This window comes from Artibeus jamaicensis, unplaced genomic scaffold (genome assembly GCF_021234435.1).
Source record: "Artibeus jamaicensis isolate MK-2021 breed Jamaican fruit bat unplaced genomic scaffold, CSHL_Jam_final contig_471, whole genome shotgun sequence".
Classification (NCBI taxonomy): domain Eukaryota; kingdom Metazoa; phylum Chordata; class Mammalia; order Chiroptera; family Phyllostomidae; genus Artibeus; species Artibeus jamaicensis.
The window spans coordinates 6,387,929-6,493,090 of NW_026521850.1; the positions used below are offsets into that span (position 1 = coordinate 6,387,929).

Here is a 105,162-nt window from a genome sequence, read left to right on the forward strand (position 1 = left end):
CTACCAGTCCCCCACGTCCCCCTCGGTGTGGTTGTCTCCTCGCGCAGGAAAGGGAGGGAGTGACACTCAGGGCACCTCCCGTTCTTTCAGATGCTCAGCCAGCCACCTCTTCGGTTCAGTGAAGGTCCGGGTCTCCTTTCTACGTCTCTCCCTGGTCTCCCTTTCTCCAATCTGCTCTTTGTCTTATGTCTCCCAGCAGTCCCGGCGTCCCCTGCCTGCAGCCCCGCCCGTGCGAGGCCGAGGAGGGGGCGGGGCTCGGACCGAGGGGCGGGGCCTGGCGGGGCGGGGTGGGGCGGGGCGAGGCCGGCCTGGAGTCTAGGCTGCCAGCCAGACGACGCGGCGGGAGCAGGACTGCGATCAGAGTGGAGGCCGCGGCGAGGGTGACGGGAGCAGCGGGAGCAGGGCGGGCCGGGCTCCATGGCGCCTGCGGCGTCAGCTTGAGCAGCGCGGGCAGCGGCGGGTGGCGGGTGGCGGGCGGATCGGGCCGCGGCTCTTCTTTACGATGGGGGACGTGGTGTCCACACACCTGGACGACGCCCGGCGCCAGCACATCTCAGGTGAGTCTCTCGCCGCTCAGCGCGCTCCGGGGGTCCAATCTGGATCCCCTAGACCACGCCCCCACCCCGGCCCGCCGTTAGCGCTGGGACTGGGGTCTCGGAGAGTCAGCCTCAGGGTAGGGCGGGAATAGCTGGGGACAGAGTCGGTCGTCCGTGCTCCTATCCTCCAGTTCTAAGTGCCCCTTCCCAACCTATTCTGAGCTCACCCTTCCCTCTCTCGAGGGGACTTGAACCCACCCATTTTTCTAATGGAACCCCCTTGCAGCCGATCCCATCCTAGCCCCCAACACACTATACCCCATCGAACTGTGAGAGGGGTCGCAGCCTCCTCACCACCACCGGTATCCTCTCCCGGAAGCATTCCAGGCCCTCTCGGCCAGCGTGTCCTGACCTTCCCTAACTGCCTCAGCCTCCAGCTTGCCCTGGGCCCCGGGCCCAGCAGCCCCAGTACACGTGGCTGAGGCTTCCAGGGACGAGCCCATCAATGCCTGGGACTGAGGCTGGGGAGTGGGGCTAGGGAGAGATGGGTGCACAGGAAGGGTGGGTCAGAACCCCTGCCCTTCGGCTCAGGCTTAGCAGGGTGCTCCTGCTGCTCCCTAAGGAAACCTGGCGACTGCAGCAGACTCCTGGATTTCTCCTCCTCAGCCACAGAGAATGTAGAGAGGGTGAGAATCTCAGGCTGCCTGGGAAACTCGGCTCAGTGGCTCACCTCTCCGTCCTGGGTGAGGCTGGGCAGGTGGAATCCCAGGTCTGTTTTCCAGCCATGAGATCTTGGACAAGTCTCTTAGTGTCCTGGCAGCTTGGTTTTCTCTTTGAAATGAAATGAATGATTTCTTCCTTATTTAGAAGTTATTGAGAGACTTAAGTGAGCTAATTTATATAGCTTGCTTAGCACAGGGCCCGGCATAGGGGAGGCACCAATGCACAGGCTGCTGGTCCCCTCGGGGCATGGGGGCAGCCCTTGGAACGAGGAGACCATTCCTCTCCACTGTTTGCCCCTCCCTGTCCAGTGCGCCCGGAGCAGTGTCTGCTCACACTTATCTTGATGTGCCCCGCAGTGCTGTAGAGAGTTTCAACAGCTCTGTTCTCCCTGCCAGTGCCCCTTGAGAACAGGGACCAGGTGACCCTTAACTCCATGCCCTACCCTTTCTGGGCCACAAAGAAGGTGCTGGGAAAGCACTTCTCTAGAAACTGGTTATGAGCCCATGGTCTAAGCTCTCTCTTTATACCAGGGCCTGGAGCCTGGGATGAGGGTGATGTAGAAATGAGTCAGACCCTCTCCAGCCCCGGATCAGCAGGGGGTTAAGTCCTGGAACTCTTGCTTGTAGGACAAGGACTCTGGGAGGAGGAAGGCAAGGGCGGAGTCTTCCTGTTCCCTCCCTGTTGGTGGCAGCCTCCTGGGGCTCTGTAACAGTCCATCCATTCACCACCTCCCGTTGGGGCCCCTCACCCGGCTTGGGTGGGGTGTGCTTCACTTTCTTCGGTGGGGTTTTTCCTTTCCCCACACCCAGTTGGGCTGTCCCCCACTCCTCCCACCTCCTGGGCTGAGGACTGCCAGCAACCGCCCTCAGTGTCTCCCCCCCACCATTTACAGGGGAGGAGGCTGAGACCACAAAAGGTGAAGTGTCCTCTTCTGGACAGGGTTGGGTTTGTTTTGTGGATACCAGGCTGGGCGGAAGAGGGTTGTGTTCACTCAGACTCTGCTGGCCTCCCTCTTCTCAGCACTTCAGTGCTATTAATAACCCCCTTCAAATGCCTCAGATTCCTGGTCCAGGCTCACCTGAAGGAGCTTCTGAAGTGTCGGGGTGGCGGGTTGGAAGGGGAGGAAGTTAGCAAGCCTCCAACCCCCTCCCAAAGAAGTGAACGGCCTTAGAAATCCCTGCTGGAGGGGAACGAGGGTGCACCTTTGCCACCTCCAGTGGCCCTGCACCCTCCTCGCCCCACCCAAGGAGCAATGGGCACTTTCAAGCCAGACCATCAAAATTCCAGCACCCTCCCTACCTGGGGCCAGTTCTTCGCCCAGAAAACCTGGGGCTGCCCCTGTAGAAATGTCAAGGCTGAGAACACCCCTTCCCACTGTGCTCTGAGCTCTGAGGCCTGTTAGGGTTCTGCGGCTTGGCCAGCCCACCCTCGATGGAGCAGGTGAACAGCAGCCGGCAAGTCCTGGCAGGGGTCAGGCGCACTCTGCCCACAGTGCTGTTTTGCTGTTTTGCTGTCAGGGCGCCTTTCATCCTGGGATTTCAAAGTGTCTGGCACGCAGGGGCTTGTCCTCACACCGGAGCCCCAGAGAGGCTGATGGCAGGATGATTTCCTCCTGCTTCCATGCAGGAGGCCTGGCTGGCCGGGAGCTGGGAGGCCCGTGTAACCTTGGGCAGCCGCTTGCTCCCTTTGTGTCTCAGTGTCCCTAGCTGAGAACCTGATGACTGATGTCCCTTCCAGCCCCGAGGGCCGAATGATCCCAAATTTTCCCCACAAATCTCCTCCAGACTCAAGCCAGCTCAGGGGCCTCTCATGGACTCCCCAGTGTGTTAGCTTGTGGGGCCTTGGGCCAGCATCTTAATCTCAATTTTCTTTTTTCTTTTACTGTAAATATACAGACAACTTTTCATGAGAAGTGTCTTTAAGTTAAAAATGCAGTATTTGGACAAATATTCTAACAAATTTTCTTGAAATATAAAATTCCAAATGTAAGATACTACATACAAAGTAACAAAATACAACACACACCACATTTTTAGCTAAAACCGGATGCAGTTGTTTTCACATAACTGACATTCAGAAGCTCTTCAAAATCTGCATTTTCTTATCTGTAAAATGGGAACAATAGTCCCTTCCTTGGAGGTCCTGTTGCCAGGATTTGATAAGACACGAGAGGTAAGAAACTCAGGCCAGTGCTTGGGGCAGGGTGAGCGCTCGGCAAACGACGGCCGTTACAGAGATCGTCACGCACTGTCACAGAGTCGCCGATTCTGTGGTGGGCGGGGAGAGTGGCCAGGTGTCTGGAGTTTGAAGGGGGCATTGCTGCTGCGGCCTAGCTCCCATTTCTCTGAGGGCTGTGCAGTTGTCCCTGGGGCCAGTGTCCCTGGATTCAGGAATCCACTGGGTTTTCAGAAAACTTGATGACAGTGTCCCGTCCATATGGGCATATGTGTGTGATGGCTGTGGGTTATCCGGTGTGGGAGAGCAGTGGGGACAAGGAACTAGGCTGTGGAGAGGTGGGGCCGGCCCCCAGGATAGGGCTAGGATAAGAGCATGGAGGCGCGTGGGCGGGTGGCCCGGGTCGGAGCTCTGTGAGAGATTCTTTACGCGTGGCCTGAGCCACGTGAACCGAGGTGCAGCAGGTGAGGGGGTGAGCTCACTGTTGCTCAAGATGTGCAAGTCGGGGCCGGGTGCCGTGCCTTTGGCAGACAACCTGACGTTGCCTGGAGGGGCCCTGCTGCCTCTAGGACAGCTCTGAAGGATTCCGCTGTTGCTCCAGAGATTCTTTTGACCAGGTTGACATTGTGGGGGCTGAGGAATGCCCCCACCCCACCCCACACATGCTACCCTCAAGTTCACTACCTGAGAGGGCGGGTGAGGGAGTCCGCCCGCACCTGTGTTTCCCCCTCCTGCCAGGCTCACCTTTCCCCTCTGCTAATTCTTTTTCAAAATAGCGGCTTTATTGGAACATAATTCACGTGCCACGCAATTCAGTCACTGAAAGTGTACTGAAGTGTACAAGTCAATGTTGTGGGGTTTTTGGTTGTGCCACCATCACTACCATCAGCGTTAAACCATCCTCACCAGCCCTGTGAGCCGTCACACCCGTTCCCCCAGTGCCCCCACCTCCCGGCCGCCCCTGGGAACCCTGTCCGGGCGCAGGGGCATTGCTCGCACAACGTGGAGTGTCAGGCAGAAAACCGAATGCTCCCTCCCGCTTCCCTCCCTTTGATTCCACTTCCAGAAGTCGCCCAGGTCTGGTGTGTCGCTTCTCCAGACGTGCAGCCCCGAGTGCATGCGCAGTAGCTGTGCCTCTGAAAAGGGGTCCAGCGAATGTTTCTGCGGCCTGACCTCTGCGTCCATGTCTCCGTGTCAGGACCCGCACGCCGGCCAGCTCCGCTGTCGGTGGGTCTCGGTCCGTGCCAGGCTTGGTGTATCCACCCAGTCTCCCCCGTTACTGGATGTTCGGGTCGTTTCCACGGTTTGCGTAGCCGTCACCCTCCGTGCCCGTATCTCGTGCCTGGTTCCAGGATCACAGAGGCCTCGGAATGGAACTCCTGGATTCCGTTCTGATGTGCGGAGGACACATAGCCTCCGAACAGAGTGTGAACATTTTTCAAAGATTGAATTTATTTTTAGAGGGGAGGAAGGGAGAAAGAGAGGGAGAGAAACATCAGTGTGCAGTTGCCTCTCCCATGCCCCCGGCCAGGGACCTGGCTCGAAACCCAGGCATGTGCCCTGACCAGGAATTGAACCGGCGACCTTTCGGTTTGTGGGATGATGCCCAGCCCACTGGGACACAACAGTCAGGGCGAGGCTGTAAACATTTGACACCCCTTTCTGTTGGTGCATACCCAGTATGGGTATCGTGTTTGTTTATTGAGCAAAGCGATGAATGCCTTTTTCCAAATTGATTTTAAAAACCCACGTCTCCACATTTGGGAAATGGCTGTAGGTCCCAGGAGCGAAAGAATAAAGGTGTGTTCTTTCGGCCACCCCCGCCCAGATAAGTCACTGCCTGGACTTTGCAGAGAGACCAGGCTGGCCGGAAGCAGTGCCCGGCTCCACATGGGCTGCAGCCCTTAACCAAGGTCTGGGTCAGTCCCTGGGGTGAAGTGTCTGGGGATTCTGCTCTGCTCCTGTGTCTCTTACATAACGTGCTTTTGTTGGCGTTGACCCTGCCCTCCCCCTCTGTCCAGCCTCCAGTCTGTCCTTTTTCACTGCTGCGGCCTCCGGCTAGCCTGCCAGGGCTGCCTCTGCCCCACCGCACCCCTCCCCGACACCCTTCCCGCTTCACCCCTCTGTACTTCCCATACTCGCTCCCGGGGAGACCTTTCTAAACCCACACTGGGCCACGGCCCTCCCTCCCTGCCTTGGAGGAGTGAAGTTTAGAAAAGAATGGGAATCACCGCCATCCTGTGATAACCACCTGATTGTTTAGTGGTCTTCCGCTCCTGTGTTTATTGTGATGCATCTCTGAGACCACAGCTCGCTTCGCGTCTCACATTTTCCACTAAACAATTTATAGGTCACTGGAACCTCCCAAAGGTTTCGACTTGTGCCATGCCCACCCCCTCCTCCCCCGGCCACTCGTACAGAAAGGCCAGATTCTTAGCCTTTCCGCTGATCCTGGGCATTGCTCCGCTTCACTGTGACTAGACACTTGGTTTTCATGAGCAAACTGAGTCACAGCCCTTGCTTCCTTTTCTGCTCTGCTCAGCTTCCTGCCGAGGACGGACTCATCCACCCTCTGGCCCTGCTCTCCCCTTACACCGCTCTGGGCATTTTGAAGGAGCCCCTGACACCTCTGAGCATCTTTCCAGAGAGGAGTGGGCTTAGAGGGGCTGCCTGTGAACTGGGGATGCGCACTGATGACATTGGCCTTGGTGGGGGTGTGTGGCCACTTACTCTGGCTGCTTCTTCACTGTGCCTTCAGGGACTCCACTGGTCTGTCTCCAGACTGAGGGTGGTGGTGAATGGAGTGGGGGGGGGCATCTCAGGCTCTGAACAGTACCTGTAAGATTAGCCGTCCTTTAACTGAGCACTTACTATGTGCTAGACCTTCCTTTGCCTGTATACCTCGTTGAATCCTCACCCTCTGTACTCCTCCCCAATGTTTGACAGGTGGAGGTAGAGCAAGTCAGAGAGTCTGAGGCCTTAGCTGTTCAAACCATGCTCCATTGTGACTGGACATTTCCTGGTGCCCAGATCAGGCAGGTGTGCTACAAGGAAAAGCCCCTCCCCTGCCCCCCCCCCAAGGGAGGGCACTGGGGACAGGGAGGAGCTGAGTGGGAACAGAGCGGTGTGTGTCAGAGGCTCCCGTAGGTTGCACAAATCTCTCCCTCCCGCCATTACTCATTCTGAGAGTCACGTCCCTCATTGGCCAGTCCTGTTCTCCCTCGAGTCGCCCCCTCCTCCTCCTCCGCAGGCAGAGTCATGACTCACTTTGCCCTGGGTCTTGGGCAGCAGCATCCTGCGGGTTGCACAAATTCCTGAGCTGCTTTTCCCTTCCCCCACCACACTGCCCTCCACTGCCCCGCCTGGGGAGGAAGCACTTTCTGTAGCTGGTGGGGGGCAGGTCTAAGGAATAATGAAGTCAGATGCCTAGGTGATGGCCTCCAGGGAGGGGCAGAGCCAAGCCCCCTCCTGGTAGAATCTTAGGCCCTGAGTCAGGGAGCCTGCAATCTCTTGATCTCACAGATTTTAGAACTGGAAGAGCAGGAAGTGCCTACCTCTGCTAGGCACCCGGTCCCAGCCCCGGGAACTTCCCTGGGTTGGAGGTCCACTGCCCCTGGCCCAGTGTCTGGTAAGCGGGAAGAAGCAGGGAGCAGAGAGGTTCGGGCACGGCTCTGCAGTGACACTGCTTGGGTGCGAGACTCAGCTCTGCCACAGCATGAACTGGTGTTTTGGGACAAGTTGGTCTCACTGTCTCTGAGCCTTAGCGACCCCTGTAAAAGAGGGTGACAGTGAGGGTCGAGAGTGCCAGCCCCTGGACGGGGCAGGTAGCGCAGGGCCGGTGAGGGGTGAGAACAGGCAGGAACAGCTGTCCTGACAGGCACGTCATTGAGGAAGATGTGCCATATCTGTCATGGGACCTTGGCACCCCCAGCCCCCTCCCATGTGCCCCGGAAGTTGATGCACCCCAGCTTGAGGCAGAGCACCAGCCTGTGGCTCTGGACACCTGTGACCGCCAGCAGGTGCCTGGAGGACGATGCCACAGGGGCCATGGTCACGCAGCAGAGTCCGCTGTGTGACAGTTGTCAACACTGTTCACACTGTGCCCGGCAGGAGGCGGCACACAGAATAAATGGGTGGCAGATGGATGGAAACATGCCCCTACCTCCTTGCTGGGCCACACGTCCAAACTAGATGTCCGGGTCTTGAGCCCGGTCCTGCCCACCATTTGCTGCGCCACGCTGGGCCAGTGGCTGTGCCTCTCTGTGCCTTTTCTCCGCATCTGTGGCCCGAAGGGCAGTATTGGCCACGGGTGTCCTCTGCCTCTGAGAGCCCTTCCTTAGAGACACGAGCTGCCCTCCAGAGGCAGGGCTGGGCGGGTTTAGCTATGAGAAGTTGAGGTGGAGGGTCCCCATCTGCATGCCCGTGAGACCCCAAAGAGGTGTGATGAGCTCTGGCACCAAACACACTAGGTTGTGCTTTTTATTCATTCGATGAATAGTTACTGAGCCCCTGTGTGTGCCAGGCACCAGGGACTCGCTGATATGTGAGCTCCCACATGGCCCCTGCCCTCCTCAGAGAGGCAGACTTTCTGCAGGAGGGTGAGGGGGCGATCTGGCCTGGTGGGTGAGGGAGAGGGAGCCGCAGCGGCTGGCCTTGAAGAGGGGGGCACCTTTTCCTGAGGGTCCCAGGGAGGCCTCAGAAATGGCCCAGGTTGGTGGTGAGGGAGGATGAGAGCTGGGCCCAGGGGTGAGACAGGGCCAGGGCCGGTGTGGATGGGGTGCGGCCCCGTCAGGGGGACAGTGTGTGGTGGGGAGATAGAACCACCAGGCCTCAGCGATGGGGAGCCGTCAGGGTGGGGCGACCTGGGGTCTGTTCTTCTTGGCCTTGTTGGGTTCAAGGGTCCATAGGGTGTTCTATCAAGGCGACCGGTGGCCCACCTCTGCTCCCATTCCTCCTGTGACAGGAGACTCCTCCCCTTCCTAGGCAGCTCCGAGTATGAGAACCTTCTCCCCTTCTGTGCAGAGTGGGAGAGGGCTGGGCCTGGATTCCGGGGACCTAGTTTTGAGATCTTGTTCCAAGTGTGCTGTTACTTGACAGGCTCCGGGCCTGCTCGGTTGTTGTTCAGGAGCAATGCGATGTTGGGGAGCTCTTTGCATTGAAGATGCTTCAGCTCCTGCTTTCTTCATTAGCCATTGCTGTTGTGCGTAGACCAGGGTAGGACCGGCCAGGGCAGCCCCTCCTCCCACGGAGATCAAAGTGCAGGGCTGGGGCCCGGGCACCAGGGGCAGGGTCCACGTGCAGGGCCGGGGCCCCAGGGGGTAGCTGGGCATTCAGGAGCACGACCCCACTTTCCCACCCGTGCATCTGTGGCCAAGCCAACCGCAGCTGCTGCCCATCCTCTTCCCAAACCCCACACAGAACAGGGCTGCTTGTGTCTGGCCAAATTCTGGCCAAATCTGTTAAGCCAGAATCTTCTAGAAGAGGAGTCCCTTGGGCAGGAAACTACTCATCTCCTTGTGCTCTGCTCAATGCCAATGCACCCCACCTTCCAGGAGCCATTTGTGGGTGCAGGCTGGAGGTGAAGGGTCCTGGGGCTGGCAACCTTTGGCCAGCCCTCCTTCCTCTTGGCCTCACTGTGCCTTTCTGTGCTATGGGCACAGGACGGTTTCTAATGCCCTGCTAGCTTTGACCTGTTGGGAGCCTATGGTCCTCAGCCGCACTGAAGGCAAAGCATAGGTGCCCAGCAGATATTTATGGCGCGATGCCATCTTGCTGGGGAAGGAGGAGCTGTCCTGTGCCAGGCCTGCGGGTCTGAGCCAGGTGATGGGGATGGCACCTCAGGGCCTAATCTAGGTGGTGGCCGTGAAGATGATGGGACTCGCCCCAGCCAGGACACTCCGTCGTGCTGGCGCAGTGTGGTTTGTGTTTGGAAGACGGTGATTCTTCAGGTTTTACAAAGTGTGCACGGGCTTTAAACACTGGATCAGCCCAACTCAAGAGGCATCGGGCCTGACCCTGACTGGGAGGCAGCTGGCTTCTGCCACTGCGGGGCCCCTGCCCCTCTGCTTGGAGCCTCAGCTGTCAGTAAAATCAGAAGGCGACCTCTGCCTCCAGTGGGGGGGGCGTGAAGGTTCTGGGCGGCGGCTGTTTTTTGGCACACGGGGAGGTGCTCTGTTAGCGGTTGCTCTGTTTTAGTGAGAGTTCCACCTGGGCCTTAAGGGGCGGTGGGACACCTGGGGAGGGAGGGAGCTGACGATCCCATTTGTGTTTCATGTTTTGTTTTTGTTTTGTTTGTTTTTGGGAATGTTTGGGAGGGGGTGGAGGGAGAAAAGGGAACAGAGCCTATAAAGCTCGGGGGGGGGGGCTGCGGGGTTTGCCTGGGCCGGCGCCCCCCCCCCCCCCGCTGAGTCTGAAGCTGTGGATGCGCGGCTGTTTTCTTTTTCCGGCCCAGACCCCCCTCCCTTCCAGACAGGAGAACCCTTTGCAGTCATCGAGCTTATTCCTTCTACCCGGTCGTCACTGAGTGAACTGAGGCTCAGAAAGAGAAGGGGACATGCCCAGGGGCTCAGAGGCTGTGGGATGGGTTGGGGACCCAGGGCCCTGACCCCAGCGCAAAGCCGTTGGGTTCCTGGGTCCCCTCCACCCTCATGGACGGCCCAGGCAGCAGCAGCGAATGGCGGGTGGGGCCGCGGAGGTTGTAATTTGGGGAACTGAGTAAACAAACAGGCCTCCCTGAGAGTGAGAGAGAAGCAGCCCTGTGGCGGCCTCACAGATCGGCCTGTGTCCGAGAGACAGCCCGGGCCTGTCCCCGCCACCGCCTCCCACGGACAGTGGGGTGTTGTGGAAGATTTTTAAAAGTCAGAGCTACGCTCCCCTCCCAGCCCACTCTCACATGGAGTGCTTCCAGGAAAAGGGGAGGGGGGAGAGGGGCTGACCCCCTAGGGTGACTGCTGCATGGCCCCCCAGCCTCACGGCTCACGGTGAGACTGGTCCAGGGGCATCTCCTCCCTGGGCCTCAGCTCCCTGTCTGTAAAATGGGGGTGAACCCAGCTCTGAGGGAGGGTGGCAAGAGTGGGGGTGATTGGAGGCCAGCGGCTGGACACAGGAGCCCTTCTCTCACTGACCGGAGGCCAGCCTGGACCTCAGATCTCTCCACGCCTCTGTGGCCAGCAGTGGGCCATCTCTCTGAGCAGAGCGGTTACTTCCTCGGTGACCTGAGAGAGTCGTCCTGCTCCTGGGAGACCGAAGCTCCCATCCAAGTCAGGCCACCGAAGGCTGTCCCGCTCAGCTTCTCTGTTTTCCAGGGGCGGTTGTGGCAGAATCTGAGAGGACCTGCCTCTGGGGCCTGCCCCATGGGGTGGGTGGGGGCTGGGCTGCCTGTCTGGTTGGGAGCCCCCAGCCTGGGCCCTCAGACTTCCTGTGTGATTAGGGGCAGAGCCCCTTCACTCCCCCCCCCATCCCCCACGTCCTCTTCTAAGTCCCCTGTGTGACTTCTGACAAGCCTGGCTTTGTGAACGGGAGCTCTGTCTAGCCTCTACTCTGGGCCTTGGTTTCCCCCATAGCTCAGTGAGGGGTTGGATGGAAGACTCTGGAAAAGCCCTCTGGGGGAATTTCCAGACCATGACAGACCCCACCGGACCCATGGACTGGCCCTCGCAGCCAAGAACCCTCTTTCCTGGGTCCCACCCTTGCAGGGTGGGTCAGGGCCCCTCCTCCGGACTCCTCCTCTGGTGGCTGTGGTTCTAACTCTTCTCTCCGATAAGACACCGGCAAGGCTCGGCCACTGTGGGCTCCTGAGAGGTTTGCATGTGGCCTCAATGGTCAGAGCTTGCTCCAGCAGCTGCAGCCCAGTGCCTCTGGGACGGTTCTTTAGGTTGTACCCCCTAGTTTTGTTGGCTGCAAAATGGGAACGGTAATAATACTTCACTGGGTTGTAAAGTTTAAATTACGTGATGCGTGTTTATAAATTGCATTTAGGTATACTTAACCCAGCACTGGACACAGAAGATGCTCAATAGCTTTAATTAATACTTATGGTTCATATGGCTTTAATTCCTAAGCAGTGAAGAGATGAGTAAATACCACTGCAAGGTTCACATTTGCTGGGCATATACATAAGGACACCCGAGGCTATTTGGCTGATGGGTCTGGTGGTTGCAGAGTGGGGGCTAGGGGTTTAGAGGGGTGGGTGGGGCAGATGCTGGCAAGGGCAGAGCCCCGGCTGGCTCTGACTTCCCCTCTTCCTTCTGGGAGGAGCGGTGCCTGAGGCCGCAGGCACGGAGCTCTGCGGCCTCGGCTTCCTTCCTCCTGGCCAGTATTCCTCTTGATCTGACTCATTGGCTTTGGGCCCTTTGTTCTTGTCCTTGAACCTGGAGGGGATGGCCCATCCTGGGAGAGGCAGGGGCCGGGGCCAGGAATTTGCTGCTGGTCATGTGACCCTCTCCCTGGTGGCAGTCTCTCTGTAGCTCCAGATGACAGGCCTGCAGGCGTGAACCCCTGGTGTGACAGGCAGGGGACGGGACACCTGGGTCCTGGTGCCCCCGATGACTTACCGTGTGCCAGGCACAAGGGTGCGCATCGTGTTTGACACCCAAGTCCAGCTCGCCAGGGCCCTGACTGTGCAGAGCTTGAGGAGAGATGCAATGGACAATAGTTACCAGCCTGCTGCTGATTTAAACAATAGTCCAAGGGCAAACTTTTGTGATGAAGTGACCACTGTCCGAGAGTTCACACATGTGGCCCCTTTGCCAGGCTTGTGTGGAGCCCCATCTGAGAGACTGTCACAGCTATGCCTGTTACTTACTTGCCCTCCTGTCACAGGTGAGGGAGCCAGGTACCTGGTGGCCCAGGGACTCTCTGAGAGGGTGGGAGAGCAAGCCCCAGCGCTTTCTCTCCCGAGCCTCGGCTCCTTGTCAGGTAAAACGCCTGTTGCCTGACTGGGTGGAGCCAGGACTGAGGCCAGGGCGGGGTCCCGCTGCTGCCGCACACGGGGCCCTCACTCCTGGGTGGGAGGATGACCACCATGGCCTTTGGGATTGTAAAGCAGAACTTCTGGCCTGGGGAGCTGGGTTCGTCGTCCCCCAAATCATTTTTTAATCCGTTCTTTGTGCTTGCTGAGACAGAAATACGGGTCCCGAGTCTTCTAACGCTACAGCGCTGGGTCCTTCTAAAGGCTGGGCAGGACATGGCTGCCTGAGGAGGGTGGCCCGCCTCGCCCCCCCCCCAGAAGGGCCGCACCAGGAAGGTGGCTCAGAGCCCCCTGGGAAACCCGCGCGGCCACTGCGCACTGGGGATGCACCTGAATGTGGTGGCCCAAGGTTACACTGCCTGTCAGCGTTGGTAAAGCGGTGTCAGGGGCAATGTCAACCAGTAGTAGGTCATGTTCAGTGGCATGATGTGGAGCCGATGTGGTGAAAATACAGTTGAGTTTGCCGGCAAGTGCGTGGATCTGTAGAGGCGTAGGAAAGACATGGGAGGGAATTCGTCGAGATGTGAACAGGTTTTCTAGGGGTGTTAGGGTGATGGACTCTTTCTTTCTTTTTCTTCATTCTGGCTTGGTGTCTTTTTCATGGTAAATATATTGAAAATTTTAAAATAGTCCTAGTGACCGTATGTTGGGGAAAGTTTTGACTCTTCTGTTTGACTCCGGAATCTAAGCCCCCATGGCCTGATGGGAACCCTGAGGGCAGGCTTGGAGAGATGCGGGAATCGGGGGATTCCGTAAGGGCGGCGTTTGAGTTGGGGGCCTTGGAGCACAGGAGGGATCTTGGTCATCAGAGTTGGGGCACAGACAGGTAGAGGGAGTGGCTCAGTGCTGACAGTCGCCTGCCCTTTGAGTGGGGCTGGGGGACTCTGGCTTGAGAGAGGGGGGCAGGAGCCCCGCCTGATGTAGCCCTCAGTGCCCGGCAAAGGAACCTGGGAGTGGGGAGCCCTTTCTCATCAGCACTTAGTGGCTGGGCTTTAGAAAGAGGAGTTTACCTCTGTCGCTGTGAGAAAGTGAGCAACGAGCACTCACTCGGCCCTTCCTCGGCGCCCCGCCTAAGAGCACTGTGGCCACCCATGGGTGAGACTGGGGATTCAAGCCAGAGACGGTGGGCTGGTTCCGCAACCTGGGGTCTCTTCCTGTGCCAGGCAGTGAGGGCGGATGTGGGCGGGTTCTCATTCAGCTGGGAGAGCCTGCGACCTGCCTGGCCTCCATCTTTAGGTTTCCTGCTCACTTGGCCAGAACGTGTCCCCAGGTCCTCAGGTCCCCAGGTGACCTGTGTGGCTGTCAAAGGTGTGCGAGGCGGCAGGCTGGGCTTCCCCTCTGCCTGTCTGTATTGCGACCTCAGCTCTCTGCTTCCCCATCTGCTGGCCGTAACTACTGCTGAGAGTGTCGTGAGCTGTATGAGGGCTGCCCCGTGCCTGGTGCCTGGCACAGAGTGAGCACTCTGAAGAGAGTTGCTGCCCTTGGGGTGCAGTGCCCCTGCCAAGGTCAGGGCTTCCCTCCTGGAGGAGCCCAGGCATCCTGGACTCTGGTGGCAGGAGGGTGTTAGGCCAGGTCGCCCAGCAGTGAGCTCTGACCTCCCCCTCTGACCCGCAGTGGCTCCCACCTGCCGGCATCTGCCAGTGGTCGGGTCCTCAGTTTCTGGAGCTTGAGCCTCCAACTTTGAGCCTCCAACTTTGAGGCTCAGAGCTGTTGCATTACATAAACAAATGATCAGTGAAAAATTAGAAAATTAAGATAAGCAATAGGAAGAAGGTGAAAGTCGCCAATCGCCCTACCACCCAGAAAGAATGACTTTCGGGCGTTTCCCTGATGCATAATTAGCAGTGGGTTGTGGCATCTGTATTCATGTCCCCCGTCTCCCCATGGTGTGTTGAGTGACTGCAGAATATCCCACCAGGTCCCACCAGTCTGCATGTCAACTTGCTCAGCCAAAGCCCTCTTGCTGGGCATGTGGGCTGCTTCTGGGTTTCATCACCGTGCACAGTGCCCTGCTGGGCAGCCCCGGTCATCCCCGTGGGATCAATCCATCGATTCTACGGTCGAGAGCTCACTCAGTGCCAGCTCGTGTGTGGGGCTGTGGGTGCCGGATGGGGAGGTGGCCATTGTCTCCACCCTCCTGAGGACCCCTTTCTGAGAGGACAAACCCAGCATGGAACCCCAGCCCAAGTGGTGGGGGGTGGGTAAGGGCATCTTTGGGAACCCAGGAAGCATTTGGAGGGCAGGGAGGCTTGTTGGAGGATGGGGTGTTTGGGCGTGGCCTAAATCTGAAGGAGGAGGGTGGGGTCATGGGCAGAGGGGAAGCTCTGCAAAGGCCCACAGCCTAGAGAGCGCAGGTTTCTGGGGAACTGGAATTCCGTGGAAACAGGCGGGTTTTCCGCGGTTCTTGCTGGCCACGGCAGCAGCTGCCCGTGTGCACTGCACTTCGGCAGTTGTTTTTTAAAGTGCCGATCCACCGGTCCCTCTGTGGGGCTGTGGTCTTCTCATGGCGGACACAGAAGCAGGGTGCTGTGCCAGCCCTGCGTGAGAGTCCAGCAGACCCAAGCCTCTTGGTGTGGTGCCCCCACCTGTGCTCCCACCTATGCCCAGAAAGGGCAGAAGGGGCTCGGGTGCAGCCCGCTCAGCTCCGATTTCTAGGCCCCTTGCGGGTGCTGTATCATCTGACAGAATCTGCGGGAAGAGGAAGCTGAGGATCCGAGCTTAGGTGACAGCTTGGCTTGTGTGATGGGGCAGCGACCTTTCCTGCTGCTGATGTGTGACCTTGAGCTGGCCTGGCCAGCTCCAGATCCGGCTGGGACTGCACAGGAGGCAGCCTGTGGGATTGGAGGGCCCTTGGCTGACACCGCCCCTGGGGGTAGGAAGGGGTCTGTCCCCAGGCCTGACCTGACGGGGGTTTCTGAAAACTCTATCCTCTCCAGACTTAAGGTGCCTGGGAGACCCAGGTGAGGTGTTCTGGCATCATCTCACCACCAGGGATACATATTTATGGGCCAGGCACTGGGGACATATCATGAATGAGACAGACGGGGTCCCTGCCCTCATCGGGGAAATGGATACTAACCAGTTAATTATTAAAGTGAAATTGTGCTGATGACTGGCGGGATTCTGACCTGAATCGGGGAGGGGGCGGTGGCTGTTGGGGACAGTGCTTTCAGTGCCCCAGGTCGACAGGTGGGACTTGGAGCAATTTGATCGGGCCTGGCCGGTGGGCTCCGTCCAACCTGCCCATATGGTGCTGTGTCGGGGAAGGAGCGTCATCCAGTGTCACAGTTGGAGGGTCCTATGTCAGGGCCTCGAGGGTCCAGTGCAGTGGAGTCCAGCCCCTTCACTGGACAGATGAGGAGGTAGAGAGTCAGGAGGGGTGAGGGACGTGCCCAAGGTCACCCAGTGGCAGTCAGTGCCCAGACCCGGGACCCAGAGCTCTTAGCCCTGTGTCAGCGCTTGGAGTCTGTGCCTGGGATCTGTGGCGCTTCTGGGGAGACAATGTGCTTGTCTGCGCTCACCCTCAAAGGCCCCCCGAGAAGCAGACCCAGCACTTGGGCCTGTGGGCCGAGAGCAGCTCCCGTGGAGCACAGATGGCGTCGTGCAGGCACCTGGGACAAGGAATGTGAGGCTGGCAGGGCCTCCCAGGGGATCTTTCCGGTACCCCACCCCTTCTGGCCCCTCTGGAGTTCGAGGAGGCCTGCAGCTGGTGACCCAAGGGTGGGGTGGGGCCTGCATCCCCTGCTGGCTCAGAGGGCAGCTGCGGGAGTCTTTGTTATTTGAATAAACTTTTCATCTCTCTGCATAAGGCCTCACCGTGCTCACAGTCCCTGGCATTCCTGCCCGGATTGGGTTTTCTCTGGCCCAGCAGCAAACGCACAGTGAATTTTCATATTGGTTCATCTTCTTCCTTGCCCCACCCCCCGCCTCTCCCTCCCCCTGCTGCCACCTCACTTGCCTGCAGGCAGGTGTGTGTGTGTGTGTGTGTGTGTGTGTGTGTGTGTGCATGAACACATGTGTAGCCTGGACTCAGTGAAAGGGATGTTGGCCTCAGAGGGCACTCGGGTAATGAGATGTGGGAATTGTCTCGGTTTAGTCCTTCCCCGTTAGGGCTGGGCCGCAGAAGCTGGCACTTATTGGTGACTGGTTCTTATTAGAACAGCAGCTGGCATTTTTCCGGCTCTTGCCAACAGCTGGGCAGAATGCCAAGCACTTCACACATTGCCTTATTTAGTCCTCATAGCAGCTCTTTTTGAGGTGTCTACTATTTTTCTCCCCATTTTACAGATGAAGAAACTGAGGCTTGGGAAGTCATGAACAGTAGCAGAGCCAGGTCTGCTGGTCCCCAAGTTTGTGTTTTTACTGCAAACCTCTCTCTGGGGCAGAATCTTCTCTGCGGCCTCCTTGCTCATTGGCTATTCAGCCTGTGTTTGCACAGCTCCAGTGACCGGGAGCTCTCTACCTCCAAGGGTCACCTGTTCTGCACTGGGCATCTTAGAAACCCCTCTCTGGAGTTTTCTGTCTTTGGTGGGTCACTGGGGCCCAGGCTCTGGTTTGGCTTTGGCATGCGCTTGCTCAGTTTTCCCAGCATCTGTTTTCCCAGGGAATTAGCCAGCTCTTTTGTTTGGGGAGGAGAACTAAGTTCTCCCCTCGTCCCCTTAGCAGCTCCTATGTGGTGCTCAGCCCTTTGCAGAATCATTCATCATGTACTGAGCAAGGTTGCTTTTGAAACCCTAGAGGATTTTCATGGATCTCAATGCGATAAGATAAGGAAAAGAAAAGGTATAAATACAAGATACGAGGAGAGCAAGATACACTTGTCCTGCCCTCCTGAGGTTCCAAGCACTTTCCATCCGGCCGCTCCCTTAGCCTGGTCTGCCCGTGGGAAGTGGGGCATGCGGTGTGTTGGGTGTTTGCTTTCACAGTCTTCACTGGCATTTCTCTCTCCATATTCCCTTTCTGATTAGTTAACCTTTGGGGGCCCAGAAAGACTGAACCTCCTGTAGCTGCTGTTCTGGTCCCCCTGCTGCTCCCCACTAACTGGCATGAAACACACCACAAAAAACTGCCATTAGCACAGACCAGCTGCCTCAGTGCCCAGCAGCCCTGTGAAGGAGAATCTTGTGCCCAGAGGATACTGAGGCTCAGAGGCGCAGCCACCGAAGCACTGAGCTGGGATTGGCTTTGTGTCTGTCTGGCCCAGAGCTCTCTCAGGGGCAGCGGGCCGGGGAAGTTGAGCAGGGGTGCCCAGGGCCAGGTGGCTGGTCCTCCTGTGGCATCTCGCAGCTTTGGGGCTCTGCAGCTGCCTTTGCCTCCTCCTTGGAGCCTTTCTTCGTGGCTCCATTGGCCTGGGGTGTGGCCTTGGCCATGTCGGGGCACAGCGTGGGACGCCGGCCTTGGGAGCCAACCTGGGACATGCTACGTGGTTCCCTCCATGGCAGGCACAGCGCTGGCTCCAGGCGAGGGGTGGGTAGGTCGGTCCTGCCCTTGGTGGGGGACGCTGCAGGGGCCTTGGCGTCCCTTCTCCACCCTTCCCGGCCGGGGTCTGTCCTCGAGGAGAGCAGGGACGCCTGGGTCCAGGTTCCAGAACAAGCTGCCAACTGTGAGCTGTGGGCACAGGGCTGCTGCCAGGCAGGGAGGGAGGGGCCGGAGGGGATGAGAGGGCTTTTGTTTCCCTCTGTTTGTGTCCCGATGGGAACCGGCTTCCTCCCTCCAAGGTGTAAGGGAAAGGGCAGTCCCCCGTGGCTGGGTCTTCGGTCTGCCTTGTTTGGGGCATTGCTCTGGGCCTGCACTCCAGCTGCCCCTCCCTCCGCAGGCCCTACTGCCTCGAGCCCCCTCCTCCCAGCAGGCCAGGGTTGCTGAGCCTGGTTCGGTGTTTGCTCACTGAGAGGAGCTTCAAAGGCAGCTTTGTGAGAAATCCAGGCCGGCTCCTCCGGGCCCACCGCCTTGCCCCAGAGCTGCCTTCCTGATAGGGAGGCCCGGCCAGCCTCTGCCCTGTCTGCCTCCCAGGCCCACTCGGCTCCCGTGCAGCTCCTGCGTGGCCATTTCGGCCTCCGAAACTGGATGGGTGTCCATCAGGTGTTGTTCACTCAGCACGTGTTCAGCGAGCACCCGCCTGAGCCCGGCAGCATCTGGGTGCTGGGGAGGCGACGGCGGAATGAGGTCTTTGTCTGTGGGGAGCCCGGTCAAAGGGGCCTTTCACAGCAACGCCTTAATCGTAGCTGCAGAGTGCCGAGGAGAAGTGGGGACTGTGGTAGCGGGGGCCGTGGGGACAGGACTTGGGGGGGTCCTGAGGACATGACGTTTGAGCCTGGCCGGACAGAGGGGGTGGGCTCTGGGAGAGGAATCCCGGCCAGAGACCCCGAGAGCAGAGCCAGTTTTCCTCTCTGCGTGCTGAGTTCCCACTGATTCTTTCTCTCCACGCTGCCCTCACAAGGAGCCGGGCCGGCGACAGGGGTGTGGGAGCTTGGCTGCTCCTTCCGCGTCCCCCAGCCTCGGTTTCCCCATCTGTGCAATGGAGACCTTGGACTTGGTCTCAGAGGGCCCTTCTCCGGTCCAGTGGCCTGTTACCCGGCCTGGGAGCTGCCAGCCAGGCGAGTGGGGAGTGTCCCCGCAGAGTCACCAGGACTCGTGAGTTCTCTGTGAACTTCTTGGGCGCCGGGGCGGAGCAGTGAACAGAGTCGGGCCCGGCTTCACGGCCCAGTTTTGCTCTTACCTGTGGATGTCACTTCACCTCTCTGAGCCTCAGAGTCCTCGTCTCTAAAAAGGGTTCCACAGCCCTGGCTGGTGTGGCTCAGTGAACTGAGCATTGGCCTGCGAGCCAGAAGTTTGCCGGTTCAATTCCCAGGCAGGACACATGCCTGGGTTGTGGGCCAGGCCACCGACTGGGGGCGTGTGAGGGGCAACCAGTCGATGCACCTCTCACACATCAGTGCTTCTCTCCCTCTTTCTCCCTCCCTCCCTGCTCTCTAAAAATAAATAAAATCTTTTTTTAAAAAAAGGGTATAGCAATACATCCGGGTGAGGGTTAAATGAAATAATGTGGACTATAATTGTTAACACAGGGGGCTCTGTCTGTGCCTGGTACTGGGCTAAGTGTTACATACATTTGCTCACGCCTCCGCGATTATAATTATGTGCAAACGGCAACTGTAAATCGTGGTGGCGGAAGAGACAAAGTTTGGGTTAGGCCTCGAGTTTGGCTAAGGTCTGGAACTGTGGGAACCCCGGGGGGGGGGTTCCGGCGGGAGGCGCAGCCCGGGCGAGTGCACGAGGCGGGAAGCACCTGAGTCAGGTAGGAAGCGGGCAGGTGGGGCGTGGGAAGGGAAGTGAGATTGAGATCTTGGTGGGTCCTGGATCCGATTCAGTGTCACGTGTTTTCAGGCTGCAGTTTGCCAGGCCCCGGAATGGGTGCTGAGAATCCAGTGATGCGGGAGCCCACGGTCTCCCCGGGCTGTGGGAGGCCGGCGGGAGCCGCCACAAATGCCACGCGTGGCTGACTCTGCTGTTCCCACAGCCCCGGAATCTGGGGTCAAGCCCCAGTGTGGAGGGCTCTCTTTTACCTGCCGGCTGGCTGCCCTCGGGCCCTGGGGCCGGTCACAGGGCCTCAGGGGCTCCTGTTCCTCAGTGGGGGTGGCACCCGTCCCCACCTCCTGGGGCGGTGGCCAGGGCTCGGTATCCAGCTGTGGTAGATGCCCTGCAGGGTGCGGGCCCAGTGGGGAGCGCCGGGTGTCGCCGGCCTGCATTGTGCCTTTCTGGCCGTGAGCATTAGGTAGGCTCCTGAACTGGCCCCTGCTTTGTTTCCTCCTCCATGTGTGGGGATAATGAGAAAGCTCCCTCCTCCTGGCCATTGTGATTTCCTCCCGAAGTCCCTGGCACCCCGGCAGTGTTGTTATCCGGCCTTTGATGTGCTGCGGGCTGCTGTATCTATGGCTAGAGGTTCCCCCTTGTTAATAACTGGCCCCCGGGGAAGGGGTGACCCGGCAGAGGGTCCCAGCAGGGCACCTGAGGCCTGTGGGGAGGGAAACTCCGTGGGTGGCAGCCACCTTTCCGAGGAAAAGGGACAGCATTGTGCACATTCTCTCACCCCTGGGACTCAGCCACAGCCCCTGGGTTGGGCTTAAGCCTCCCTTTCTGTAGTGAGAAATCTCCGGGGTGTGTGTGGGGGGGCTGGTTGCTCAATGGGGGCGTGTCTCCCTGTGGGGGGGTGGCCCTGGCTCCAGATCTCGGCCTCTGGCCGCCGCTCTGGGCTTTCGTCCCGTTCCTACTGTGTGCCAGGCCTTGTCCCAGATGTGGCGGGTACTGCCAGGGGGAGTCGGGCGGGGAACGTGCCTGGACCCACTGTGAGATCAGCAGGGGTCTGCGAGTGTCGGGGGCCACCCGGCAGCCTGGGTGGCGCAGAGCTGCGGAGTGAGCTCAGTGGAGGGGAGGGGAGCGTGCCTGACCTGGAGAGCAGCCGGTGCCTGACCCTGTGGCAGGGAAGTGCGCTCGGGGTCCTGGGGCCTACTGAGGAGCCCCAGGCGGGGGAGCCATAGATTTTTGAGCAGGGGAGGATCAGAGGGAAGGGGGTGGAAATTTGGAGGTTGTGGCAGGCACAGCACAGAGTGGCCTGTCTGGGGGGCAGCGACTCTGGGTGTAGTCTGTGCTGAGCTGTCCTGGCCCCAAGCTAGGAAGCCCACTTCATCCTGCTGGCTTTGTGCTGGGGAGCAGGGCATGGAGTGGTGGGAAGCCTCTTGGGCCCAGAGGTGGGGTCCCAGGTACTTGCCATTGCCCTGCAGGTGCTCTGAGCGCACCCCTTCTTCAGGCCATGCTCATGGGGTGAGCCTGGATCGGCCCCTTGTTGTCCGCGGGGACTAGTTCCCTCTGGACAAGGACAGGCCGTGGTGGCGGGTGGGACACTGACGTTCTACCCCGCCTTGGATCTGGCTCTGCAGAGTTCCGGTTGCTGGTTCGGCTCTTCTCAGAGGCGGGCTGCCTGACAGACCCTGTCATTACCCACCTCCAGCGGGTCCCCCCTGATTACCGATCCAGCACAGGAGCCGTGTCAGCCTTTCTGACAGCGACCGCCCACGGGGCCAGTGCTGCGTGGAGCCCCTGCCCCCAGAGGCTGGCAGTCAGGAAGGTAGGCGTGAGATGAACACTTGATTCCCTGCTCGCCTCAGACGCTGCCTGTCTGTCCCTAGAGGAGTCACCCTCTCTGGGTCTCAGTGTCCTCCTCCGTGACATGGAGCGTGTAAACACGTGTAACATGTGTAAGCGTGTAGCACCACACTGGGCACGAGGCGGCGTGGAGCAAACAGCTGTTGCTACTGTGTGTTAATTGACGTCGCAGGGGTGGCCGAGTAGAGCGCCCTGTGCCAGGCACTGGGGCCAGGCATGTGGCCATTGGGACCCAGGAGAGTGTCCACACCTCTCTAGACCCCTCTCTAGACCTCGGGCTTTCCCTGTTCTCTGCGACCTGGGAAATGGACTCCCGGCCCCATTCTGCCTCTGCCGTTCCTCCAGCTCTGGGGTGGAAGGCTCCGCTGTAGGCGCGGCTGGTGCCCTGGGCCCTCTCCCCCACGTTCCCACCCTGGCCCTGCTCCCCTGTGCTGGGGGAACCAGGCAGACAGGTTCTGGGCTGCCCCGCCCTACAGGGTACTGCTTTCCTGGTTTCAGTCGGCAAATCTCTCATCTCAGCCCTGAAACCGGGCCGGGCCGGTGGTGAGGCGCGCCCCTGGAGCTCAGTGGAGGGACGGGATGGGCCAGGAGCAGGTCTGGCACGACGCCCTCAGCTCAGGTCACATCAGGGCTGGGACGAGTGTGACGCCCCCAGGGTTGGCACAAGGCCACTGTGCTCACAGCTGGAGGTCTTCCTCTTTGTCCTGGCACCCCGCTGTCAGTGTGGAGGGGGGGTCCCCAACCTGGGTCTGATCCTGGCTTTGCCACTTCCCAGTGGAGGGAGGTCTCAGTTCTCTGGGTCTCTGCTGGCTTGTGTGACATGTTCCTCCTCTGCTGTGACACCACCTGCCCTGGGGTTGACTTGAGGATTTCAGGGCTGGGGGTGATCCAGGTGAAAGATTTAGCTTAGGTGTGCCATGTGCTGGGCTTTGGGAGGGCCACGAGAAAGCACAGAGACCCCTTAGCTTGGCATTCCAGACCTCCCAGGGTATCCCCTTTCCAGGTCCTTTCTCCAAGGACCCAACTCTCCTTCCTCCCTCCCATTCTCAGCTCAACAAGTACTTTTGTCTCTGTGAGCCTCAGTTTCCCCATGTGAGCAGTGGCTCAGTACCCATCTCCTCCCCATCCAGAGTCTGCAGGGGACTTCAGGCCACCCGGGGCCTCCCCAGTTCTTACCCAGCCCCCACTATCTGAACGCAGGAAGTAGCGTGATCCTTAACATTGTCAGTTTGGAAAATCAGAGATTAACGTCCTTCCGGCTGCTGTCGATGCAGGTCCTGGGGATGGGGGGCGGTGGCTGCCTGGCTTCTGTTTCGGGGGGTTCCTCTCTGGGTTAGAAGCTCGGACAAGAGGCATTTTGTAGGAGACCCCATTAGTGACGTGTGTTCTCCTCGTCAGGGTAAAGCGCTTTACTTTCCTTGCTCACAGAGCTTCTCATAACCCCATCAGGCATCTACTGTTGTGCCATCTTGTGGAGATGGAGACAGGCTCAGAGAGGGCAAGTGCCTTGGCCAAAGCCACATAGCTAGCAGATGACAGAGCTGGGTCTTGACCCCAGAGCACGTGCGCCCAGAGGAGATGGCGCTGACTCTTGTCCCCCCACCTAACCTCCATCCTTCTGTTCAGCCTGGTGTGTGTGTGGGGAGGGTACTGTGGTCAGCTCCCTCTCGGAGCTGATTCACCAGCAGCTCAGCGGAGGTGCTGGGCCAGCATCCTGGTCAGCTCCCGGGGTCAGGACAACACTGATTAGATCGTCATTCAGATTTTAGATCAGCTGAGCCAACAGCGACCCACCCACCCATTGCATAAGTGGAATGACTGAGGCCCAGGGAAGATGGACAAGTTAGGGTCCCGTGGGTGTGAAGGTTCTTCGCCAGCACCAACCAGGTGGGGGATGGAGCTCTCAGACCTCTGTGCTGGCTCTGGCAGAGTAGCCAATGGTATGACGTGGGGAAAGCCACTTTGCCTCTCTGAACCTCAGTCTACTCATCTGTAAAGTGGGGACAGTAAAGTCTGCTTTGCCTGCCTCTTGGGATCAGGCAAAGACCCAGCAGGAAAGTGTAAGGCAGGGCTTTGGAAGTTCCATTGCACTGCAGCGGGGGAGGTGGGAGGAGGAAGGGGCTTTGGGGTGGGACAAGGTTTGAGACCCACCTTTCTCCCTTTCAGGCTGTGTGTCTTTGAGAAAGTACCAGGGTCTCCCCAAGCCTCAGTCTCCTTATCTGTAGGGTGGGCACAACACTATCTGTTTGTATTTGCTGTTGAACATGTGTATGTGTTCTAAAGAGGCTAGCACACCCAGTAAACTGTGGGAGTTCTGGGGGCACAGTTAGGGGGCCTTGCTGGTGAAAAGGTGCCTGAGTCACCCTTGATGGTCCCAAAGGGGACAGGCTTTGTGGACAGGGTTCCAGTCATCTGGGGGCAGATCTGTCGTAAGATCCAGGGATGTAAGATACAAGATCCCTTTCCAACCAGTTCACTGAAGGTGTGACTCAGGCCCGCTCCCAGAATTCAGGGGCTGCCCTCCTGGCTGGTGAGGGAATCGGGGACCCCCCCACGGGTGGGCCCTGTCTATGACAACCTCTGGCACAGCACGCGAGGCTTTTGGTGACTGACAGAGAGAAGAGACCTTCCGGGAGCCACCGAGCTTTCAGGTTCACATGCCTGTGAAATGGGGGGCTTAATTCAGCGTGTTCATTTCTGGGGCCATCTGAAGAGTCTGCGTGTGTGTCTTGGGCCCTCCAGATTCTGTGGAACGTGCTGGCAGAGGGGCACAAAGGGGGCAGCGATTGGCTCCGGGCACTGGCAGGCGCAGACGATTCTGCTGGGGACCTCTCCCAGGTCAGGCGGGAGCCCGAGTTCCGGGGTGTTCCTCGCACCCACCTGGCCTGCCCTTCCCACTCCCACCCTTTGCTGCGTGGTCCCTTTGTCCTCCTGGGCTCTCCCCTCGTCTGGTCTCTGTCTGTGGAAGACTTACCCACACTGACCATTTTTATTATTTTGTGATTGTTTCCCTGGTTGTTTTTAGAGAAAGCCATTTTGTTTTTTGGATTTGTCAAACTATTCAAGTTATACCTGTGGGTGACAATGTTAGTCCCTTACAGGCTGAGTACGGTGATGATTAATGATGACATTTATGGAGGCCTGACCTGCCAGCCCTGGGAGCGGCTTCCGTGATGCCCGTTCTGCAGACGAGGAGCTGAGGTCCTGAGAGAACCGGGCAGCCGCTGGGCTGGGGTCCAGCAGAACTGGGACTCCTTCGCCCACCCTGTGCTCCTCTCTGGGAGGCTGGGGGCCTGGGCCTGGAGGGCAGGCTCCCTCAGTCCCACTACCTTCTCCCACAGGACCTGCGCTGAGTTGGTGCAGGGAGGAGGGTTTGGGGGGGCAGATGTGGAAGGTAGGTGAGGCCAGCACACCCCCTCAGAGCAACTGGATCCCTACAACGAGTGTTCCTGGGCGAGGACCCCCGAGGGTTGGCCCTGCTTCTGTTTAGCCCTCTGGGCTGGGGTGGGGGCTGTCCCGCGGAGCCCAGTGAACTGGGGTCAGAGCCAGGATCAGGAGGGGGTCAGCAGGCTGCTGCTCGAACTCGGAGTGCCTCAGTCTGGCTGTGAGAGCTCAGATGTAACCCTCACCCTCTCTGGTTGTGAGCCTTGGTCTTGGAGAACCCAAGTCCACAGAGTATGGTGTCTCCAAAAGCTGTGGAAGGAAGAGGAGCCAGTGTGGGCAGGTGTGCAGGAGAGTGGGGCGCCTGAGGCCTCGGGGACCACCCACAGACACCCGCGCAGGGACGTGACAGTGGGAATTCAAGTTGTGAAATCCATGTGGCAGCTCCGGTGATGCAGCCCCTGCAGGGAGGCAGGAGGGGGAAGTGGGGTGCTGAGTAGTGTTTCTGGCCAGAGACCCTGTTCAGGGCTTCCCGGCTGCCAGCTCTTTGTCATGGATGGGGCCGGACCCCTGCCACTCCTGCCTCTCCAAGGTCCAGACTCCTCATTCTCTGCCTTCCTGTGGTGCTTCCTTTGTATCAGCTTGGGGTCGTCCCTCCCAAGCTGACTTAGGACGAGTCTCAAGAATGTGCTCGGGGCTACCTCTGCCGAGAAGCTACCGTGGCCGTTCCCCCACAGGCTTCCCTTTCCTGCACCTCCTTTGCTGCCCAGCTCCCTGGCAACGCCACCTCTTAGTCCTTAACCCTTTGGGGAGTGCCATTGCCCCCACCCTCACCCGGCCTTTCCAGTCCAGTGGGGCCTGGAACAGAGCAGGCCCTCAGTAACCATTTGGTGATGGACCCTTGCCCCCAGCACCTGCCGGTGCCAGGACACAAGGGGTGAGCTAAGGGGACCCAATGGTGACCGAAAGGGCACGAGGCCACAGTCAGTCCTTGGACCCATACGAGCATCCTAATCTATTTGGGTCCCGAGTCCGAGAGCAAGGCTGGGTAGGGAGAGACCCCGTGCTCTTCGGTCTGGTTCTGGAATTTTGGGGAGCAAAGGGTTTTTCTGAAAGCGGGTCAGATCTGTACAGTTCTGGAGTTCGGAGAGCAAGGCACGCCTGCAATCGCAGCTGGGCGGGATGGGGGCAGGGCTGCTGCCCTCCAGGGGTGCGTGGCGCGTGGGGCTGCTTCCTCTCATCCTCCACTGAGTGAGGCCCCCTGAGTTTCAACTTGCACCCTGTCCTCTCCCCACCTGCTGCCTGGTGACTTCTCCCCCGGCCCCCCAGTCCCACACTCCTGGACCCTGGTCCTGCAGCCTTACTTGAGTAACGCGAGAGGTCTGGCATGAATCTCATCACCTCCCAGCCCCCCGGCCCCTCTCAGCCCGGATGTTTCAGGTCTGTTGGCTTCACGTTTGCCTTCTGGCTCTGTCTGGGTCACCCCGTTCGGGCTGTCACTTCCTCGGCCTCTGCTGGCTTCCTCTCCAGCCCACAGCCCCACCCAGCCCGGGCCTCCACGCCGCTGGTCCCTCCATGGGGTGATGCCCGGGCCTCCACTTGGCTGGACTTGCCCTTCCTGTCCTCTGTCCTCGTCTGGCCCTCTACACCCTGCCTGGATGCGGTGTCTTTGCTGACGCTGCAGATGGGACCCTGGTTCAGCTTCCTCCAGGAGCTGACTCCCTGAGAGGCAGGGCGGATTCCTGCCCTTCTAGCAATAATGCTCTGTGTGAGGCCGGCTGCGCCAGGGCTGGCCCAGGCCTCCGAGAGCGGTGGCTGCAGGACCCTCGAGACTGGAGGGCCCGAGCCTCCGCATCCTGCACACTGAGAGCTGGCCCGCTGGGAGCCAGGCTGCTTGGGATGCAACCCCTGGTCGAGACTGTGTGGGCTGATGGCAGAGAACTGGACTGTCCTCTTTTGGGCCCGGGAGCCCCCTCACCCCTAAAATGGGAAGACAAAAGTCCTGACTCCCTAGGGTTTTTTGGAAGAGTCTTTGGGATCTTGTAAAAAACTTGCCCATCACTGGCTCGGGTTAACGATCATTGGTAACTGTTAGGATGAGAATTTTGTGATTTACCAACATCTTTGTCATCGGGACCCTGTTTTCTCTCACTGACCCTGATTCGTTTCCCATCTCTCCCACCCACCCCCTCCCAACCCCCCACTCGCCTCATCTTTTCAAAAACAATTCCCATGGCCTTTTGGCCTTTGAGAGAGTTCTGGTTGTTTATGGTTTTTAAGAAATAGGCGTTCACAGTGAATCCCTCATTGGTCCTCCTTGTCCTCTTCCCAAGTCAGGGTCCAGACCGACACGGCTCATTCCAGGAAAGGCGAGCACAGGCAGGTCTGCGCCCGTGGAGGGGTTTCCACGGGCCGAGCTGCGCCCGGAGGGAGGGCAGGGGGTGGCTGGCCTGAGACCCAGGTGGGGATGTGGCCCACACTGTTATTAGCCTTCCTGCCCAGCTACCACCCCCTAGCCTGGCCTCCGGGCCACATCCCAGCTGTACCACCTGCTAGCTGTGTGACCTTGTGCCAAAGACTTAACCTCTCTGAGTCTCAGTTTTCTCCTCTGAAATGGGGTGGCCCTGCCCTACCTGGCAAAGCCATTGAGAGGAGTGAATGAAATGCTGTCCTGTCCAGGTGCCCTCTGTACCCAGGGACCAGCCATGGGAGGGACAGTGTCACATAAGCCCCTTCTCCTTCAAGAACAGACCTTGAAAATTGGAATCCAAGACTGTCATAGGTAGCAGGGCCTGTCCATTATTGAGTCCAGTCCTCTCGGTGTGCAGGGGGAAACTGAGGCCCAGAAAGATTGCTGCACAGTGGGCAGCACACACCCCCGGTTGGCGGGACTCAGCACCAGGAAGTCTCTCCCAAGGAGAGGGCCCCCTTGCCGTGGGTCACAGCCCTCTCTGGGCCTCAGTTTCTTCGTCCGTACATAGGGATGTCCTGGCAGTGTGAGCATGGAGCATCCAGCCTGCGCTGGGCCTGCTCTGGAGGCCGCAGTACTTGCCGTCTCTATCCAGAAACTGCTTTGGCGGACGACAGAAGCAAACGGCCAATGTAAGCACAAAGGCTGTGATCCTGTAGCTGAGTCAGTTTTAGAATGCTTATCCTTTACCGTGAGGAGGATCGTGCTTGTAAAAGAGGTCCAATGCCGTTAAAGTGACAGGTAGTGGAAGGGACTTTGTGCTCATCGTCCCCACGCCTGGAGGCCCCGCCTTCACAATCTGGAGTTTGTCTTTCCCAACCCTTCCCAACCCTTCCCGTAAGTGTCTGGGCACAAACAGTCGCTGTGCACGAACAGGGGTCACTTTCAGTGACAGGATGTTCAACGTGTGATTCCGTAACTCCCTTTTCTTTATGTGGCAGGGTGTGGACACCTGCCCTTTGTCGGTACACGCACCTGCAGGCCCCCCTCCGTCTCCTCCCTTACGACTTTGTCATTGTGCCCACAGCCCCTGTTCCCAGCACCCCCAGCCCCAGGGTCAGGTACCTGTCCCTCCATATGCTGGTCTGACAGGGACAATGGAATCTTGGTCCCATTCCCATTTGATAGGCGACTGTGAGGCTGAGTGTCTTTGTCCCTTGGTTCCTGGTGATGTCCCTGTCTGGGGTCATGGCCCACTTCCCTGTCTGGAGGTTCACCCAGGTGTGTGCAGGAAACACACGATTCTGCTCAGAAATGCAATGCTGACAAGAGCAAACAACTTTACGGGCAGGAATTTGGGGTGTTGTGGCGGCTCCTCCCTGGGGCAGGGTTGCTGCATGTGTACATGACCACAATGACCTCAGTCTGTTTGTCCTCTCCTTCCAGAGAAAACCAAGAAGATCCTGACGGAGTTCCTCCAGTTTTATGAGGACCAATATGGCGTTGCCCTGTTCAACAGCATGCGCCACGAGATTGAGGGCACCGGGGCGCCGCAGGCCCAGCTGCTCTGGCGAAAGGTGAGAGGCGCGGAGCCGGGGACAGGCCGGGCTCTGGTCCGGGTGCTGACATCACTGACCACATGGTCTCCAGCCAGTGCCTTCCTTCTCTGGGCCTCAATTTCCCACTGTTGCCCTGATGGTCTCTAAGGGCCCCACCCACCTTCTGAATAGACAGATGACCTGGCTCCAAGGTCCTTTGTCGCTGTGGGTGACTCCCACCAGCTCCACCCCTGCAGCACTTGGGCTCCAGAGTCATTTCCATGGGCCTGGATTCCAGCCAAAGCCTTTTCTTATTGGCTTTGTGTCTGTGAACAAATCACTTCGCCTCAGAGAGTCTCAGTCTACTCTGTAAAATGGGACCAGCACCCTCCTGCACAGGATGGTTATAAGAGTTAAAGGTTCGAGTCAGCCGGCTGCCTGGGGCAGGGAGGGTGTTTGGTGAGTGCCGCTGACACTGTCATTGTCACTGGCCTTGTCATTATCTCATTGTTAGTAGTAGGATTGCATTGGCCAACATTTGTCTATTGAGGGGTTGGAAGCTCCCTTCGAGGTGCTGGGGCCAGTGTCGTAGGAGGGATGGAGTCTGGATCCCTGGGGTCTGGTAGGAAAGGACTCGGGGACCTGGGTTCCAGTTCTCTCAGTTGGTTGGACAGCCCTCAAGGCCCAGTGTCCCCATCTGACAAGTGGGCACCTCCTGCCTCGGGCTATGGCGCAGGTCTGGTGAGAAGACCGCTGGTGTGTGGTCAGGGCAGATAGGGTCACGGAGGGGGGTGTGAGTTCTGACCACTGTGGCTTCACCTGACTGAGCCTTGGTTTCTCTGTTTGTCAGATGGCATCTAGGGAGGAATCAGAGCAGCTTCATGGAGGGGTCAGGGCTCCGTGGGGCAGATGGGCATGGGCGTGCAGGGGAGGCAGTGGAGTGGAGAGGCCTGGCACTGGGATTTCCATTTCATCTCATTTCATTCCACCCTGCATCCTCCCCCAAACCACGTGAGACTGAAAATGTGCCTGTTTACCCAGAGACCAAAGGGGTGGAGCTGGCGGCACTAGACTTGGCTCTGAGGGTTTATCACCCTTTGGTGCCATCTCTGTAGGAGGAACCGCTGGAGGCATTAGCTGCTGGGGTTGTGGGGGTGGGTGAAGAGAGAGCTGCTGCTGATACCGAGGATCACATTGTAAGAAAGAGCGGCAGGCCCCATGTCGGGGGGGCCCCTGACTGTGTCGGGTCAGGAGCTGGGGCCATGCTGCCCCTGCTGGCCCCGCAGACACTTCATAGCCCAGACAGTAAACAGCTGTTTACACAATCAAGTGGGCGCTCCCAAGGAGACGACCAGGTGAACGCAGACACAGGGGGCCTGGTCTCATCTGGGTTGACCCCGAGGGCTTCCTGGAAGAAGGGCCATCTCAGCTGAGGACCCAAGGGGGAAGGTGAACCTGGCTGCAGCGATGGCACGGGCAAAGCCCCAGGGCTGAGTCGTTAAACTGTTACAGAACAGGGTGGGAAGTAGGGCTGAATGCTATAAAAGACCCCCCTTTTTCTCCAGGGGTTCCTCCCCTATACTAGGTTCACTTTGCCTGCTTCCATAGGAAAGACGTCTCTCAATACTAGAGATCAGTGAAAAGGGAAGGAATTATTGAAAAGTTATACAGACCAAAGTTCTTTAGAATACCCACAAATGCACACAGTCCTTCCTTCTCCCTCTGTCCAGTCCAGGGTACCACATCTCAGGAAAGAAGTAGAAGACTGTGATTCAGGCCCGCAGCACCATCCACATGGCAAAAAGGGAGCAATTCCAAAGCTGCGCGGTCACTGAAAAGACCCGTGGTCCCCAAAAGAGACCCCCACATGGCTGCCTCCCCTGGGCTTACATCCCAGTGCCAATCTTCCTCTGTAGCCTCATTTCTGGCTCCTCCCTCATCATTGGCTCCTAAGTTTGGAGCCAATTACCTTCAAACTCTTCTGGACCTCATTACAAATCTCTATTTCGGGCCCCCCTCTTGGCTGCACCCTGTTACAAATTTCTCCTTTCAGATATAAAACCCCTTTATAATTATATAAAGGGCAATGGACGAAGGTCTTATCTTCTTGTAACTACTTCCGGCTGAACATGGATGTCGTCCTACCTACCTTTGGGTTAGGGGTGCTCTGAAGGGGTGGGTGCAGCACAGAGGAAGTTCTTCCTATACGGGGAAGGACCTTATAGAATCCAGGTCAGCTGGTTGTCACCAGCCTTTGGACACCAAGCCTCAGGCTGAAACACTTATCAGCCCTGAATGACCCTTTCTGGGTCCCAAGTAACAAAGGCGTTCTCCCCAACTAGTTACAGGTGACCTTCCCTAGGCCTTAGAGGTGACCTTAACTAGTTCTTCAGATACAGAGGATTTCTGATCAGAAACACAACCAAATTGAAACCACATTCTCATAAAACCATCAAATGAGTAGCTGAGGTTTTCTTTCCTTCAGGTTTAAAACTTTCACAACCTTTCCTACATAGTTTTACCCATCCAGATTTAACCATAATTCATTTTTAATCCCTGGTCCTTTCCCACACTGGGAAGGACTATACTTAAGCTAAGTACTTAAACTCAGTATCTGGCAGTCAAAAGTCCCTAGATTCACAGGGACATCCTACAGCTTTCTGAAGCTTACTTCTTGCAAACACCCTATAAATCAGATGGGCACCCTTGGACCCCAGTTTATGACCTTCAGAACCAGAGCCCTCCTTATCAGAACAAGTTACACAGAGAATCTGACTGGTGCAGTGCCCACACAGCAGCAACACACAGCCCATAATCTGAAGAGAGCCCTTAGCCCTCCACCTTGCCCAGTTCCAACATGGCGGGACTGTCATGTGACCCATCATCCAAGATGGCAGCGCCCATGTATGCTGGGTCATCCAAGATGGCAGCGCCTCATGCATGACCTGTCCTCCATGGTGGGGCACTCACGTGGCTCATCCTGCATTTTACCCAAAATGGCGGTGCCCCCACATAGCTTTGCCGTCCAATCCCCAACGTACATTCAGGGTCAGCTTACAGAGCCTAGGGGTTTTATTTCTCCCCAGACCTGAGCGCAGGTTCCCTTAGTGCCACCTGGGCTCACCGAAACTAAGTGAGCAGACAGGGGCAGCCTGGAAGCAGCATATTAACCAAACCCTTATCCACAACTCCATTATTCCAAAACAGTGTTCAGAAACAAATTTCAACCAAACCATTTCATGTCTCTGCTCCCTTCCCTGTTTCCTTTCCTTTTCACCCTTCTGGCTTGTTTAGGCGGCCGATGCCCTCAGGAGTGCAGAGAAATTCTCAGAGACTGGGAAGATTCCTAAGTTCCACTCTCCCACACCTGAGGGGGTTGGTCTTCCATGGGCAATTATTGTCCCATCTGGGTCACCAAAACCTGTGACAGAACAGACCAGGGGATGGGGCTGAATGCTATAAAAGACCCCCCTTTTTTCTCCGGGAGTTCCTCCCCCATACTAGGTTCGCTTTGCCTGTTGCCAGAGGAAAGATATCCCTCAAAACCAGAGATCAGTGAAAAGGAAAGGAATTATTATTTATTTAAAAGTTATACAGACCAAAGTTCTTTAGAATACCCACAAATGAACACAGTCCTTCCTTCTCCCTCTGTCTAGTCCGGGGTACCGTGTCTCAGGAAAGAAGTAGAAGTCTGTGATTCAGGCCCGCAGCACCATCCACGTGGCAAAAAAAAAAGGGAGCACTTCCAAAGCTGCGTGGTCACTGAAAAGCTGCGTGGCCCCCAAAAGAGACCCCACAATGGCTGCCTCGCCTGGATTTAAATCCTCGAGCAGATCTTCCTCTGCAGCCTCATTTCTGGCTCCGCCCACAATTGGCCACAGCTGCGAGCATTCCAGGCAGGTGTGGCCCTGTGGTGTGGAGCCAATTATCTCCAAGCTCTTCTGGACCTCATTACAAATCTCTGTTTGGGGCCCCCTCTTGGATGCACCCTGTTACAAAACGTCTTGCCCAGGGTGGTGGAGGCAGGACACCAGCCAGGTTCCAGATTCCCAGCCAAAGGCTCTTCCTGCCTCGACTCCCGGCCTCCTTGGGGTAGAGGGTCGCTCAGGGCTGTGTGTCAGAGATGCTCAGAGCGGCACTTTGATTCTGGACCCAGAAAAGATCGGTCCCCTGGTGTCATGGCAACCGCCCGATCCCCCTGAAGACAGAGGGCGAGTGTTTGGCAGGTGCACACTTGTGCAGTAGGGAAGGAGGCAGGCGAGCTGCTTCAAGTGGGCAGAACTGCAATTGTCCCCTATTTGAAAAGAAACGTCACAGGGATCCCGGCCCCAAAAACCCAACATAGAAGCGGGGACTGGCTGATGACACTGAGCTTTTACTCTGTGTGAGACATGCCCTCACTGCTCACAAGGGTGCATAGTCATTGTGGGAAAACAGAATTCACACGTAAGCAAGACGAGTCAAGAGAAATCATCCACCATCCCTGGGAGGTAGGGAGTTTTGCTCCCCTTTTGCCTTTCAGGAACCTGGCCATCGCGGTGTGAAGTCAGGATGGTAATGCCACAGTAATAGAAATAATAATGTTCCTCCTCCTCATCATCACACCAATAGTTATCTTTATAAGAAAAATAATAATACAATAAAAAGTAGCGATAATACAAACAAATGAAAAAATAGCAGGTGTTTCAAGCAGGGACAGTTTGTCAGCTGGCACAGCTCTGCGCTGTCTGAGGGGCTGCAACTGTGTCTGTGCGCTCACCCTTCGCCACGCCCCCAAAGGGCCCCACCACTGTGTTGCAGCGCTTTGCAGAGTCCAAAATGTTTTGGCTGGGCTGTTGCTTCTGTCTCATTTCCTGCAGACCTTCCAATGGAAACAGAACACGACTCTGCCATTTGAAAGTCTTCAAAATAAAACCCAAACCCGCAACCAACCACCCATGATGGACTGCCCAGGACCTGGGGGTGGACACGGGCCTGGGAAGGCCTGCCCTTAGCCACAGCCTCCCCTTCCCCAGGAGGGGCTGCTGCTGGGCAGGGCCTGGGGCCAGCAGGGCTCTCAGCAGGGTGTCAGGAGAATTCTCTCTGCTCTCTTCCCAGAAGACCTGGGGACTGAGAGGTGGGTTGAGAATAGACCTTGTCTAAATATAGACCACGAGCAGCTTTGTGACTTGGGCAAAGCCGCTGCGTGGGGGTGGCAGCGGTGGCAGGGTGGCGGGTGGTGGGGGGAATCATTCTCTTTTCCTGTAAATATTTTTAACCCTGGGTAGGAAGCAGTCTGCAGGGGGTCCCATTGTTTAAGTACAATGGGCCCTCACTTTCCGAGAGTGTTTTGGTATTTCCCCTTGAGGAGTAGCAGGGAGGTTGCTGGGAAGAGGGGGCTGCGTGTGAAGAACCAGGCCTGGGGGGCGGCTTGAGAGGGCCCCCCACACCGGACTGCAGCTGCAGGCAGCCCAGAAGCCGAGCAAGGAAGCTAGGAAGGGTTAGGACCACTAACACAATGCCTCCTCCCATTATTAGCTGGGACACATTTCTTTTGCAAAGGGCATCATATTTGTTGTGGAACAGATAGAAGCTTCCGAGAAAAGGAGGAACCCTGGACTCCCTGTCTCCCCGCCCCGCCACCAGGAGTAAGCCGGCTCGCTCCCTCGCAGCCTGTGTCTCCTTTCCTGCAGTGTCCTGGTGCCAGTCTGCTCTGGAAACACCCTCTCAGGAGGCCACCTCGTCCTCCTCCCCAAATAAGCCAGCCGTGGGGCTGGCAGACTGACCCAGACCGAGTAACCCCAACAGTGGTCAGGGCCTCTCGGCGGGGTGTGAGCTGCACGCACTTTCCACCACCGCGCGTTGCGTGCGCTACCCTCTTGCAGAGTCCTCGAAAGTCACTGCTGTCACTGTCCCATTTTACAGAAGAGGAGGCTGAGGCTCAGAGAGGTGATGTGACAGGCTTGACGGCACACCGAGTCAGAGAGGTGGAGTTGAAGTTAGGGTTCTGCAGGACCGTCTGGGTGTTCGTGCCGCTGGCGCTGGTCAGCAGTCTGCCAGGGCGCCGGTGAAACGTCGGACCGGACTGAGGTCCCCCCGCGCCCCCACCCACGTTCATGGAGGCCACCCTGTCCGCTGTCAGGGCTGGGGAGGCTCTCTGGAGCCACCTTCGTCAAGCGCTTGTTGCTCTGAGGAGAAACAGGCCCAGAGCTGGGAAGAGACTTGCCCAGGTGCTCGGGCCTTCGCTGGCCTGGCCCCCGGGCATGTCCCCTCTGCTGGAGTGACTGTCCCGCAGAGAAAGTCCCAGACCCGTCCTGAGGCGGCCGAGCCTGCTAGGGCCCGGACAGAGTGGGGTCCTGTCCGAGTTCTGAATCGTGGTGCGTGGCCTGGGTTCCAGTGCTGCCGTCCCCGCACCCCTTCGTGGCCTTGAGCCTCTCTGTCCTCCTTTGCCAAGTGGGTGAGCAGCACCCTGTCTTCGAGGCCTCCCTGGGTGGGCGCACAGGCGCTGTGGCCCGGACCGCCACCTTGTCAGAGGACCCACTGTCTCGCCGGCCTCACTCCTCGCCCTCTTCCCCACCAGGTTCCACTGGACGAGCGCATCATCTTCTCGGGGAACCTATTCCAGTACCAGGAGGACAGCAAGAAGTGGAGGAACCGCTTCAGCCTCGTGCCCCACAACTATGGGCTGGTCCTCTACGAGAACAAAGTGGTGAGGCCGCCACCCCATCGGCTCGGTGCCTGGCACTGAGCCCCAGCCAGGGCTTCTTCCCCTCCCCCGAGGTGCCTCCCCTCCCCCGCTGTCCTCCTTCACAGTGGTGATCACGGCAAGCCCCCTACTCCTAAATCTGAGACTCCAGACCTCCACCCTCAGCTGCCATCCACCCCCCACCTGCCGTCTGCAGGGCCAAAGCAGAACGTCGGCACCCTCCCCCCCGTCCCACCTCCCACACCTGCTTGCTTAGGGTCCCCCCTCTAAATTTCATCCATCCAGACATCCCGCTCTCTGGTGCCCCCACAACCAACTCCCTAGCTCTACCCATCCTGTCGACTCTCTCAAGTCCTTCCAGATCTCATCAGATTTCCAGGGCCTCCTCCCCCTCAGCCTCCTTGCTGGCTGAGCCTCCTCTGACCCCTACCTTCCTCACTCTTCAACTGCTTATACCTGGGTGGTGTTCCTATCTTTTTCCTTCCTGATTTCCCCCTTGCAGTTCCCTGCACGGCTGCAGGACTGTGCGTCTGCTGAGTGTTTTTGGGCCCTGGAGGCAGCCCCACCTGGTTGAGCCACGGACCAGGTGCTTCTTCCACCAGATGTTTCTCCAGAGCAACCAGAGGCCAGGCTGGGGCCCTTGGTCTCCGGGTCAGTCAGTGTTAGAGCAGCGGAGTCAGGAGCAGCCTGTTGCCCCAGGCGAGTGGTTCTCGCATGGATGGAGTTCCACGGGCCTGGCTTGGCAGGCTTGCTGAAAACTAGGTTGCTTGCTGGGCCTGCCCCAGTTTGACCCACGGCTGGACCGCGGTCAATAGTTTGCAGGTCTAACAAGTTTTCAGGTGCTGTGGATGGTCTGGGACCACATTTGGCCGATGATCAGTGCCCCAGGAGGTCCCAGCTACTCTCGAGAAATGCGTTGAGCCCTGACTGGTGTGGCTCAGTGGGTTGGGTGCCTTGCCCCAAACTGAAAGGGTCGCGGGTTTGATTCCTGGTCAGGGTGCATGCCTGGGCTGCGGGCCTGGTCCTCAGTTAGGGGCATGCGAGAGGCGACCAGTGGCACATCGATGTTTCTGTGTCTTTTTTGCCCTCTCTTCCCCTCTCTCTAAAAATAAGTAAACAAGATCTTTAAAAAAAAAAACCCCAGAACTATATTGAGTAGTGACACCTAGTGGCAGGGTACAGCATGGCAGCCCTGCTGTATGAGCTACTGCCACAGACCGGCTCTTCTCCCCACTGGTGAAAGACCCGACTCTCCTCCACAGGGGACACAGGAGGTGCTCAGAACCTGGGGAGCTGGTGGACAGTCTGGGATAACGGTGGGAGACCCTGGGCTCTGGAGGCCGACGGTCCAGGATCACGTCCTCTGCCCATTCTTACCAGCTGTGTGAACTCGGGGCTAGTCATGGCGCCCCCTGTTGGACTGTGCGGGTTCTGTGAAGTGAGGCACCTGGTTTGTGGCAAACACCCGACCAGTGGTAGCTGCCGGTAATAAGAGGCGGTAGTGACCGTGGTGATGAAGATAATGACCTCAGTGCACCTGCTGCCCCTGTGGTGCCGGGCACGGTGCTGACCGTTTTGTGGGTTATGTAGCTGCTCAGTGAGACGGGGGCCATTCTTACCCTGGTTTTATAGATGTGGAGACCGAAACAGAGGTGGAGGGAGGTAGGTGGTCCTCGGCATCAGGCAGGTGGTGCCGGTGGGGTGGGATTTGAACCCAGAGCCTCAGTGCAGATTAAACCATATTGACTGTAGTGTCCACGTTGGTCAGACTCCTTTGCCTCTTCCCTGTGTCTCTCTTCCTCCTCCCTTGCTTCCTGCCCCTCTTCTTGTCCCTGCCTTGGGCAGCAGTACGGGGTAGGGTCCTGGAGCCAGCACTGGAGATGGGATTTGGCTGGGTCAGTACCCACATCCCCCCAGGGACCGTCTCTCTTGCCCTCTCCTCAGGCCTACGAGCGGCAGGTCCCGCCCCGATCTGTCATCAACAGCGCAGGCTACAAGATCCTCACCTCCGTGGACCAGTACCTGGAGCTGGTCGGCAACTCTTTACCAGGTAAGGGAGCCCCCATCCCAGGCTGAAGTGCCCTGCACAGGCCCGGGACTTGGCTGGGGGGAGGGCGGCCCTGACCCCGGAGCCCCAGGCTGGCCGTCTGCAGAAAGGCCAGCTGGACCTGCAGCTGCCGGCAGGTGCCCAGCCTCACCCGACACCTACCACCCCGAGAGGAGGCTCGAGGCCAGGAGGAGAAGCGGGGCTGGACCTGTTTCCTGCTTCCCAAGGCTTCTGATGGCAGCTAGCAGGGGGGACCTCACTGTCTGCACTTCCCTTTCCTGAGTCCTCCAGAGACTCCCGGGAGAGGAGGACGGGGCCCTGCTTTGTAAACTGCTGAGTCAGTCCTGTGCTTGGTGACCCGTCCACCCCGCCTTGTCGCAGACCCCCATAAGACTTATGGGAGCCCACCTGCCTCTTGGATGGTCCCAGGGAAACTAAAGAGGCCCCTCGTCGGGACTTGGGACTGAAGCGCCCTGAGCAGCGTAGCGCGCACTGGAGCAGGCATTTCTGGATTCCAGTTTGCGCTCCAGCTTTGTTTTGCTGTGTCTTCTCGGGCAGCCCGGCCCTGAGCGGACTGACCTTGGAGCCCTGTGCGGACCCCATGAGGTCCGTGTGCGCCGAGCCTAGCACGGGGATGCAGACAGAGCCAGGGCGCAAAGAAGAACTGTCATTGTTTCATTCCCGACAGCAGGGGCGAGGTCACAGCCCAGGACCACCTTATCTCCCTGGATCTCGAATATCCATGCAGGCAAAATAGAGACAGAAAAGTCCCCTTTTATTTTTCTCTACCCCGCCCCCTTGCCTCCCTCCCCACCTGGACATTCAAACCACACTTTGGCCTCCAGAGCTAAAATTCGAAGGGAAACCCAAGAAGGTAATGCTCAGCCCTTGAACCTGAGGGCTCTGACCATGTGTTATTTGTGCCTCCCACGCGGAGTCTGGAACCTTCCCCAAGAGGGAGTGGGTGTGACCGCACTATCAGCTCTAGAAATGGACCCAAACAGGTGCTGGGGCCCCTTGCAGCCAGGCTGTGGAGGGCACAGCAAGAAAGGGGGCTGCCGCCCCACTGCGTGCTGGTTGCCCAGGACACGCTGACCCTCTTGGGGCCCGAGCCTGCCCTCGGACGGGCCCAGGGGAACGGCTGAGGGCAGCTGCTCAGCCGGCACTGTCTCCGCAGGGACGACACCCAAATCGGGCTCTGCTCCCATCCTCAAGTGCCCCACGCAGTTCCCACTCATCCTCTGGCATCCTTATGCCCGTCACTACTACTTCTGCATGATGACGGAAGCCGAGCAGGACAAGTGGCAGGCCGTCCTGCAGGACTGCGTCCGGCACTGCAACAATGGTGAGTGGCGGTCAGGCCCCTGGGGCTGGGGGTGAGTGGCATCCCCGGGGTTGTGTGCTGAATGGCGACACCTACTGGCTGAGTGCAGTGTGACAACTCTGCTCTATGAGGAAGATGGTTTTCCTTCTGGATTTGTACGCCGCGGCAGCTGTGATGCTGCCCTCAGCCTTCTCCTTGAAGACAATTCTGTGTTGCTCGGAAGAAAGTCAGGAAATCGCCCTCAGAGGGCAGGGGCAGGGTCGCTGTGCCCTGGGACCCTGGATCCCGGAGTCACAGTCCCGAGTCTGCCATGTTCTAGCAACAGGGTCCTAGGAGGCTCGCAGCTGGCCTCTGGGAGCCTCCAAAAGTGGAGAGAGAGCCCCTCGGAGTCTGCGGGGTTTGTGAGATTACAGTGAGAATCCACGCGTGCTTGTAAAAAAAATTGTTATGTAACCTTTTCCTGTTGCCGCCGCCGACCCTAGGTGTTCTGGGGAGTTCACTTCCTCCCTCAGGTGCTCAGGGTTCCATCTGTGAAGTTATGAGGTCTCTTCCAGCTCATTCATTCAACAAACAGTTTTAGTGTTTGGGTGCAAAGGATGCAAGGAGGGAGGAAGACGTGGTTCCGGCCCCGGGCTGCTGGCAGCCTGGTGGGGGAGACAGATGTGAAACAGATGAGACCAGGGTGATGAATCACAGCTGGGCTGGGCAGGGGGGGGGCGGGGGAAGCCCCCGGGGCGCCTTGAGGGTGTGAATGTGCAGGGAGGGACTGGTCCAAACAGGAAGAGGTGATGGACCAGCTGAGAACTTCGGGATGAGTTGTCCTCTGGGGCTGGGGGGAGAGTGCCAGGCAGAGGCAGCAGCGGTGTGAGGGGTGGTCCAGAGGCAGGAGCAGTTTAGAAGGGGCCCTGAATTGGGGACCTGAAACGAGGCTGCAGGGGACACTGGGGCCAAGAGAGCCTTACAGGGAGGGCTCCAAGGAGTCTGATCAAAAAGGCTTGTGATTGTCTTCTGAGAGGCGGGTAGGGCCCCGAGGGAGGGGCAACCCAGCCCTGGACCCCAAACTGCCTTCCTAGTGATCTGGCCTTGGGGCAGCTGCGCCTGCCCCCGCCCACCCTGGCAGCCGGCCCACCTGGACTCAGCTCCCCACAGAGGTGGTGCCTCAGCTCACCCCACTTGTCCTCACAGCTCTCCGGAGCCGCCTCTGCCCTGTCTGGAATCTGCCAGGCGGAGGAACCAGGTCTTCAGTCAGGCCAACTCCTGCCACCTGGGCTGGGCCCTGCCTCCCACAAAGGGCCTCCTGTTCCCAGGTCCCTGGGGGCTGTGAGGCCAGGACTGGGTGGAGGCCATCTGGGCTCTGGCTGCCTGAACTGGGCACCCTCCCTCCTCTTCCCTTCCCCCTCCCTCCTTCTCTCCACCTCCCCGCCCCCAGCTTGGCCCAGCTCCACCCTCTTCAGGTTTCCAAGGCGAATGGCTGACCTGGCAGGGTGACCCCAGGCCAGGTGGAGGGCGGGGACAGGACCAGGTAGAGAACAGTCACGTTCCGGCCCCCTTGTGCACGGTGTAATGTTGCGTAATGTTGTTCGGAGGAATAAATGGGTTGGTTGTGGTAGAGCACTCTGCTGGTGCCTGGCACATAGCGAGCGCTCTGTGGGGGGTTGGGGGGGCCACCCTTTGGATGTTTGTTTGTGCCCCCAGGAAGGAGGGGCAGCGGGGAAGAGCTGCCAGGAGGGGTTCTGGGGCTGAGGAGGCTGGTTTTAGAGGAGCCTGCCCTCCACCCTGAGGACTGTGGGAAAGTTCTCTGCTTCCTCAGCCCGGAGACTGGGTCTGGAATCTGTGGAGCCTGCAATTGCTTGCTCTGCTCAGGGGGCTGCCAGGAAGTGGGGGGATGAGTGGGGAAGGAGGCCAGGCTGGGTGGACGCCAGCTCATCCCAGGCCCCCCCTCACATCCTGCATTCCTGGAGCAGCTGGGGGTGGCAAGTGGCAGCTGGGGCACTGAGCTGAGCCCTCAGGGTGGGCCTGGGGTGCAGAGGTCAAGGCCTCTTCCTGTCTGCTGCCCAGGACTGAGGAATGCCATTTCCTTTCTCAGCTTGACCCTCAGGACCTCCCTCCCCACCATTGCTTCCCTGCTCCCCCCCCCCCGGCAGGAAGTCTCCAGATCTGGGGTCTGAGCCTGGAGCTGTTTTCTTGAGCCAGCAGCTGCCTCTCTCTGGGGCTCTCTGGGCCTCTCTGCCCACTGGGGAAAGTGGGGCTGAGAACAGCCATTCCTCACGGGATGGAGGGGAGGGAGTGACTGTGAGGTCTCGAGGTCTCAGCCCAGGGTCCGGGTCTTGGCGGGCTCTGGCGGCCCTGACAGAGTTCCACAGACTGGGTGGCTTGAGCAACAGAAATTAATCTTGTCTCAATTCTGGAGGCTGGGAGTCCCAGACCAAGGTCTCAGCAGGTTTGTTTTCTCCTGAGGCCTCTCCCCCTGTGCCCTGCAGAGGCCTGCCTGGTCCCCCTCTGAGTCCCCTCTGAGTGCAAACATGTTCTGTGTCCGAATTTCCTTTTTATAAGGACACTAGTCATACTGGATTAGGGCCTAGACTAGTGACCTCATTTTACTTTAATTGCCCCTTTAAGTCCCTATCTCCAAATACAGCCACATTCTGAAGTGCTAGGGGTTAGGGCTTCAGCACATGAATGTGGGGGAGGGGACCCACCATTCAGCCACCAGCAGCCCAGCCAGGCTCCTTGGACGTGCTCAGGCCTGCGGACTGGAGTGGAGCCTTCCTGAGGGTCCGGTTGGCCAGAGCCATCGCCTCAATCGGTGCCTCCTCCCCGCGGCCCTGCCCTCTGCCCCGCCTCCCTCCCCCCTGGAAAGCACCCTGGACTGGCAGGCCTGCCCCTGGTGCCTGTGGAATATAAATGCCCTGAAGTGGGAGAGGCTGCAGGTAAGGCAGAGCCAGATTTTTTAGGCAAACCCTGGTCTCTGGGAGACCATGCCCCTCCTGAGCGGTTGAGGGGGTTTCTCTCCCGGCCCACCCAGGGTCTCTGGGTGGTGCTCCCACTAGAACAGCCTGGCTCTGCTCTAGTTGCTCCCGCCCTATGTCAGGTCCCTGAAGCGCAAGGGTGAGGCCCCCACCGCAGTCCAGGTTGCTGCCACTGCAAGGATGGGGGCTGGGCCTCAGTTTCCCCCGCCAAGCTCCCTTCCGGCTCCGACAGGCAGTGATTCCTGCGGTCAGCTGCACGTGGGAGGGGAGGAGTCCTCCGCACGCCAGAGAGGGGCTTTTTCTCTGTGGCCGTGACTCAGCCTTTAGTCATTGCAGTGGGAGTGGGGTTTTGCAGGCACAAGCTGAGTTTCCCTTCCCCTCCGCCCTAGGACGCAGCGGTCGCAGGCACGTGGCCAGGGTGGCCGCCCGCTGCCTGGCTCTGAGGTGTTTAACCACGTTCTTCCCCAAGTCGGCTTTTGCAGCTTTCCTGCAGCTTCTAGCCTCCCCATCACCCAGCCTGCAGGTTCTCCGCCAGCCCAGCGGGGGTGGGCAAACTCATCTGGGCCACCGCCACCAGCACTGATACCAAAAACAGAGAAGTGGTATTTCCTAGTCCCACCTGGACGCACACCAGTGACCAAGGCAGATCGCGCAGCAAGAGCGGGTGCTCGCTGCGGTGACTAGTCAAGTGCCGCGCCTGCGCTGTGGCCCTGGGAGCCTCCCGGCTCCTGGCTCCCAGTGTTCAGAAGGGGAAACTGAGGCCCTCTCGGGTTCAGTGACGTGGACCAGACGTGGCAGTCCTGGCCCCACGGGCACCGTTGTGAATCACGTTTGCTCACAGGTTGTCTGTGGCTGCTGCCGTGTGTGCCGCGTGGCAGAGCGTCGGTCCGGCCCTTGGCAGGGAGGATGCGCAGATGCCTGACGTAGAGGGGACGCAGAGGGGCGGGGCAGGAGTGAGGATCTCCAGCGGCCTCCCCTGGAAGGGCGGGGTGGCTTCCAGCCTGGCTCTGCCATCATCGCTGCCCTCGGCAGTGGCCTGACTCCCGAGAATTGGGATGAATGCTGCCGGTGCCCTATCTTGGAGCGACTGGGAGGACTTTAGGGGATAAGGAGGGTACGGAGGAGGACCGCCTCGCTGCCGTCAGTGGTAGGTTATTATCCCCGTTGCTGCCACTGCAACTACTCCTGCCCGGTGCTGACAAGGACGTGGGGGTCGCAGGTGAGGGTGTGCGTGTGCACGTGCACGTGTACACATTTGCCTGTCCGTGGGTTGGTCTTAGTGGAGACCACTGGGCCACCCTGCCGACCTCCTCTCTCCTTCCCTCTCCTGGGCAGGGATCCCCGAAGACTCCAAGGTGGAGGGCCCTGCGTTCACGGATGCCATCCGCATGTACCGCCAGTCGAAGGAGCTGTATGGCACCTGGGAGATGCTGTGTGGGAACGAGGTGCAGGTGAGGCCAGGAAGACTGGTGGGGAGACCACAGCGGTTACCCCAGGGCCTGGAGGATGGCTCAGCCCCGAGGTGGGGCCCCGGGTGCTGCAGGCGTGGACAGAGATGGGAAGCTCAGATTCAGACACGCGCGGCCTGCGGCTGGCCGTGTAGACGGAGACACTTGCTATTTTGTTCAGTCGTTTCCTGAGCACCTGCCTGGGCCCAGGTGTCCTGACACCACTGATCAGAAGCGAGGTGGTGCTGGGCCTCATGGACCTTGCCGTCAGACATTTGACAGATGAACATGCACACACTTCTGTGTACAGTCAAGGCATGGGGGGAGGGGCGTGGTGTTCCAGACAGGGAGGTGGCATGTGCAAAGGCCCTGAGGTGTGACCTCTGAGTCTGAGGATCCTGCAGGACACCCAAGCAGGTAAGCTGAGACCTGTGGGAAGGACACTCAGGAGAGAGGGCACTGGAGACATGGAGCAAAGGGCCAATACCCAAGGAGGTAGGGGCCAGAGTGGCCGTCCTTGATGGAATATGGAGATGAGCATACCTGGCCAGACTCCGACCCCTGCCCCAGCTGTGCTTCCTGGTCGTAGATCCTGAGCAACCTGGTGATGGAGGAGCTGGGCCCTGAGCTGAAGGCGGAGCTCGCCCCGCGGCTGAAGGGGAAACCACAGGAGCGACAGCGGCAGTGGATCCAGGTGCGTGGCTGGGGCTTGGGTGTGGGGGCTGCAGGCTTGCAGCCGACCAGCCCCCTCAGCCCAGAACTGACACCGCATCTTGGCCCCCAGATCTCAGACGCCGTGTACCGCATCGTATACGAGCAGGCCAAATCACAGTTTGAGGTGGTGCTGGCCAAGCTGCAGCTGGCGCGGCCGGCCATGGAGGCGGTCATCCGCACTGACATGGACCAGGTCATCACCTCCAAGGAGCACCTGGCCAGCAAGATCCGAGGTAGGCAGGCCACCCGCCACGCTCATCTTGGGTGGGCGGACCTACCGGGCCCTCCTGTCTGTTTCAAAGATCCCCGTGCATTTTATAGCAGTGACCTCACTCACTGATTTCTTTAAAGAAAAAATCAAAATCACACCTGAGCCATTGTTTCTCCAGTCCCTGTGGTTGGTTGTGGCTGTTATTTCTATAAACCCAGACTTTGGGGGCCTCGGTGTTTGTTGGGGAGGTTCAGCCTGCTGCTCCTCTGTGGCCGATCACACATTTCCACATGTCGTTTTAGCAGACATCGGCCTAACTTTGTGCTGATTCACTTTCACCAAGTCCAACTTTTCCAAGTCAGTTTCTGCTCCTTCCTGGTTCCGGCCAGATGGGATCCTGTCCCTCCCTTGTCACCATAATGTGGCCACAGTTGTTGGTTGCCCACCAGTCAGGATGGGACCCCAAGAGTGGCCACTTATTCTGTGGAACAAACAAGCCTAGCTGGGCAGAGAGGGAGGGATGTCGAAATCCCCCAGGTCAGGATGTCCTGGAGATGGTCCCTGTTCACAGGGACACGACCTTTATCGTGGTTGCACTAAAGCCAGGCCACGTTTTCCTGGGCAGGGCTGGGCTCAGTGTTTGTAAAACCCAGAGGCTTGTTGAAACTGCTTAAGTGTTTCCCATTTCATTTTCTTTTTTTAAAAGATTTTATTTACTTACTTTTCCGGAGAGGAAGGGAGGGCAGAAAGAGAGGAAGAGAAACACCAGTGTGTGAGAGATCATGCGCCCCCTACTGGGGACCTGGCCCACAACCCAGACATGTGCCCTGACTGGGAATCAAACCCGTGACCCTTTGGTTTGCAGGCCCATGCTCAATCCACTGAGCCACACCAGCCAGGGCTCCCATTTCTTAAAAAAAAAAAAAACAACTGGGCAAGACCCCCAAAGATACTATTTTCTGCCTCTAGCTGAGCAGAAAGCTGCCCGTGCCTCTACAGACAGCAGTTCTCTTGGTTTCCTGCTGTCGCAGCTCCAGAAATAATCAGGGGCCAATCTCAGAGACCCTCTTGTTTTGGCTCCACGGGTTATTGTTTTTACTGTCGCTAGAATCGGTGTCTGCTGCTGTTGTACCTGGTGGTTTTCTTTAAAAAAATAACCCAACCGCTCGCCTCTCGCCCCACAGCCTGGGGTGGCTGGGAGCTGCTGCGGGGTGGGGGGGTGGATGGGGGGGGCGGACGCTAGCTAACCAGATCCCCCCCGCACTCCCGGGACGCAGCCTTCATCCTCCCCAAGGCCGAGGTGTGTGTCCGGAACCACGTCCAGCCCTACATCTCGTCCATCCTGGAGGCCCTCATGGTGCCCACCAGCCAGGGCTTCACCGAGGTGCGGGATGTCTTCTTCAAGGAGGTCACAGACATGAACCTGAACGTCATCAACGAGGGTGGCATTGACAAGCTGGGCGAGGTGAGGCTGCCCCTGACCCCAGGGTTGGGGGGCCATCCTGGGTTTGGGTCTGATCTGCCCCTATCGCCCCACTGCGAGCCAGGGCGGGCCACTCCCCTCTGCTCCCGCCCCAGTGTAGCCTGTAAACAGCATCTGAGGGTCTGAATACGTGAGGCTGAAGCTGCTGGCTGTCCTGTGGGGGGCTTACAGCTAGAGGGAAGGGGAAGCCTAACCCCCTGCCACTGGCCTTTATAAGAAAACAGGTTGCTAAACTGTGAAGAACTGAACAGTGAAGGGAGGGAGGGAGGAAGGAAGAGAAGGGAGGAGGGAAAGGCTGGCTTCCAAAATGCACAGCGTAATTGTCAGGGAGAGTGAAATGCGTGTGTGCCGTTCTGTGCGCCCCACGAACAGCCCAGCTCCCCTGCTGCTCCTCAGTTAGCTGATTCTTGGGGTGGACACCCTGCCACAGACCCGTATGGGGCACTTGGATGCCCGGAGCCCCACCTGGTTGTCAGGTGCAGATCGAATTGGTCCTGTAACCTTAGCCTCCTCTTCCATACCTCAAATCGGAGAGTCCACAGACCATAATAAGCATGGAATTTGAGAACCAGGAAGAACCTCAGAGATCACAAGAAACTACCTGATTTTGAGGCTGAGCACCCTGAGGCTCAGAGAGGCCTGCCCAGGGCCACCCAGTACCCCAGGAGGGACAAGAACCCCCTCTCGGCACCCAGGTTGTGTTGCTGAGCCACATGCCTCCTGCTTTCAGACCCTCGTCCTTTGTCTCGTGGGCCCTGCATCCCCTGGGTGGCCTTCCCTGGGGCCAGGGCCAGCCCGCAGGCCCCGCCTCTGAGGGCCCAGGGAGGTGTGGGTCTGCAGGGGCTGCCCGGCCTCTCGGGTGGCCCCGGCTCAGGGTCCACACGTCCCTGCCTCCCTGCAGTACATGGAGAAGCTGTCCCAGCTGGCGTACCACCCCCTGAAGATGCAGAGCTGCTACGAGAAGATGGAGCCGCTGCGGCTCGACGGGCTGCAGCAGCGTTTCGACGTTTCCAGCACGTCCGTGTTCAAGCAGCGAGCCCAGATCCACATGCGTGAGGTGTGTCACAGGCTGCTGCCCTCCCACAGTTCCATCTCCGGGGAGGGTCCCCGCTGTTGGCCCCCCCTCCTGGGGAGCTGCACTGCAGCCCCGCCCAGCCCTGAGTGCCCTCCTGCTCTGGTCTCGAGCGCTCACCCATTTGCTTGGAACACCTGTCCCACTGCTCACCTGGCTAATTCCAGCTCATCTTTCAGGTCTCAGCTTACAGATCCCCTCCTCCACGCAGCCCTCCCTGCACCCCAAGCTCCTTCCTGCAGGGCCCAGGGCCTCTCTTTCCTAGTTCCTTGAGGCAGGGACCGGGGGGGCCAGCATCATTTCAGCACACAGTAGGCACCAGGGATGTGAGGGTGTGAGCACAGGCCTCCCACTCGCCCCGGGTGGGCCTGGGGCAGCTGGCCGAGCCCCTTGGAGCCATGGAGGAAGAGGCTGCGGTCACTCTCGGGCCTTCATATGCCGCCATGTGCCCCGCAGCAAATGGACAACGCCGTGTACACCTTCGAGACCCTCCTGCACCAGCAGCTGGGGAAGGGGCCCACCAAGGAGGAGCTGTGCAAGTCTATCCAGCGGATCCTGGAGCGGGTGCTGAAGGTGAGCAGCCCCACCCCTGCCCTTGACCTACCGGCCCTAAGTGTGGCCCAGCCCTGAGCCCAGTCCCCGGGCAGGCCCCAGGCTTGTTGCCCCTACAGGGGGCACTACTCACCCGTCCTTTCAGACCCTCGTCCTTTGTCTCGTGCAAATTGGGACACTGGGGCTCAGGTTGGACCACTGGCCGTCCGTCCTCCTGCCAGGGGCCGGTGGGGCCCCTGCCTCAGAGCCCCCTCGCTTCTCCTCTGTCCTGGCAGAAGTACGACTACGACAGCAGCTCCGTGCGGAAGCGCTTCTTCCGGGAGGCGCTGCTGCAGATCACGATCCCCTTCCTGCTCAAGAAGCTGGCTCCCACCTGCAAGTCGGTGAGTGGCCCCGCCCCGCTCGGCCCAGTGTGGGGAGCCTGCAGGCCCTCTCTGCCCCGAGGCCCTGACCGCCCCTCTCCGCCCCATGCCCGCCGCCCTGCAGGAGCTGCCCCGGTTCCAGGAGCTGATCTTCGAGGACTTTGCCAGGTTTATCCTGGTGGAGAACACGTACGAGGAGGTGGTGCTGCAGACGGTCATGAAGGACATCCTGCAGGGTGTGTGCCAGTCCCCCCCCCCCCCAGGGCCACTGGGAGCTGGGTGGGTGGCACCTCTGCCACCTTGGCTGCTGTTGGGACTGGTATGGCCAGGAGGGTGGAGGAGGCGGCCCAGAGGTCTTTCTGGTGTGGTCAGTGAAGCTGCAAAGAAAATCATGAGATTTATGCCTCCAGGCTGGGGTGGGCCCCTGTGAGCTGTGTGGCCACAGGAAGTAGTGCTGCATCTCTGTGGGTCCCTGACATTTTGGGGAGTGACAGGGTGACATGGTGGTGACCAGCTTGGGCTCTGGGGTAGGATCATGGCTCCCCCTTCCTAGCAGTGAGGCCTGGAGTAAGTCACATCCCAATTACAATGTCCCCTCGGCTTGGGGGAGGCCTGGTGGTGGTTGGGGGGGGTGCTGGCATTTGGGTGCAGTGAAGGGTGTGGTGGCGGCTGTGGTCCCCCCAGCAAATGTCTTGAAGTCACTCATTTGGCCCTGCAGCCGTGAAGGAAGCCGCCGTGCAGAGGAAGCACAACCTGTACCGAGACAGCGTGGTCCTGCACAACAGCGACCCCAACCTGCATCTGCTGGCTGAGGGGTCGCCCATCGACTGGGGTGAGGAGTATGGCGGCAGTGGTGGCGGCAGTGGGGACAGCAGCAGCCCCAGCGCCCGAGTCCCAGAGGCAGCCACCATCTCGGAAAAGCGACGGCGTACCAAGCAGGTGGTGTCGGTGGTCCAGGACGAGGAGGCGGGGCTACCCTTGGAGGCCGGCTCTGAGCCAATGTCACCTACTTCCCTGGACGGTGTCACTGAGCTCCGTGGCCTGCTGGCCCAGAATCTGCGGGCCGAGAGCCCCCCGCTGGCAGCTCCCCTGCTCAACGGGGCCCCTGTGCAGGAGAGCCCCCAGCCCGTGGCCCTCCCTCAGGCCTCCTCACCGCCTGCCTCGCCCCTCCGGCAACTCCCACCTGGAAAGGCTGTGGACCTTGAGCCTCCCAAGCCCAGCGACCAGGAGACTGGGGAACAGGTGTCCAGCCCTGGTGGCCGCCCCTCCATCCACACCACCACCGAGGACAGCGCAGGGGTGCAGACTGAGTTCTAGGCTGGTCACCCCCACGCTTCTGTTGGACAAGGCGCACGGGCCCCTCCCTCCAAGGCGCTGGCCAGCTTGGCTCCGGCAGGCGCGGGTCTGCGCCTCGGGTGCAGGTGGGGCGGGGCTGGCGTGGCACCGCGGGGGCTGGGCAGGGAAGGGCCCTCCTGAAGTCACTTTATTGGTTTGGTCATACTCTGTTACTCCGTTTTCTCTTTTGTGGGGTGAACTTGGCTTTCCTGCTTGTGCTGGGAGCTGAGCGTAGCTGAGGGGCCAGGGAGTGCCCGGTGGTCCCGGTTCTCTGGGTCCTCCCTGCCTTTCTTCTGTGGCCTGTTTCCCTCGTGGGCTTGCCAGCCTTGCAAAGAGGGGGTTAAAGGCACTGTCTGCTGTGACTCAGAGCCTATGAATTCCCTCCTGTCACTAAGGGCTCGTTGGAACTGGAAACACAGAGTGCTGAGCCCATCTTCTGTTCATTCAGGCTGGGCCAGGGGCCTTGCTCCCCAACCCTAGCTGAGGGGAGGTGCAAGGACGGTGTCTTCAGGCTAGAGCCAGGCTGGGGGTGCTGGGGGGGAGGGCTGCCACATGAAGGGGGATGGGCCTACAGGCCTGGGGTTGGAATGGAAAGGCCTGGAATGTGCTGGTTGGGGTGAGGAAGTGTTGGAGGGCAGAGGGAGCGTTGCTGGAGGCCAGGCAGGCCTCAGGCCTTCGTCCCCACTCCCAGCCGCAGCGCTCTCTCTCCTTCGTGCGGTGCCAGGACCCTGCCTTCAGGAGTCCCGCTGTGCCTGCACGCACTTTGCTCAGAGGCCGGGTTTGGTGGGTGCAGACTCTGCCTTCGGGGGCCACCTCCAGGTTCGGGCTGCGCACCGAGGGGGCCGCAGCTGTCCGAGGACATGGGGTCGGGCTGTGGTGTGGCCCTACTGCCTGATTCACCATGTCACCTCGCCCTGAACATTCCAGGCCCCTTTTCAAATGTGAGTCACTGGGGCTCAACTGTCCTCCTTTAGCTTCTTGTCCCCAGGGGTGGGAGCTGAGCCGAGGCAGCCCTCAGGCCCTGCTGCTGCTGCTGCTGCTTTGAATGGAGGCCAGCAGGGCAGAGTGGGACCCTTTTGGGGTCTTCCGGCAGGGCCCCCACCCAGCCCTGCACCCTCTCTCCCTTTAACCTGCTTCTTGGGGCCTGGGCCTTGGACGCCCAGGACGTGAGGCAGTGGCTGGTGCTCAGGGTCCCCCAGTCTGCCCCAGCCCCAATCTCAAACACCTCACTAACCTCTAATGCCAACACGTTCCGTCTCAAGATGCTGTCCTCTTGTGCCTTTTGGGGTTTTCCAGTCATCCTTCCCAGATAATGTATTGAAAATATTATGCAAATTGTTTAAACTCTACTAATCAATAAATGCTTTATTTAAAGCCAGCGGCCTGTGTGTGGTGCTGGCAGGGGGGCCTGCGCCAGGGGCTGCGTCCAGGAAGCCTGTCCACACACCTTGGCTTTTGGGGCTCACCTGACCCAGCACCTCTGGGTCAGGGTTCTTCTGTAGTCCCATTTGACAGAGGAGGAAACTGAGGCCCAGAGAGAAGACGCAGAGCACGTGGGCGACCGGCCTGTGGTCCGCCCGGCAGGCTGCTCTGCAGGGAGCCCCTGGTGATAGGCCAAGAGGGTCCCGCAGCTTTAAGGCCATGGGGCACCCACAGTGGGGGTGGGCCCAGGGCGCCTGCTGGATCCGACCAGTGACGCCAACGTTTTCGCGCCAATGTTTTTTCATGACTCCTGGTCACACAGCTAGTGTGATGCCATCGTCACCAAGTCACCAATGTGAGAACAGGCCCAGGAAGGCGCGGAACCTTGGCTGAGGTTATGGAGCACAGGGACACCCCCCCAACCCACACAGAACTGGTGGGGACGGGTTGCCTCATCCATGCATAAAAACAAGTTCCCCTGGGTGGGATGGTGGCTAGTCACCGTGGGGGCGGTGCTGACTTCCTTGGTACTGGCCCATCCGTGGTGGCCAGTGGCCGAAAGCTTGTTGACAAGGGCTGGGGTGTGAAATAGCAGAGGCTATGGGACCAGCGACAGGACTCACCTGTGGTCGAGGGCCAGTCAGTACCTCTGCCTCGGGCTCCGCGCCTACGAAGAACTCACCAAAGTGCCAATGCTGCTCTCTGCCAGGGCGAATGCCATGCTCTGCAAAGGGGCTCCACCCAGCTCAGGCCCCAGTCTCCCCTCTTGGCCAAGAGGAGTCCTGAGGGTGGCGGTGTGGGGGATGGGACCGTCAAAGGTCCCCAGGGGGAGAAGACATCATAGGAAGAGGCCCAGGGCTCTTTCCGCCACCACCAGGGCCTGTCCTTTGCTTCCAGCTGGCTCTCCGCACAGCACCTAGGGCGAGCACTCAGCGCCTCCTGGTGGCCACTGGCCTGCATCAGGGCCCCTTCATGCCCCCTGTTGAATGGGTGGGGAAATTGCTCCGAAGGCTGGCCCAGGGCGGTGGGCAGTGGGCGAGAGCCAGTGGCAGAGCCCCTGCACCCGAGCAGGCCTGCCTCTCGCCCAGAGAACAAGCTGCCCTTGGCTCAAAGCCATCTGCCAGAAGAGGCACAATAAACGTGCAACCCTATAGCAAGGGCGAGGCACACGACTCCTGGAACAGCCTGCACAGCCGAGAGGTCCAAACCCAGCGCTGCCGAGTCCCCTCTACAAGGTCCCAGGCACCCAACCCCTTCCTCCTGGGCTCGCCGTCAGGGAGCACACAGGCAGGTGACTCAGCACCACCTGCTCTGCAGGCTGTCCTGCCCCTCTCCTGAGGCTGCCTCTCCACCCCGCAGAGGGGAGGTCTGCAGAACTCCCCATTCTGGAATGTCTCCGCCTCCCCTCCTTCTGACCAAGGTGCAGCCCTCTCCTGACCCCACCTGGGCCCTCAACCCTTCCTTTCCCCAGGCTCCTTCAGGACCCAGTGATGACTCCGAAGAAGCAGGCTGGAGGTGGGTTTATTGACACTGACGCTCCTGTTTTGGGTCTGCAAAGCTCATCGCCTGCCCTTGGGCTGGGGAGCGGGGCCCAGAGCAGCGGGGGCAGCAGCAAGGGAGGCAAGGGGGGGCTGCTGCTGCTTGTGGTGCAAGGCCTGCACCGAGCACCTGCCAGCCGCTCAGAGGACCTCAGAGCTCTGCCGCGGTGGCCCGTGGCCACCCCTCCCCGCAGTGTGCTGAATGGGACAGCACTGTCCACGTTCCTCCGGTAAGGATGCTGAGGCTCCTGAGGAGACAGGGCCCCCACAGTCAGCCGGGAGGCAGTAAAGCCACACTGGCCCGGACACTAGCGCTGTGCTCCCAGGACGGCACAGCTGCCCCGTCACACCCAGAGCCTTCCCAATGCCATGAGGGATCCTCGCTCCTCTTTCACGGGACGCGGGTCATTGGTCAGGAACACTTTCTGCCCCGGCCCAGCAGCGCTTGCAGGTCGAGGGTGGGGGGCACCCTCCCGGGCTCTGGGGCAGGGCCCAGGACAAGAGGGGGCCTTACGAGTGTGGGCAGAGCAGGGGTGGACCGGAGCCCTGGGGGGAGTGGGGCTGGGGGCCAGGCCGGCGTTCAGCTGCTGTGGTAGATCCGGAGGCGCTGGGCGATCTCCTGGCGGCACAGCGGGCAAGTGCGCAGTGGCTGGCAGCACTGCGGGCAGCAGCAGACGTGGCCGCAGTTGAGGAAGACCACCTGCGCCTGAGGGGGAGAGCAGGAGCGTCTGGGCGCTGCCCCGGACGAGGTAGCCCTGGCCCACTCAGCCGCTCCGGGGCCACACACCACATGCGGTGCCAAGAGAGCCTGGCCCTTCTGGCAGCAGTTTGGTGCCAGTTCCTCCCTGTTCTGTGAAAATTCTATCCACACCCATAGGCCCCGCCCCTTTGTCGCAGAGCCGGACAGGGCGTGTGGGAAGACGGTGCCCGGAGAGGCGCAGCACAGACTCACCTCCCGCTCCAGGCACACCACGCACTCCGACAGCGGCACCTCCACCTCCAGCTCTGCAGGGGGGGCCGACGGTCTCACTGGCTCAGGGAACCCCTCGGGGGCACTGGGCTCTGGGGCCTCGAGGACCTCTTCCTGGGGTGGTTTCAGCAGCTCTGTGGGGACCAAAGAGCTTGAGCCAGGGTCATGCCCAGGACCCCAAACCCTAGCGGATGGCCCAGGGCCCGCTGCCCCAAGTAGCCAGTGCGCTGGAAGGTGAGAGGCCTGCTGATCTCAGAATCATTGGGGGAAGGGCAGCCTTGCCATGCACCCTCGTATTCCTCTTCTGAGCCTCATTCCCCATCTGGAAGACAGGCGTTCTGGGACGCTGGCAGGGAGGGGTCTCTTAACCCTAACATCCCCTGGGTCCTCAACAGCCACCCTGCAAGTGGGGCTCCTCCGCTTTCAGGGCCATCTGGTGGCGGAGCCGCAGCGCAGGAGCCCCTGGTCAGGAGCTCTGGGGTGAATGTGGCCCCCCTCTTAGCTTCTCCACCGCTGGCCACCACCCATCAGCGTTCGGAGGAGCAGGGAGGGGAGTGAGGAGTCCCTGCGGCTGGTCCCTCCCACCCTGAAGAGCCCCCTGTGCCCACCCTCTGCCCTGGGGCCAGGACCCAGCCCTGAAATGGGCATCAGAACAGGCCCCTACGAAAGGCAGCCCCTCTCATCATCTCACAACAGCCCAAGTCTGTCTTCAGCCCTGACCCCCGCCCTGACCTCAGTGCATGGTTCATTCCATCTGTGGTTTGAATTACAAACAGTACTTTTTATAATTGAAAAAACCCTGAAGATTGGAAAAAGGCTATCCAACACTAGACACTCCAAGGGTGTCAGGGGGCCCCAGACCAAGCGGGGACAGAGCCCTCTATTTAATACACCACCTCTCGGGTCCTGGGAGCAGTGGCAGAACCGGTGGGAAAATTCCCGAGCGTCTCCTGTCCCTTCTGGAGCTAAGGAGAAACGCCCCTGCCGCAGCCACTTCCCTGTAGGGTGGGCACGACCCGGAAGAAGTCTGAAGCAGCTGGGGCACCCCACACGGACAGTGGGGACATTCTGAGAGGGGAACCGCTCCTGCCAGCCCCAGGCTCGAGGGATACGATGAGAGGCAGTGGCTCTGGATGCTGCAGGGGCTCAGAGCGAAAGGGCACCTTCGACTCCTGCCCGAGGGAGGGTAGTGTATTCGGGCCGGGGCAACCCCATGTCCTGGCACCAAACTCGCTGACCTCCACTACGAGAGCGAAAGGGGGGTCAGAGCTGGGGGCCCAAGCATCTGGGGGGTGTCTGTCTTGCACAGTGCTTCATATTAAAGGACTGGAAGTTTAATGAGTTTTTCTTAGATAAAGTCGGTCCCTGGAGTAAAACTGGCTGGGAGGCTGGCGCCTGCAGATGGCCCAGCGCTGCCAGCAGCCCCAACACCTGGGGACTCAGGGCCTCCTCCCAGCCTGGTGGCCCGAGCTCCTGCCTCACCCTGCAGTCGGCCCGGCACCTCCCCTGCAGCCTCTGCCCCAAACAGGCCCTGCCTGAGGCTGGCCATCCCGTGGGCTTGCCCAGCCTGGCCATCTGCCCTCTCCATCCTTCTTCTGGCCCCAGGCTTCCTTTCCCTTGACAAGGACACTTGGTCTCTTCTCAAGGGGGCAGCAAAGCCTATGGTTCAGCCACTTGCCAGCTCTGGGATGTTATGAGAGATGAGCTAACCTCTCTCTGCCTCAGTTTCCTCACCCCTCAAATGGGATGACCTCAGTGCCCTCCTGATGGGGTTGGAACAGAGGCAACGAAACATGGTACATGTGAAATGGTCAGCAAATGCCTGGTACCGGATCCATCCTGCTCGGGACACAGGGGGCCTGGTTCTCACGCCAGCCCCTGCGTCGGCCACAGCGCCAGCCTTCTCCTGGCCTCCGACGAGGCGGGGTGCCTTCCTGACCCTTCACAGCCCGGCACAAACGTCTTCCTACAGACGAGCCCCGGGCCGTCCCAGGCACGCTCCTGGGCACTGGGCACAGCTGGTTTTTCCCTCAATCCCGAGGATGCTGGATGTGTGGTTCCCAATGTCTGCAGGGTGGGTGTGGGGAAGGCACAGGACCAGGAGCCAGGGGGGCCCCGATCACTTCTAGGAAACGTCCTCTCGTGTGGCCCGTTTTTCTCGTTGGTAAATCCTGTCCCTTTAGGAGGGAACTTTCAGGACTGGCAGGGCTGAAACCAGCCTTTACTTCTAATTATTAAAAAAAAAAAGATTTTATTTACTTTTTTTTAGAGAATGAGGAAGGGAGGGAGAAAGAGAAGGGGAGAAGCATCAGTTAGTTGCCTCTTGCACGCCCCCGGCCTGGGACCTGGTCTATAACCCAGGCATACACACGCCCTGACCAGGAATTAAACCAGTGACCTTTCGCTTTGTGGGATGATGCCCATCCCACTGAGCCAGAGCCAGCCTTTAGTGCTCGACTGAAAGGTAAGCAGATGAGAGCCCCCAACCACAGTCCACACATGAGGTGTCGGTACCTGGCTGGGTCCTGGCCGTATCCAGCAGCTCCTGGGCTCTGCGCAGGATCTCGTGCTGCAGGCCGGCCTCCGAAACGCCCATCTGCAGGGGTCCGAGAAGAGCAGACTGTGGCCTGGGCTGGTGGGAGCCATCCATACAGCACAGGGCCACCGGGGTTGCCTCATTCCTGGCTTCCAGCACCTTCGGCTGGAAGTATGGAGGCCTGCCTGGGGCCCGCTATGCTTGGGCTCACCCATCAGTGTGGTGGAGGGAGAAACTGAGGCCCAAAAGGAAGGCAACACCGCTAAGGGCCTAACGGGTGCTTCCCCCGTGCCAGGGACCATGCTGACAGCTTCACCTGCATGACCTCACGTCACCATCATGAGGACCCCTAAGCCAGGAGCCTCCGTCACAGGTCACGAGGATGAGACCGAGCTGCTGAGAAACTGCAGCAGCAAATCGCCCGGAGCACAAGCGCTTGAGTTCGGCCATCATGGCTCCCATGCAGCCCTTCTGTCTAGGGACAGCCCGTAGGGACCAGCAGTGTGCAGAGCGGTCAGCCGCACGGACTCCGGCCCCAGACCGCCTGGCTCAAGTCCCGGCTCTGCCGGGTGACTCAGGCAAATGCTGACAGGACGATGGCTGTCGGCTGGGCCGAGGGGAGCACTCAGTGAGCCCAACCATGGAAAGTGCTAGGACGGCCCCTGGCACTGGCAAGCGCTACAGAGACGTGACCTGTCACGGTGACGTGGCTCCTCTGAAGAGTAAGGGAATCAGTGCAACCACCTGAGTGTAACCAGGCTCGGGCAGGGCCACTGCTCTTTGTGAGAGCTCTGCACAAAGACCCGATCAGAGCAGGGTTTGGTCCAGGTCGGCGGGACCCACATGCCTGAATTTTCTCAGCCATAGGCCTGTGGGGCCCACCCAGCCTGAGGGGGCAGACAGGGCAGGTGTGCGAGCCACTGGAAGCAAGGAGGCCTGGGCCACTTGCCCACAGCAGGCCTCAGCAGGAACTGCGAGAAGGGCGAGCTGACGCTTGGCTGGACTGGGCCTCCCTAAACCCCCTGGAGGAGGGTGCTGCCCACCTTGGCCAGGTCCCCGGGGCTCATCCGGCTCAGCGTGTCCAGCGAGACTCGGTGGTGGGCAAAGATGGGCAGGTAGTGCTCGGCGGACAGCTCCGCCAGCAGGGCCGCCAGCTGGCGCTCCATGCCTTCCTCCTGCACAAGCAAAGCCAAGGGCACCACAGGCAGGACGGAAAAGAAGAAGCCATTATTTACAGCGGCAAACAGAGGGTCTGAATGTAGAGAAGATGTAAAATGTGCTCTCGGAAGTTTTCCTACAAATAGGCATGTGTAAGCACAAAGAGAACAGTGTGGGAAGTTCATTGCCGCTCAGTTTGCACACTTGAAATCGGTGAGCAGCGTGAGCACCCCCAGGAGGGGGCTGCTTAAATAAGCGAGGGTTTGCCCACGTGCTACATACTACACAGCCATCTGGGGACCGTGAGGGCAACCTGTGCATGTGTAGGCCTGGTCACCCACCTGCCACTGCCATGACGGGAAACAAGAAGTGGCCAAAATAATGTGTACAGAAAGACTCCACCTTTATTTAAAGTTAAAAAAAGCATGGGGGGAGACGGAGGGAGGTAGAGATAGGAACGGCGGCAGGGGACACATCTGTCTCGTGCACAGCAGGTGCTCAGAGACGGCGCTGTCGCCTGTCTGCGCTGGCGGGCACAGCAGGCCTGGCCCACCGTGGGCTCGTGGGCCTTGCGGCACAGGCCATCTGGTCCTCGCCAGAGTGGACCCTCCCTCTCTCCCACTCCGTCCCACCAGGGGCCTAGCACAGGGCCTGGCACACCAGCCTCCAGAAATAGGACCTGAGTAAAACCGGAAGAATCGAGAAGCAGGGCGCCCCTGCAGCCGCAGAGAGGGCCCGGGCGGGGCCGGGCACTGCCCATCCTTACCTGCAGCTTCAAGGACAAGGGTTTCTGGTTCAAAAGACGTTGATACTGAATCAGCCAGTAGTTTTCCTGCTTGGTTTCGCTTTTGCCTTCTAACTCCGTCTGCCAAGAACAAAGTAGATGCTGTTGGTTACAGACTGGTAGACAAACACGAGGATGACCGTGACGACCGTGATAACCATGAGCTCTGCTCCCCTGAGCACGGGGTGGTGCCCGGCACCTCTCAGACTGATCTCACAGGTGGCACACACCTGCCGGGGGCCCGGCCCCTGGCTTCGCACACTGGTCTGGGAGGGACACCGTCTCATCCGCTTGTAGAAACAGTAACGCACTAAGTGGCTTCTGCCTTCTCCCACAGAGCTTAGGCTGATCTTCTGGGGCCCACGTGGGGGCAGAAATGGGGTCCCAAGGACACCTTCAGCTTCCAGAATGGCCTTCCCAGGTCTGACAAAGCTGGAGAACAGACTCCTTCCTTCTGTTGTTCAGCAAAATTCCCTGAGGGCCGTCCTGGGCTGGGCACCATGCTAGGCTCTGGGGACGGGGCAGTGAAGGAGTGACCCTGACGGTAGCTCACACTTTCAGAGCACTCACTGTGTGCTGCCCTGTGCTGTGCGCCGAGAGGAGCCATTTCACGTAATTCTTGTAACTGTGAAACAGGTTTGACTTGGCGAGTGAAGACCCTGAGGTTCAGAGTGGTCAGCAGACTGCCCGAGGTCTGAGAGCTGCCCGGCACCAGGGCCAGGATGCAGCCCCGGGTCTGGAGCCTGTGCTCCGAACACTTGCACTGGTCTATCCGGGGCTGCAGCTGCACCCCAGGACCAGGGGTGCGGGGCAGCGGGCCTCCAACCCAGACACTGCCCCTGTGCCCTTGGTGGCCACTCCTGGGCCTTGCCAAGCTGGCTCCCCTCTTTTGGCCATGGCCCTCCCTGGGCTGTGGACACACCTTTCTTCTGGAACCTATGACCCTGACATTCACATTCTGCTGAGGTAGTGCCTCTCTCCAGAGGCATTGTGGCTGCCCTGCACAATGTCTGCATCACTACAATTTGCAGGCAGCGGCACCCAGGCACCATGAGGGAAGGGCAGCTCCTGATTAGCACAGACAGGACGCCGGGGCCCACACAGGGCCCAGGAAGCAGCTGGCCCCGTCTTCCCCGTATCCAGCCCAGGGCCTGCCCACATGCAGTTAGAGGATGTCTGCAGCAGTGGCGATGCCACAGCTGGTGGGCTGGCCGGCCTCTGTCCTCACCACCCAGGAGCGCCTGGGGTCCGGAGGACACGACCCAGCCCGCCACCTAAATGGGCCCCGCTGCCCCGACGGTGTGCTGGCGTCAACACCTTTGGAAACAGAGTACGAACGGGCGACTCCGTCAAGGGCTTATTCCAAGGCCTGCACTGGACACAGCAAGTCCTCTCCCTGGCATGTGTCTTGAGCAAATGCTCGGCTGCTCTCAAACACTTAGCTACGAAGATAGTCGGAGGGTGCTGCTTAAAACGTAAAGGGCAGGAAGGGGACTCAATGCTCAGCAACGGCTGACTGATGCCTGACCCCCACACAGCCTCAGAAAGAACGTCTGGGAGCACTCAGGTGACATGCAGAGAGTGGATGATGACGAGCTGGTCACCAGAGCTGTGCGCTGCTGTGGGCACCTGCCCGCGTAGCTATGAACGGGCACCACAGTGTTGGAAAAACAGACATCAAACCGTCAGCAACAGCTGACCCCCAGCAGTGAGGTTCCTTTCCCATTCACTGCTTGTTTCTCTGGTGGACAACTATGATGGGAACACGCAGGTGTGTAGCCCGGGAAAGCAGGAGCCCGGGAAAGCAGGCCCCCGCACAATGCGTGCACGGACGCCCGACGCACCAGGATCTCCCGGAGCTCCTCCTCTCGCTGCGCCTTCTCTTTCAGCAGCTGCTGCAGCAGGGAGCTGAGGGCCCAGCGCTGCTCCGAGATCATCTCCTGCAAGACAAGATCATGTCCAGTGCCGCTGGAAGCCCACGGCACCTCCAGCACCAGAAGTCCCAACAGCACCCTGGCAGGATCCCCATCACTCGCTTCTTGACTGCCAGCTGGGGCCTGTAGAGGGCCTGACTCAGTTCAGGGCTCTGCCCACTGTCTCAGCCTGAGAATCAAGGGACAGAGCCATGGGGTCCCTCTGCCTGAGCATCCCCTCCCCACCCGCTCCTAAGCCTGCATCACCCTTCCCCACGGGGCTGAGGCTGGGCATGGGATCTAGCAACCGATGTCTGCAGAGGGGTAAGAAAGAGCAAACAAAGGACATGACAAGCCATGGCTGACCGCCTCCCTAGAGGAGGACTGGAGCCCATGGGGGAGGGCTGGTGTCACTGCACAGAGGTCTGGAAGGCCCTGCACAGGTAGGTGCACAGGCAGGCAGAGCACAGCCCTTGTCCGTGTCCATGTTCCATCTCGTCTGACCTCGGGGACCCCTGGAGGCCCTGAAAGTGGAGCTCACAGGCTCCAACAGGCAAGAGACAAGGGCACCTGCTCCGAGCTCAGCCCCTCCCCTCTGAGGGCCATTTCCAGGCCCACACTAGGCTTTCTTTTTGCTAGCTCACCTCCGTTTGCTAGCTCACCTCCCTCGGACGGCCCTGACCCAGGCTGGGCCTGGAAGATGATTACTTCCCCTTTATGGAGGGGAGGAATAGGGGCCCAGGGAAGGGAAGTGACCTGCCCGAGGTCACACAGCATGTCCCTGGCAGACTATGGACCAGGGCGCCAGCCTGCAGTGCTCCTTCCCTGTACTGAGAAGCCCACGAGACAACCAGAACAGGAGGCTCTGCTCAAAGCCTGAGGGGGCCCGAGTTCTTGCATGCAGCCGACTCAGACCCTCTGCATGCAGGCGGGCAGATGGAGGGGCAGATGGAGGGACAGAGGAGGGAAGGGGCCACCCCTCTTCCCCTTCCTGCCCAGGTTACACAGCCAGACTGTGTGGGGACAGAACCCAGGTCCCAGACTTGCAGACCAGAACGCTGTCCCCTAGTCCCTGCTGCCCCTTCTCTGCGAGCAGGACCCCTGGCCAGAGCTCCCGGAGAAGCGGACTGTAAGGAGTGACACAGTAATGGCTCGGTCCTCTCCTCCAGACACTCTCAGGACACCAGGAAAGCTCCTTCCCCAAAGGCTGTCAGCCCACGAGTTGAACCAGCGCCCCAGAAGCATGGCTGGAAGAGACAGGGAGCTCAGCAGCGGCCCCGCCCCGAAACAAAGAAAACGCGGAGATGGAGATGTCGCCTGGGTGAGCCGCGGCAATGAAACCCTCCTTCCTCTGACCCTCCTGCCTGGCAACAGGCTGACTCAACCCCTCACCGTGGCCGGTGTGCCCACTGACCTGTGGGATTGGGCCACCCTCCTACGTCACGGCCACAGAGGACACCTGCCCTGCCTGCTGGGGAGTTGCTGCCAAGAGGCAGTGGGGGCACTGGGTGGGGACTCCATCGGGGGACGGGGAGGGACAGGGTGGCCAGGGAGCCCTACGTACCTGTAGTGCCTCTGTGTCCAGGGCTTTCCTCTTTAACTCCAGCTGTGTCAGCTGCAATAACTCAGTCTCTATTAACTTAATCTAAACAGAAGACGAGACAGGGTTTTATTCACATCACCCACAGTCCAGCTCTGTGCTGCTGCTCTCTGATGGCCAAGGGGGCACTAAGAATCTTTTCTGGGGGTCTCTGGAATACAGAGATCCTGAGTGCTTTCCTGGGGGGTGGCCCGCTTGTCCTGGTCAATACTGTTGACCAAAGTCCGAGCGCAGGGGCTGTGACAGAGAGGGTGCCGAATAAAGGTTTGTGGATTGAAGAAGGGGCTTTCTTCCAAGGTTCAGGCCAGAGGGCAGAGCAGACTCGGACTTCTCCCTGAGCCTCTTCCTGGTCCAGTTCTCTCGCCTCCTCTGAACGGCTCTCCCAGAGGGGAGCAGAGGGTGATAGAAGTGACTCAGGAGTAACAGGAGCGGGAGCTGACAGGTATTGAGGATTCTGCGTGCTAGACCTGTGCCGGACACACTACGTGTGTGAGTTCATCAGTTCTCCTCTGGCCATTAGGGGGTATTACTGCCTCCATTTTACAGACAAGGAAACTGAGGCTCAACGAGGTTAAGTAACTTGCCCACCGACACAGAGCAGGTAAGTGAGTGAGCCCTTTCCCTGGGACATGCCTGCTTGGGGTCTAAAGGGGAAGAACTGGCCTGGGAGGTTGAAAGCACCCAGAGTGAGATGGTCTAGGGGTCACCGTACACCTCGAGGTATGACTGGGGGCCTTTGGCTCTGGGGGGTCAGACCCCACAGCTGGTCTGTACCCCGTGCCTATGACCCTATGACCCTTGTCCCTGAGTTCCTATGTCCCCACCAGCCCCTGGTCAGAGGAATGAGCTTCATGTCTGGCTATGTAGGATTGAAATTAAAGAGGGAAATAAAAAGGTAAGTTGGTTTTGGCCCAAAAAGAAAAAAAAAACATGCAAAATGTGAAATTCAAAATGTGCAGAATACAACATGATGAGCGTTCCCACAGCCTGAAAGCTCCCGTCACCCCCGGCCCGCCAAGTGCACCTCGTCCTTGGGAAAGCCTCGTGGGTCGGACAGCCCCGTGCCACGGAGGCGGCCCAGAGGCCACCGCGGTGGGGCCTGCCCAGCGCTGGCCGAAGGTCAGCAGGAGAGCCCGGATGAGTGTGCATCCCTCTCCTCCAGGCCCAGGTCACCTGCCAGCTGACACGGCTTCCCTGCTCCCTCTGGCAGGAAATCCAATGTGTCCCAGCCCACAGCTGATGGGGACGTGAGGGTTTGAGCTGGCTGCCTGGGGCGAGGTCAGCACAGAGGCTGCCCCAGCAGTCAAGGCCATAGGCTGCCCTTCCCCTCAGCCCTGGGCAGCCTGAGAAACGGCGAGGACAGGGCACATTTGCCGGGCACTCACGGTGCTGCCTGGAGGAACCTCCCAGCAGCCCCCGAACCTCAGTGCTGGGAGAGAGGCCTCCTGCTTAGTGGGCACACGGAAGAGCCAGGATTCAACTTTATCTGCCACCTGTCCAGCCACCTCTGCCTCTGCACCACTCCAAAAGCTGACAGGACAGGTCTAGATGGGGGGCCATGATCCCCACACTCACCTGGTTCCTGATCTGCCGATGCATCAGGTCTTTCTTCACCTGGAGAGCCTCAAATGCAGCCCTCTGCATGGCGCTCTGTAAGAGAGCATGGCCTGCTGAGCAGGGGCCGGCCTCCCTTTCCCAGCAGCCGGTAAGACAGCAGGGGCGCAGGCAGGTGCTGTGGACCCTCCCATGGGTTCTCATCCAAGGTGTGATTTACTCCCTGCCCTTTCAGTCCTTATGATGGAGCCCCACAGCATGGGGAGTGGGTTCCCGCCAGAGGAGGGGTACTTCTCTGGATTTCAGTGACCGGTGGATCACCGCCACAGGCCTCTTCTTGTCCCTCTCTTCCTGACGGTGTGCACTAGGTGCACTGGGCACACTGGGTCTCCTGCGCCGTCCGGGACAGGGCTCCATGCAGAGTTCCGATGCCCTCCCTTTGTGCACCTCGCCCTCAGGCCCTTGGCAAGGGCTCACCTCCTGCAGGATCTGGCTGATGGCTTTGTTCTGATCCATCTGCTGCCACGCCAGAATCTGCTGGAACCGCTCGTCCATTTCAGCCATGCTGTCAGAGAGACAGCAAACTAATTTACTCTCTCAACACTTTCTGAGCACCTCCCGTGTGCCGGGCACCTTGGAGGAGATCAAGACACACCATTTATTCATTCAACAATGCTTATGGAGCGCTGGCTGGGGACGGTGCTCCAGGCTGGGTGCAGAGTTGGTCTGAATCCCCTGGCCCTGGACAGAAGGTGACAATGTCTTTGTCTCAGGAGCTGGGAGACATGGTCTCCGGGTCCTCTCATCTACCCCTCGGCTGAAACACGGCCCCTAGTGAGCTGTGTGGACCTCAAGCAAGCTGTCCTTCCTGGGCACTAATGTTGGCACTCCCCTCCACAGCCTTTTTGGCCCCGGCAGGGGTCTGTTCTTAGTTCCTACACCAGGTTGGGGCTAGGCACTTAGTGATTTTGGCACGAAAATCCAAACCCAGCAACCTCAGGTATGTCCACACTTCAGTACCATCTTGGTTTTGCATTTGTTTATTTAATAACAATGGCTGTTACTTATTGGACCCTGTGTGGCAAACCTCACACTCACTAATGCTCATTACCTGCTCCAGCAACTCTAGGGGTAATACTATGATTTACCCCCATTTTTCTGACATGGAACTCGAGGCTCAGAAAGAGAGAGTAACCCGCCTGAGACGTCACGGTTCCTGACAGAAGGCATGCCCGTGCTTCTAAGCACAGCACCGCACACACCAAGAAGCAGCGGAGGAAGCCCACACCTGAGGACGCCGGGAGGCTGGCAGCTGTGCCATCCGATGGAAGGAGAGACACAGGGCGGCCGCGCTCCTGGCCCGAACCCATCTGGGGCTCCCGAGCACCGGCTGGGCTCCTCTCACTGGGCTCTGCCACCGGGCTCCGCCAGACCCCTAAGGCTCCCTCAACAAGCAAACCCAGTGCCGCGGTGAACTTGGAGGGTTAGACCTAGAGGGGCCATCAGCACTGAAGGGGCCAGCAGCCCTATCACCGTCCCCCCAGCACACCCTGCCCCGACCTGTGCGGACCTTTGGCGATGAGGAGAACACCACAGTCAACAGCACACCCTGGCTGGTGTGGTTCAGTGGACTGAGCACCGGCCTGCAAACCGAAGGGTCCCTGGTTTGATTCCTGATCAGGGCACATACATGCCTGGGTTGTGGGCCGGGTTCCCATTTGGGGGATATGAGAGGTGACCAATCAATGTATCTCTCACACATTGATGTTTCTCTCCCTCTCTCTCTCCCTTACTCTCTCTCTAAAAGTAAATATAATCTTTAAAGTAAAAAAAAAAGCACACCCCCCTACACCCCCACCTGCCTGGGTTTGAATCCTGGCTCTGTCACTTATAGTTGTGTTTCCTGGGGTGTATCACATAGCATCTCTCAGCCCGAGCTGTGCCTGCAAAATGGGGCTAGTAACAACGTCCCTCGGAGACCCAGCGAGCCGATGTGTGCCGCTGAGCCGCGTGCCTGCACACAGGATCCTCGGGCACACCTCAGAGACGGGGGGTCGGCTCCAGACCACCGCAATAAAGGAAACATTGCAATAAAGCGAGCACAAGAATTCTGGGGTTTCCCAGTGCACATAAGACCTATGTTTATGCTATACTGTAATCTATTAAGTGCACAATAATAGCATTATGTCTCAAAAACATAATTATGTACTTGAATTAAAAAATTCTTTATTGCTAAAAACTGCTAACCATCTGAGCCTGTAGGAAAAATGGTACCAACATGTTGGTGCAGGCATGGTTGCCACAAACCTTTAATCTGTAAAAAACACAGTATCGCTAAAGTGCAGTAACAGGAGTTGTTGCTTTGTCACGACCCAACGCAGAATCATGAGGTCTGACTAGCAAATCCGTGAAGGCCAGTTACCACTTGCCTCTGGTGGCAGGGCTGAGGCTCGGGGGCTGGGGGCAGCGGATTCCTGGGGCCCAGAGCCAGGCGCCCCAACTCCCTTCCTCGGGAAGCCTTCCCTTACCTGGAACAGGCCTGCTGGACCAAGTTCTGCCTCTGAGACTCGTAGGCCGTCAGAATGAAGCGGTTCTTACAGCTCTCGGTCAGCATCTGCTGCATGGCGGCTGGGGAGACATGGGGATGGGGGCTGAGAACGGGGTGGCCACTCCTGGGGTGGCCTCGCAGGGTCCACCTGGTCATCCACCTGATGGTCACCCACAAGAGTAACATAAACACAAAATACTCATTAAGACACTGAACAGCACACACAAAATCTCCTATAATCTGTTACCTGGAGGTATCATTTACATTTTAACATGATTTCCTCCAGCTAAATGTTAATGTGTACTTGTGGATTTTAAACAGTTAAAATTAAGAAACTGACAGAGAACTGAAGAGCTGTGTGTGCACCACGTCCACAGCGGCATCATTCCCAACAGCCAACAGGCGGAGACAGCCCAAGCGCCCGCTGGTGGTGAGAGAGTAACAACATGCGGTGCACCCACACGACGGAATGCCATTCAGCCTCAACAGGGAAGGAAATTCAGAGGTAAGCTACAACGCGGAAGGCTCTTGCTAAATGAAAGAGGCCAGTCAACAGAAAGATGAACACCATGTGACCCCACTTATACGGGAGACCTACAGCCACCGGATTCGCAGAGACAGAGAGTAGAATTGGGGGTGGTGGGGGCGGGGGAAATGATGAGTTGTGATTCGATGGGTATAGATGTCGTTTTCAGTTTTGCAAGATGAAAAGAGTTCTGGAGATGGGGGTGGTGACGGCTGCACAATAATGTACTTAATGCCACAGAACCACAGAAAAGTGGTTAAAATGGTAAATTTTATGTTATGTATATTTCACCACAATACAAAATCACAACGTTATCACACTAAACATATCACTTCTTACTTCTCATGAGAGGGGTTAACACAGCGCCCTCTATAGGCCACTGCCCACTCCGCCCCCCGAGAGCCAGGCTCTGTTCCCATGACCCCTCACTCCTCCCCTCCCTGAGACTCACACGCAACCTCACGTCTTCGCAGGTTTTCCGTCTCCTCCTGGGTTATGGACATCAACTGCTCCATTCTTATTCTAGAAAAACAACCCACCCATTTATTCAGCAAGCCTAACACTTCCAAGAGGGAAGTCCCTCAGATGAGTAGCACCTCCTTCAGGAAGTCCTCCTTGACGTGCCAACCTAGGTGTGCTCCTGCTGCATCACTCACTGCCACTGGGGCCCTGTTCACCTTCAACCTTGCAGTCAGAGTTTCTTGCATAAAAAGATGAGCGTTCCTTTAGAAAAATGGGCAAAAGATGCAAATAGCCACTTCATGTGCTTAAATACAAGTGACCGATAACTATATGGAAAGATGCTTAACGTCACTGGTAACTAAGGAAAGTAAAACCTCTTCATCTAGCAGATTGGTTGAGGTTAAGAAAGCCAGTAACCACTGGTGATGGCAATGGAGGCGGTGAAACGGACACTTTCATACACTGGCGGGAAGAGCGTAAACTGGCAAAACGTCATTTGGAAGGCGATTTGACAATACCGATCAAACGTCCTTCCACTATTTCCTTAAAAAACAGTCACGTAATGCACACAGGTATATTTAAAAGCTAGTCACTGAAATTGTAATTATGAAAAGCTGGAAACAAATATGAACATAGGGCCAATTAAGTAAATTATGATATAATCACATTCATAGTGGGTACCCTGCAGCTATTACAAATAGCAAAGTTTTTGGCATGGCAAGACATCCATGACATAATAAGCTAAAATTAGTAAAAGCTATAGCGAACAAAAACCACGGGGGAGAAAAGCAACACAAAGAAGTGTTGAATGCAAATTGTAATAAAAAATAAGAAAATAAAATGAAAATATAAAAGGTAAATCACATGTGTGTGCACACTTTCCCCACACTCAACTGGCTAGGGGGGCTTGGAGGGACCACCCTCTTCTGCAGGGTCTGACCGAAATGGAAGAAGCACGTCTCACCTGAGCCCCTCTGCCCCAGGACCACGGGCTGCTCGAGGTGGGCCGTACGGTGCACCGCCGGACCCCAGGCCCGGCACAGACAGGGCAATTGATCAGCGTGTGCTGAAGAAACGAGGCCGCTGGCCACAGCTCAGCTTGGCCTTGACCACCCCAGCTACCGCCAGCACCACAGTTTTCGTGGGTGGGAGGAGGGCTTCTCTGCAACCCGGCGGGAGCCCCTACAGCAGGTCCTCCCAGGCAGCCAGGGGCCCAGAGGCTGGGCATAAGGACAGCAGCAAAGTTCACGCTGCTGTTTTGGGATCTGAGAACCAGGAGGGGTCCAGATCCCTGGAGAAGTGGCAGAGGTTGTCCCTCCTGGCCACCATCTCTTCTCACTACTGTGGTGGAACACCTCGAAGCAGTGAACTTGGAAAACACTGAAAATCCAAAGGGAGAAAAACACCACCGCCTCTAATTCTCACCTCTAACCATGTTCAGTGTACACCACTTGGGGTGGGTCTTTTTGCTTTCTGAGCACGGAAATGTACAGATTTTCTTCAAGAAATGACCGACTGGCCCTGGCTGGTGTGGCTCAGTTGATTAAGCACTGGCTTTTGAACCAAAGGGTCGCTGGTTCGATTCCCAGTCAGGCCAGGTCCCCAGTGAGGGGCATACAAGAGGCAACCACACATTGATGTTTCTCTCCCTTTCTCCCTCCCTTCCCCTCTCTCTAAAAAAGAAAATAAATGAATAAAATGTTAAAAAAGTGACAGACCATAGACCCCACTTTTCCACTTAGTAATATACTGTATCTCCTTCAATAAGGAATATTCTTTTATAAGATACTGAATGGCAACAGATTATTCTTTACTGCATAACTCATGGAACCAAATTCTTTTTTCCCCAGAAATGTAGATGTCTTGGTCTTTTTTTTTTTTTTTTTACACTGGGAATATAGTAGAACATTATACATACATTCTTGTTCACATCTAAATTTTTGTCAGGAATGTACTCACGCAAAGTTGCAGATAATGATTCTTTTTCATTCAATGTTCTTTAATGAGGTGAATTTCCTCATGGCTTTAGGAGAACTTGATGACATAATCCTTGAGATTCATGAGACACTCTAACCCCAAAGCCACCCCTCCCCACCCTCTGCCCCCGGAGGGAAGGCTGTGCAGAGAAAGTGCTAGAGCAGAACACTCGCCTTTCATTTTCCAGCGACTTCAAAATCTCGGAGCTTTTTTTTTGCCTGCGGAGAAATTGTGACAGGTCCCTGCAGCAGGCCCGGCGTGCCTGTTTGCAGCAGTGCCGCCCCCTCCCTGCACGGGCCCCCTCCCTGCACCGGTGGTGCACAGGGGGCTGAGGGGCTGCGCTGGGGGCCTCTCAGCCCCACCACTGAGGGAGGGGCCCTGTGGTCTCAGGTCAGCTCCTGGACTGACCCAAGGACAGTATTAAACAACAACAACAAAACCTTCGTGGAGTATTTGTAAAGAGTGAGAAAATATACACAAAGTGTGTGGCACTTAAGAAGCACCCAGAGGAAGGCAGCTTTCCCGGACGCCCGCAGTGGTGAGGGCTCGGGCACCGGCTTGCGGGCGCCCAGGATGGCAGCGGGACGAGTGAAGCGCGAAAGGAAGCCTGGACGCCACGGGGGACGTGGTGGAAGCCTGTTTCGGAACCTTCTCCCTGGGAACCCCAGACTTCCTCAGGCTCCCCCCTGAGATCTCTGTCCGGCCCCCTTTCTCCCGAGCCCCATCAAGACCTGCTCCCAGGGGCCCTGCTTGGGTGAATGGAACCCACAATATTGGAACAGAGGTGCTCTGAACTGTCTTGCTGCATCCACTCACTTTGCAGATGGGACACTGGGGGGCCCAGGTCTGGTTGGGGGCCACCCTGCAACAGGGGACAGAGCTGGCCATGCCGGGACCAGTCCTTCCTCTTTAAGTCGGTGCGGCTGCAGCACCGGGACCGACCCCAACGATGAAACCCTTGGGTGGGAGTGGAGCCTGTGACGGGGAAGTGGACCCCCAGCCTGGTCTCCCTCAGGGTATCATGTGGGAGAAGGTCCCTGAGCCCAGGGGCCGGGAGGACAGCAGCCTGACCTCTGATTGTCTTGCAGGAGCTTCCGGATCCGGTTGGAGATGTTCTGCTCTGTCTGCTTCAGCTGCTCCTGCAGCCGCTGACGCTCTGCGTCCAGGTAGCGCCGGTGCTTGCTGAGGCCCTGCTCTAGCCGGGACTGCTCCTGCGGCAGGACAGGCGGAGGTCCTGAGTGCCTGCAACCCCCTTAGATGTCAGAGGGCAGTGAGGGGCCCCTGACTAGGGTTAGGAGAATGGGTTTCCCGTCCCCATCCTGCCAGCCCTTTCCATGTGACCTTGGACTAGGTCCTCCCCACTGCACCCGAGGAGTCCAGATGAGGTGATGTTAAGGCCCTAGGCCCTGGAGTGTGGAAGCAAGAGAGCTCACTCGCATCACCTTCCCCCATCAGAGGGGCCCTGGCAGGGGTGCACAGACAGGCTGATCCCGCCGCCGCCGGCCGCTCACGTACCTCCCTGACCGTCTGAAGGATCTCGTCCCTGTGGCTGTTGCTCTGCTGTAGGAGCTGCGCATGCTCTCGCTGCCCGACCTCCAGGCGGCGTTCAAACTCAAGTTTCTCCAGCATCTTCTGTTCCTGCAAGAATGGAGATTCTGGTGACTGCTGGCACAGGACTTGCGGGCATCAGGACGTGGGAGCAGTGGGAACCTGCCCTGGAACTCTGAATAGTGCAGGCTGCAGATCTGAACGCTGAGCAAACCCACAGGGCCCCACTGCAATAAAACAGGCTGTTCGCTGGCCAAGGCCAACGATTTAGAGCCCGGGGTTGGGCTCAGCATCTCTGAGCCTCAGTCTTCTCATCTGCCAAATGGAGACACTCTATCACCTACTGAGGCTGGGAGGGTGTGCTGGGGTGACGCGTATGTAAGAGGAAAGCGTTGCTTCACCCTTTAATTTGGAGGCAGGAAGAACTTGTTTCCTCAAGCCTTTTATAATTGTTGAGATCTCTAATGAGAAACAAAGTGATGGAGGACAAAAGGTATTTTCTTACCTTCCTCTTCTCATAGTCTGAGAACCTGTTCTGGGGGGAAAAAGGCAGTGGTTAGAGAAGCTGGGCAACCCGACGCCACTGAGACCCCCAGGCCCGGCCCAGAGCACAGCATCAGAATGGTGGGGTGGCGGGTGGATGTTGAGGGCTGAGAACCATGGGGCTAGGTCCCCCCATAGGAAGGTCTTCAACCCAGTTCTGGGGATGCAGCCCTGAGAAGGCCTGGTACTCAGAAAGGGAGACCAAGCCCTGGCTGGTGTGGCTCAGTTATTGAGCACCAGCCTGTGAAACAAAGGGTCGCGGGTTCAATTTCCAGTCAGGGTACATACATGCCTGGGTTGCAGGCCAGATCATGAGAGGCAACCACACATTGATGTTTTTCTCCCTCTCTTTTTCCCTTCCTTCCTCTCTGTCTAAAAGCAAATAAAATCTTTAAAAAAAATTAAAACATGGCATACAAAACTGAGGCACACACTGAACACCCCTAGTCCTAACCCTGGGTCCCCCACCCACCCACATATCATTCTCAGACCCAAGTCCATGCATCCACTTCCATATAATTTGTGCCTTTGGAAAAACCTATATACAGACATACGTCCTTTTATTGCACTTTGCAGATATTCTGTTTCCATCAACATTGAGGTTAAGACCCTCTACCAGAAAAGATTACAACTTGCTGAAGGTTTAGATGCATTTTTTAGCAATAAAGTAGTTTTTAATTACGGGGTGCACACATTTTAGGCATAATGCTATTGCGCACTCGACAGACTACAGTATAGCGTGAACATCACTTTTATATGCACAGGAAAACCCACGAATCCATGTGACTTGCTTTGTTGTGACATTTGTTTCACTGCAGTGGCCTGGAAACAGACCCGCAATCTCCGCAAGGAGGGCCTGTATCTGTGCGTGTGTGCCTGCACCACACGGGGCCTGGGGGAGCCGGCCCGCACAGCAGAGGGCAGCAGGGTGCTGCTGATGCGTGCTGAGCTGGAGAGGTGGGTGGTCTGAACGGAGGTGAACTTTAGTGTGATGGAGGACACTAGAGGCTGCAGCCCTGAACATCCCCTCAGTGCCCAGGCCCCCACGTGCCAGCAGATGGGTGCACCTTACCTGCCATTCTACCTCTTCCCTGGAGAATCGGTCCACGGGCCCATCTGGGCTGTCCTGGGAGCTCTCAGCCCCGTCTCGCTCCAGGACGGGCAGCAGGTACTGAGAAGGCGGGTAGTATTCCAGCCCTGACTCTGCAAGAGATGGTCCAACTTGCCCAGAGGGAAGGGGGCAGCCCAGGTACCTGGCACTGCCAGCTCCTGCCATCCCGCCTTCCTCCTCGGCACCCTGTCCCACCCCCACCCCAGGCCACTGCTCCCCGGCCCCAGACTAGGCCCTTGTGTCCCCCACCAGTCCTCACGCCTGGGCCAGAGTGCGGCCAGGGCTCAGGGAGTTCCAGCTGAGTGAATAAATAGACACGCCAACTGCCTCTTTATCACCCAAGTGGCGATAAGGTGGAAAAAAGCCAGAGATCAGTAGTTGAAGGCTGGGATCAAGACTCAGCTTTACCCGTGGTTTCCTGTGTGTGGGACCTTGGGCAAGAGGCTGGCCTTCTGGCCCTGGGTCGTTTTTGCCTTGTTCTTGCTGCTTTGTAGGTGCTCTTTATGTATTATAGCTAGTAACCTTCAGTCTATAGTACATGTTGCCACTATCTTTTTTAGGTGGCAACTTGTCTTTTTAGCTTTGATGATGGTATCCTATCCTTTTGTGATAAAGAAGGTTTAGATTTTGCCCTGGCTGGTGTGGCTCAGTGGACTGAGCACCCGCCTGCAAACCAAAGGGTCGCTGGCTTGATTCCCAGTCAGGGCACATGCTTGGGTTGCAGGCCAGGTCCCCATGGGAGAGGCAACCACACACTGATGTTTCTCTCCCTCTCTTTCTCCCTCCTTTCCTTCCCCTCTGTCTCAAATAAATAAAATTTTTTTTTAAATTCCTATTCGTGTCTTCTGACAATGCCTTTTGCTTATTGCTCTCTAGTTTTCCACCTTCTAGAAGCAAGTCCTTTGTGGGACATGCACCTCAGCTACCATCTCCAACTTTGGAGCTTGCCTTTCCTTTCCCTGAATGGTGTCTTTTGAAGGAAAGAAGTTTTTGATTTTAAGGACAACTAACTTTTCAGCCTTCTGTGGGCCGTGCTGCCTGTCTCCTCTTTAGGGAAGAGGTTAAGGTTCCTTCTCCTCCACACGGATATGCAACTGACCCAGCATCACTGACTGGCAAGCACGGGGCTTTCCTTTCTCAGTGCTCTGTGACGGCTCCTCCATCACAAACCAGAAGACCGGACACGTGTGCGAGTGTTGACTGTGCTCTAGAAGTTCAGCAGGTGACAGGAGCCACTCCAGCCTCATGGGAGGTGTGGGCAGGCCTCGAGTTACTGCACCCAGCTTCACTGCGCTCTTTACAAACTGGAGGCAAGACCCCCGCCACCTGCACCAGCAGAAAGCTCATCCCTTGCTGTTCTGCCGTGATCTGGAGGGGCCGCGCTGCCTCCAGGGTCTGCCTTTGCACTGCTCTCCCCGTGTGTGCCCAGCCCTGGCCCTGGGCTTTAGCTCATCTGCTGCACTGCCACCTCTCTAAGTCCAATCCGACATGGCGTCTCTTCTAGATGACCCCAGTGACCTCCTCATGGGTCCCCCACCCTCCACTCTTGCTTCCTCCAATCCCTTCTCCTCCCAGTAGCCGGGGTAACTTTTGCACAGCAGAAAGTGAATTCCTCTCGTGCATGAGGGGCCTGGACACCTTCTCGCCTCATCCCCCTCTCTCTTCCCTTTACTGTGGCCCCCAGCACTCGGCCTTCCCTCCATGGCCCTTCCACATGCACCTCCACCTGCCAGGTACACCCTTCTCTCGGGTTGAAGTTCTAATTGTTCCTCAGGTTTCAACCGAGCCACTTTCTCAGACAGACCTCCCCTGAGACCCTAAATCTGACGCCCCGCTGTACCCGCATAACCACGATAAGCAGTTGTATTTCCTACATGGCCCATCTCTCCTGCCGGCCTGTGGCCTCCTCGGTCTCTGCCGCCTCCCCAGCCTGGGTTGTCCCGGGGCAGCCGCGGGGGCCGCACGAGGAGGCTGGCTGCCTGGCCTTACCTTGGCAGAGGAACTGCTGAATGGCCTCCGTGCCAGCGCCACACACCTCCGGCGGCGGGTAGGCCATGGACGAGGCGTCCAGGCTCAGGGTCTGCGGACACAAGGGGACCCCTCTGTACACGTCATTCACTTCACTGCTCACCGCGGTTGAAAACCCCCCAGTTTAGCTTTAAATATGGTTACTCCCTCCCCGGCCCAGCAGGGAAAGCTGTCTCGTTGCGTCTGCCTTCCCAGTTCCTGGAACTGTGACCAAGCACTCGGCTGAGGGTTTTGGACAAACACACAAGTAAGCAAAAGGAAAAGTGGGGGGAGTTAAGGGACAGCACAGAGAATAAGGTTCTGTTTTTATAAAAACAAACAAGCAACTCGTACAGTCTCAAATTAGCAGCCAGAAGAACACCTGGAGCAACGTGTCTCGGACTCAGAGTGACTTCCCTAAGGTCAGATTTGGGGTACTTTCTATGTGAAACTTCCCCTCTTTTAATGTGAATTTTTGCCAATGCAGTATGACTTGTTAAGCAAGAAAAAAAATGCATACAAGCGCACACACATGCTTTATGAAGCCCAAGAAAGCGGGGCCGAGGGCCGCACAAATGCCCACAAAGCTGCCCGAGGCCGCAGCGTGAGTCCGTCAGTAAGCAAGCCCTTCCCCTGCCACCCTCTCACTCCCCACTGACCCTCCGATGCCACCGAGTGCCCCACAAGTTACCACAGCCCCTGTCGGGAACTGACAATCTCCCTGAAGCAGACACAGGCCTCAAGGGAGAAGGGACAAGGCCTGGGGCCAGAGTGGGAAGAGCAGCTCAGACGCCCTCCCGAGCCAGTGCTGGGAACCGCCCTGCCTGGTTCCAGGAGCTGTAACCCCCAGGGCAAAGGCTGAGCGAGAGACCTGGGGACTGTAAGCCACTAAGGAGACAAAGCTTATCTTTCTGGTAGGGACACTGCCTTTGCCCCCTTTTACTTCCCCCTGCTTGGCCCCAGGTGGATGACTGGTTAGCCAATGACGGGTAAGATTCCTCAAGGAAGGGATGACCTAAGACAGGCATGGTCATGAAGGGGCCCTCGGGGAAGGACTTGGGGGCAGCTGTAGCAAAAGGGGGTGATGGACTCTTGCCCCTTGGCTTTGACATAGCCTGAGTCCTCATTCTGTCTGTGAGAAGTCTCCTAATCTCTTGGCTGCCTACTTCCCCTGCCTGACTTAAGCCTGAAACAATGCCCTGGGCAGGAACGGGCAGTTCCCCGGGACATCAGGCCTAAGAAAGAATGCATAAAATCCCCTGAAACCTGCTTTGCTAATAGTCTCAAGATAAATGATAAGGGTCCAAACATGAAATGAGTTTGTTTCAGGAAGTTTTATAGCCTATAGCTAACTGACCCGACTCAGAATAAGCCCTCATAGTTCTTCGAATGTTATCTATTGTTTAATCCCTACTGCCTAACAATGATACATGAAGACCTTCCTTGAGGTGATGCTCCCAGCCTGTCCGGGCAGGGGTTGGGCCCTCTCTCACTCAGAGAGTGGCCGCGCCGTCCCTTCTTCTCCACAGGACTCCTCTACTCCGTGTGGATTTGTTCATCGCGGCCACAACACACAGACCCCGCGGGCCAGGGTCCACATCACACCAGCACAGTCCCTGCACCTGTCGGGTGCCGGTGAACATGAACTGCAGGGGCGAGGGGCGCCTGCTCTGGAGCAGAGGGACTGACCACCGGGGTGGGAGGCCCAAGAGCAGAACAGCTCATCCTGGGGAATTGAATCCAAGGAACAGTAACTTCACGTTGGTCGTGTTAGTCACTGACGGGAAAGTGCCGTAGCTCAGGAGTGCGGACGCTGGGGCTGCACAACCCAATACGGTGGCCATGAGCCACATATGGCCATTTCCATTTAAATTTTAATCGATGAAAATTAAAGAGAATTTCAACGCACCAGCCATAAGTGCTGGCAGGTACTGAATCGGACAACGATGGAATATTTCCGCCACTGGCAGGAGCAGCAGCTTTAGGACAGCAGTGCATGGAAGCCCACAGCCCTGATTTCAGGTGGAGCCACGGGCCAGCTGTGCGCCCTGCACGGGCCACGGCGCCTCCCAGAGCCACTGCTCCCTCAGACTCAAACAGGCTCAAAACCGCTGACCCGCAGGCTGATGGGTAAGTGGAGATGGTATGTGAGAAAGACTCTGGTTTCAACGAAGAACAGTGGCTGTTATTGTCTCATCTTGAGAACATATTTGTCTCAAGTGCCACCAAGAAGCTTAAAAGATTTTTGTTTAAAGAACTGATATAAAACAAATCATAGAGCTCTACTAGCTGTCTTAGAATGGCTTCAGAATGAGGAACACGGCTCTGAGCTGTGCTGTCCAATAAAGCAGCCCAGGGAGATATTTAAATCTAAATTAATTAAAATCCAGCAAAGTCAAACACGTGGCTCCTTGGTCATGCTAGCCCACACGAGTGCTCCACAGCCACACGTGGCTAGTGGTGACCGACTGGACGCAGTCACTGAACATTTCCATCATCGCTGGGCGTCCCATTGGGTGACACCAAGGACACCCCTGCGCTGGTCCGCTTCTCCAAGCAGCCCAGGGAGAGCTGCCTGACCACCTGTCCTGCGTCAGGCTGTCCGCCGTGGCAGCAGGGACCAGCCCCTGGGGTCAGCCACCTCCCTTTGTCGTCTCCTTGCTCCTCACCCAGACGCCAGTGGTCAGCAGCCTGGCTTGAGAGCCTGTTGACTGACAGCTCACCATGGGAGCCTGGTCAGATGTGTCACCGTGAGTGGCTGCGTCCCTGTTCCGGGGGCCGAGCTGCCCAGAGGAGCAAGGCGAGGAGCACAGGCCCTGGATTCAGGCTGCCTGGTTTTCAATCCCATCTTTGCTGTCACTCGTTGTGTGGCCTTGCGCAAGAATGTTAAACAGTCCATGCCTCAGTTTCTTCATCTGCTGGGGGCGCTACAGTATTTTGCCTTCCAGGATTTTTGTGAGGATTCAGGAACCAATGCAGGTCAAGTGCTCAGCCTTAGTAAGGGCCTGTTACCCTTGTCTACACCCGAGAACTTGCCTCTCTATCAAGGTCTGGCTCAAAACCACCTCTTTCACAAAGTGTCAGCCCATCAGGATTTAGCATTATCTCTTTGCTCTGAAAATATGCTTTTATGCCACCATTTTGACAGCAAAGCCACAGAATTACAACTGTTCACACGTCGGTCACTCTGCAAACCCCTGGGGACCATGTGTTGAGATGTCTGTGGCCCCAGCGCCCTGTGACCAGGACAGGCATTCAGCACCGTGGGAGGAGTGGGAGGCAGCCAGGAAGAGCCCCAGGCAAGAACGGCTCCACCTACCTCCAGAGTTCGAACGTGCGCCAGCATCTGTGGCAATCGCTGAATCTCGTTTTCACTGATGTCGAGAGTACGTAAGCTTCGAAGTTCCCCCAAGGTGTCTGGAAGCTCCTTCAGCCTGTTGTCTGGAGAGATCCCAATAACACAGCTCAACACCCAAAACCCCTTCACCAGCTTCCTGTCTGGCTCCCACCAGAACTCGCGGGGAGCGGGTGCCTCTGACCCTGACCGAGACTCTGTGAGGAAGAACACAGTGGTGGGGTGTCAGCAACCTGGGCTCAAGTTCCACAACTTACTAGCTGGGTGACTTGGGAAAACCGACTTTACTTCCCTGGGGCACAGTCTTCTCATCTATAAAATGGGCTAATAACACCAGCTGCCCTCATAGGAATATTGAGGGATTCAATGAGATTACGCACATGGTGTGCTCAGAACGGTGCCTGTCACACAGTAAGGGATCGGTAATGGGGCGCCACTGCTTTGATCATCACTCATGCTACGGACGCAGTCTGTGCAGAAAGTGCTTAAAAGAGCCAAGGAGAAGGAAGAGCTGGGGGTCTGGTGAGGCAGGCACTAGACTGATGCATTAGAACCTTGGTTCTGTCATCATCGTGCTGGGTGGTCTTGAGCAAATCACCGTTCTCCCATCCCAGCCTGGTTTTCTTCATCTGTCACGTGGCGATAACCCCTCCACCTGCCCCAGAGCTCCTGGGCTTGAACTAGGCTCCCTGTGCTATGGACTGTGGAAGCACCACTCACGGAGTGGGAGGTGCCACTCAGAACTACGCCCTCGGCTCCTGAGTGGCTCTCACCCGTCAGTGCACTGCTCTCGCCCACACTCATTGTTACAAATGCAGGCGATGGCATCTCAGAGGCCTGTCAATGCCGTCTGCCCTCCTGCCCACAAGCTCCTATCTGTGGTTACCACGGTGACAGATCCACCCGACAGGAGGTCCGTCCAGTGTATAGTGACAGCTCGGGATGGGCTGCCCTCATGCCCCACGGCTCCCAGGAGGATGCTGGCTGGGACAGAGCTGACCGAGGGTCCCACGGACAGGGCTCCTTGGCTCCTACCTTTCACATTGAGGGTCTGGAGCTGGCTCAGTTTCCCAGTGGAACGTGGGAGGTACGTCAGTTGATTCCTTTCCACGTTCAATACCTGAGAAAGAGGGAAAAATTACGAGGCCCCACATACAGACAACGATAGTGGTGCCCCCGCTTCAGGCCGGGAATCATCCGGACGCTACACACATACCTCTCCCTCCTCCTGATGGCCTCGTGAGGAAGAGACAGGTGGCTATGATGCCATTTGAGAGATGAGAAAACTGAGGCCTGGACCAGTGAAATCACACGTCCAAGAGAAAAAGCCAGACCTTGAGCTGGTTCTGGCCGAGATTCTGCCATTTGCACAGACCACAAAGTGCACGGCAGCAGCCCCACAGTCAGGGAGGGAGGGAGGAGAGGACCAAGAGGTGAGGGGTCTGGGTGGGGCAGCTCACGACAAGGACATAGTTAGCCCACTGTCAGGAGAAGGAACTGAGCCGCACAGAGGCTGCATGCCCTCCAGGACGTGGTCACCTGCCAGGCGGTGAGCAAGGCCAGCAGGATGGTGCACTAAGTAGCTGTTGGACATGGACACAATGGGAAGCCAGCGCCATGGAAAGTAATGCAGCAGATGAATATTTGATGAACCAAAGGATGGTTATTGAGTGATTGTAGGCATCCGAAAGTTACAAAACAGTGGATGCAGCAATTCTATAAAAATATACACATTAAAAATGTCCCCAAAGATCCTACACCAACGTATTCACTGTGGCTCTAAGTGCTGGCAATTACTTCTGTTCTGCCACAGGTTCTCTGTGTGACTTTGGGCAAGTTACAGTCATCTCTCTGGACAGTTTTCTCTGCTGTAAGATGCGGCAGCATCACCCACATGGTGGGGTTGTTCACTCAAGTCTCCTCCGCGTGTGAGGCAGTGTGCTAGGTGGGGGCACAGCCCCCCCAGGGCTACAGTTCCATAGGGGGAAGAGTCAAGCCAAGAGACACATAATCAGTAATTACATTGCAATTAGTGTTCTCGGAGGGGAGGTAATCTGGGGTCGACACAGAGGCAAAGAAGGCAGGACCCCCAGGGATATGTGGGCCGAGTGATAAGCCACTCGGGTGGAAGGGAAGGCCCTGCGCGCAGGTGGGGACAGGGGGCCAGAAGGGTGTTAGGAACCGGGAATGAAGGGGAGAGAGCAGGACGGGAGACACGGTGGACCCCTCACACAGGGTCTGACTGGGCTCAATGGAGAGAAGGGACTTCAAGTGCGAAGGAAAGCCACTTCCTCTTCTGTAAAGGGGGACAGCCCGCACCTGCCTCCCTGGGAGGCGGTGAGGAATCAGTAGACGACGCCAAGGAAATGCTTAGCTGTAAGCACTCAGCAAATGGGGGGGGCGGGGCTGATGAGGGTTACAAGGGAGTGGGTGAGTCGGAGTGCTGAGTTTGTCATTTTAAAAGGTGGACTCACCAGGTGGTCTTTCTCTGTAAAGTTGTGGAAGCTCACGATAAAATCCCAAGAAGGACAAGCCAAAAATACAGTAGAGGGATGCCCTCAGCCCAGGCTGCAATGGCAAGGGTGTCGCTGGGTGTCACAGCAGCTAAGGGGCAGGGGGGCTGGCGCCAGTGCCTGCCCCGCCAGAGCACGCCCAGGAGGCCCTGGGCCTGGCTGGCTGCAGTCTCTCACTGGGGCGACCAGAAGTGGGTTTCCTGTTTCTCGCGGCCTTACCTGGAGGGCCGCCAACTGCCCGATGTCCTCGGGCAGGGCTGTCAGCTGATTGTGATGAAGATCCAGAACCTGTGGAAGGAAGACAAGCTCAGCACCTAATGACAGTGGCCAACTGAGACAGCCCCTCCGACTCCAGGCCCCCGAGAGGCGAGAACAGGCGGGTGCCTCAGGCCTCTGGTGTTCGGGTTGAGCACCCAGCCTTCCCCTCCCACTCAACGACCATTCCACCTCGTTTCCTTTTCCAGAATGTTCTCCCATTGCATCCTTTCATTTATCAAACACTTATTTTTACTGTTGAGCAAAAAAGTATGCAAAGATATTTACTTGTTAAAGAGAAATAATCTCTATAGTATAAATAGACATTTGCATGGAAAATGACTACTAAATATGCAATCAAATATCAATAGTGGCTCTCTGGAGTATGAAATCACGTATGATTTTCCTCATTTTCTGCTTACCTGTATTTGTTAATTTTTTCAGCAGTGACAATGAACGTAAAAGGTGTAGGGAAGGTACACAGATGCAGGTATGAGTATGTAGGGACACGTGCACGCACGTGTATATCTACCACACGTATGTATGAGGAAGAAGTCTACATAAACACTAAAAACGCTAACGGTATCTTTTTCTGACTGGAAAAGTAACCCGTGTTGGACAACGAAGAGAAGTGAAAATGCCCCGGCCCCCCCCCCGTGCACCAGAGTCAAGCACACGAGCACTCGGCGGCCCAGGCTGCCCGCCTTTTCTCTCAGCGCGCACGCCCCCCGCCACCGCTTGCCATCATGTGGCACAGTCCTGCGGTCTTAGCTCACGTGCTGTGTGACTACGACATCCCAGTTCCTGTCCTGACGGTCAGGGGGGAGTCGCCCCGGGGTCACCTGCTTTCACACAGTGGCCACCCGGTGCCCAGGATCCGTCCTGCTCAGTTTGTCCAGGACCACCAGGCTCCCTGCTCTCTGCTAGTTCACCTGCGGGCCAGCTCCCCGAGGGCAAGGTCGGCGGCTGCTTCTCTTCCTAACCCCACCACACACCCAGCACGGAGCAGTGCCCAGTAAACCATGGTGATCAAACCCCGGTTGATGACTACATTGTCTGTCTGCCATAAACCTTAACAGAGGGATGCTTGGCTGCCTCCTGGAACACCAGACAGAGTCCCCGACGCCCAGGAGAAGGGTCCCAGTACCTTGATGGTTATGAGACTCTGGAGGCTGCAGGATTTCGGAAGCAGGGAAGTGAGGTAATTCGTGTGGACAATAAACACCTGTGTGGGAAAGACGTGCGCCAGGTACGTCAGGGTGGAGAGCAGGAGGTGGGGAAGGCCGAGGGCAGGCACTACGGCCCCGCCTGCCTTGCCCCGCCCAGCCCGCTCTGCTCCCCCAAACACCACAGGGCGGATGGGATGGGATCCCAGAGGAATCGGGTGACCTTAAGACCCGGAATTTCAAGGGTAAAAGGGACCTTGGAGGGTTAATTCTACCTTCCATTCTGAGACAGGACTCCCCTGCCATTGGCCTGATCTCTGAGGGCTGCCCTGATGACTAACAAGCTAATGGCCAAAAACCCCTCGGCCCAGGGCCGGCACGTGGCCAGGGCTCGATCTGTGTCTTTTCTGTGAGGCATTGGCCCTGCGTGGACGTCTCCAGTGCCAGGAAGCTCACTCCTCTGTTGGCGTGGGACACTTCTCACCCACCCTCCCTAGACAAGATGTGCAGAATACTCTTCCGTAGCTGCACTCAGAGCGGCCAAGACTTTCATCTTCCTGGGGTGACCAGAATGAGGGGAGTGTAGTTTTTACTCTAGTAACAATGAGGGTGCTCGGGGTCTACCACGAGGCGGCATGACGCTCTGTGCATTTATGTCTGTCTCTACCTCTCTACCTGTCACTCATTCGATTCTCACTGTAGCTCCGTGAGAGTAAAGCGATGAATGTGTTCGTGTCATAGATGAAGAAATGGAGGTGTAAGAGTTTAAGGAAGTTGCTCAAGTCACCAGGGGTGAAGCCAGCGTGTGACCCAGGGTGGCCCGTGCCGAGGCTGACTCTCCTAACTGGGGAAGAGCTGCCTCGGGCTGACGGGGTGCGAGTCGGAGAACACAGAGGTGCCAGGAAGAGAGCTCCTGAAAGTCCCACTCGACTTCAAACGAGCAAACTTGCAGTGAAAACAACCCATCTCACATCTCACCTTCTTCTGCAGAACTTTGCATGTTGCAAAAGCCCCAAACGGAATCTAAGACGAAATGAAGAAGAGTCAGCGTCTCCCCACCTGCCAGTTTTTAATTTGTTTCCTGAGCGGCACACACGTGAGGGAGAGTTGGGGCAGGAGGCAAACGATGCCAAACGCTGGTGTGGACAGCGGCTAAGCCCAGGGAGCGGTTGGGGAGGAGTGGTTCTCGGGGTACAGTCAGCTCTCCCAACCAGCTGGCAGGAGGCCGCCCAGCCCATTCGCATCATCAGCTCTATCAGGGGTGCTTTGCAGAGGCCGGAGAAATCCAGGCTCTCCTAGGAATCTGTGGACATTTTCTAGGTGGACTCCTGACTCTTGAGGACTATGCTGAGACCAAAGATCATCTCAATTCTTTCGGACAAGAACAAAATCTAAGGAAACATCTCTTGACCAGTGACTCCAGACTTTCCAAAGCCCCAGTCTCTTTCCCAGGGACACACAATTCCAGAAAGGAAAGGACAGATCCAATTCATGACCAGAACACCGCCCCCGTTTACCTCCGAGAGCTCACATTTAGAGATGTCGAGGATGTCATCGGCTCCAGCTTCTTTTGCCTACGGATAAAAGCAATTCTTAGGTTCCAAACAAAACACCCTTGTGGAGTGGACGAACCAGGCAAAGAAACATAGGGTTAAGGACCTGCAAGGGACCCATGGACAGCATCTGGTTCAGCGAGTCCACTTTGTAGTTGGACCACTGACCCGTTTTAAAGGGCTTTGAGGGCCAGCAGGAAGAGCAAGTGAACAAGTAACAACAGGTGTAACCAGTCTATGGAGGGAATTACATGGCACCTGAGCACCTCCCAGGCAGCCTCCTGGCTGTGCTCTAAGTCCGAGGCTTCTTCTGGGAGTGGGGGAGGTGGCGGGGAGGGAGCACGGTTTGTGTGCGGGGCGGCACGGAGCCCTGCTTCAGGGGGCAGAGGCAGCGATGGGGATGAACTCAGGAAACCCGTTTTCCCTCACCAGACACATCTGGTACTCCAGGCGTTTCCGAGCCTCCTCGCTGGGTTTCCGCTTCCGGAAGAAGAGCGGCATCCTTCCCTCTTCTCGGAGCAATCTTCAGGACTCTAGGGCATGGGAGAAAAGCTGGGGCCTGGGGCATCTGTCGCAGCCCCTCAGCACCCAGGACAGGCAGCACGGGAACACAGAGCACGCGGCTGATCTGCTGGACTGTAAGCTCCCTGAGGGCAGGGCTGTGCTCGTCTCGACCATCGCTCTGTGTCACGAGCCGGGCACAGCAGGTGCTCAGTGCCAGTACGTGGTGGGAAGAGCACAGCAGCAAGCCAGGTGTCCGGGCTTCGGGCCCACATTTGCCACTGGCCACCGTGAGACCCTGGCATCTTTTACCCCATTTGAGGCTCCCATCTCTCCCACAAGTTAGACAAGGGAGTGACCTAGAGAAGTTCTGAGGTCCTTTCTAAGGCTGCACTTTGAGGACTCGAACAGACTGGCCTGACAAATCACTTCCAGCCTCTGAAACACTCTCCGAGTGGCATTAACAAATCAAACATGGCATGACATCAGCCAGCTGTGACCTTGGGAAGTGTCACTACATCATAACCAAAGAGATTTTTAAGATAAAAATCTGAAAGCAATTCTCAGGTGCCTTACCACTGTCACAGTTATTCTTCCATGATTCTCACCACAGCCCTGTTTACAGTGACGGGACTGACTGATCACTGAGTTCAGTGACCTGGTTACACAGGCTGGACTGCAGCAAAACCAGTCTGGAATTCTGCCCGTTGAAGTCCTCGTCCTGTGGAATTGCCCAACTTTTAGTCTGTGCTAAGTACACCAAGGGCACCGTTCCAAACTCAGAAGCCAGGTGCTCACTGCCTGCGCAGCATCTGCAAATATCAGCACTCTGTCGGATATCGATGGGCCAGGAAGCAATCTGGGACACTTCCGGTTAATAGCAGGGGCTTTGCAACAAAATATAACTGCATTGAAACCCCAGATCTAACACCCATCAACCATGTCACCTTGGGTCACCTTTCTGAGCCTCAGTTTTCTCATCTGTAAAGTGTGAGTAATGTTACCAACACCTGGCTCTACGAGGATCCAGTGACTTCATATTCGTAACGCCATAGCACAGTATCTGGCGCATAATGAGCGCTCAATGGTTGTCAGCCACGGAGCACCACCCATCTAACAAACATTCGGGGCCTCCTACGGTTTAAGGAGCTAGACTCCCAGTCCTCAGGGGTAGGGGTAGAGACCATAGGTCTCCGCCCACAGGGCCGTGGGAGACTGCAGAGCTGGCTCAGACCCCTCATCACCCACCCCACTTGCCTGCAGGGAGGGGGCATATTCTAAAAACAACCCTCCCCCATCCTTCCCTGATGACCAGCTCTTACCCTTCTGCTCCTCAATGACTAACCCTCTCTCACCCCCTCTCCACTTACTCCACACTGACCATCCCTCCCTCTTTCCTCCCAGAACAGCTCTTCCCAACCTGCCCCCGGTGTCCATCCAGCACCCCTCCCCTCCCTGACGTCCAGTCTAGATACGGAGAACCACACCCATCCTCCCCTGGCTGGAGCTGGGGGGTGCCTGACCTGGCTTTGGGGGTGGGCAGGTCCCCGACCTTCGTTCCCGCGGGTGAACCCGAAGGCAGCTGGTCACTCGTAGGGCTTGGTCACGGACGCCAGGCCGCAGACCACCTGGAACGAACGCCGGTGGATCCAGAGAGACAGGTCTCCAGACGCAGGAGCTGGGGACCGAAACTCAGGATCTCGGAAACTCATACGGACCAGGATGACGAAGTGAGACTCTGAAGACCGCAGAATCTTAGAATTAGAGTTTAAAACGGATTTGGACCCCAACGAAATGGTTTTGATAACTAAAATGCTCACGTCACGAGGGAGTTAAAAGGGGGCCGGGGTCGCAGTGGACCTGAGGTCTTGTAATGTGTGCGGACCTCTCAGTGGAGGGGCGGGGCTCCAGGATTGGATGACAGGGACCGTGGGGTGACCCTCACGATAAGGGAGAATGGGGAAAAGGGGGGCCGAGATCTTGGGAGCAGCCCTCTCTTGTCTGCCTCCCCTAGGCTAACTGCCCTGAAACCCCTCCCGAGCCCCTAGTCACAGCTCACCGCGATGCCAGTTTCCTCCACTCATCAGCCTCCCGCACCTGCCCACAAGCAACATGGCGGCAAGGGCGTCGCTCGGAGGCTGGGCGGAGTCAGCGGTTCTCGCGACAGGCCTGTTTTCCTCCCTATATCCGGCGTGATTGAAGACTCTTCCGGTCTTTCGGCTTTCGGCTCGGAGGAGGCGAAGGTGCAACTTTCTTCGGTCGTCCCGAATCCGGGTTCATCCGACACCAGCTTCCTCCACCATGCCGCCAAAGTTCGACCCCAACGAGGTCAAAGTCGGTGCGTGTCTTACATACCGCCGGGGCTGCGGGATGGAGCATTCCTTCTCCGCGCAGCCCGTCGGGCATGCGGCCCCTCCGCAATTGCTGCCTTTTCCCACATCGCGCTTAAAAGCTGCTGCCTAGTCGAGGCCTTTGCGGGGCCGCGTTCAGGGCGCTGTGAAGCCCCGGCCGAGTCGCTCACTCTTTCTGGGCCTCAGCTTGCCCACGTGTAAATGGGGAGGGAGGACCGGAAGACCTGTGGCGGTTTTGCAGCCCGCTCGCCTTAGGGTAAGGTTTGTCTCCGGGCCCTTCCCCCGGTAGACTGGGTTGGCCGGCAGGGTCTGTGTGCCTTCACGCCGGCGCCGTCCGGGCCTCCGCAGCTGTTTCCCAGCTGAAGGTCGCTGGTCCCATGTGGTGCTGGGAGCGGCGCACGCCCGAGGAAGGGGTGGCCCGCCTGCCTTCATCCTGAGGCCTTTGGCGCTGTGGCCAGCCCCGGAACGATGCTCAGAGAGGGCTATGGCTGTAGCTCTGCAGAGCCACTCACCGGTTTTTTTCCTCCCAGTTTACCTGAGGTGCACCGGCGGGGAAGTCGGTGCCACGTCCGCCCTGGCCCCCAAGATCGGCCCCCTGGGCTTGGTAAGTTAGCTTCGGGGAGGGGAGTTTCTTTTCTGCTGTGGCTCGTCAAACACGGCTGCACCGCACCTGGGGTGTTATTGGCGATGGCTCATTGAATCGGTACTAGGTGCAGTGGAAAGGTTATATGTGAAAGGTGGACCCAGGGCCTTGTAGTATTTCCGTAACAGCCGCTGTTGGTGAATCTGGGATAGGCTGGAAGGAGCCGAATGAGGGTTTTGAAGTCATGTGGTTTAGTGACACCCTGGGTTTTCTAGTGAGGGAAGCAGGCATATCGCTGATACAAACATTAAATGGGGCGTGGGTGAAACTTCTAGTGAAGTTTATAATAGCTTGTGTTTCCTGTCCTGCTCCAAACCTGCTGGTTTCTATGACTAGCCTTATTTGGCTGCTTTTCCATTTTGCTGAACTTGGTTTCCCTAAATACTGTTAGGCCTTTGTTCTTTGCACAGTGGTCCACGTGCTCTTCCCCCATCTTGCTTGCCTGGTGTCTTAGTACTCTTCCTGGCCCCTAGCTCAGCGGGCACTTGTGGGCGTTTGATTCCTGGTGGTCACTAGGAAACCCTAAAGGTAGCATATGCTCAGGCTTGCATCAGGCAGGTTGACTTGGATTGGGTGACACAGGAACCTGATAGCTTTAAAGACCTGATTGGACTATAATGCTGTTTGAAAGTTTTCCCCTACATTATCACATAGGTCCTTAAAGAGGGAAGGTGGGTGAGCGACTTTGCCCCATTGTGCTTGCAACCCTGAACAAACCCCACCCCTAGCCATGTCATTGTGTCTCGATTGGGTAGGTACGGTTGCGTGCTCTTCGAGGAAGGTTGGGTCCTAACAAGTGAGGAAGACAGGGCAGGGTTTCAGGCAGTTTAAACTTGGGGCACAATGGAATTGATTACACACCTTTATTTCTGCAGTCTCCAAAAAAGGTTGGTGATGACATTGCCAAAGCAACCGGTGACTGGAAGGGTCTGAGGATCACAGTGAAACTGACCATTCAGAACAGACAGGCCCAGGTACTTGGGTTGAGGGAGGGCAGGGGTAGCAGCCCTCTGGGATTCCTGGGTGGGAGGTTTTTGTTGGCATGGCCACCTGCCTCGAGTGGTGAGGGCAGTTTTATTTGGGGAAGGCTTTTTCCAGAGCATGAATCAAGGTCAAAGACATACTCAAGTATTAACTCAGGTCACTTGTGTGACTGGGAAAATGACTTAATGTCTCTGAGGCTAGGACATGTTTCTGTTTGTGAAAATTGTCTGAGAAAGTAGAGAACATTCAGTGTGTCTGGGCCACGGTCTCCAAGAACCAAGGGCGTGGCACTGTTGTCCAGATTGGAGGGTCAGGGAGGGTTTACTCACATTGAGATTCTCTTCTGCAGATTGAAGTAGTGCCTTCTGCCTCTGCCCTGATCATCAAAGCCCTCAAAGAACCACCACGAGACAGAAAGAAGCAGAAAAACAGTGAGTGGCCTTTTCCTTGGTAACCTGAGTGGTTTGTGAGTGGTGTTATCTACATAAATGCTTGATACCTAACTGTGTTTCTTTAATGAAACCTAGCGATGGTGTGGGGGTTTGATGGGGCCAGGCAGTGCCGTGCAGAAGGGAAAGAGGCAGGGTGAAGCTGCTGAAAGTGATGACTAGTGGTCACAAGAGCATCTCGGAGCTGGACGACGGTCCGAATAGCTTAACCCCAGTGACTTACGCAGGTCTTCTCTCACCTCTGAAACAGTCTCTTAGTAAAGACTGGGTTTTGCCGTTAGCCACCCGCCACTGCACCTGACCAGTTTGCGGTTGGCCGGTGCAATCCAGTGGTGAGCTGATACTAAACCCCAGCTTAGGAAACAGGGTTGCTCTTCACGTGGGTAACTCTGTGCCGAAAGCATGGGAACAGCCTCACAGAGGGCTCAGGGAGGACATGGGGGCGGATCTGGCCTTGGGTTGTGATGAGGCTTTTTCTGTATTTTTTTCCTGCAGTCAAGCACAGTGGAAACATCACTTTTGATGAGATCGTTAGCATTGCCCGGCAGATGCGGCACCGATCTCTGGCTAGAGAACTCTCTGGTAAGAGCAGGGTAACCTGGCACCTCCCTGTGATACCCGGCATTTCCCTCCTAAAAGGAGACTATTCTGTAAGAACCAGAAGTGTCTAACCTGGGCCTGGAGATTGTGGGCGGAGACTGCACTGAGGGCTCACAGAACTAAATGGAGCACTGAGCTCTGGACTAGGGAGTCGGGGGTGCAGTCCTTTCCAGGCAGGATCTTGAGGACTGTGGCGCTGACAGTGCCGTCTGATACCCCTTTGCTAACCATAGGAACCATTAAAGAGATCCTGGGGACAGCCCAGTCTGTGGGCTGCAACGTGGATGGCCGCCACCCTCATGACATCATAGATGACATCAACAGCGGTGCAGTGGAGTGCCCGGCTGTAAGTGACTTCTGCATCAGTTTTGTTTGCTTAGTCAGGGTGAGAGGTGGGGGAGCTAATGTAGTTATAGAGATAATCTGGAAAGTTCTAGAAATGGTCAGTAGTGGGGTTGAGAAATCAGGTTTTTTGTTTTTGTTCCTATCACTGATAGGATTTCTTTTTCTCTTTTCCACAGAGTTAAGAACTACAAAGGAAAATATTTTAATTAAAGATCACTTAACAATCAATGGACTTTGATGTGGCCTTTTCCTTGGGGCAAGGGGCAGGTCCTTTGTGGTCAGGTGGTGGTTAGTGGGTCCCAAATGGCGAACCTGTGGGAGTAGCATTCTGGGCAGTGAGCGCCTTGTAGGTAACAGGTCTTTGCCCTCTTTGGGACTAGCTCAGGAAAGCCATCTGGAGAGGAAGTCTCAGTACTATTTGTAGAGATGTTTATAGAGCTTTCTATAACTAGTTCTTGGCCAGAAGGATTATGGTGCACAGCTGGGGCTTATTGATGAGACGACAAAGAACCCTGACCTTTATCATGAGTCCTTGATCAGTCCTGAGTTTATGTGGAAGTGAGGGTCAAGTATACTTCTAAAGTTAGCTGCAGGCTAGCTTACCATTCTCTGAATCTGTTTGCTTTAAACCGGTAACAGACTGTCTTCTAATGTATGTTTTCGCCTTTTCCCAAGTCTCTTCCTCAGTTTCCTTTATGTTACTCTTGCATCACTTTGAGAGCTTAATTGCTCCCTTTCCCTTTATTAGACACACAGGGGATGGGCCCCTGGGGTAAGCCTCACCTGAGCAGCTTGAAGCACCATGTGGAAGGAGAAGGGGCTTCTTGTCAGTATTCTAAAGGAAGATGGGAATGATTGGCCCAAGCACTTCATTTCCTTGCCATTAGCTGTTTCTCTGCTCTCCCATTAGTAGGTGGGCGTTAACCATGCAGGTGCAGTCAGGGCTGGAGAACAGACTGCTCAGTTGAAAGATGAGTGAAGGAAGAGAACTATTCCAGGACATGTCAGGTCACCCCACGCGTCAAAGCCTGAGGCCTTGGGTGAGGATAATGGACAAAGGCTTCCCGAACAGCAGAGGGCCAGTAATGCAAAGTGTGTCCCTGAAGTCAGCTGCTCACCTAACCAGACTGGGGAAAGCACGTGCTGCCATAACGTGCCAGTCGCGTAGGGCCCCGGTTGGAGCAGAGTAGAAAAGGGGATGGTTGTTTCCCAGTGAGGGGGAAGAAGTGAAGTGGACCCACCCGCCTCTGGCCCAGGGAAAGCCTAGGACTGTCATCGGTTGTCCCTCCCTGTGAGGTCTCCATAGAACAGGATGCATCTTATGGAGAGATGTAAGTAGCTGTGTAGCTTTTCCCTTGCCCACTCCCAGTGAGATTTTAGGACTTAGTGGTTGGCCCTAGGGTCCCTTTCTCACTTGGACTGACTTCCCCAAATCAGGTCCTGACCCCAGAATAGAGAAACACTCCTTCCTGGCCAGTATTCATTCTTTGACCACAGCAGTCATCAGGGGGAGAGCCAGTGCCAGGACACCTAGCTTCTGGGCAGGAGCCCAGTTTTCATTGGCTTGCTCACAGCCTTACAAACCCAGGGTTCTGGGGTGCTTGCTACATGAAAAGCACTTCGGCACACTGGGCGTGGGTAACTAGGAGTTGGACTTGGGTTGTGTAAGCTTATAGCAGATGCTGAGAAAGAAAAGCTGAGACCTTCCACATAAAATAGTGACTGTTAAAGGTACAGAAGCATGTGACTCTGATACACATTGAAGATCTGAGGTTTCCAAACCCCGTTTGGTCCCTGTCCATGTTGGCCCTGTGCCCAGTTACTCTCCCACATGGAGTCGCTGGTGTCGGATGAAAGCCGAACTGCATCTGAAGGCCTTCCCACACTCCCTGCACTGGTAGGGCTTCACACCAGTGTGGATTCTCTGGTGCTGGCTGAGGGATGAGCTCTGGTTAAATGCTTTGCCACACTCATTGCACTCATATGGTTTTTCTCCAGTGTGAATGATGTGATGTCGGATAAGGGCTGAGCTCTCACTGAAGAATTTCCCACATTCGTTACATTTATATGGCTTCTCCCCAGTGTGAGTCTTTTGGTGGATTATAAGATTTGTACTTTGGCTGAAGGCCTTCCCACACTCGCTGCACTGGTAGGGCTTCTCTCCAGTGTGAGTCCTCTGGTGGTTGGTGAGGTTTGCGCTCTGGCTGAAGGCCTTCCCACACGCGCTGCACTTGTACGGCTTCTCTCCCGTGTGGATCCTCTGATGCTGGATGAACGCAGCACAGTAACTGAAGGCCTTCCCACACTCACTGCACTTGTAGGGCTTCTCCCCTGTGTGGGTCCTCTGGTGGTTCGTGAGGTTGGCGCTGTGGCGGAAGGCCTTACCGCAGTCGCTGCATTCATAGGGCTTCTCTCCAGTGTGAATCCTCTGATGCTGAACAAGGGCCGAACAGTCACTGAAGGCCTTCCCACACTCGCTGCACTGGTAGGGCTTCTCTCCAGTGTGAGTTCGCTGGTGTTTGGTGAGGTTTGCATTCTGGCTGAAGGCTCTTCCACACTCGCTGCACTTGTAAGGCTTCTCTCCGGTGTGAATCCTCTGGTGCTGGATGAGAGAGGAGCTCTGGCTGAAGGCCTTCCCACACTCACTGCATTCGTACGGCTTCTCCCCAGTGTGGCTCTTCTGGTGCTGCGAGAGGGAAGAACAGTAACTGAAGGCCTTGCCGCATTCGTCACATGTGTACGGTTTTGCTTTGTGAGATCTGATTACGTCTAAGTTCTTCCTGAAGCGCTCTGTGTGTGTTTCAAGTTTACGGGGTCTCACTTCTATGGGAACTCTCTGCTGTGGGGAAAGGGCTGGTCTCAGGCTGAAGCTCTTCCCCGGTTCACAGGTCCTAAGGTCAGACACCCCCGGGGGCAGCTCTGCCCTTGTGTCCTGGGATGATTCTTCATAAACATTTGGCTCAGGCAGTGATTCAGACACCGTCTTCCAGTCTAAAAAAGAAAATTTAGAAAGGCGATTTAAAAAATTCCTTTGGTGGAAAAACAGATGCTACTAAAATACAAAGACTGAAGGAATTCGGTTGAGTTCTTAATGCAGACAGGTCTGGTGCTTGAACCTCCTCTCACCCAGAACAGGACTGGGTCACGTTTCTTTTCTAAACCGTGCGTGATGGCTAAGATGATTCCTCTGAGATGTCTGCCCCCTTCCCAAGCTGCAGAGGGGTGGTTTACCCTGGTCCTCCCCCTCACGTGCAGGGCTGCTGTCCCACGCTTGGGGCTGTTTCAAGCTGTCTTAGCCTCACAATTCTCAGTGTGGTTTGGGTCATCTGCTTACCAGGCTTAAAGACCTCACTTTAAAAAGCTGATGATCATGATTCTTTTCACTTTTTAAATTAAAAATTTCAAAAAAGTGGTTTAATTATACCATTGATGAGAGTGCAGGGCCACAGGACATCTCATACATGGGCGCAGCTGCGTGAATTGGGGCTGTTCTAGAAAACAACATGGCTGCACACATGGTCTTTAAATTGTTGACCTCAGAATTCCACTTGTGAGTGCTTACCCTAAGGCACCACTGAGAAATAACACAAAGCTGCAACAGGCACTTGTCACAACATTGTCTTGTCAAAAGAAAAGCAAGCCCCTAAACATTGAATAATGGGGATGATCACAGCACAGCCAACCAAGGGTCTCAGCAATTGACTCATGTTTGAAACTTACAGAAATCCACTGGAAAGATAACAGGTGTATAGGGTGTATTGTCTTAGGGTTGTGGGATTAGGGACAATACTGTTTCCTTCGATACTTATCTGTATTTCCTAATGTTTGACAGTATTAATTTGTAATGCAAGTTACAAAAACCTTTTAAAGAATATGCAGTGATAGAAACATACTGCAGAGTGAAGAAGGAACATGTGAAACCATACTTACTGTGTCTCGTGATATGAAGACTGAAGAGTTGAGTTTACCTCTGTGGTAGGGTGATAGGGGGCTCTTGACCTTTTATTCTTTTCTAAATTTAACTGAACCAGTGTTATTTTTAGTAGAGTATTTTCTTGATGACTTCTTAAAACTTATTTTTATAGTTGATCTACAATATTAGCTTCAGGTATATAACAGTGACGGCGTTTAGTAACCATCTGTCACCACGCAGTTCCTGACTCTATCCTCCTCCCCCCATTCTGTACTTGGTACCCCAGGGACTGACTTTGTAACTGGGAGCTTACACTTATTACTCCCCTTCCCCTTTCAGGCCTGGCCCCCCCCTACTCCCCCTTTCTGGCAACTGTCAGTTTGTGTTGTGTATCTGGGAGTTGGTTTCATTTTGTTTACTTGTTTTGTTTTTTAGATTACACATAAAGAAAATCAATTGGTATTTGTCTTCCTCTTTTTTCACTTAGTACTTTGTAGGTCCATTCATATCCTTGCAAATGGCAAGATGCTATTTTTTTATGGCTGAATATTCCATTGTGGATAATTTTTGCTGGATATGTTCTTGGCTAGCGGTTTCTTTCAGTATTTTCAATACATCATTCCACTCTCTCCTGGCCTGTCTGGTCACTCAGAACTCTGAGGATAATGTGATGAGTTTTCCTTTGTAGGTTACAGTTCTTTTTCTCCCTGGCTGCTTTGAGAATTGTCACTAACATTGATAGTTTTAATACATCTTGGAGGTCATTTTGCACTGAGATAATTGCATATTCTTTTAGTAGCTTCTTGTACTAGGCTGTCTAGTTCTCTCCCTGGGTTTGTGAGGTTTTGTGAGGTTCTTATCAATTATTTCTTTGAATAGCTTTCTGTTCCCTTCTTTTTCTGAGATATCTATTATCCTTATATAGCTCTTTCTATTGGAGTCAGTTCTGAGTTCTCTTTAAAACTCAGTTTCATGCCCTGGCTGGTGTGGCTCAGTGGATTGAGTGCAGGCCTGTGAACCAAAGGTTGCTGGGTTGATTCCCAGTCAGGGCACATGCCTGGGTTGCAGGCCAGATCCCCAGTGGGGGCAAGTGAGAGGCAGCCACACATTGATGTTTCTCCCTCTTTCGCCCTCCTTTCCCCTCTTCTCTAGAAATAAATAAATAAAATCTTAAAAAACAAAACCCAAAACCTCAGTTTCACTGATTGTAACAGTCTGCTATATTTCCAATGCTTTTTAAATGTATTCCCCATATCATTTATTGATAGTTCTTCAGCTGCAGAATTTGGTTCCTTATAGTTCCAGTCTCTTTGGTACAGTATTCCTTTGGTTCATTAATTTTATTCTTGACTTTACTAAAGTGCTTCCAAGTTTTCTTGTATATCATTGAGTTTCATGATTGAAATCTTGAAAATCAGCCTTCTACCTTCAGACTGGTTTCTAGGTCCTTGGAAGTTACCATGTTACCTTGGTTGTTCATGGTACTTGATGGATTGATTGTTCCTCCACCTGTGTGTTGGAGATAGTGGGCCCTGTTTAGACACTGTTTTGACCCTAAGGATTCATTCAACAGGTTGATCATTAGAGGTCTGTGTTCTGTTTGCCATTAGCTGAGGCACAGTGCAAGTTTTCATTGTTTTTGCTTACTTGTGCTTTGGGGTTCATGGTAGGTATCCCCACGGTGCCTGGGTGGCTTCAGTTGAGGGCATAACCACCGTGGTGCAGGTGGGGGAAGCAGCTGGGTTCCCGGGCTTGCAGGGCTGCCTTTGTTCCTAATGACCACTAGCACTGCTGTGCTGTTACACATCTCTGCTGCTGCACCTGGCTCTGCTGCAACCGGGGGGTGGGCTGAGGGAGCCAGACTCATGGGGTCCAGTGTGGCTCCCGCCCTTCTTAGCTTCTGCTGGGCGTGTGTGTTTTAGGGGCCACTTCACCAACGTTGCTGTGTTAGGTAGAGCCGCTGCACTGCATCTGCAGACATTGACCCTGTCCTTCCCCCCAGCCATCCTCCCCTGTGCATTCCAGTGTCCCTGCTTCAGATGTACCGATGCATGGACATCTCATGTTTGTGTGTTGAGGAAAGGAACCTTTGTTGGATTACAGATGTCTGACTTGTAAATTTAAGGGGAGATACAAAGGAGTCTCCGTGCTCTGCCATAATGCTGACATCACCCCTGTACTTTCTTATGCTGGTGTAGCGTTTGCTTGTCTGGGAAACTAGCCTTCCATTCTAGATGATAAACTTGCTTTGTAGAGTATTTTTGCTTTCCCCCCCCTTTCATCATTTCAGGTACACTGCACCATTCCCTTTTGGCCTGCGAAGTTTCTGAAAAGTCAGCTGGTAGTTTTTGGGGGGCTCCTTTGTATGTAAGTAGCTGCTTTTCTCTTGCTGCCTTTATAATTCTCTACAACTCTGGCACTTTAGTTATGATGTGTGGTGTCAGCTGCTTTGGCTCCATCTTTGTCTGGGACTGCTTCCTAGCCTCATGTTTGTTTCCTTCACCAGGATGGGGAAGTTTTCAGTCACTATTTCTTACATAGGTTTCTCTTTCTCTTCTGGGACCACTGTGGTTATGTGAATGTTGGTACAGTTGATATTGTCCCAGAGGTCCCTAAAGCTCATTTTTTATAATTTAATTTTTGCTGTTCTGATTGGGTGATTTCCACGAACTTGTCTTCCAGCTCATTCTTTTGTATCAGTCAATCTGCTGGTTCTCTGTTGGCTCCCTTTAGTATATTTTCATTTCAGTTACTCTTCAGTCCTCATTGGTTTATTATATTTTCTATCTCTTGTTAAAATTTTTGCTGAGTTCACCTATTCTTCTCCCGGCTTCTTTGACCATCCTTACAACCAGTGTTTTGAACTCTTAATTTGGTAGGTCTCCAAATTACTTGTCTCCATCTCACTTAGTTTTTTTCCTGGGGTTTTGTCCTGTTTGTCCAATTACTTAATTTTTCAGTGCTTTAGACTTACTTGTGGATGTAGCTCTCATGCAGAATTGTTGTGAGGACTAATTTAGAGTTGAGGCACACAGTGAACCCAGAATGGTGCCTGAGGAATAATGTGTTCCATGCACACTCACGATCATCGTGGACATTTTCCTTGCAACCGTCTCAACCTGATGTCGTGCACGTGCACACCTGCACCCAGTCCAGCCCGCACACCGGAGGCCCTGTTTCTGGTTGAGCGTGTCTCTGCATTTGATCACGTATGACTTTGAGCCTCTCTCTGAGGGAAAGTGATGGGAAAAGGAGCAATTCCGAAAATCACTTGATGGTCACAAATTGTCGCATCTGAGCCCACCCCTTCCCTGAGTGCTGTACCCTGGGTAAGGCTGACGACACCCCAGACTGAGTGCACCCAAAACAACTGCTGGTTTTCCCTTTAAGCCACTGTCGCTGTCAGTTTTCCCCATCACCCAGATTCTCAGGCCAGGGTCATCCTTAATGCCTCTTGCTCTTAAATCTAATTTACTACCAAGTCCTTTTGGCTTTCATGCCCAGCTACGTCCTGAATCCTCCTGACCGTCCACCACCTTCTCTCACCGGACTGTCTGCAGCAGATTCTCAGCTGATCTCCTGGCTTCTACTCTTCAACCCTGAAAGTCTATCTTTTAAAACAAATCAAATACTGTCCCTTCCCTGGTCAAAACCTCAGTGATTCCCTATCTTGAGTAAAATGTGAATCCCTTACCATGGGCCTCCACCGCTTTCCAGGATCTGGCCCTTGCCTGCTACTCCCTGCTGTTCAGTGATTCTAGGGTCTTGGAATCCTAACACAAGACAAGCTCATCTCCAGCTCAGACCCTCAGTATGTGCTGTGGCTCAGAGGGTTTCTCCCCCAAAGATCGGGTTGGCCAAAAAGTTCATTAGTTTTTTCCCCCCTAAGATGGCTCTAGCAGTACTTAGTTGTCTTTAACTTCACTAGAAACAGTTTTGTTACGCTGTATTGTGACAGCTGTCACGTGCGCATTTAAGAAAACTTACCAAAGCTGGTGAATTTTTGTGCAGCCATTTTAATACTGAACATGGAAGAAGATACCCAACATTTCTGACACATTATGCTTTACATTATTGAGAGGAGGGTAAAAACAACTGAAACAAGAATTTGTGCAGTGCATGGAGAAGGTGCTGTGACTGACTGAACACGTTAAAAGCAATTTGCAAAATTTCTTGGTACTGTTGCCATTTTGGTCAAATCTTTGTGGAGGGGGGCTGTCTTACGCACGAGAAGATGTTTACGAGTGCCCTTGGCCTCCATTCAGTAGAAGCCAGGAGCTGACATAAACTATCAGATCAATAGAGTTGTTGGTGAAAATGAAAAATGTGTCTTATTTTACAGAAAACTATTTATTACGGGGACTTTTTGGCCATCCCAGCATTTACATGGCTGGTTCATTCTCTTCCTTCAGATACCAGCTCTGATGTCACCTCCTCAGAGTGGTCTTTCCTATCATCTGATTTAAAATAGCCCCCCCCGCAACCTGTATCCCCAGTCTCACCTTTGTACCCCCAGTCACTGGTGCATTACCAGGTGCATTAATGTGGGCTTCAAAGGGGCTTCTGCTTGCAGTACTGACCGCTGTAGCGCTTGCTCACTCACCTGGACAGGTGCTCCGTAGGCCTTCCCCCTGCAGCACCCACGGGCTTTTCCTTTGTTTTAACTGGGAGTTCATGCCAGGCTGGGAAACTGGAAGTTCCATTCAAGGAGAGAAAAATGGGCTTTAGAGATTTGTTCTAAGAGCCACCCAGAACGTAGGTGAGTGGAAACAGGCCGATTAATTTCATTCACTCAATAAATACATATTGAGCACTTACATGGTACCGGGCACTAGGGAAAACAGTAGTGAGACAGACATGGTGCCAGTGCCTCGGTAAAACAGTTCTGGAAGGAGCTAGAGAAGCAGCCTTGGCTGCAGCAGCCATGGCTCTGTGCTGCCCTATGGCCATGGCCTCAACAAGGGCCACAAGGGGACTGAGAACGTGAGCAAGTCCAGGCACAGCCACCACCACGGGCACTTCACCAAATACACCAAGTTCATGCAGGACATATACCAAGAGGTATGTTTCCCTCGTGAGAAGTGTGCCATGGGGCTGCTCAAGGTTTCTAAGGACAAGAGGACCCTGAAAGTCAAGGAAAGGGTGGGGATGTACATCTGTGCCAAGAGGAGGGGCAGCTGAGCACTGTCCTTGCAGCCATGAGGAAGGCAGCAGCAGAGAAGGACTGAGACCGTCCCCTCTGTGTAATCAAAGGGAAAAAACAGCCTCGAGGAGGAGGAGGTCAAGCCAAGGAGTCAAGGTCAGGCTCATAAAGCAGGCTGCTTAGAAAGATGGGAAATTGGCAACTGGAGGGAATGAGCCTGAGGTTACTGCCACCCTCCGGGGGTGGGGGAGGACAATGATAATGCCTATTCCTCACCAAGAGACCTTTTCAAAAAGGGAACAAGGGGGATGTGACACTGTCCCTCCAGGGTGTCAGCAATTCGGGATCCCTCCAGGTGTTCTCAGAATTGAGCAGATTCTGTGTTAAATGGTTTCCTTACCCAGTAGGACCAAGTTCCTGGACTTGTCTGGTGTCTCCTCCTGGAACCTGTGCCTTGGAGCAGGGACTGAGTGCCCCCACTCTTTGTGGGTGAAAGCGGCCGTCACATTGCTGAAGGGCATGTATCTCTGAAACGACAAGCATGTTTCTTCTCGCCCAGTAACACTAAGGACAGTGGTGGAGGACAGGGAGGTGGGGAGGCTGGTGGCGCTGGGGGGATGGTGCACAGGCGCAGAGGGGTCTCAGAAAGGATGCAGGGTAGCTCCAGAAAAGCACTCCTGTGAGGCTGACACTGTTGGATAGTGTCACAAATAAACAAAGTGCAGCCTCACCTTCACATTTATAAATCTGGTATGACAGACTTTACATGTGAATAGATAAAACATACACACAGGAACAGAATAATATGACATGCTTGGGAAGTAAGCTGATGTAAGAAAAAACCATTAGAATGTGCGTTTCTGTGATGAGGAATCAGGTGCAAATTAGCCAGCACATGTCACAGCTGTGTTCAGAATGTTTACTGCACATCCCTGTGGACTCACAGCACATGGACCCCAGGACAGCCAGGTGCACACACAGCTGCCTGCAGTAATGTGTCAAAAGAGATGGCGGACCAGCTTAGAGAACAGCAAAGGGATCCTGGGTGGAGGGCTGGGGAAGGACAATCGGGGAAGACCACAGGAGCACTCACTGAGCTGGCCTTGTAGGAGAAGGTGGCTCAGAAGAAGCTGGAGAAGGGTGTTAGCCAAGGTAGGGCATGAGCGTGAGCAAAGGCACCAGGGCAAGAAAGTCTGCGTCTGTTTATTTTCAGCCCAGGAGTATCTGCCTTCACCCAGCCACCACCCAGACACCTGGGCATTGTCAGCCCTTTGCTGCAGCTCCCCACAAATCAAGTGCCTACTCATTCTCCCCCCAGTATCACCGCTGTGTGTGTCTAATGTATTTATTGGGTTTTCTACAACAAACACGGATTCCTTTTCTAATTCACAACAACAAAACCCCCTTAATATTAGTATAATAAAAGAGGCTGCCTATCAAAGAGTAAATTTCCAACTTACACGTGGCCCCGCTCGGAGGGCACCAGCCACCATTCCTTCCTCTCCTGTGCCTTCCTCTCGGGAAGTGGGAGGGCCCAGAGAAGGTGCTTCTGGAGGATGAGAAAAAGCAATGAGGCGCACAGGTCTGCAGCTCTCCAAGCTGGAAAGTCTCACATTCTCAGTCGGGGGGGCGGGGGGGTTTCAAAGGGCAATTGAAAGTTTCAGGGCATGGGCTAAGTCTGCAGACTCTGCAGACTCGGAGAGGGCTATAAATGTCCCCATTCTCTCCTACCTGGGAAATCCCGTCAATTCAGTCAGAACAGGAGGCGTTAGAGCATAACAGGCTCCAGTATCCCAGATCCAGCACTTACTGGCAGTGTGCGAATCATGAAACCGCTCTAGGACTCATTTTTCTCATCTGTAAAATGGAGATGATAATCCCGTGTGAGGTCGTTGCTTTGAAGGTTAAAGGAAAAAGCAGTTGGTGCGATGCCTAACAAGTAAGTATATAATTTACCAATATTACCTACTCTTTGGAGAAAGTGGCTCTGCAAATTCCAGACATTTGCCTAATCAAAAGAAGGGATAAATGACCAAGTGAAATCCATCCCAGGAACACAGGCTGGTTTGACATTAAAAAATCAATCTGTGTAAAACACCATATTAATACAAAGGGGGGAAAAACATGATCATCTTAACACCAAAAAGGCATTTTATAAAATGCGACACTTTTTCATGGTAAAACACAGTAAAGTAGGAACAGAAGGGAACTTCTGCACTTGAGAAAAGGTATCTACAGAACTCCCAGAGCTAACATTGCACTTAACAGTGAGGCGGGACGCTTCCACGGAAGGTCAGAAATGAGACTGAGTGGTCTGCTCTCGTCACTTCTACCCAGCAGTTTACCGCAAGTTCTCACCAGGGCGACTAGGCCAGGCAAGGGGAGGGAAACAAAGGCATCCAGATTGGAAAAGAAGAAACACTATTCATGATTTCACGATACCGAAAGTCCGAACGAACCCACAAACTCTCACAGATAAACGAGGGCACTGAGGTTGCAGGAGGCACGACGAACACGAAGAGACAGCCCACTGAAACGCAGACCTGAACGGGCATTTCTGCAGGTGTGCTTCCAGTTACCAGCAAAGAAAACCTCGACATGGAATTTGAAACAGTTTCTATTTACCAGCGGACTAAGGAGGAAACGCCTAGGGATGAAAACAGGGAGTGCGTGACACGCACGCTCAAACCGCCCGGCAGTGCGCATGAGCGCAGTTCCCGTCACAGTCCCAGCTGGCTTTCTACAGAGATACACAGACTGGTCCCGAAATTCCTATGGAAATGAAGAGACCCAGGAATAGTCAAACAATATGGAATAAGAAGAACCAAATTGAAAGACTCATTCACAGTATCAATACTTTCTACAAAACAGTAAGTAAAATAGTGTGGTACCAGTATAAGCACAGTGATACAGATCAGTGGGAAAGAACTGAGAGCCCAGAAATAAAACACATTTGTGAACAACTGATTTTCAACAAGACTACCAAGAAATTAAATGGTGAAAGAACAGTCTTTTCAAAAAATGGTGTTGGGACAATTAGAGTTCCACCAAAAAAAAAAAAAAAAAAAAGAACGAAGTTAGACTCCTGCCTAGTACCACTAAGAAAAGCAAGCTCGAAATAGACCAAAGACCTACAGAGCAAAAGCCGAAACTCCTGGAAGAAAACTATACATTTTTATGTCCTCTAATAGGCAACAGTTACATAGATTCGGCACCAAGAGCCCAAACAACAAAATAAAAACTAAAATGTATTTCGGTAAAATCAAGAACTCCGTGCTTCAAGGGACACCATAAGGTGAAAAAATAATCACAAAATGGGGGGAAATATCTGCAAATCATAAATCTCCTAAGAGTCCAATATCCAGAATATATAAAGAATTTTTACGACTTCCGCCAAGATGGAGGCATAGGTGGATGTGCCGTGCCTTCTCACACAACCAAGATTAGAGAAAACTAAATATTAGCAACAGAAAACACAGCCAGAACACGGAAAATTGAACTTTTCGGAAGTCCGTTAACAACAAATTCTTCAGCCTGACCGGTAAGGGGCGAAACCAGCAGCTGGCGGAGCAGGGTTGCACAGGAGGACTTGGCCAGACACACTCAGGCCCGCGGAATCCAGGCGCAGGGTCAGACCTAGTGAGCGACCCAGTGAGCAACCAGGCGAGCGACCGCTGGGGAGATAGCCGGGCCCAGGGCTGTGTGTTGACTGAGGTCGCGCATTTGTGCGCGGGTGGACAGGCGAGGGAGTGGGCGGTTGGACTGGGCCGGCAGGTCCCCACTGCCAGCGGCAGTGGAGGGCGCCGCCATTTCCCTGCTCTGACCCCACCTCCACATACAGCGTCATAACCCAGCAACTCTGAGTGGCCCGGCCCAGGTGAACCACCAAAGGCACTGCTCCTCCGCACCCAGCTGTGAGAAGCACCCAGCTGTGAGAAGCGGCAGAGGGGGTCGCCATTTCCCCGCTCTGGCCATGCCCCCACCTACAGCGTCACAACCCAGTGACCTGGGAATCCAAGGCGCCGCTTCTCACACTTAAAGGGCCCGAACAGACCAAGAATGGCGCAGGAGGATCTCAGAGCCCCAGAGTCAATAAATCTAAGCGATGAAGAAATAGCAAAACTCACAGACGCACAGTTTAAAACATTGGTGATCAGGATCCTCACAGAACTGGTTGATTATACCGACAAATTAGACAAATATATGAAGGCAAAACTAATTGAAATGAATGGAATTGCACAGGACACCAATAGCAATGAAAAGGAAACTGGAACTCAAATCAATGGAGTGGACCAGAAGAAAGCAAATGATGGCCAAACAGAAAAGAGTCAAGAAGCAAGAATTCAAAGAAATGAGGAGAGTCTTAGGAACCTCCAGGACATCTTTAAACACTCCAACATCCAAATTATAGGGGTACCAGAAGGGGGAAAGGCACAGCCACCAGTGGAAAACTTATTTGAACAAATAATAAAGGAGAATTTCCCCAATCTGGCAAAGGAAATAGACTTCCAGGAAATCCAGGAAGCTCAGAGAGTACCAAAGAAGTTGGACCCAAGAAGGAACACACCAAGGCACATCATCATTACATTAGCCAAGATTAAAATGAAGGAGAGAATCCTAGAAGCAGCAAGAGCTAAGGGGACAGTCACCTACAAAGGAGTCCCCATCAGACTGTCAGAGGATTTCTCAAAAGAGACCTTACAGGCAAGAAGGGGCTGGAAAGAGGTATTCCAAGTCATGAAATCTAAAGACCTACAACCAAGATTGCTCTATCCAGCAAAACTTTCATTTAAAATGGAAGGACAGATAAGGTGCTTCTCAGATAAGATCAAATTCAAGGAGTTCATCATCACCAAGCCCTTATTATATGAAATGTTAAAGGGACTTATCTAAGAAAAAGAAGTTAAAGAAACATGAACAGTGAAAGGACAACAAACTCACAGTTATTAACAACCACACCTAAAACGAAAGCAAACTAAAAGGACAGCTAGATCAGGAGTGGAAACATAGAAATGAAGATCTCAAGGAGGGTTAGCAACAGGGGAGTGGGAGGAGGAGAAGGGGGGAGAAGGTACAGAAAATAAGTAGCATAGACAGTAGATAGAAAATAGATGGGGGTGCAAGAATAGCATGGGAAATATAGAATCTAAAGGACTTGAGACACATGGTCATAAACTAAAGGGAGGGTAATGGTGGGGATGGGGGGGTAGGGTGGAGGGGAATGAAAGGGGGAATAGAACAACTGTAACAGCATAATCAATAAAAAAATAAAAAATTAAATAAAAAAAAAAAGAATTTTTACAACTCAACAGTAAAAAGACAAATAACCCAATTTCAAAACGGGCAGAGGGTTTGGATAGATATTTCTCCAAGCAAGATACACAAATAGCCAAAGTGCATGAAAAAACGCTCAATGTCATTAATCACTGGACAAGTGCCTGTGAAACCGTAGCGAGACTCCACTGTGCACACCCTGCTGGATGACTGAGACTGAAAGGGGTGGAGGGCGGGACTGATGAGGGAGAGAACCGGGAACACACCTCCATTGCTACTGAGAATACAAAACGGTGCAGCCACCTGGCAAAGCTCCTCAGGAAGGTGAACAGTTACCACACGACACTGCAGCTCCTCTCCACACAGACACTGACATACCCATGTCACGGCGTTGTTCATAATAGCCCAAACTGGAAATCAACCAATGTCCACCAACCCAGGAACAGGTAAAATGTGGTATATCCATGCAGTGGAGTATTTTTCAGCCGTAAAAAGAAACGGGGTACATTCATTCATGTTGCAACATTATGCTAAGTGGAAGAAGTCAAGACACATCGTATGATTCCGTTCTTATGAAATGTCCAGAATGGGCAAGACATAGGCACAAAAAGTAGATTAGGGGTTGCCATGGACTAGGGGAAGAGGGCATGGTTAATGGTGTGGGTTTCTTCCTGGAGTGCTGGGAATATGCTAGAATTCAACAGTGGCAGTGATTGTACAACTGGACGAATGTACTAAACGCCACTGAATTGTATACTTTAAAGGTGAGTATTACAATATATGAATTATATCACAATCAAAACCAGTAGAGGTAGGATAATCAGAAAAAATACAAAGGTGTGGATATGGGTCTTGGCACAGACCTTATATTACTGAGTTGCACCAAATTCCCCCTGTCGTCTGCTCCTCTTTGGAGAGGACAACCACCTCCGGGCCTCCGCGGGAAGCAGCGAAATGCTGGGCGTCAGACCGGAGCTGCTGACCCGTACAGGGGCTCCCTGATCTGGGGGAGGGTGGCGCGGGCCTCGGTGGTTATGTTTAATGCACCTTTGTTCTGCTTTGCTCTCAAAAACGCTACTTTATTGGATGCTTACAGTTCTTAGAGGTAAACGAGGTACTTAATGTTATTTTACCCTTTACTCCTTGAAGAAACATGTTAAGAGGCCTGGCAGGAACCCTGCAGCTTAAACAGGGCTCTTGCTTTCTGACTCCAAATCCCCAGGACCCGACACAGCTTCACAGTCCAGCTGGGACGAACCCGCCGACATCCCAGGTGGAGCCAATAGGCTCCAACTCCGAGCGTCCCTGGCTGCTTCAAGCGCCGGGAGGTCAGAATCAAGAAAACAGACCCCTAGCATGTCTCGTTTTCCTTCCCAGGCCCTGTTCTATCGGTCCATCAAGCAGATCGTGGTAAGAGGTCGGATACTCAAGAGACTACCCAGGCCTGAGCTCCTCAAACTTTTTTGACCCCAGGATTTTTTAATTCGAAGGAGACCGTCCCCGAGTGGAAAGGAGAGCTGCACGGTTCTGGTCCGAGCCACAGAGCAGTAACGGCGGGCAGGCTGGAACCAGAAGCCGGATCTCCTGCAAACCATTCCGCCACCAGGCCTCACCTTCCTCCAGCCCTGGGGTCTCAGCACAGGACACCGCCTCCACCTCCCAGCATTTCCCTGGGCGTCGGCTTCACGGCAGCCCAGCCCCGTTCTGCAGGCCTGCTCTGACCGCAGACTCTTCTTCTCCAAGGCCTCTCCCCGCAGAGGCCGGGTCAGAGCCGCGGTGCTGGCAGCTCCAGTGGGGCCTGTCTGGCCGGGTCACTCAGTCTCCCAGGCACAGCCAAGGCCCCGGTTGGGGAGCCCGAGGCGCAGCCGACAACGCGGTCTCAACCAGAGCACAGCGTGAAAAGTCGCCGCCGGCTATCCGCAGGTGCTACTGGGTACCGAGTGCCGGCACGAGCCAAGAAACTGCAGCCCCAGGGGCTGCCACACGCCAGGTGCTGCTCTTCACCAAAGGGGACGCGCCTAAATAGCGTCACCTTCGGTCATGCGCGCACGCCTACCAGCCCAACCAGACTCCATTCCCCAGAAATCTCCGCGCTCTTTCTGGCCAAAGACTTTTTCCTCTGTTGCTGCCAGTCTGTAACCCGTACACCCTCAGGGACCGTGCTTCCTAGACAGCTTCCGCCAGTGCTCGCTCCCAGAGTCGACTTCCCATCACACTATGCTGCACACGCTTTTCTAGACCGCCGGAATCCCACAGCTGCCGCCTTGCAAAGGGAAGCAACTTGGCGCGAAGGATCCTGGGAGTGGTAGTTTTAACGCCGGCACAGGCCTACATTGGTTCTGGGCCCCTGATTACACTGCAGCGGTTGGCGAGGGTCTTCTCTCAGGGAACTTCAGCTGAGGCCCAACCCCAGCCACTGTCACGCTCCTCTTGAGTCCTACTGAGCATTTGGGAAGCATAAAGGAAATGAGGGCTCCCTCAGTGTGACAGGCTGCCACGGTTGGTGGCCTGGAATTCTCAAAGTATACTATTTATCAGCAGGAGGGAATGTCCTCGGTAATTTCAAGGGCGGAAACTCACTTTGAGAGTGTGTGGTCAGCAGTATTGCGAGAGGAGATGCTGGAACATTCTGTCCCTTGGAGGCTTCCCTGCTGTGCTAGGGGATATTTCAGTGGGTTTCCTCAGGGCATTGATGAAAATTCTTCACTACCCAAGCAGTTTTTCGGATAACCAATTCAGTTTTAGAGGCATTTTGACGATAAGAAGACAGGAATGCAGTCACCTGGGTAGCAGAAATGAGTTTGGGGGTCCTAAGGTCTCTTTTCATG

At 56.1% G+C, this 105,162-nt stretch overlaps 4 protein-coding genes and 1 non-coding gene across 8 annotated transcripts; 3 read left to right on the forward strand and 2 right to left on the reverse strand.

The window, feature by feature from the left end:
• Nucleotides 1-325: 325 nt before the first annotated feature.
• NIBAN2 (niban apoptosis regulator 2) lies at nt 326-50,470 on the forward strand. Its single transcript, XM_037157521.2, has 14 exons — nt 326-557; nt 28,799-28,929; nt 35,450-35,578; nt 37,520-37,625; nt 38,800-38,967; nt 43,251-43,366; nt 43,953-44,057; nt 44,148-44,310; nt 45,566-45,753; nt 46,673-46,828; nt 47,300-47,416; nt 47,671-47,778; nt 47,882-47,993; nt 48,476-50,470. The coding sequence occupies exons 1-14, from the start codon at nt 503-505 to the stop codon at nt 49,072-49,074; spliced, it is 2,253 nt and encodes a 750-aa protein (XP_037013416.2). The 5' UTR covers nt 326-502; the 3' UTR covers nt 49,075-50,470.
• A 1,549-nt stretch (nt 50,471-52,019) lies between these two features.
• LRSAM1 (leucine rich repeat and sterile alpha motif containing 1) lies at nt 52,020-84,762 on the reverse strand. 4 transcript variants are annotated; one of them, XM_037157745.2, is made up of 26 exons: nt 84,692-84,762; nt 84,156-84,370; nt 82,561-82,664; nt 82,096-82,152; nt 81,557-81,601; nt 80,560-80,637; nt 79,377-79,445; nt 77,680-77,764; nt 76,609-76,730; nt 73,272-73,362; nt 71,244-71,374; nt 70,134-70,163; nt 69,596-69,718; nt 69,152-69,291; nt 68,254-68,298; nt 66,093-66,163; nt 65,096-65,195; nt 63,045-63,132; nt 62,589-62,663; nt 60,978-61,058; nt 59,345-59,440; nt 57,483-57,581; nt 56,602-56,733; nt 55,537-55,618; nt 53,005-53,156; nt 52,020-52,758 (listed from the first exon to the last, which is right to left on the reverse strand). In XM_037157745.2, the coding sequence occupies exons 3-26, from the start codon at nt 82,630-82,632 to the stop codon at nt 52,633-52,635; spliced, it is 2,190 nt and encodes a 729-aa protein (XP_037013640.2). In that variant the 5' UTR covers nt 82,633-82,664; nt 84,156-84,370; nt 84,692-84,762; the 3' UTR covers nt 52,020-52,632. The 4 variants fall into 4 exon arrangements, with proteins under 4 accessions (XP_037013640.2, XP_053523690.1, XP_053523691.1 ...); XM_053667715.1 differs by having other exon boundaries at nt 84,156-84,310; nt 84,692-84,737; XM_053667716.1 differs by lacking the exon at nt 84,692-84,762 and adding an exon at nt 83,209-83,353 and having other exon boundaries at nt 84,156-84,386.
• Nucleotides 84,763-84,834: 72 nt separating this feature from the next.
• Nucleotides 84,835-88,232, forward strand: RPL12 (ribosomal protein L12). Its single transcript, XM_037157627.2, has 7 exons — nt 84,835-84,970; nt 85,514-85,587; nt 86,502-86,600; nt 86,960-87,041; nt 87,555-87,641; nt 87,893-88,005; nt 88,181-88,232. The coding sequence occupies exons 1-7, from the start codon at nt 84,934-84,936 to the stop codon at nt 88,184-88,186; spliced, it is 498 nt and encodes a 165-aa protein (XP_037013522.1). The 5' UTR covers nt 84,835-84,933; the 3' UTR covers nt 88,187-88,232.
• On the forward strand, nt 87,344-87,473 carry LOC119035199 (small nucleolar RNA SNORA65). The gene has a single exon (XR_005079739.2). It is a non-coding gene; the product is annotated as a small nucleolar RNA SNORA65 (small nucleolar RNA).
• Nucleotides 88,233-88,335: 103 nt separating the features above from the next.
• ZNF79 (zinc finger protein 79) lies at nt 88,336-104,019 on the reverse strand. The gene is made up of 6 exons (XM_053667718.1): nt 103,948-104,019; nt 98,792-98,917; nt 98,521-98,609; nt 97,461-97,587; nt 96,521-96,607; nt 88,336-90,995 (listed from the first exon to the last, which is right to left on the reverse strand). Exons 3-6 carry the CDS (start codon nt 98,551-98,553, stop codon nt 89,824-89,826), a joined length of 1,419 nt encoding a protein of 472 aa, XP_053523693.1. The 5' UTR covers nt 98,554-98,609; nt 98,792-98,917; nt 103,948-104,019; the 3' UTR covers nt 88,336-89,823.
• Nucleotides 104,020-105,162: the final 1,143 nt, after the last annotated feature.

Excerpts from the sequence above, each read along its gene's own strand:
- ZNF79 (XM_053667718.1), bottom strand. The coding sequence starts at position 98,553 with ATGGTGGCTGGTGCCCTCCGAGCGGGGCCACGT. Across the intron at positions 97,588-98,520 it reads CCCTCCGAGCGGGGCCACGT|AGATACATGCCCTTCAGCAA; the intron begins GTAAGTTGGAAA and ends TTGTCGTTTCAG. Across the intron at positions 90,996-96,520 it reads CCTACGGAGCACCTGTCCAG|ACTGGAAGACGGTGTCTGAA; the intron begins GTGAGTGAGCAA and ends TTTCTTTTTTAG.
- NIBAN2 (XM_037157521.2), top strand. The coding sequence starts at position 503 with ATGGGGGACGTGGTGTCCACACACCTGGACGACGCCCGGCGCCAGCAC. Across the intron at positions 37,626-38,799 it reads GGTCGGCAACTCTTTACCAG|GGACGACACCCAAATCGGGC; the intron begins GTAAGGGAGCCC and ends CTGTCTCCGCAG. Across the intron at positions 47,779-47,881 it reads TGGCTCCCACCTGCAAGTCG|GAGCTGCCCCGGTTCCAGGA; the intron begins GTGAGTGGCCCC and ends GCCGCCCTGCAG.
- RPL12 (XM_037157627.2), top strand. The coding sequence starts at position 84,934 with ATGCCGCCAAAGTTCGACCCCAACGAGGTCAAAGTCG. Across the intron at positions 85,588-86,501 it reads AGATCGGCCCCCTGGGCTTG|TCTCCAAAAAAGGTTGGTGA; the intron begins GTAAGTTAGCTT and ends TTATTTCTGCAG. Across the intron at positions 87,042-87,554 it reads CAGAAAGAAGCAGAAAAACA|TCAAGCACAGTGGAAACATC; the intron begins GTGAGTGGCCTT and ends TTTTTCCTGCAG.
- LRSAM1 (XM_037157745.2), bottom strand. The coding sequence starts at position 82,632 with ATGCCGCTCTTCTTCCGGAAGCGGAAACCCAGCGAGGAGGCTCGGAAA. Across the intron at positions 66,164-68,253 it reads AAGTCGCTGGAAAATGAAAG|AATAAGAATGGAGCAGTTGA; the intron begins GCGAGTGTTCTG and ends TTGTTTTTCTAG. Across the intron at positions 56,734-57,482 it reads CCTTGTCCTTGAAGCTGCAG|GAGGAAGGCATGGAGCGCCA; the intron begins GTAAGGATGGGC and ends TTGCTTGTGCAG.